The 142,916-nt window shown below is 47.0% G+C and overlaps 2 protein-coding genes across 10 annotated transcripts; one reads left to right on the plus strand and one right to left on the minus strand.

Moving 5' to 3' along the window:
- Window positions 1-6,463: 6,463 nt before the first annotated feature.
- GVQW3 (GVQW motif containing 3) lies at window positions 6,464-34,319 on the minus strand. Of its 3 annotated transcripts, none has more exons than XM_074400901.1 (2): window positions 33,330-34,318; window positions 6,464-6,842 (listed from the first exon to the last, which is right to left on the minus strand). In XM_074400901.1, the coding sequence occupies exons 1-2, from the start codon at window positions 33,792-33,794 to the stop codon at window positions 6,603-6,605; spliced, it is 705 nt and encodes a 234-aa protein (XP_074257002.1). In that variant the 5' UTR covers window positions 33,795-34,318; the 3' UTR covers window positions 6,464-6,602. The 3 variants fall into 3 exon arrangements, 2 of the variants coding, with proteins under 2 accessions (XP_074257002.1, XP_039327089.1); XR_012518062.1 differs by lacking the exon at window positions 6,464-6,842 and adding an exon at window positions 23,832-32,925 and having other exon boundaries at window positions 34,253-34,319; XM_039471155.2 differs by lacking the exon at window positions 6,464-6,842 and adding an exon at window positions 23,832-32,925 and having other exon boundaries at window positions 33,159-34,315.
- Window positions 34,320-34,486: 167 nt separating this feature from the next.
- Window positions 34,487-66,798, plus strand: THAP12 (THAP domain containing 12). 7 transcript variants are annotated; one of them, XM_039471156.2, is made up of 5 exons: window positions 34,487-34,878; window positions 50,189-50,309; window positions 56,536-56,643; window positions 61,616-61,652; window positions 64,405-66,798. In XM_039471156.2, the coding sequence occupies exons 1-5, from the start codon at window positions 34,790-34,792 to the stop codon at window positions 66,333-66,335; spliced, it is 2,286 nt and encodes a 761-aa protein (XP_039327090.2). In that variant the 5' UTR covers window positions 34,487-34,789; the 3' UTR covers window positions 66,336-66,798. The 7 variants fall into 7 exon arrangements, 6 of the variants coding, with proteins under 6 accessions (XP_039327090.2, XP_039327091.2, XP_074257007.1 ...); XM_074400906.1 differs by lacking the exon at window positions 34,487-34,878 and adding an exon at window positions 34,941-35,026; XM_074400905.1 differs by lacking the exon at window positions 34,487-34,878 and adding an exon at window positions 35,368-35,385.
- Window positions 66,799-142,916: the final 76,118 nt, after the last annotated feature.

The raw sequence follows: 142,916 nt of genomic DNA on the forward strand, positions 1-142,916 counted from the left end.
AGGTTTCACCAGGTTGACCATGGTGGTCACATGGTCTCACACTCCTGGCCTCAATTGATCCGCCTGCCTCAGCCTCCCAAAGTGCTGGCATGAAAGGCATGAGCCACCACGCCTGGCAGAGAATAAGAATTTTTATCAATAATAATATTATCGGCACGGCAGGTGCCAGGGCCTCCAACATGTAGCTTATAGCCATTCCCTCAGCTCTAGCTGAGGGAACTCTAGCAAATGCCCCTGCCCTTCACGTTCCAGCCATGTTGACTTGATTTCAATTCTGCTCTAGGATCTCATGACCTCACTCCTCCTCAGATCTTGCATATCCTGTTCCCTCTCTTCACATGGCTGACTATTCTCATCTTTCAGGTAGGTAGCTGGTCAGATATCACCTCCTCAGAGACCTTCTGTGACTTGCCAACCTGCCTAAAATAGCCTCATCCCCCTACTCCCACTCTAGCCACTCCCCATCTTGCCATTGTGTTTATTTTATAGTCTGCCTGCCTGCCTGCCTGCCTGCCTGCCTGCCTTCCTTTCTTTCTTCCTTCCTTCTTTACTTCCTTTCTTCTTTTTTGGACGGAGTCTCACTCTTGTCACCCAGGCTGTAGTGCAGTAGCATGGTTTCGGCTCACTGCAACCTCTGCCTCCCAGATTCAAATGATTCTCCTGCCTCAGTCTCCCAAGTAGCTGGGATTACAGGCATGTACCACCATGCCTGGCTAATTTTTGTATTTTAGTAGAGACGGGGCTTCACCATGTTAGCCAAGCTGGTCTCAAACCCCTGACCTCAGGTGATCTGCCTGCCTCGGCCTCCCAAAGTGCTGGGATTATAGGTGTGAGCCACCGTGCGCAGCTTATAGTCCTTGTTTCTGTTGAAAATTGTCTTCTGCATTTATGTTCTGTCTCCCTTCACTAGGGTGTAAGCTCCAGAAAGGCAGGGCCCCTGTCTGTGTTGTTCAGTGCTGTGTTCTCAGCATTCAGAACTATGCCTGGCATGTAAGTAGCACTCAGTAACTACATATTGTTTGAGTAGTTTCCATCCATTCTTCAGCTCTGAAATCTTTCCTGTCTCCCTAGCTGGGTGAGAGATTTCTGCTATGTGTTCCCAGAGACCCCACACTTCTCTCATTGTAACACTGAAAACAACTATAATTACTTATATCTGATCCCTTGCTAGAGTATAAACTCAGTGGTGAAAGCAGGGACCACATCTGTCTTTTCCCAGCTGAGTCCCCGGTGCCTATCACAGTGCCTGGGATATAGCAGGAAGTGGTAATTTACCTGACAGATTTGGTCCTCATACTGTTCCTTCAAAGAGTTTGAGAGAAGACTTAGTGATGGAGATACAGAAACAAAGCAAAAGGAAACAGCAAGGCAATTTTTTTTTTTTTGAGACGGAGTTTCGCTCTTGTTACCCAGGCTGGAGTGCAACGGCGCGATCTCGGCTCACCGCAACCTCCGCCTCCTGGGTTCAGGCAATTCTCCTGCCTCAGCCTCCTGAGTAGCTGGGATTACAGGCACGCGCCACCATGCCCAGCTAATTTTTTGTATTTTTAGTAGAGACGGGGTTTCACCATGTTGACCGGGATGGTCTCGATCTCCTGACCTCATGATCCACCCGCCTCGGCCTCCCAAAGTGCTGGGATTACAGGCTTGAGCCACCGCGCCCGGCCAGCAAGGCAATTATTAACATAGGAGAAACTGGAATCTTAACAAGAATGGAAATATAATCACAGAGACCTACATGGCTTGACTATGAATAACATTTACATATACATAACCAGGCTCAACAGAACTGCGCTAGTTACATTCGACCATATTTGTTATTAAAGTGTTGAACTATTTCTATACTGACTAGTAAATAGTAGCCACCCGCAAGTTCCCTGGGTACCCTGTCGCCACTGCCCCAGCCATCCCACTACCCTCATCTCAGAACTCCCTGGAACTTCCCAGGATCCAGCTACTAAAAAGACAGTACCTGGCATAGCCAGGGGCCCCAGAACCCTGATCAAGAGGCCAGCGGTTGTTCAGATCAGTCAGTTCCTGTACCAGTCAGCAGCCTCCATTCCCTCCTGGGCACTGCCTTTGGCTCCCCCAGAAGGCTGACCTGAGGCTTGCTTGCTACACCTACGTGGCCCAGGGAGCCCTGCATGGGAACTGTCCTAAGACTGTTCTGGTGCCACCTGGCTGCCAGTAGCCAGCCAGCCTCACCTCCCACATAGCAGCTCCTGTCTCTGAGTGCTCCACCTGCCCCCAGTAGGCTCAAATCTCACCAGGACAGACAGCAGCCCTGGAAGAGATGTTAGCATCTCAGAGGACAAATATTTGTAATGGCTTCCCTGGTCATAATGTGTAAATACTAAAAAATGATGAACCAAAAATTGAAATAATTATAGATACAATTATATTAGAGAATGGGGGAAAGAAGTGCTATTAGAGATGTCTTCCATTGTTTAGTCAGTAGACAATGTCTGAACCTTGGTGTTTCAGGAATACCCTTAAAAGAAAAAAAAAGGAATAGGTCTATAATAAAACTAATAAAATTTTTTAAAAATTTAAAAAGATAATACTTGAAAACTTAAAAATCAAGAAACTGCAGTATAGGTATTTTATTTGGCAAATGGAAGTAAATTTCAAAGAAACAGCTGAAAGTGGCTAGTTGTTTCTGAGGAGGAACGCTTGAGGTAGGGGGGCTTAGGACAGGAATCTACTGTTTCTTATTATAAGCCTCGGAGACAACTTTGGCTTTTGAATCATATGCATATTACTCTATTTTATTTATTTTTAAAATGGAGACCACTGCAGGAATCCTGATGAGAGGTGATGGCCACGGCAATGACCATGAGGCAAAGATAAGTGGATCTGGCCAAGTGCAGTCTCTCACACCTGTAATCCCAGCACTTTGGGAGACCCAGGCGGGTGGATCACCTGAGGTTGGGAGTTTGAGACCAGCCTGACCGACATGGTGAAACCCCGTCTCTAGCAAAAATACAAAATTAGCTGGGCATGGTAGTACATGCCTATAATCCAAGCTACTCAGAAGGCTGAGGCAGGAGAATTGCTTGAACCCAGGAGGCAGCGGTTGCGGTGAGCCAAGATCGTGCCATTGCACTACTCCAGCCTGGGCAGCAAGAGCAAAACTCTATTGCAAAAAAAAAAAAAAGATAAGTGAATCCACGAATAGTTAGGACATGAGTTGGGATAACCTAGTGAGATTGCCTGGTGCAGAGAGAGAGGAGAAGAGGAGAGAGAGTCACAAAAACTGGGGCCTGTAGCTGGGGCTAGGGGATGGCTGACTCTTGGTGAGCATTTGGATGCCAAGGGTTCCTCCAGGTGCCACTTATAACAAAAGTGACTAACTGCTTGGGGGGATTGGAACTGGTTCACAGAGAAAGGGGGTATTTGAGCTGGGTCTTGAAGAGAGTGTAGAAGTTTCCAGTTTCACAAAGGGTGAATTCTAAGGTGAGAGGGAATCTTAAAGGAAGAATATTCTTGGGCAACGGTGGTGAAGAATAATAGGAAGTACAAAGGCACAAAAGCATGCAGCATCGTTTTGGGGACAAACAGTGAGCTAGTTGTCCCATGGAGTGAGAAAGTTCAGGAGCCATGTTGGGAGAAGACAATGGCAGAAATAAAGCAGAGACAGTAGTTTGTGACCAGAGCCCAGCAGCCTCCAATGTAGCCCAGGTGGGTCCCTCCCTCAAACTGGTGGCCGCATAACAGATACAGATCTGAAAAGCAATTTGGAAATACACATCAGAAACCTTGAAAATGTTTCTATCCTCTATCTCAGTGATCCTACTCCTGGGGATTGTTCCTGAGAAAATATAGTTTTTAAAGCACACCGTGAGCAGCACACACTGGTTTGTTTGTTTGTTTTTGCATCATTATTGGAAATAGTGAAAAACTGGACAAAAACAAAATTTTCATCAGAAGAAAATACTTAAGCAAAAGACAGCAAATTCACTCAATGAATAATAAATATGCAGACTGGTATGCCTGTCAGAATTGAGGTGGACTCACCCAGGGGGCCTGCTGGGTTCAGGGAGGGGAGGTGATCAAATGTGGGCAAGAGAGGAAAAAGCAGAGTGGATTCTAGGTCGGCCCCCACGAGGGTTGAGAAGGAGAGCTGCTCTTTGTTGAGCATTCCCGTTTAGGTATCTCACTTAACTCTCACTGTGATCCCATAAGGGTGGTACTACTACCATCTCATCTTATAGATGACGACCTCGGGCTCAAAGAGTTGGAGTGATATGCCCAGGGCCATCTAGCTTTGAAATAGAGAAGCTGAGATTCCAGCCCAAGTCAACATGATGGCAGAGCAGTTGGTGCTTTTCCTCTGTCACATGATGCCAGTTGTCAATGACGATCTTGTTATCTGTGAAAAGTCCCTTTACATGACTACTGGCATCTTTCTTCGGTCTTGGGAGAACAATGCCAAGTCTGTGTAAACACCAGGGGTTGGCAATAAGTGGCAAAATAGAAACAGCTAGATGATACGAGGCTAAGCAATAAAAATCGAATATGTAGTTGTATCTGCGATAAAAGCGGCCATAAAAAAGGTATGCTCATGGACAACAGCAGGAAGGGGCAAGGAGAAATGGAAACAGATAATGTGTGAGTAGGTGCTCACTTTCCTCTTTCTCTTCCCAGGGTTTCCGTTCTTAACACTGTATTATTTGCACAATAAAAAACAATTCACAATGAAAGATAGAAAGACTGAAAAAATATAAGTCCCTGGGGTGGCCCATGGCCATGCCTTGAGTCCAGCTGCAGCTCTAGGCTTTCCAAAGCCATTCTGACAGCAGCACTGGTAAAGAAGAAGCTAGCTTCTTTTGGATGAAGGGGGAAGGAGAAAAATGTAGTGAGTGACCCATGCCAAGAGGCTTAAGTTCTTTGCCATCATGCTTCAGGGTTGTGTCATTGCCGCATCTGATGAAGCTCTTACCCTAGCTGAGAAGGTATGGCTGTGACCTGGCACTTCCCAGCTCAAGAATTTGTGCATCTAATGGTATTGTGGATCCCTGTTCATTTGTTGTCACCTCTGCTGGCTGGGGCTTGGGTTTGGCTTTGCTGGAGGAAGGGCCAGTGTGGGATTCTCTCTGACTGAGGGACAGAGGCCAAGGTGACCTTGGCCAGCAAAGAGAACAGTGAAACAGCCACATTTATGCCGGGGTTTCAGAGCTGGGACGCAGTGATTTTTCTTTGGCTCATGCTCACTTGATCTTATTGTATCCTTTAGATCGCCATTCCTTTCCAGATTTCATACATTTGACTGTGCTTGTCTCTCTGTTTGGAGTGTCCTGCCTCATTCTTCCTGACAGAGCTAAGCCCTGCCCATCCTTCAATACCACTTCGTTGATGAACCTTTTTCCAGTCTCCTTTTGGGGAATGAATCATTCCATTCTCTGGCTCCCAAAACACTGATTTGTATCTTTCCTATGGCAATCACATTTTTTCTGCAGCACATTATAGTTATTTATTCCCAATCTGTTTCTCCTACTAAATGGTGAGCTTCTCAAGGTGGCCAAGAAACATGTCTTATCCGACTCTGATCCCCACACAATGACTGCCATATGGTAGATGCTCAATCAATGTACGGAATGACATTAATATACAAGAGTTGAATTCTTCCTCTTTCTGTGCATGGACTCTCTGGGAAAGCTGTTGAGATTATAGGCAGATGACCAATTGGTTTTTATGTCCATTTGAAAGAGGCAGGAAGAGGAAGAGAGTTAAAGCTATCTGTGGATCCATATTCCAGAGATTTCAGCCAGTGGTCCTTAGGGGCATGATAACTGGAATAATAACTAACACGTGCAGAGGCTCTTCCTTATACTTCCACACCCATTAACTTGGATGAGTCTCACAAGGACTCATGGAAGTAGGCTGGGTGGGCAGTATTTGGCCTGTTCCAGTGTTATAGCTGAGGAAACCAAGGCTCAGAAAAATGAAGTGATTTTCAAGATTACGTCAACTCAAAGCAGGGCTGGGACTCAAACCCAGATCTGTTGACTCCAAATTCCGTGCTCTTGGAATTGCTGAGGTGACAAGGGCACAAGCAACCCTTCCCCTTGATAAAGGTTTGCAGAAGGAAGGAAGCCCATGATTAAACCCTGATGAAATGTACTTGCACCAGGCCCCCGTTGTTACCCTCAAACGTGTTTACCTCTCATCTAGGGCAGAGACCATGCTTTCTCCGTCATTTCTTTGTCCAAAGTTCAGGTCTTTGGGAAGCCTCACACTTTTGCTGGGTCTTGATTTTCAGGTCTAAAATGAGGAGGCTGAGCTAGAAGTTTAAATTGGGTCACATTCACACCGGTGCCCAGTACAGAGCCTGGCCCACAGTTTCCATCACCCTCTCCATGGATGACTCCCAGCTCCAACACTGGAGGCCTCTGGGACTCCAGCTGACATGATGGAGTGTGTACCCTGCACGTTGCAGCCTCTTCTCAGGCTGGCTGTGGAAACTGAGCCTCCTCCAGACAGCAGGGCTGCTCCGCTCACGCAGATCAAGTCCGGAGCCTCATTAGTCATGTCAGATGACATAGTTAACACTTGGGGCCGGCACAGCCAGTTCATCAAAAGCTCCTATGTGCCTGGCTCCATCACCACAGCTGAGGAACTACTGTATGTGGAGCAGGCAGTACATCAGAGGAGCAGCGCCAGAATGCTTCTAAATTGGTTTTGATTAATTGCATAGACAGGTCTTTAATTGGTGCCAGTGTAACAGCCAGAGAACTTATGGGAAAGCAGGATGTTATGCTTTCATTCCCTGAAGTCCCATAAAGCAATGAAAGATGAGGAACAGAATCACTGCTCGTTGAAAATTTATCGACCATGCAGACCTAGAAAACACAAATAAGTATCTGAATTGAAACCTAACCTCGTTTTCCCAACTCATTGGAAGCCATGCATGTTCCCCTCTGCCCTGCCTGCCTGCCGAGATGTGCAGCTGAGAAAATGGTGTGATTTCTAAGAAACAAGTGCTTTAGCACAGAGACAGCATCCTCAGCTCTCCCCAGGCCCTCCTAGAATCGATGCCTGGAGGTATTTGGGAAGGTGCCTCCCCTCAGAAATGCCTCTCTCCAGCCAATCACCATCCTGTGAACTGTTGTCAGAGGCTAATTCACTTTGGGTGAAACATTCATTCACACATTCATTCTTTTCTACCTCTTGGAGATTTAAGACATATGTATTGACTGCGTCCTAAATACAAAGCACTGTTGTAGTGTCATAAGGAATATAGAATGAAGTTAAAAAAAAAAAGACCCTTTTCCCAGGAAAATGATTATATAGGAGAAAAGAGAGGACAGGGCCATAAAAGAACTAATGTATGATGAGTGACATCACATAGAAGAGGAACCATTGGGATTTTATATCAAGAAGACTTGGGTTCAAATCTCAGTTCTGTTTCTTCTTACTGAGCCACCTCAGATAATCACTTTAATTCTCTAAGTTCTCCCTCTTTGAGAGGCTGGAGTGCAGTGGTGTAATCACAGCTCACTGCAGCCTCCAATTCCTGGGCTCAAGTGATACTCCCATCTCAGCCTCCTAAGTAGCTGGGGCTAGAGGTGTGCACTACCACACCTAGCTTTTTCTTATTTTTTCATAGAGATGGGGTCTTACTCTGTTGCCCAGGCTGGTCTTGAACTCCTGGAAGTGATCCTCCTCCTGCCTCAGCCTCCCAAAGTGCTGGGATTACAGGCATGAGCCACTGAGTCTGGCCTGAGTTCTAATTACAGAATAAAGATACTTCCTGAACATGTTGACTGTGAGACAAATTTTAAGAATGAGCCGAGCCAGGCGCGGTGGCTCAAGCCTGTAATCCCAGCACTTTGGGAGGCCGAGGCAGGTGGATCACAAGGTCAAGAGATCGAGACCATCCTGGTCAACATGGCGAAACCCCGTCTCTACTAAAAATACAAAAAATTAGCTGGGCATGGTGGTGCGTGCCTGTAGTCCCAGCTACTCAGAAGGCTGAGGCAGGAGAATTGCCTGAACCCAGGAGGCGGAGGTTACGGTGAGCCGAGATCGCATCATTGCACTCCAGCCTGGGTAACAGGATCGAAACTCCGTCTCAAAAAAAAAAAAAAAAAAAAAAAAATGAGCAGAGTAGAAAGTACCCAGCACAGGGTCTGGCACAGAGCAATAAATTGTTGCCAGTTCCAAATAAGCATCACTAGTGAGGCTCGGATAGGGTGCTGTGTGATAGTTCAGTATTCTAGGAACAAACCATTACTGATCACAGATTCTGTGCCAGGGTCTAAACTGGACATTAGGGATTTTGTTAGGAAGCTCAGTCTTGCCCTTGATGAGACTGAGGTCCACTAGAGAGTCACAGTGATTTAATATGGTAAGAATGGAAAAGTGGCACAGGTATGCTCACAGAAATCTACTCAGAGGCAGTGAGGAGGAAAGGAGATAGTGGTCACTTCTACCCAAAAAATCAGGATAGATTCGCCTAAAGCGGCAATGCTTGAACCACATCCTGACACATAAGATTTTCATTTACAGATAAAGAAGGAAGCATTTTCTATGCACAAGGTCACAGTTTCCTTCCTTTTGCTCCTAGAGCAAACAGAGGTTATCCCCATAGGTCTTGGAATCAGCTGTTCTCTTTGTTATAGAAAGTTCTTCCCCTAAATTTTTCCGAAGCTGGCTCCTTCTTGACATTTATAACCTGATATTTTATTTTTTCGTTTGTTTATTGTGTATCTCTCCTACTAGAATGTCAGGTCCGTGAGAACCTGAGGTCCTGACTGTATTTTCCTCCACTCTGTTACAACATCTAGAACATTGCCTGGCATATAGTAGGCATTCAATATACATTCATTGCATAAATAAATAAATAAATAACCAACAGGAGGCACAAGAGGGTATACTGCAATCGAGGAACTATTCTAAACACAGTGCCTGGCACACAACAGACACTGAATTTTTTTTTCATAAAATTAAATAATGGGAAACGCCCGAAGCATAGGCCAGAGGAACTGAGGTGGGTGATAATAGAAGAGTTGGCCTCCGAGCTGCACCCGGGAAGAATGACAATGTGATAGGGATGTCAGGAAGGAGATCGGGAGGACTAAATCACAGAACTTTTAACTCCCTTCCAATCCAGAGCGCCTAAGAATTTCTCCCGAACAAATAATCTCTTGTCACCCTTCCTGATCCCCTTACTTACACCCCTCCTCTCCACTCCACCCTGTCTGGAGGCTGTAAGGACATCTGACGCACCATTTCCTGCCAATGTAAATCACAGACTGATGTGTGATGCTCGTTTGCAGGTTTTACCATTCCCCAGGTGGAGATGGCCCCAAATATCAGGGTGGAGGCCCCAAGCACAGCCAGCCTTACCACAGGGTGGCAAATAAGGGGGAACTGTTTACCCACCAGCACCTTCCTGGCCCTGCTCCCAGATAGTTTTATGTCCTCTGGTCCTGGATCTGCTCCTTAGTTGGATGCACCTCAGTTCACTTGCTGGAGCACTGATGTGTGACTGTTTAACTGCTGCTGCTTCCTGTCCCAGGGATCCTGGGCTTCAGGGAGCATGAGAAAGAGACAGAGAGCTTTATATGAGGTAAGCCTTGACAGTAATCATAAAAGTCAAAGACTACCTTACACTTAGATAGTGCTTCACAGTTTACAAGCCCAAGAGGACCCCTATTCATCCTTCAAGGCCCTGAACAAATGTTACCTCTTTTCACCAACCTTCAACTCTTCAGGCAGAGCTAATCCTTTCCTCCACACTTGATACAACCTCCATGATAGCCCTTATTGCCTTGTAATAAACGTATCTGTGTCCGTGTCTCATTTCCTCCACTAAACCATCAGAACCCTGGGGGCAGATCTCTTTTCTCCCAGTAAAACACACTTCTTTCTTTCTTACAAAGTCATGTTCACTATACATATTTTGTAACCACAAAAGTAATATTTATAGTTATAATAATAAAATTTTATATATAAAAGCATAATGAAACAAATTTAAAATCACCTGTAATTTCATCACCCAGATAAAACTACTTTTAACGTTTTGGATATATCTTGAGGGTTTTCTTACCGTACAGAAAGTAAAAATGGGATGATATAATGCATGTGGTTTTATAGTCTGATTTTATCACCGATCTTATCGTGAACATCTTCAAACATCATTGACAGTTCTTCAAAAACATCATTTTAAATAGCTGCATTATTTCACTTAATGAATATGCCATAATTTTCCTAACAATTTCTCCATTTTGAGACATTTGGGTTATTCCTTTTTTTTTTTTTAACTATTTTTTTACGAATAAGTCGGCAATGAATAGCTGTTACTTAAATCTTTGTCTGTATCTCTGACAGTTTTCCTAAGAAGGATTCCTAGGAGTGGAATGTCTAGGCCAACTGGTTTAAACTCCTTTTTTTTTTTGAGAGGGAGTCTTGCTTCATTACCCAGGCTGGAGTGCAGTGGTGCAATCTTGGCTCACTGTAACCTCTGCCTCCTGGGTTCAAGCAATTCTCCTGCCTCAGCCTCCTCAGTAGCTGGGATTACAGGCACCGACCACCATGCCTGGCTAATTTTTCTATTTTTAGTGGAGACAGTGTTTCACCATGTTGGCCAGGCTGGTCTTGAACTCCTGACCTTGTGATTCGCCCACCTTGGCCTCCCAAAGTGCTGAGATTACAGGCATGAGCCACTGTGTCTAGACTTGTTTAAACTCTTTAAAGCTTCATGATGCTCATTGTCAAATTGCTCTGAGAAAACAATACCAATTTATAATTTCACCAAAGCAAGAGCATGTCCGTCTCACCTGACCAACATTATAATCCCACTTATATCTTTACCAAGTCAGTGTCCTTTTCGCAGTGTCTCTCGAGTTAAGTAATTTTTCTTAAACACAGCAGAAATCATACGACCAAACTTAGAGTTATCCTCTTCCAAGATGTCAACCTGGGAGGGCATATTTACTTAAAAAGTGCTTCCATTGTTTTAAATATTTCTTTAATTTTTATTTAAAAATTGGCTGTAAAGCAGACAACACATTCTTTTGTATCTAAATTACAATACATCTTTGTCTTCAGGGAATTTTTTTTTTTTTTTTTTTTTTGAGATGGAGTTTCATTCTTGTTACCCAGGCTGGAGTGCAATGGTGAGATCTCGGCTCACCGCAACCTCCGCCTCCCGGGTTCAGGCAATTCTCCTGCCTCAGCCTCCTGAGTAGCTGGGATTACAGGCACGCACCACCATGCCCAGCTAATTTTTTGTATTTTTAGTAGAGACGGGGTTTCACCATGTTGACCAGGATGGTCTCGATCTCTTGACCATGTGATCCACCCGCCTCGGCCTCCCAAAGTGCTGGGATTACAGGCTTGAGCCACCGCGCCTGGCCCAGGGAATGATTTTTGATTTTTGGCAATAGTTCAAAAGTCACTCGAAATTCGTGAGATAGAAGCTGCAGCTGGGTTTGGGGTCAAAAATGAGGTGTAACGTTACAGTAGTGAGATTGAGGTCTTTTTGCAACTTGTAAAGAGAGTCCCACAGGAGTTCTGGGCAGTAGTGGCATCATCAGAATAAAGGCTGAGCCTTCTAGCATGACCATTCCAAAGCGGCTACACTCAGGTGGAGGTATGACTCTAGCACACAGTTATGGAACCTCCTCTCGTGACTTCAGCGTTACTCTGTGGATGGTCCCAGGGATAGGTGTCAACTTATTTCAGAACTGAACTCCAGGTCAAGTGTGGTGGCTCACGCCTGTAGTCCCCACATTTTGGGAGGCCTAGGTGGGTGGATTGCTTGAGCCCAAGAGTTTGAGACCAGACTGGGCAACATAATGAAACCCCGACTCTACAAAAAATGCAAAAATTAGCTGGGCATGGTGATACATGCCTGTAGTCCCAGCTATTCTGGAGGCTGAGGTGGGAGGATCACTTGAGCCCAAGAGGTTGAGGCTACAGTGAGCTGTGATTGAACCACCACATTGTAGCTCAGTGACAGAGGGAGAGCCTGTCTCAAAAAAAGTGAAAAAGAACTGATCTCCAGGCCAAGCAAGGTGGCTAACACCTGTAATTCTGGCACTTTGAGAGGCCAAGAGGGGAGGATAACTGGAGCCCAGGAGTTCAAGACCAGCCTGGACAACAGAGTGAGAACCTGTCTCTACCAAAAAAAAAAATTTTTTTAAATTAATTAGCCAGGCATGGTAGCATGCACCTGTTGTCCTAGATACCCAGAAGGCTGAGGCAGGGGGATCACTTGAGCCATGGAGTTGGAGGCTGTAGTGAGCTATGATCCACTGTACTCCAGGCTGGACAACAGTACTGATTGGATCACCTTCCTTCTTCTTTCTTCATCAAGCCCACTCGGACCTGATGTGACTTCAAGACCAAGACTTTAGAAGGGCAGTTTAAGGGGAGGGTGAAACATGGCACAGCAATGGAAAGAGACCTCAGACTTCAGTCAGAAAGAAATGAGTCTGATGCCTGGCTCTGCCTTTGCCTTTTGCCAGCTCTGTGTTAGGTCCCATTAGTAAAGGAGGATGCTACTTCCAAGAACTGTTCAGGAGTTACTGAGAGGGCTTTTGCTTTCCTGATGAAACAGGACTGCTAAGTCTGAACTATCTGCACCTCCCAACCTTTGCCTGCCTTGAACTTGGAGGTGATGGCTGAGTGTCACAGACATCTTGTAACATCTTGTAACGGAAAGACCAAGGAGCACCTTTGGAATTCTTGTTATGCCAGAAAATACCTATTTAAGTCACTGTTAGTTATCAGTACTTGCAGCTAAAAATATTCCAATACACATGCATAAAATGTGTCCACACATAATCAACGTGCAATAAGGGTAGCTATTTACACTCATTAAAGTCCCCGTACTGTAAAGACTTGAAATGCCTTCTTTTTCCTCAGCAGGACCTCAGTCATCCCTATTGACCCCCTACAGCTTTGCAGGGCACCTACTCAGGGCCAGGCTTTGTGCAAGAGGCACAGGCAAGAGATGCCCCCAATCTAAGGAGAGAAGTGAAAAGCCTCAGAGTATGCCAGTCTCTGCTGAGACATTGCCCACACCCAGCAGTATGCAACAGGTAAGTCCTGCCGCAGCCTGGGCTTTCTCCTTGTACCTGAGGCAGGCCGAAGATGATGTGCAAGACGCTTGGTATGTCCGCTTCACTGCCCACCTCATGCATGAGCTTGGAGATGCTTCTGGGTGGTGGAGGAAATGCTTATTGGCTTCCATATCTTTCCAGCCAAGTGCTCCTACCAAGGGATCCCAGGCTCAAGAGAGCCCAGCTTCGCCTGCTTGCTGTCTCCCCTCATAGGAAACGGGAGGAATCTTTTTCAGAATATTTGCTCCAGCAAAATTGTCCATTAAGGCTAACAATGGAGAGAAGGCAGAGGTACCGAGCTGTCTTTTAGATGCCCGGATGTCCCGTATGGGATTTTATAGACAAACAGACTGAAGGCAAAACCTATTTCCCACTTAAAGTTTTATGGCTTTGGCAGTTTAGACAGCCTTTCTGAGCTTCAGTTTTCTTATTTATAAAATGGAGATGATTGGCCCAGAGGTAGTGAGTTATCTCAATGGATTGTTCATAGTCAGTCACAGATTGAACTCCTTGTTCTATTCCTTCCCTCTTTCTCACTACTGAACTTAACTGGTCTAAAATAAATAAGTAAATAAATAGAAGGGAGATGTGACAGCCAATTTTATGTTTTCACTTGACTGGGTCATGGGGTACTCAGATAGATGGTAAAACATTATTTCTGGGTGTGTCTGTGGCGATGTTTCTGGAACAGATTAGTGTTTGAATTGATAAGACTGAGTAATGAAGACCCACCCTTCCCTAATGTGCATGGACATCATCCAATTCATTGAGGACCTGAATAAAACAAAAAGGTAGAGGAAGAGCAGATTTGTTCTCACTTCTGGAGCTGTGAAACCCATCTTCTCCTGCCCTCAGACATCAGCACTCCTTGCTCTTCAGCCTTTGGACTCGGACTGGAATTTATGCCATCAAACTCCTGTTTTTGGCTGGGCATGGTGGCTCATGCTGATAATTCCAGAGCTTTGGGAGGCCAAGGCAGGAGGATCCCTTGAGACAAGGAGTTCGAGACCAGCCTGGGCAACATAGCGAGGTTACATCTCTACAAAAAATGAAAATGAAATTACTTGGGCATGGTGACACATGACTGTAGTCCCAGTTACTCAGGAGGCTAAGGCAGGAGGATTGCTTGAGTCCAGGAGTGCAAGGCTACAGTGAGCTAAAATTGCACCACCACACTCCAGCCCAGGTGCCAGAACAATATCCTGTTTCTAAACAAACAAAACCCACCAAACTCTAGTTCTCAGGTCTTCATCTTAGGGCTTGTTATAGAACAACACCATTGGCTTTCCTGGGCTCCAGCTTGCAAACGGCAGTTCATAGGACTTCTAGGCCTCCATAATCACAACAAATCATATGAAAGAATAAATCTATTTACATATATCTCCTATTAGTCCTGTTTCTCTGGAAAACCTTGACTAATACAGGAGATAATAAATGTCTACTTCCAGCCTGGGCAACATGGCAAAACCCTATCTCTATGAAAAAATGCAGATATTAGTCAGGCGTGGTGGTGCGCGCCTGTAGTCCCAACTACTGGGGAGGTTGAGGCTGGAGGATCAGTTGAGCCTGGGTGATCGCACCACTGCACTCCAGCTGGGGTGACAGAATGATACCTTTTCCCAAAATAAATAAATAAATAAATTATATTAAGAAAAATAAGTGTCTACTTGACAGAATTGTTGTTTTTCATCTGGCAACTTCCAGAAACATAATCAGCTACACTAATGAAAATGGGTGTCATATCCCACGCCTTACTATAGACACATGGAGGTGCTGGATGAATTATAACACAAATTTCTTTCTTGCTTTCTTGCTTTTTTTTTCTTTCTCCTTCCTTCTTTTCTTTCCCTCCCTCCCTTCCTTCCTCCCTCCCTCCCTCCCTCCCTTTCCTTCCTTCCTTCCCTCCCTCCCTCCCTCTTTCCTTCCTTCCTTCCTGTCTTTCTTTCTGACAGAGACTTGCTCTGTTGCCCAGGCTGGAGTGCAGGAGCATGATCCCGACTCACCGCAACCTCCGTCTCCTGGGTTCCAGTGATTCTACTGCCTCAGCCTGCTGAGTACCTGGGATTACAGGTGCACACCACCACACCTGGCTGATTTTTGTATTTTTAATAGAGACAGGGCTTTCAGATGACTGGATGTTGCTCAGGCTGGTCTTGAACGCCTGACCACAAGTGATCCACCAGTTCAGCCTCCCAAAGTGCTGGGATTACAGTTGTGAGCCACCACGCCCAGCCTACACATGTTTTTTTTTAATTGCTGAATTTGAAAAATATAAAGAGAAATTTCTAGACATCAGAAATGAAAAAGGAGCTCAAAGGCAGGACAGGGTACAGCCAGTGCCAAGGAATACATAGGGACCTCAGACTTAGACGCAGATCCTGAGGGCTGTGGGCTAGGGTTTCACTGCACACTAAGGAATAGGAGATGGGGCTTAAGTTTCTGCCAGCTGAGCAAGTTGGAACTGAGATAAAACCCTGAGATTAGAAGCTGGGCTTCTTCCATGAAAAGGAGACTGAAAAGCTGTACCCTGGCTTTAAAGAAGTTGCAAGAAAGATTGACCTTTGAAGAGGCTGTGAGCGGGGTAATAAATAGCATTTACAAGAAATAGAAATGCCAGTCTCTGCTACATGCAAGATAGGGAGTTTGAATTTACTCTACCTTTATATGCAGGCACTCACTGAGATAAATTCTTTCTTCTTTCTTTCTTTCCTTCCTTCCTTCCTTCCTCCCTCCCTTCCTCCCTCCCTCTCTTTCTCTTTCTTCCTTTCCTTTCTTTTTTTTTTCTTTTTTCTTTTTTTTTTTAATGTAGTTTCATCTTGTCACCCTGGCTGGAGTACAATGGCGTGATCTCAGCTCACTGCAACCTCTGCCTCCTGGGTCCAAGTGATTGTTCTGCCTCAGCCTCCTGAGTAGCTGGGGTTACAAGAGTGCACCACCACACTTGGGGTGGGGGGGATTGCTGTGTTTTTAGTAGAGACAGGGTTTCACCATTTGGCCAGGTTGTTCTCGATCTCATGACCTCAGGTGATCCTCCCACTTAGGCCTCCCAAAGTTCTGGGATTACAGGCATGAGCCACCACACCCAGCAAGATAAATTAACAGAAAAATTGGTCCAGATCATTACAATTCACAGGTTAGGCTGGGGCAAGATATATTAAAACTCTTAGGTTTGGGCTGAAGCAAATCAAAATAGCTCAATAGGGATGCTTGACAAATATACTAGAAAAAAAAATTCTCAAAAAGTAACATCACATGAGGAAAGAAATGACCGAAATAGAGAGTTAACAAACAAAACAAACTAAAGCTATGAAGGGTAAAAATGGAACCACCTGAAAGAGACTATGAAGTAAGGAAGATTAAAATAGAGAGAAAAGGCCAGGCATGGTGGCTCACGTCTGTAATCCAAGCACTTTGGAGGCCAAGGCAGGCGGATCACCTGAGGTCGCGAGTTGAAGACCAGCTTGACCAACATGGTGAAACCCCGTCTTTAAAAAAAAGTAATAAAATAATAATAAAATAAAATAAAGAGAAAAGAAAGTGTAGAAGCCTGGCTGGGCACGGTGGCTCACTCTTGTAATCCTAGTACTTTGGGAGGCTGAGGCAGGCAGATTGCTTGATCCCAGGAGTTCAAGAGCAGCCTGGGCAACATAGTGAAATTCAGTCTCAAAAAAAAAAAAAAAAATTTTCTTCTTTCTTTTTCTTTCTTTCTTTCTTTCTTTTTTTTTTTTAAAGGTAGAGTCTTGCACCATCACCCAGGCTGGAGTGCAATGATGTGATCTCAACTCACTGCAACCTCCACTGCCTGGGTTCAAGTGATTCTCCTGTCTCGGCTTCCCAAGTAGCTGGGATTACAGGTGTCCACTACTATAACCAGCTAATTTTGTGTATTTTTAGTAGAGACAGGGTCTCACTATGTTGGCCAGGTTGGTCTCGAACTCCTGAACTCCTGACCTTGTGATCTACCCGTCTTGGCCTCCCAAAGTGCTGGGATTGCAGGTGTGAGCCACTGTACCCAGCAAGAAAAAAAAAAAAAAAAAGCCATTATAAAGGAACAGAATAGTATGGAGGAGAAAGAGTTGAAAAATTAGAAAAAGCACCATATAAAACTTCCAGAAATAAGAACACAGCTACTAAAATTGAAGACTCAAAGATGAGTTAACCTACATATTCAAGCTAGCTGAAGAGGGAATTTGAAGAGACATTTTAAGGACATGACCCAAAATGGAGATAAAGAGAGAAAACCCAAACAAGAATTTAAGAGAAATGAAGAATAAAAAGAGAGAGTCAAACAGATGTCTCATAGGAGTTCCAGAAAGATTTAACAGAGGGGCCCGGCACAGTGGCTCATGCCTGTTAATCCCAGCACTTTGTAAGGCCAAGGTGGGCAGATCACCTGAGGTCAGGAGTTTTGAGACCAGTCTGGCCAAATGGTAAAACATCGTCTGTACTAAAAATACAAAAATTAGCCAGGTGTGGTGGTGCGTACCTGTAGTCCCAGCTACTTGGGAGGCTGAGGCAAGAGAATTGCTTGAACCCGGGAGGTGGAGGTTGCAGTGAGTGGAGCCATTGCACTCCAGCCTGGGCGACAAGAGTGAGACTCCATTTCAAAAACAAAAAAAGAAAGATTTAACAGAGGGAATGGTGGAAAATCATTATTTAAAATATTAAGGGTATATTCATTGGAGTTCTTCAGTGAAACATGAAACAGAACCAACAAGATGTGTGCGTGTGTGTGTGTGTGTGTGTATGGACAGAGAGCAAGAGATTTATTATAAGGATGTAATTATGGAGACTGAGAAGTTCCAAGATCTGTACCTGGCAAGCTGTAGACCCGGGAGAGCCAACAGTGACTTTCCAGCCTGAGTCCAGAGGCCTGAGGAAAAGGAGAGGCAGTGGTGTAAGTTCCAGTTCAAAACCCTGCAGTCTTGAGACCCAAAAAAAGAGCTGATGTTTCACTTTGAGTCTAGAGGCAGGAAAAGCCTGATGTCCCAGCTCAAGCAGCCAGGCAGGAGGAGTTTCCTCTTACTTTCAGGAGAGTCAGCCTTTTTGTTCCATTCAGGCCTTCAACAATTGAATGAGGCTCACTGGCATTAGAACGGGCAGTCTGCTTTACTCAGTCTCCTGATTCAAAGGTTAACTCATGGCCTGGCGTGGTGGCTCATGCCTGTAATCCCAGCACTTTGAGAGGCCAAGGTGGGATGATTGCTTGACTCAGAGGTTCGAGACAAGCCTGGGAAATGTGATGAAACTCCAACCCTGCAAAAAAAATACAAAATTAGCTTGGTGTGGTGGCATGTGCCTGCAGTCCCTGCTACCTGGGGGCTGTGGTGGGAGGATCTCTTGAGCCACGGAAGCATAGGTTGCACTGAGCTGAGACTGTGCCACTGTACTCCAGCCTGGGCAACAGGAGTGAGACTGTCTCAATAATAATAATAATAATAATAATAATAATAATAGCACAGAAATGTTAAAAGGATGGGAATATATACTGGGCAAATCCTAAGCAAAATAATGAAATATCGACAGACTTTAAGCCAAAAGTAATTAGTAAAGAATCACATGATAATAATAATGATAAAAGGAAAAGTTCACCAGCAAGATATGGCCCAGAACCTCTGTGTACCGCCTGGCAACATGGCTTCCAAATATATGAAGCCCCCTCAAGTCTTCAGCATGCATGTAAGGAAACTACCAGAGGCCAGAGAAAGAACTATCCAAAAGGATTAGGAGAAACCATTTTTGGAGATCACACAGGCTCACTTCATATTCTAACATCTGGAGTGGCAAGACATATTTCATAATGTTTCAGGTGTCCTCAACACTGGGGCAAAATTAGCCCCAGACTAATATTACTCTGGTCTCATCTAACAAAACTTAAAAGTAATGGCCAAAAGCTATTTCCAAAAAAATCAGTCAACTGAAATAAATGGAAGGAGACAGGTAAAATTGGTAGATAAGGTCATTAAAACAATTATAACTGTATTCCATGTGATCAATAAACTAGAGAAAAAACTGAGCTTGTTAAGGAGACACGGAAGATATCAAAAAGACTCAATTTCTGGTAGCAATACACTCATTGACCATATCTTGGTTTCTAAACACTATTCTCCAATAAAAGGAACCAAGGCTAGGGAAAAATCGAGAATAGACAAATGATTGGTCACAGGTGTGGAGAGGCAAACAACAAGATAATCTTGGGATACATTGTAGTACCAGAAGGTAAGGACCTGCTAAGAAAAAAAAAAAAAAAAAAAAAAAAGGTTAGGAGCACATCAAAGAGACACAGGAGCAGGCCGGGCTCAGTGGCTCACGCCTGTAATCCCAGCACTTTGGGAGGCTGATGGGGGCGCGGATTACCTGAGGTCAGGATTCGAGATCAGCCTGACCAATGTAGTGAAACTTCTGTCTCTACTAAAAACACAAAATTAGGTGGGTGTGGTGGTGCATGCCTGTAATCCCAGCTACTTGGGAGACTGAGGCAGGAGAATCACTTGAACCCGGGAGGTGGAGATTTCGGTGAGCCAAGATTGTGTCATTGCACTCCAGCCTGGGCAACAAGAGCAAAACTCTGTCTCAATAAATAAATAAATAGAGACACAGAAGCCAACCTGAAAGGGCATCCAATGGTCAAAGATGGAACAATCTGAGCAACAAAATAGATAACACAGCATTGGACTATTACTCAAAATATAAAACAAACATACATGAGTCCGAACATATCCATAGAGAGAGAAAGTTGATTACAGGTTGCTGGGGCCAGGGATAAGAGAGAAAGAGAGTAACTGCTTAATGAGCATAGGATTTCCTTTTAGTGTGATGAAAATGTTCTGAACTATATAGTAGTGATGGTTGCACAGCTGTGTGATACTAGATGCAACTGAAATGTACACTTTAAAGTGGTTAAAATGGTGAATTTTGTCATGTGAAATTTACCACAGTAAAAAAAAATATAAAAATCCCTTCTTTCATTCATCTATCAAACAGTTCCAGGCAAGGTCTATTCTGGATTCAGGGAACAGTTCCAGGCAAGGTTTATTCTAGATGCAGGGAACACAAGGAAGAATCAGATATGGGCTTGGCTTTTAGGTCATGGGCTGGTAGGGAAAAAAAACATCCTGCAATGCTGATCGCAGTGGCTCATGCCTGTAACTCCAGCACTTTGGGAGGCCGAGAAGGGCGGATCACGGGGTCAAGAGATCAAGACCATCCTGGCCAACATGGTGAAACCCCGTCTCTACTAAAAATACAAAAAAAAAAAAAAAAAAAAAAAAATTAGCTGGGCGTGGTGGTGCGTGCCTGTAGTCCCAGCTACTCGGGAGGCTGAGGCAGGAGAATTGCTTGAACCCCGGAGGCGGAGGTTGCAGTGAGCCGAGATCGCGCCACTGCACTCCAGACTGGCGCCTGGCGACGGAGCGAGACTCTTGTCTCAAAAAAAGAAAAAAGAAAAAGAAAAAGAAAAGAAAGAAAAGAAAAACATCCTGCAAACAACTAAGTTCAGTTAAGTATTACAGTTTTCTTGATGTCAGAATGTGCATTGCTACAATGAGATATCATCTTACCCCAGTTAAAATTGCTTTTATCCAAAAGACAGGCAATAATGAATGCTGGCAAGGATGTGGAGAAAAGGGAATCCTCATACACTGTTGATGGGAATGTAAATTAGCACATCCACTATGAAGAACAATTTGAAGGTTCTGCAAAAAAACTAAAAATAGAGCTACTACCATATAATCTAGCAATCCCATTGTCAGATATATACCCAAAAGCAAGCAAATCAGTTTATCAAAGAGATAGCTCCACTCTCATGTTTATTGCAGCACTACTCACAATAGCCAAGATTTGGAAGCCACCCAATTGTCTGTCAACAGACAAATAAAGAAAATGTGGTATATATACACAACGGAGTGCTATTCAGCCATAAAAAAAGAATGAGATCCTGTCATTTGCAACAACATGAATAGAACTGGAGGTCATTATGTTAAGTGAAATAAGCCAAGTACAGAAAGACAAACTTCACATGTTCTCACTTATCTGTGGGAGTTAAAATTAAAATAAATGAACTTATGGAGATGGAGAGTAGAAAGATGTTTACCAGAGGCTGGGAAGGATAGTGGAGGTTCTGGTGGGGGGAAGAGGACATAGTTAATGGGTACCAAAAAATAGTTAGAAAGAATGAATAAGATCTAACAGTTGATAGCACGGCAGGGTGACTACAGTCATCATAATATAATTGTATATTTAAAAATAACTACAGGAAGCCCGGGCATGGTGGTTCACACATGTAATCCCAGCACTTTGGGAAGCTGAGGCAAGCGGATCATCTGAGGTCAGGAGTTCAAGAACAACCTTGCTAACATGGTGAAACCCTGTCTCTACTAAAAATACAAAAATCAGCTGGGCATGGTGGCAGGCACCCGTAATCCCAGCTACTTGGGAGGCTGAAGCACGAAAATCACTTGAATCTGGGAGGGGGAGACTGCAGTGAGCTGAGATTGCACCACTGCCCTCCAGCAAGGGTGACAGAGCAAGAGTCCTTTCAAAATAATAATAACTAAAAGAGTATAATTGGATTCTTTGCAACACAAAGGATGAATGCTTGAGGTGATGGATACCCCATTTACCCTGATGTGATGATTATGCATTGTATGCCTGTATCAAAATATCCCATATACTCCATAAATACACCTACCACGTACCCACAAAAGCAAAAGCTAAAAATAAAATTAAAGAATGCACCTTATACACTGTGGTGGGGGAGGGTGGCTGCTTCACTGAGTGGGGTGGTGGGCGGTGGGGGAGAACAGCAATGGTGAGGCCAAGGCTTCAGTCCAAAAGGGGAGTTTGCCAAATAGATGGCAGCAGAGAAGAATTCCAGGCACACGGTGGGGCATGACTGAGCAAGCTCAAAAAGTTGGTATCCAAAAGCCTCCAGTTTTCAGCAAACTCCAACCAAATAGCACATGAGCCATATAGAGGATGGTCTTTCAGATTGTGTGGTGAGGGGTGGGTGGCCACCCCGTCCAGCTGCTGTAGGTGACAGTAAGAGATGTTAGGGAGGCCAGCTGTGGTGACTCATGCCTGTAATCCCAGCACTTTGGGAGGCTGAGGCAGGCAGATCATGAGGTCAAGAGATCAAGACCATCCTGGCCAACATGGTGAAACCCCAGCTCTACTAAAAACACAAAAATTAGCTGGGCATGATGGCACACACCTGTAGTCCCAGCTACTTGGGAGGCTGAGGCAGGAGAATCGCTTGAACCCAGAAGGCAGAGGTTACAGTGAGCGGAGATAGAGCCATTGCACTCCAGCCTGGGCAACACAGCAAGACTCCATCTCAAAAGAAAAAAAAAAAAAAAAAGAGATGTCGGGGAAATCACATGGATCTGCCAGGATGTGAGGGTCAAAGAAAGCAGGATTCCAGGAGTGGGCCACTGGGTGGGTGATAGATACTGCTCATCCCTAAGTTGACCCTGCAGGAACATTCTGTTCAGGAGAGGTCAAAGTAGAATAGAATATACAATTCCCTAATTGTATGCCCTTGTACTACACCCATCATCCCATTTTATGTATTCAATTCTTAATTTTTAAAATTTGTGCATTGGAAACCAACTTCTCTTTTCCTTGGGCTTCCTGTTTTCATGTTTGAAATATGTTACTATGGAAATGTCATGGCACAGTATGGTGGCATTTATAAGTGAAGTGCAAAGAATTTTCAGAACATCTAGAAACACAAGCCTGGGGTTTAGGGATCTAAGTCCTAATTATGTGATAGCATTCATGACTTCAGACACTGTGTCATGAATATAAACATACTCAGAAATTTGAGACAGCACAGAGGAGATAGTTGAGAGCTTTATTAGGATTTATGTGCCCAGATTTTTAAAAACGAGTTTGAGAAATATTAAAAACACAAAACATAACACATGACTCGAGAAGAACATCTGGAAAAAATGGATGACAGAATGCCAATTTACTTATGAATACACACCTCTGGAAGGACAGGGGACCTGGACACCCCAGAGAAATTTGGTAAAACCCTCTGCACCACTTTTCATGCTATAAATATGTTCCTTAAAAATTGTATGTAAACCAACTGTTGGTAAACCATTTAATGCAAGGGTGAGCATGATTTTAAAGATATCATAAGAATGTACATTTCAGGAAATAATTATCGGTGGAGTAATAGAAAAAACTCACGGATTAAGTGAAGTTCAAGGTCCTTCATTATCATCCTGGTTCTGCCACCAACTAAATGTGTGATTCAAGAAAACCACTCAACCTTGCTGGGCCAATTCCCTCTGCGTTTGGGTTGTAATTCTGAATTTTCACTTATTAGGTTCTTAATGCAAGGTACAGGGGTACTGGCCCACAGCCTCAAGTCCAGTTTCTTCTGAGAGGTAATATTATAAACTGAATCCTTGTGGACAGAGCTCCAGGCTCTCTTACTTAAGAGGAGCTACAGTTACCATCGTTCTGTGTTTTGCTTCTCTACTGTCCACTGTCTTATTTTCACAATCACCCTCAGGGTGATGATTCCAACTTTTTGTTCCAAATTCTTTACAAAAGTGTGTTCCTTAGCTCTGTTCTCCGGGAAAAACTGAGTCTAAGGTAGGAACCCCTTCTTGGTGCTCCTCTCCACCTATGGCTCTTTCCCTAACCCACAAAGCTGGTCACTGCCCAAGGACAAGGGCTGTACTCTCCGTGCCTAGTGCAGGCCCAGGCTCAAAGAAGAAACTCAGTAAATGACCATTTACTGGATTTGTTCTTTTTTTTTTTAGACAGAGTCTCACTTCGTCACCTAGGCTGGAATGCAGTGGTACGATCTCAGCTTACTGCAGCCTCCACCTCCTGGGCTCAAGCGATTCTCCTGCCTCAGCCTCCTGAGTAGCTGGGATTATAGGCATGCGCCACCATGCTGGACTAATTATTGTATTTCTAGTAGAGATGGGGTTTTACTATGTTAGCCAGGCTGGTCCTAAACTCCTAACCTCAAGCCATCTGCCTGCCTCAGCCTCTCAAAGTGCTGGGATTATAGGCATGAGCCACTGTGCCTGGCTTGGCTGCTGGATTTTTTTTTTTTTTTTTTTTGAGGTGGAGTTTTGCTCTTGTTGCCCAGGCTGGAGTGCACTGGCACAATCTCAGCTCACTGTAACCTCTGCCTCCCAGGTTCCAGCGATTCTCCTATCTTGGCCTCCCAAGTAACTGGGATTACAGGCATGAACCACCACACCCAGCTAATTGTGTATTTTCAGTAGAGACAGGGTTTCGCCACATTGGCCGAGCTGGTTTCAAATCCCTGACCTCAGGTAATCCACCCGCCTCAGCCTCCCAAAGCGCTGAGAATACAGATGTGAGCCATAGCGCCCGGCTGGCTGGATGTTTTTGAAGGAGAAAGCTGAGGCAAGGATATGGGTCTGACAAAAGACCCAAACCCTAGGAGTGGACTCCTGGCTGCTTCTTTAAACATTTCTAAACTTTCCAAATTTTCTACAATGGGCAAAAATATCAAAACCACAAAGCATTGAACTCTCCTTTTCCTGGCTTTCTGTCAATGCTCTGGTCTCCCGTAAATAATGCAGTAGCCAGTTTCTTTCTAATACTGCAAACTTTGCTCAGTGCTCCAATGTTTGGCCCAGGACATACAGCACATATCTTTCCTTCAAGAGAAACAGCCATTCTGGTCTTCTAGTCTGTTTTGCTTAAATAGCAATGACACCATCCATTTGTCTTTGTGGAGTTAACCCTGTCATCCTGCCCCAGGCAAGGACTCCTGCCAACCGGCTCCAGAAAGGGTCATTTATCAACAGTGTTTAGGCACCACTTTGATACTTCTGCCACGCAGGAAGTACAAAACACCACTGTAAGAATTCTTTTGTCTTCTTAAGCAAAAACAGGTTTAGGCCTTAACTGGCAAGAGATAGCAATGAGTCAGGCTTCTTGCCGACTACCACGTTTGTAGAGTAATTCCAGAGCTGTCAGGGAAGCCTCAGGAAACAGAGGAAATTATTCTCTATTGAGCACTTACTCCATGCCAAGTGTTGTGCTGTGTGCCTCATATACAGTTTAATGTAAGCCTCACATCTAATAATCACTATCTAACATAGATATTTTTACTCATTTATCTTATTTCTTGTCTGTCTCCCTCATTGAAATGTGTGTTCATGAGGAGGAACATTTTTTGGGGTCTTGTTTATTATGTCTAGAACAGCATCATACACAGATAAGGACTCAATAAACATTGTTGAAATTAACAAAATGAGCAACTCCATGACATAGGTGGTATTATTTCCCTTTCATAGATGAATTAACTGAAGACTTTAGAGGGTACAAATGAACTGCCCAAAGTCACATAGCTAATAAGAAGGCAGAACTGAAACCCGAGCCTCATTCATTCATTCTATAGATCAGGGGACTTACACTTAGATCTTAAAGAACTGTTTCAGCTTGGCAATTATATGATCTATAGGCTTATAAAATACGTATTTACCTTGTGTACTCATTTGGAGGTTTCAAATTTCACTGAGGAGACATTAACATTTTTATAATAATCATTTTACTAAAGCAACGATTAAGTACACATTTTCCCAGCATAACAATTTCATCTATGGACAGGCATTAGCTACATGATTTTTCATTTTAAAACTCCACAATGTGATTCTTTTTCAGACATAAATAAAAAATACAGTGGTTCTGGATGCCAACAAATTCACATTTGCAAACCTTAAGTGTTTGGTAAGTTACAACATTAAGATGACTAATGATATGCGTGTGGTATTCTCAGCATAGAATACCCAGTATTCCAGCGTACATCCGTGTGGCTTGAGTGTCCCAGTATGGGAGGAGGTAGACTTGGCACATTGAAAGCCACTGCTATACTCAAGAAATCATATGAAGTTCAAGGATTCTTCAGAGAATCAGCTATTACAAAATCCGTCTCAAGAATTCATTTTGTGTGAGAATGAAATGCAAAGGAGGTTAATTTTACCCAGGAGAGCATTCACATCCTTTTCCACTTGTCAGAATGGACTTGATTCCTCAGTGCTCTTTTACCTACCTAGGAATACATGCAAGAGCACACCACCCACGGTGTCTTCCCTAAACACTTCGTGTTTTTTTGTAGTGATTAGGATTACATGCCCTTCTCCTCCTGGGCAGGTCCTTTTCCCTTCTGTCCCAGCCTTGCCGCCAGCACAAGATCATACAGCCTCTGTGTCCACCCAGCCAGTTAATTGTTCATGGACCAACCTAGTGATCTGGCCTCAATCTCTCCACTGCCAGCTCTAGGTGCTATTGTTTTTTTTTACTGATAATAGAAGTAACAATATTCTGGATAAATTTTTTTAAAGCATAAAACCAGGAAAACCCATAATCCAACTACCCAGAGTTTGCATAGCCTTTCTGTCTTTTTACATATACAATTTTGTATATCACTCTTTTCACTTAACACTATAAGCATTTTGCCATGCTGTTGAATACTCTTCAAAAACATAAATTTTAATGATGGCACAACACTCTACTGGATAGTCACACTGTAATTTACTCAATCAGTTTTCTACTGTTGGACTTTAAGATTGTGAAGCATCGATTTTGCCCGTATTTTACATTATTTCTTTAGGACAGATTCCCAGTAGTGGAATTAGAGGATCAGAGGATATAAACGTTTTTAAAGCTCCCGATAGATACTGCCAAATTGCTTTTCAGAAAACTGTCGCCAGTCTACACTTCCAACATTGCCAGTGCGTTTTTCTACCAATAGAGATCTGTCTAAAGGATAATAAAATTTAAATGAAACATGCAGTCCTCAAATTATTAATGCCTGGAGAGGTATCAAGACCAGAGCACAAAGGCATGTGGCAACGGTCATACCTATTTCCAGGTATGCAGTTAACAATGGGTTACTGTGTGCACACAGAACAGAAATTTTGCAAGAGTGAAGAGTAATATAATTAGATTTCAAATCATCTAATCCAAGGCCTGTGTCTATTTTGTTCACTGCTGTATCCTGGCACACAAGATAGCGTCTGGCACATACAGCCACTCAATAAAAATTTGTTGAGTGAATTAACACAGAATCTTCTTTCAGATGTGATCTTTCACCAGCTGTAGGGTTTAGTTACTCCTGAATTCATAGGAAACATGACTGGCTGGATCAGACACTCTTGTAAAGGTCTGTTCAATGCTGAGATTGTATTACAACTTTGGAAAATCAGTTTAAATAAAGGTGACACAATAAACAGCTCTCTAGGAGAAAAACCAAATATATTTACCTAAAAGGACGCATCTCAGCACCAGTTGCAAGGTGCAACTACACATATGTATCTGTAACACATATGTATATTTGCAAGCATGCAAAAAATACACTTCAGTGAGTTTTTTCATCTCCGTAGTATACCCTTTAATAGGCAGTAACATAAGGTTGTTCAAATGCTGCCCATGGGCAAAGCATTTTTGGGACTACCTTCAGTTCATTCTATTATTGTTGGTTGCAACTTGGCATCAGTTTCAGTGTTGTCAACACTGGTTTTGATGTTAGGGAATAATATAGGTGGTTTTATAATATTTTCAGTCAAAAAACAAGCACAAGCCGGGCGCAGTGGCTCACGCCCGTAATCCCAGCACTTTGGGAGGCTGAGGTGGGTGGATCACGAGGTCAAGAGATCGAGACCATCCTGGTCAACATGGTGAAACCCCCATCTCTACTAAAAATACAAAAAATTAGCTGGGCATGGTGGCGTGTGCCTGTAATCCCAGCTACTCAGGAGGCTGAGGCAGGAGAATTGCCTGAACCCAGGAGGCGGAGGTTGCGGTGAGCCAAGATCGCGCCGTTGCACTCCAGCCTGGGTAACAAGAGTGAAACTCCGTCTCAAAAAAAAAAAAAAAGCACAAAATTTGTTTTGTGAACCAGAATATGTTCAAGGTAAAATAGCCAATCATTCAGCTTTAGTTTACTCTCCTGGCTCTATAGATTCCTTCCAATATTCCATAATTTCCTTTTTTTGTTTGTTTGAGACAGGGTCTCACTCTGTCGCCCAGGCTGTAGTGCAGTAGCATGATTATGGCTCACTGCAGCCTGGACCTCCAGGGCTCAAGTGATCCTCCTGCCTCAGCCCCACAAGTAGCTGGGACTACAGGTAAGTGTCACCATGCCAGGCTAATTATTGTATTTTTTTTGTAGAGATGGGGGTTTCACCATGTTGCCCAGGTTGGTCTTGAACTTCAGGCCTCAAGTAATCTGCCTGCCTCAGCCTCCCAGAGTGCTAGGATTACAGACGTGAACTCTTGTGCCTAGGCCACAATTTCTACATAATAAATTGTTAGACACTGCCAGATCAATGTGGCATTAATAATGTTATTGATGGGAAATAATCAATCATCCATCGTTTTTATGCATACAATAAAACAGGGTTTGTATTGGCCTATGGGCCAATTCTGTCCTGCCATCTGTTTTTCTATGGCCTAAAAGCTAAAAATTTCTTTTCAACATTTTTTTTTTTTTTTAGATGGAATCTTGCTCTGTTGCCCAGGCTGGAGTGCAGTGGTGAGATCTCAGATCACTGCAGCCTTTGCCTCCTGGGTAGTGGAATTACAGGCACACGTCACCACACCCTGCTAATTTTTGTATTTTTACTAGAGATAAGGTTTTACCATGTTAGCCAGGCTGGTCTCAAACTCCTGACCTCAGGTAATCCGCCTGCCTCAGCCTCCCAAAGTGCTGGGATTACAAGCGTGAGCCACCATTCCTGGCCTCTTTTTAACATTTTTAAATGGATTTTTTAAAAAATCAAAATAGTATTTTGTAAAAACCATATAAAATTCAAATTCCAGTATCCATTTATAAAGTTTTATTGGAAACAGCCATGCTCACCCGTTTCTGTATCAGCTATGTCTGCTTTTACATTAAAATACTGAGTACTGGCAAAAGAGACCATATGGCCCATAAAGACTCCTTTACAGAAGTCTGCTGGCCCTTGGGCTATACCCAAGTGAGTCCCTGGAGGTACTATAGCTCCCCAATACAGATTTTTTTTGTTTCTGGATATTAATACAAGGAGAGGGGTGATACAACTAGGATGGCGTTTGCAAGAATCTGACAAGGGAGATGCTGAAGAACATAAATACATGATGGTTGTTTCAGAAAAGATATAAACGTCTGGTAAAATCTGGGTGGGCTGATTGAAGAATAAGCAATGGGAGAAGGCAGGATATCATAGTTTAGCAGCAAAGGTAGGCTCTTATTGAGTCAAATGGGACTCTGCTGAGACCCAATACCAAATTGCCTAGTGAAACTTGCTGGTGATGATGTCTGCAAATAGCAGGCAAGCTGAGCAGCATTTGTAATGTAATGACAGACAATTCCCCAATAGTATCCCATTCCTTTATTAGGTGTCCTCAAGTCATTTAGCATCCATATTTATCCAGGCATTTCCAAAGGCAAGTATAGACTTTGACTAAAAAATGGATCTGAGAGAAAGGTTCTGGGAAGGAGGCCCCAGGTAAACATTCTTCCCAAATGATAACATTTCATTGAAGACTCAATCAGGGTCAGAATTCAGAAGACAGCAGAACCATCCACATGTTTTTCTAACTTACAGATTCGGTGAACATTTTATTCTTTCTCTTTTTGATCAATACTAGCGGGGCAAATGGAGCAAGGTAGGGTGAGGTGATGAAAGGGGAGAATTGCCTAAAATCAGTGATAGGATGACCTGCCCCAGAAGGCATGTATTTCTTTCTCAGCAGTGGCATAAAACATTCTATGTGAACTCTGAATTAGGATGGGCGTGGGGGTGTGGAAAAGATCAACCTAAGAGCCAAACAGAGTCATTGACCAATTGTGTTAAGCTTGAGAAAGTTTGCACATGGCCAGCTCTCTTCCTGACATCCCACAGAAAGCCAGGCTTGATCTTCTGTGGTTAGGTGGAGCTCCTCCTGCCAGGGAAAATACAGTTGCTAGGATAATGGGCTTTGGATGTTACAGCTCTGACAAAGTTTCATGACTCCTGGTACCAGAGGTAACCAAATTGCCTCCTTGAGAAACTGCTGACACTGGGTGCCTCTGGGAAGTGCAACTGATGGTGCTTATGGGTGAGAGGGAGCTTTCCCTGCCCATGCCCCTTACAAAAAACAAATCAACACATATGCCCCCATGTTGCCCCACCATGCTTCTTGAGGATAAGAAGGCAATCTGGGGCCAGGGCTAGAGTAGACAATTTCCTTACTCAGCAGCTGAAGTGGGGAGCTGGAGGAAGGATCCAAAAAATCAGAGAGAAGAGTTGTAAGTTAAGTGGAAAACCATGACCCAAAGGTCTATTGAAGGATCAGCACGCCAAAGTGACCAAAAGCAGCTAATGAATGTGTGACCCGGGACCAGAAAACTGATGGATAATAAATTGAGAGGTGTCTTAAAACAGCCAAGGGAAGAGCCTGGGGTGTGACAGACACACAGCTGGATGTGTGAGACTATGGGACCAGGAGCTCAAGAGGCCCAGGGCAAAACGTGGATCAGCAACAAAATGGATTTGGTAGGTGAGCACATTAGGAGTACTCATATAAGAACTTTCCTGTTTGGGGATGCCTAGACCATGCTCTACCCTTGGGTTTAAAGATTCTGAGCAGCCAAATGTGAATGGTTTGCTCTGGATAAGTCCTTTTCATTACAGCCACGTGGAAGCATTTGAATTCACACTCCTGATTATCTGCTTCTGGTTGCTGTGTCTAAACCATGTCTGAACCAGCATAGCTCTGGTACTCTATACTCCAGCAAGGGTCTTGGTCCAGCATCACTGGCAGGGACACACCAGCGCTGTTCATAGGACTGGAATCAAACTCAGAAGTAAGATGTCTCAGGACCTCTGGGTTATAACAGGTTAGAAGCAATGCCTGTAGGCAGGGTTGTGGGATCCTGGCCTGGGTCCAGAAGCATATAAATCTGCAACAATTACCACTGGGTGGGCCTCAGTAAGAATTAATATAACTTTCAGCAACAAAGCTGCAAGAACTAGTGGTGGGGACTTTGTTCCTAAAGTGCAGTGTCCATGGTGCCAAGTGCTCGTGGGCAACCCAGAGCCACATCTGATGTAGGAAGACTTAATGGTCCTGAAATGGAATGTCTAGAAACTGTTAAGGAGCAGAAGGTCTATAAGCTGTTGCTTGGTTTAAGAGTTCTTATATAGTATCTTCTCTTTGTGGGACAAGGTCTAGCTTTCAAGGTGCCTCAGAATTAACAGGTGTTGGCCGGGGGTGGTGGCTAACGCTTGTAATCCCAGTACTTTGGGAGGCCGAGGTGGGTAGATCACCTGAGGTCAGGAGTTCGAGATCAGCCTGGTCAACATGATGAAACCTCATCTCTACTAAAAATACAAAAATTAAACAGGTGTAGTGGTGCCTGCCTGTAATCCCAGCTACTCGGGAAGCTGAGGCAGGAGAATCACTTGAACCCAGGAAGTGGAGGTTGCAGTGAGCCGAGATTGTACCACTGCACTCCAGCCTGGGCAGCAGAGCAAGATTCCATCTCAAAAAACAAAACAACAACAACAACCACAACAAGAACAGGTGTTAATGAGGAACTTGTAATTTTTGCAGGTGAGTAGAGAAAGTGAAAGAACAGAACTAAAAGTAACTGTGAAGAGTAAGTGTTGCGCCTCTACTCTTAAGCAATATTGTTTAAGAGGAGCTAGTATACGTAAAAATTCTTGAGTAAAACAAAGACACTGGCCAATTCTGTGAAATTCTGTTACCAAACCCCTGCCCCCTGAATGTTTCTAGTCTATGTGGTATTACTTGGAACCCACTTGAGAAAAGTTCCATTCCATAAATCCTGGAAGAGGCAGGAAGATAAGAAACGAATGAGTTTGAACTTGCAGAATCTGCTTGTTGGGGGTTCCGACTGAAAAATCAGTTATCAAATTGGTTGTTACAAACCAATTCACAGACTCAGGAGAAGCAATTTATCAACTGGCATAGAGTTGGAGGCATAGGAGAGGAAGCAAATTATCCCAAATTGTTCATCCACTGCAACATTATCTTCCTCTTTAAACTTTGCTATTGTAGCCAACTGTGTCATCATTTCCTACTGATGCAGGTTCGATGCCTCATGCTGTTCCACCTGCTTTCCCTAATTTCACAGTCCCCTCTTATACCCATCCTCACGGATCCAGTTCAAGAACCATCTCATCCATGAAGCCCATCAGCCCTTGGAGATCTTGTTTATAACTTCCACATTGTCAATGTCCAGCAGTGTTCTAAAAACAGCAAGTTCTCAAAACTATAGGCATTAGTTACTAACAACAGGCTGCGGTATGGGAATCCACACACAGGCAGCAGGCTCCCTTAATTCAGGGTCTACAGAACCACCTAGTCTTCCTCCCCACACATCACAGCTTAGGCCTGGGTCCCCAGGTTTATATTTTCTATCCTCCTCTTCCAGCAGAGGAGATACCCAAATGAATGGGGGTCTAAAGCACAGGACTAGAATGAAGCAAACCCAGCTCTTCTGTGAGGTGTAGGCATGTGAGAAGATCAGTATTGGTGGCCAACCCCTGATTCCTAAGGTGCTCCCACTGAGTCATCTGGGCCAGATCAGCCCCTCGGGCCAGCACTGCTCAGTAGTACCAGCATCCCACTGCCTTCTATACCATACCTCAGGCCCTGACTGTGAAGCAGGATGAAACTGTAAGCCTTCTTTTGGGGTCCTCCCAGAACAGCATGTCTCCCTGGGCACAGAGATACTCATTCCAGGAGATTCTGTTCCTCACTTCTCAATGGCATGATCCTCTGAGGCAGAATGTTGAGAACAAAGGAACAGGACTGCCACAATAAGCTAAGGTCTGGGCAGAGAAGAAATCCACACTTGCTGAGGAAAAAAAAAAAAAAAAAAAAAAAATCAAGAACAAGCAAGTACCAGAAGGCAACAGCCAGAAGTTCTTCAAAGTTGTGGAGAACAGCAAGGAAGATGGTCCAACAGTCCAGCAAAGAGTAATGAGGAGGGCCATGACATATAGGGAGGAGTGGCAAAGACTGAAAATAGGTGAGCAGCCAAATAACAGTGAGGCAGCTTCCTGGTTCTGGTTCAGCTAACTCACGTACCTCTCACCATGGGGTGAACCAATTCTCAGCTACCCTGGGGGGAAGGCTTGTTGAAGATGAGGCCTGAAGAAGCTGGCTGGCAGGGTAGTGGACTCTGGGATGGGATACCGGCAGGGGCATTTCCCCACCAGCTTCACCCTGGAGATGACTCCATGTTTGAGAACCTGTTACCTTTTTCCTCATACATGAGCTATTTTTCCTAGTTTCCTTTGAAAGATCAGACTGAAAGTCAAGTTTTCGTGGTGTAGGTTCACCCTTCAAAACACTTGAAATAACTTTCGCAGAAATCTTCTTCATGTTCAAGTTTTCTTTCAAAATGAGCCTAACAGTTTCTTTGTCTAAATTTAACTCTTCAGCCATCATCCTCACAGTTAACTGCCTGTTTGAACAAACCAAGTCCTTGACCTTCTGGATATTTTCATCTGTCCTGTGGGTGACTGGACGCCCACTTCGGGCGTCATCTCGAACATCTTCCCGTCCTTCTTTAAACCTTTTGTGCCAGTCAAAAACTCTGGCCCTTGACATGACTTCATCTCCATAAGCTTCTTTTAAAAGATGGTGGGTCTCACTTGCAGACTTATTCAATTTCACGCAAAATTTGATACTAATCCTTTGTTCTAAATAGCGGTCACTCATTCTGGCACTGAACAACACAGGAGCGTTAACAGGCCACGACTGTGACGTAAAGACAGATCAATCTCTATAGGGCGGTAGGTGTAATCATATCGCTATTCTTGCTTTTCTAGAAGCCTGGTGAGGAAAGAGTAATTGCTTTTCTGAGATTTTGTCTCTCAGCTTCCAGTCGAGACTAGGGAGATCCGTTCTGGGAAGGTAACAGGGCCAACAGTCGCTGCAAAGCTGGAAAAACTAAATCTACAACCACGTCTGCATCCAACCAGTGCATGCACATCTGCCGAGAGTTTGCCAATCAGTCACCAAGGTCGCCCCGATTCCGCGGCCCTTAAAGAGTATATGGCGATTTCTGCAAGAAAGACCTAAGTGGTGGCAACTTAAGCAAGCAAGGAGAGGTGCATAGGTGGTGCAACGTGCAAGCTTGCCCCAGATCTGCAGAAACCCGCGCACGCTAAACCTACCGGAGCAGCCCGAGGCTCGCCTACTTTAGTGTCCCGGGAGACAGGCGCGCATGCGCAATTCCCTTCCCCCGCGGACTAGACTGTGCGCAGTCGCACTGAGGCAGCGCGCGCCAAGTCCCGCCTCCGCCTCGTCACACCCCGGCAGGCGCGCTTCCTCGCGCGTGCCCGCCTGCGAGAAGGCGGAAAGGAAGGGCGGGGGAGGAAGGCTGAGGGAAGAGAGGGCACCCCTGGGCGTCAGGGTGCATTGTGGGAAGGAGGCGGCAGCGTCTCGGGCGGGCGGGAGGTGCACCAGCGGCGGCGGCGGCGGTAAATCCTCCCGGCCGCTCACAGCACTGTGGAGCCGCGTCCCCAGCCCGGCCTCGGACCGCGGCACCCCTCCTGGCCCTCGCGGCTTTCCGCCCGCCAGCCCCTCCCCCGCGCGCCGGCCCTACGGAGCCGGCCGGCCGGCCTGGCTCCCCTCCCCGGCCCCGACGGGCGGGCGGACTGCCCTGAGGAGGCGGGGAGGGGAGGGCTGGGCCGGCCGGCAGGCAGGCGACGATGCCGAACTTCTGCGCTGCCCCCAACTGCACGCGGAAGAGCACGCAGTCCGACCTGGCCTTCTTCAGGTTCCCGCGGGACCCGGCTAGGTGAGCGGCGGGCGCGGAGCGGGCGGCCCGGGCCCACCTCGGCAGTGAGCGCTGCCAGCCGCCGGCCCCAGGCGGGCTCCCGGGCTGAGAGGGGCGTGGGAGGGGGGCGCAGCGCCCTGCCGTCGACCCCAGCTTTGGACCGAGATGGGTAAGCGGCCGCGAGCCGTGGGCGGGCGGGCGTCCGGGCACCTCGGAGCACGTGCTCTGGCGGGGGCTCGGCGCAGAGGGCACCACCCCAAACGTGAGGGAGCTGGGGCTGCCCGCGGACGCGGGATGCGGGGGGTTCTCGCCGTGGCCCACTTGCTGTGTGACCTCGGGCGAGTCGTTTTCCTTTCTGGGCTTTAGTTTCCTTAGCTGTCAGAAGAGAGCAGGACTCTATGGTTGTGGCCACGGGGGCCCCTCCCTCTCCTGGCCACCACCCCCGGGACGGTGTTTCTGTTTTGATTCCCACTGCCGCCTTTCGTCACAACTACTCTCTCCTTCGGACTTGGCATTGCACGGTTCAAGGTTCATTTTCCGGCTGTTACCGTTACTCATTTTCTCACTTGGTTATTGTAGGTATAACGGGGTGTACGCGTGAGGGCGTGGAACTGGTATTGGAACTTCTTCCTTGAGATAACCTCCACACACTGACTTATATTTAGGGAGTGGTAGCGTAGGGACCATGTTTGAAAGGCCGAGATGTTTCATAGGCCTGTCTTGTTGGTTCATCCTTCAAAAATCAATGCCTACTATGTGCCGAGCTCAGATGTTAGGTGCTGGGAATTCATGGGCAAATAAGCGTGTCACTGATTGCAGAAAGCTCTCAGTCCATTAAGGGAACAGGTACAGCAACAGGGGATTATACTGTCGTATGTTACTTATTAATTAGTTCAATTAATTATTGAAGGTCTACTCTTTGCTTGGCATTATTGTGAGCAATGGGGGTTACAGATGAACCTGTCGAAGTCCTTTCTCATGAAGATTACATTCCTTTGGTGGTGGGGTGGGTCGGGAAATAAACAAAATACAAAGTGTGTCGGCTAATGATAAATACTGTGGGTATTTATCATCAGCAAAGGTTAGAGTGTAGGGGAATAAATAGTACCAAGGGACGCACAATTGCTATTTTAAATAGAGTGATTAGAGAAGGCCTCACTAAGAAGGTGAATTTGAGCAAACACCAGGTGAAGGGGCCAGCCATGGAGGTAACCTTGGGCAGCAGCATTCCAGGCTGGAAACAGTAAGTGCAAAGACAGGGCAGCCAGGAGTCCAGGGGGAGGGACTGGGAGAGAGGTAAGATGAAACCAGAAAGGTGAGTGTATGGTAGGGGCAAATTCTGTAGGGTAGGGCATTGTAGGTCTTGGAAGGTGCTGTGGTTTTTATTCTGAGTGAAATAGCAAGTCATTGAAGGGTTTAGAGAAGAGACTTAAATTTTAGCAGGCTCAGTGGCTGCTCGTTAGGTCGATTGTAGGGAGGCAAAGGTGAAAGCCGGAAGACTAGTTAAAAGGCTGTTGCAGTAATTCAGATTGGTAGAGGAGGAGGTGGCAGATTTGAGATACGGTTTGAAGGTGAAGTCAACAGGTTTTGCTGATGGTTTGGAGGTGGCTGGTATAAAAAAAAAAAAGAGAGAGAGAGAAGTCAAGGACGACTTCCAGATTTTAAAAATCTATGTTGGCAGGGTTGGTTTGAACTCCTGGCTTCAAGCAAACCTCCTGCCTCGGTCTCCCAAAGTGCTAGAACATGTTCGAGCCACCGCACCCAGCCAATTTCAAGAATTTTAACGTGAGCATTTGCTAAGATAGGGAAGACTGGGAAGAGCAGGTTTGGGTTTGAGAGGCCTGATAGATATTTCAGAATAGATGTCTAGGCCAGCACATGGTGGTTCATGCCTGTAATCCCAGCACTTTGGAAGGCTGAAACAGGTGGATCACTTGAGGTCAGTAGTTCAAGACCAGCCTGACCAATGTAGTGAAACCCTGTCTCTACCAAAAATTAGCCGCGTGCAGTGGCTCATGCCTGCAATCCTAGCACTTTGGGAGGCCCAGGCATGATATCTGAGGTCAGGAGTTCGAGACCAGACCAACCAACATGGAGAAACCCCGTCTCTACTAAAATGTGGTAGCACTTGCATGGCACATGCAACTTGGGAGGCTGAGGCAGGAGAATCGCTTGAACCTGGAAGGCGGAGGTTGTGGTGAGCCGGGATCATGCCACTGCACTCCAGCCTGTGCAACAATAGCAAAACTGTCTCAAAAAAAAAAAAAAAAAAAAAATTAGCCAGACATGGTCGTGCATGCCTGTAGTCCCAGCTGCTTGGTAGGCTGAGACATGAGAATTGCTTTAACCCAAGAGGCGGAGGTTACAGTGACCTGGGATTGTGCCACTGTACTCCAGCCTGGGGGACAGAGTGAGATTCTGTCTTAAAAAAGAAAAAAGGAAAAAAAAAGGAAGTCTTTCATCATACCATATACAGAAATGAACTCCAAATGACCCATACTTTTGTTTAGATCAAGGCCTAACTATAAGAGCTATACCATTCAACTTTTGGAAAAAAAAATACAGATAAATCTTCATAACTTTAGATTTGGCAGCACATTCTAGTTTGTGTTTTGTTTTCTGAGAGTCTCACTCTCTTGCCCAGGCTGGTGTGCAGTGGCACAATCTCGGCTTACTGCAACCTCCGCTGCCTGGATTCAAGAGATTTTACTGACTCAGCCTCCCAAGTAGCTGGGATTACAGATGCCCACCACCACGCATTGCTAATTTTTGTATTTCTTTAGTAGAGATGGAGTTTTGCCATGTTGGCCAGGCTAGTCTCCTGACCTCAGGTGATCTGCCCGCCTTGGCCTCCCAAAGTACTGGGATTACAGGTGTGAGCCATCATGCCTATCTGGTAGCACATTCTTAGATATGATCAAATTACATGAAATAAAAAGAAAGATAGACTAATTGGACTTCATCAAAATTAAACTTTTGTGTATCAAAGGACATTACCAAGAAAGTGAAAAGAATGGAAGAAAGTACTTGCAAGTAATTCAACTGATGAGGGCCTAGTATCCAGAGTATATAAAGAACTCTTACTGGCTGCCTTGGTTGTCTAAAATAAAATTAAAACAAAAACAAAAACAAAAACTCTTACGATTCAGCAACAAAAAGACAACCCAATTTAAAAATAGGCAAAGAACTTCTTTCCTTAAAGGAAAGATACAAGTGGCTAACAAGTACATGAAAGATGAAGCAGTTCTCTTGCCTCAGCCTCTCGAGTAGCTGGGACTACAGGTTCGTGCCGCCACAGCCAGCTAATTTTGTATTTTTTTTTTTTTTTTTTTTTTGGAGACTGAGTTTCACTCTTGTTACCCAGGCTGGAGTGCAATGGTGCGATCTTGGCTCGCCGCAACCTCCGCCTCCTGGGTTCAGACAATTCTCCTGCCTCAGCCTCCTGAGTAACTGGGATTACAGGCACGGGCCACCATGCCCAGCTGATTTTTTGTATTTTTAGTGGGGTCGGGATTTCATCATGTTGACCAGGATGGTCTCGATCTCTTGACCTCGTGATCCACCTGCCTTGGCCTCCCAAAGTGCTGGGATTACAGGCTTGAGCCACCGTGCCCGGCCCTAATTTTGTAGTTTTTAGTGGAGACATGCTTTCACCATATTGGCCAGGATGGTCTTGATCTCTTGACCTTGGAATCCGCCTTCCTTGGCCTCCCAAAGTGCTGGGATTACAGGAGTGAGTCACCTCGCCTGGCCAGGAATTTCTTTTTAAAAGGTTGTTTATTGAGATGCAATTCACATACCATATAATTCACCGATTTAAAATATACAATTTGGGACATATACATTAACTTAAAATTTTGCTTCAATACATACAACAAAATGTGCTATATTAACTATTACGTATACAATTCAGTGGCATTCGTTACAGTCACAGTGTTGTACAACCATCTCCACTATTTCCAAAACCTTTTCGTTATCCCAAACAAAAACTGTAACCATTAGGCAATAACCTCCCATTCCCCTGCCCTCTCAGCCTTTGATAACCTCAAATCCACTTTCAGTCTTTATAAATTTGCCTGTTCTAGGTTCTTGTAAGTTGAATCATACAATATTTTTCCTTTTATTTCTGGCTTGTTTACATAATATGTTCAAGGTCTTTTTATCCAACTTAAATCTACTCGTACCACATGATTTCAAGTTCTACTATATTTTATAGTTTCCTTTTCACTGTCCCCGGAGTTATAACAAAGAAGTAGTTTCCAGAGATGTTATTGAATTAATAACAGTATTTTTAGGGTTATTAGTTTTAACCCCTCCCATTTCTTCTGTAAACAGGTTGTAGGGAAGGTTGATAAAAGGGGACATTGCCAGTCTAGTCTTCAAATACTAGCTAACATTGTTAACTAACAATAAAGATGAACATATTTAATGCTATTAAAACAGTATATTTCCCAGTCATCAGTTATAAATTCCATGCACCCTTTTAGAAACAGCTATTTAGAAATAATTTAAACTTCTAGAGTGTAATTAATGAAGTGTATGGTGCGGCGTTTACATAACATAATAGTTTTTATTGTTTTAGAAAAAGTGGGATTAATATGCTTCTTTTTTAAAAAGGTGAAATTATTAACCCAGCTTAGGTCAGTGACAGGGTTTAAGTAAACAAAACAAAACAAAACAAAACAAAACACTGCCGGAGGTTGCAGTGAGCCAAGATCAAACCACTGCACTCCAACAAGAGTGGGACTCCATCTCAAGAAAAAAGAAACATTGCCTATACTGCCTAAATCTTGATTGCCCCTGGGTGGCTTGCCTAATGCCAAGTCTTGCCACTGTGAGGCAGCTCACAGTGGAGCTCTTCCCTAAACCGGAAGGTACGGGTAGAGGTAATGAATTGCTCTGATTAGAGATAGTTGCTCTCTGCTTCCTCCTCAGGCAGCTAGCTAGTGCTCACTCACCCAAGATGGGTGAGGCTTCCAAGGTTCTTCTGGCAGTTTAATCCAGGCCGATTGAGGGTTGGTGTACTCTACTTTGTGAAATATAAAACAGGGGGGCGGGACTCATGAGGGTGCCTGTATTAGTGCCTTTGGGCTGCTACAACAAAATACCTTAGACTGGGTGATTTTTAAGCAACAGAAATTTATTTCTCGTAGTTCTGGAATCTGGGAAGTCCAAGATGAAGTCACCAGCAAATTTGGCATCTGATGAAGGCTCACTCTCAGCTTCCTAGATGGTGCCTTGCTGTGTTCTCACATGGTGGAAGGGGCAAACAAGGCTTCCCCCACATGACCTAAGTCACCTCCCAGATGCCCATCTCCCAACAGCACTGCATTGGGATTGTTTCAACGTGAATTTTGAGGGGACACAGACATCCAGAGCATAGCATTCCCCGACACCTTTCAGGGAGTCCACAATGTCAAAACTTTTCATAATAACACTGACATATTATTTGCATTTTTCATATTCAGTCTCTCAGGAGTGGACGGTGGAACTTTGGGGGTGCTACATAACATGATGGATCATTGCTTTGATAAATTGTGTATTGTGTCTTCTAGAATTTTCTAAATATGATTATTCACATCTGGGAATTTGGTAGACATTTTGTCAGAAATAAACAAGGCTGCCACTTCAAGGAAAACAGCTGATAATTTGAGCATTCAGGTTGAAAGAATTTTGGAAAATTCTAATGACAGTCCTTCCCTCTGTGAGAGGACACCTGAGTCCTCTAAGTCTCTAATACTTAAAGACTCTCTGAGTCTCTAATATTTAAAGACTTTTCTGGTGAGATCACTGATGATACTGATGTGATCTTTTTTTATATTGTATAATGAATTGCATTAATATTTATATGGTATGTACATCTCACTGAACTAATATTTTCCACATGACCAATTGATGGTTTTACAGGAACATACATGGATAAAAGATCTACTGAAAGTGCAAGATAGACTATGGGATTTTTTTTATGTACTAAGGCATGAAAAACTCATTGGTCTGGTTTCACATTTCACATTGCAGCCAATCTTGAAGAAACTACCACTTGTGGAGAATTCATAACTGCATGGAAAAGGGAGAAGTACTGTAATAACCTTTTTAACTGTATATCATTGCGAGGCTAGATTTTCTTCATATATTTCAACCAAAGCAACATATAGCAATAAATTAAATTAACTGTCCTCTGTTAAGCTGGACATTAAAGAGATATGTGCAGATGAAGAAGTGTCATTTTTCTCACTAAACATTTTTGTTTTGGAAAATGTAATTTTTTATTAAAATGTTATTCAAGGCCGGGCGCCGTGACTCATACCTGTAATACCAGCACTTTGGGAGGCGGAGGCGGGAGGATCCCGAGGTCAAGAGATCAAGACCATCCTCACCAATATGGTGAAACCCTGTCTCTACCAAAAATACAAAAATTAACTGGGCGTGGTGGTACACATCTGTGGTCAGCTACTCGGTAGGCTGAGGCAGGAGAATTGCTTGAACCCAGGAAGCGGAGGTTGCAATGAGCTGAGATCGTGCCACTGCACTCCAGCCTGGCAACAGACCAAGACTGTCTCAAACAAAACAAAACAGAACAAAAAAATGTTATTTATGTTAACATATTATAAGGATGGTATTTTAATGAATTAATTTTTTTTAATTTCTCTATTTTAATTTCTATTATGATCAATGTTGTTAGATAAAATTCACATAAACAAAAGCTCTTTTGGGTCCTCAGTAATGTAATAGGGCAAATGAATCCGGGGGCATGAAGTTTGAGAATTGCTGCTCTAAAATGTGAGCATCAAATTTCAAACTTTTTTTTTTTTTTTTTGAGACGGAGTTTGGCTCTTGTTGCCCAAGCTGGAGTGCAGTGGCACAATCTTGGCTCATTGCAACCGCCACTAACTCCAACCTCTGCCCCCTGTCAGGCAGTTTTCCTTCTTCAGTCTCCTACTCTGGGATTACAGGCATGCGCACCACACGTGGCTACTTTTGTATTTTTAGTAGAGATGGGGTTTTTCCATGTTAGTCAGGCTGGTCTCGAACTCCCGACCTCAGGTGATCTGCCTGCCTTGGCCTCCCAAAGTGCTGAGAGTACAGGCGTCAGTCACTGTGTCCAGCCTTTTTTTTTTTAAGGGGTCTTGGTCTGGCAGGCTGGAGTGCAGTGCCAGGAGCATGGCTTACTGCAGCGTCAACCTTCTGGGCTTAAGTGATCTTCCAGTCTCAGCCACCCAAGCAGTTGGGACTGTAGGTGCCCATCACAAACCCTAGCTAATTTTAATTTTTGTAGAGACAGGGTCTCACCATGTTGCCCAGGATGGTCTTCGACTCCTGAGCTGAAGCAGTCCTCCTCCCTATTCAGCCTCTCAAAGTGGTAGAATTATAGGTGTGAGACACCACACCCAGCCTGAAGTACTTTCATTTAATCCTACAAACAATGCTGAGTTTTAATAATAGTACTTTTTCTCCCCCACCCCCTTTTTTTTTTGAGACACTGTCTCACTGTCACCCAGGCTGAAATGCAATGACAGGATCTCCACTCACTGCAACGTCTGGCTCCTGGGCTCAAGCAATTCTGCTTTAGCCTCCCAAATAGCTGGGACTGCAGGTGCATACCACTGTGCCTGGCTTATTTTTGTATTTTTTGCAGAGACAGGGTTTCGCCATGTTGCCTATGCTGTAACAGTACTTGTATAGCGGATTCTTTGTGGCAGGCACTGCTCTGTTATATACTTCTCTGTTATATATACATTATTACATGTTACCCTTGCAGTAAATTTTGAGGTAGTTCTTGCTTTGCAGATGATCATAGTAGGTACAGAGAGGTTAGCCAACTTTTTAAAGGCCCTATGGGAATGTCTAAAACCTTAAGAATAGGATACGATGAAATATGTATAGCCCGAACTTATTTGACCGTGGAAACTTTTTTCTTTTTGGAGACAGGTTCTTACTCTGTCTCCCAGGCTGGAGTGCAGGGGCACAGTCATTGCTCGATGCAGTCTCTATCTCTCAGTCTCAGGCAGTCCTCCCATCTCTGCTGCCCAAGTAGCTGGGGACCATAGGTACATGCCACCACGACTGATTTTTAAAAGTTTTTTCTAAAGACAAGGTCTCCCTATATTGACCAGGCTGGTCTTGAGCTCCTAGCCTCAAGTGATCCTCTTGCCTCAGGCTCTCAAAGTGCTGGTATTACAGGCATGAGCCACCATGCTCTGTCCTTTTTTTTTTTTTTGAGATGGAGTTTCACTCTTATTGCCCAGGTTGGAGGGCAATGGCGTGATCTTGTCTCACTACAACCCCTGCCTCCTGGGTTCAAGTAATTCTCCTGCCTCAGCCTCCTGAGTAGCTTTGATCACAGGCATGTGCCACCATTCCTAGCTAATGTTGTATTTTTAGTAGAAATGGGGTTTCTCCATGTTGGTCAGGCTGGTCTCGAACTCCTGACCTTAGGTGATCCACCCGCCTCGGCCTCCCAGAGTGCTGGATTACAGATGTAAGCTGCCACACCTGCTGCCCCTCACCAAGTTTTTTTTATGGAACAATTCTGACTGGGCATAGTCACTCGTGCCTGTAGTTTTAGCACTTTGAGAGGCCGAGGCAGGAGGATGGCTTAAACCCAGGAGTTTGAACTTACAATGAGCTATGATTGCACTAGTGTGCTACAGCCTGAGCAACAGATTAAGACCCCCCCCCCCTTTTTTTTTTTTAAGGAACCATTTTTTGACTAGGATTCCTTGGAATACACTTTTAGAAATGCTGCGTTAGTAGGAAACCATTGAGGGAAAAACATAACAAAACAGAAGAAAAACATTAAAAACAAAACAAAGAAGAAAACAACTATCAGTGATGGTTGACTAGTGCTGAAGGTGTTCAGGTGTGTACAGAAGGTGCAGTGGCTCATGCCCATAATCCCAAGCCTTTTAGGAGTTGAGGGGAGAGGATCGCTTGAGCCTGGGAGTTTGAGACCTGCCTGGGCAACATAATGACACCTCTTTTGCTTACTTTAAAAATGAAATAAAAGATAGGCTGAGGTGGCTCACACCTGTAATCCCAAGACTTTGGGAGGCAGAGGTGGGTGGATCGCCTGAGGCCAGGAGTTCAAGACCACCCTGGCCAAGATGGCGAAACCTTGTCTCTACTAAAAGTACAAAATTTAGCTGGGCATGGTAGCGAGCACCTGTTAGCTACTAAGGAAGCTGAGGGAGGAGAATTGCTTGTGAACCCGGGTGGCAGAGGTTGCAGTGAGCCGAGATTGCACCACTGGACTCCAGCCTGGGCAACAAGAATGAGACTCTATTTCGGGGGAGGGGGGAGGGGAGAATGAAAGAAAAGTTAAAAAATGAAATTAGATGTATACAGAAAGTGACCATTGGATTTGGCAGGATGGGTCAGTATTAATTTTCTTGAGCAGTTTCAGTGGAAAAGGGATAGAGTAGAAGCCTCCTTGGCATTGATTAAGGAGACAGTACAACAAGATAAGTGGAACAGTGCAAATGGACGCTGTAACAAGTTTTGCTCTAAAGAGGATCAGGGTTAAGAGAGTTTTTAAGATGGGAGACATTAGGGCATTTAAGACATTTAAGAGGGTATCTGGAAAAGTTTCCCTCAAGAAATGATATTTGAGCTAAGATCTCAAGGCTGAGTCATAGTTAACTGTGCATAGGAAGTGTATAAAAAGCAGTAAGAAGAGTATACTAGGCTGAATAAACAGCATGGGGAAGGCCGTAGGATAGAAGTGAACACAATTGTTTATCCTGAGAGTAATGAAAAGCCACTAGAAGCTTAAGCACGGGAGAGACATTCTCAAATTGGTTTTAAAAAAAATACTCTGCCACATGGAGAAGGTGTTAGAGAAGGGCATATGAACAGTTTGGAAGAGATTACTAGTAGACCAGGTAAATTATGGTAGCTTGGACCAGAGTGTTATCGATGGAGAGAAGCAGATGGATTTGGGGAGTCATTGCACTGTGCTGAGGGAAAGGTCCATAGACTCTAGAGTACAGGGAATAGAACAATGACAGGCGGAGCTGAGAAAGGGTAGGCATTGGTAAAAATTTGAGACAGTGATATAAGTGGGTATGTATGTATATATACATGTTCATGATACACGTATGTGAAAAGACATTGTGGTCATATATAATTTTTATAATTTTATTCATGTAAAAACATAACATAGAAGGGCTACATGTGGTGATGGCTCATGCCTGTAATCCTAGCACCTTGGGAGGCTGAGGCAGGACAATCACTTGACCCACGAGTTTGAGACTGGCCTGGGCAGCATTATGAAACCCCGTCTCTACAAAAAGTACAAAAAATTAGCTGGGTGTAGTGGTGCACACCTGTAGTCCCAGCTGCTGGGGAGACTGAGGTGGGAGAATTGCTTGAATCCAGGAGGTCAAGGCTGCAGTGAGCCAAGATTGCACCACTGCACTCCAGCATGGGCAACAAAGTGAGATCCTGTCTCAAACCCAAAAAAACATATGCACAGATCACAAATGATAACTATACATCATGTTGGATTTTCAGAGTAACATGTCCATGATAATTTCACCGCGAGTTTTAAAAAATAGAGTATTAATAGCATCCTAAACTCCCTCTGCTCCATGGCCCTCCCAGCCATTATTCCATTCTCTCCGGTGGTAGCCACTGTGACTTCGCATACCTTGGATTAGTTGGGTTTTGGTGGGGAATAGGGAGAATGAATGTAGCGTTATTATTGTTTGAGATATGGAACATTAGGAGCACCTTAGAAGCCTCTTTTGTGCCCATTCCCAGTTGTTACCCCTCCCCAAATGTATCTACTGTTCCATCACTGCGTTGAGGCAGGGCCAGACCACTCCATATTCAGGGATTCACTAGAAGGGCTTACAGGATTCAGTATATGGTTGTACTCACAGGGAAGATTTATTGCAGCATTGTAGTAAGGATACACATCTGGGTCATAGGGGAAAAAGACACAGGCACAGTCTGAAGGAATCCGTGCATAGGCTTCTCTATGCTCTTTCCTTCCCACGAAGGGTCACTCAGAGCCCATTTTTCCCCAGCAGTGGAAATGCAGCACCACATGTGCCATGTTTCTGTGGCGAAAAGAGCATTAGAGACCTAGTGTCCAAGGCTTTTACTGGGGCCTGATCATATAGGCAGTCTCTACCTGGCATATAATAAAATTCCAGATTCCCAGAAGGGATAGCAGGTGTTCAGCATAAATCATTGTTTACACAAACAGTCTAGGCACAGTGTGCTGCATTATCAGTTAGGAAAAGTTTTATTTGTGTGTACGGAGCTGTTTACCAACCAAATTCTCAAATACCAGCCCAAGGTCTTTAACATACAGGCCGTTCTAAGGACAGCAGCCTCAGGTCTGCTGTGTTAACTCTTTCTGAACAATCACTATAAATGAGTTTTGCCTGTTCTTGATTTCATATCAAAGGAATCATGTAGTATATACTCCTGACTTCTGATTAACATTACATTTGTGAGATTGTAGGTAGTTTGTTCATTCCATAGCCAAGTAGTATTCCATTGAATGAATAGACCACAGTTTATCCATCTTGCTGTTGGTGAGCAAAGTTATTTCACCTTCTCCCCAATATTTGGTATTACGTCTTTTACATTGCAATGATTCTTTTGGGTATGTAGTAATAATTTTGTTTTGATTTTAATTAGTACTTCCCTGATGGCAAATGAGATTGAGCATCATTTTCATCTATATAATTGGCCATTTGTATAACCTTTTTATTATAAAGTGCCTGTTCAAGGGCCCTTGCCTATCTTTATGTTGGGTTATTTCTTTTTAGGAGTTCTTCATATATATTTTGAATGTGAGTCCACTATTAGATATATGTATTGCAAGTATCTTATATTTTATGGTCTGCCATTTCACTCTTAAACGGATTCTTTTAATGAAGAAAAGTTATTAACTTTAAAGTAGCCTAATTTATAAATTTTTCCTCTGAGTTTGTGCTGTCTGTTGCCTTAAGATAGGGGTCCCCAAACTTTTTACACAGGGGGCCAGTTCACTGTCCCTCAGACCGTTGGAGGACCGGACTATGCAAGATGTGACACCCTTCACAGCCAGCGCTGCTGCCTCCACTATCACAGACAGTGGTATACAGTGTCACAGGCCCAGCACCGCCTCCAGTGCTGTATACAGGGATGGCATGATAAGCCTGTGACACTGTGTATACAGCGTCCTGGACATCTGCAGCAGCCGTGGGCCTCTTCTGTGGGAAGCCCACTGCTGCATGTTTCCCCTATTATAAGACACCTCCTAAAAATAAGACAGCCCACGTCTTTTGGGGGTAAAATCAATATAAGACAGGGTCTTACAATAGGGGAAACATGGTGTGTAGTAATGTTGGGGGAGACTTTTGGGCAAAGGGAGGTTATAGGGGCCATTATGATGTTGTACATTTGGGGGAGTATGGGGGCCATTGTACTGTGTAGTAATGGTTATAGTGCTTTGCCTTTCTTCCTACTTCTGCTATTATTTCACACTGCTTCCAGTGATGTGGGGTGCCGCAGCCGCAGACCGGATGTGCGTCCTATGATGCGCTTCCGGAGCCATGGTGTGTGCGTCCCGCATCACCGGAAGTAGTACTGTACGTGCCACGCTTTGCGGCGCGGCCACATACAGTGCTCCTCTCACTGACCACCAATGAAAGAGGTGCCCCTTCCTGAAGTGCGGCGGGGGCCGGATAAATGGCCTCAGGGCTGCATGCGGCACGCAGGCCGTAGTTTGGGGACCCCTGCCTTAAGAGATGTTTATCTTCTCCAAGGTCATGAAGATAATCTCCTGCATTATCTTTTAGAAGCTTTATTGTTTTATCTTTTATATTTAGATTTATAGTCGCTTGGAATTTATTTTTGTTTATGGTATGCACGTAGGAGTTAAGATTTATTTTTTTCATGTGGATATTCAACTGACTCAGCCCTATTTATTGAAAAAGAAAAATCCATATTTGCTGTTGTTCAGAGCTACCTTTAAGTATCCATAATGCTCTGTTTTGTTTCATTGTTCTGTCCTTGTACCAATACCTCATTGTCATGATAAGCTTTACAATAAGTCTTAATATCTGATAGTGTAATTCTTTCAACCTCCTTTTTTTTTTCCTCTCTCACAAGATTATCTTGGCTATTCCTGGTTCTTTATGTATAAAAAGTTTTAGAATAATTTGTCATTTGTTTCTCTTGCTCACTCTCACAAACTTAATGGGCTTGTGATTTTATTGAATTAGTAAATGGGTTTGGGGATAATCGATATCTTTATAATTCAGTGTGCCAATTCATAAACTTGTGTATTCCTCCATTTAAGTTTGACTTAAAAAGATTGTTAAAGGCCGGGCTCGGTGGCTAACACCTATAATCCCAGCACTTTGGGAGGCCGAGGCATGTGGATCATGGGGTCAAGAGATTGAGACCATCCTGGCCAACACGTCGAAACCCCGTCTCCACTAAAAATACAAAAAAATTAGCTGGGCGTTGTGGCACACGCCTGTGGTCCTAGCTACTCGGGAGGCTGAGGCGGAAGAATCGCTTGAACACAGGAGGTGGAGACTGCAGTGAGCCGAGATTGTGCCACTGCACTCCAGCCTGGTGACAGAGCAAGACTTCGTCTCAAAAAAAAAAAAAAAAAAAAAAAAGATTATTAGAGGTCTTGCACATCTTTCACTAGATTTATTCTTAGTTTGTATGGAAACACAGGTGTATTTAATTAGGCTCTCTGATGCCCATTCTGTTCTTGATGAATAAGAGATGCTGTTGATATCAGAAAGCTGCTTCAACTTAGTTCAGAGGTAATATGTACAGTATTGCTCTATGTGGAAGGTCTCCAGAGATTTAAGAATTTAACAAACAACCTGTATCAGTTTGGCAAATTATTTTATAGTGAGATAGTTTTTATACTTAATATTTGGATTTTGAAACATGACATGTTTGTAATCATAATGTATAACTGTGTAAAAGTGTGACTAAAATGTGAACATCTTAGGCATCATTATTGTGAGCAGTAACACTTGTTGGTCAAATAAAGTGCTGTACAATTTAGGTGTAGTTTTTTAAAAAGCATTTTACCATGATTTTACATTTTTAGAGTAGAGAGAAGTGTCAGGTGCCTGTATGTTGTGGGAGGTGGACAATAGTGTTAAAACATAAAAAAAACTGTGATGTAATTACAGAGGAATATGTTGGGCAGGGCCTGGTAGCTCACACCTGTACTTCCAGCACTTTGGGAGGCCAAGGTGGGCGGATCACCTGAGATCCATAGTTCAAGACCAGCCTGGCCAATGTGGTAAAACCCTGTCTCTACTAAAAATACCAAAATTAGTCTGGCGTGGTGGTGCGCACCTGTAATCCCAGCTCCTCTGGAGGCTTAGGCAGGAAAATCGCTTGAACCTGGGAGGCAGAGGTTGCAGCGAGTGGAGATCATGCTGCATTCTACTCTGGGTAACAGAGTGAGACTCGTCTCAAAAAAAAAAAAAAAAAAAAAAAGTTTGTGACATGGTTCATCCACAGCAGAACTTTTATTCTTAGAAACTTGAGGAATGAGAGAAAGATCTAGATATAACTTTAGCGAGTTAGTTAACACTTCTATGCCTTGGTTTCTTCATCTGCATAAGGGGGATAATAATAGTACGCATCTTTGGAAAGGACTTAGAACAGTGTCTGGCTCATAATAACTGCTTAATAAGCATTATTATTAGTTTTTCTGAAAGTATTTAAGCACCAAGAGGACATGGACTTTGTCTTGTTCCCTGTCTTTAACACTTTCTGTATATCAGATTGGGTAGACATAGTCCCTGCATTCCTTGAGCTTGCAATCTAGTCAACACACATAATTGTAGGTAATAAATTGTGTTCATAATAAGGTAAATGAATAAAGCTTTTATGCTTGCCTTAGAAACTAGTTATTTAAAGAACATCTAACTGCTAATTTTCTACAATGACAGTGTTGTTTTGTTTGCTTGTTGAAGTTGAAATCCTGAAGGGAGTGTTAGGCTGTTAGCCTTGTGGTTGTGCAACTTTTCTGCTTGTACTACTGATGATTGAATCTTCTCTGATGTCTTGGGAGTTGGAAGATGCAGGTTTCAGTTCTAGTTCTGCTGCTGATTTTGTACATGACTCCAAGCAAGTTACTTCTTAACCTTGTCTAATTGAAGTGTTGGTACTAAATGATTTCTAAGATTTTTTCCAACTATTATTTTGTGATTAATCAAATTCTCCAAGTTATGTTTTCAGGGAGGAGAGCAGGGAACTGTTGTTATTTATGTATGTTTGCCTTAAAACTGAAGGCTGAAATTTAAATATTGAGCTCATTTTCATAATTGTATTTTGGTTTTATTTATAGATGCCAGAAGTGGGTGGAGAATTGTAGGAGAGCAGACTTAGAAGATAAAACACCTGATCAGCTAAATAAACATTATCGATTATGTGCCAAACATTTTGAGACTTCTATGATCTGTAGAACTGTGAGTAACAGAAGAACTTGGTGTCTGTTTGTCTTTTTATTCTCTCTCTCTCTCTGGTTGGAAATGTAAGTATCTACCAATGTTCTAGAGTGTAATTAATGAAGTGTACGGTGCGGCGTTTACATAACATAATAGTTTTTATTGTTTTAGAAAAAGTGGGATTAATATGCTTCTTTTTTAAAAAGGTGAAATTATCAACCCAGCTTAAGTCAGTGACAGGGTTTAAGTAAACAAAACAAAACAAAACAAAACACTGCCGGAGGTTGCAGTGAGCCAAGATCAAACCACTGCACTCCGACAAGAGTGGGACTCCATCTCAAGAAAAAAGAAACATTGCCTATACTGCCTAAATCTTGATTGCCCCTGGGTGGCTTGCCTAATGCCAAGTCTTGCCACTGTGAGGCAGCTCACAGTGGAGCTCTTCCCTAAACCGGAAGGTACGGGTAGAGGTAATGAATTGCTCTGATTAGAGATAGTTGCTCTCTGCTTCCTCCTCAGGCAGCTAGCTAGTGCTCACTCACCCAAGATGGGTGAGGCTTCCAAGGTTCTTCTGGCAGTTTAATCCAGGCCGATTGAGGGTTGGTGTACTCTACTTTGTGAAATATAAAACAGGGGGGCGGGACTCATGAGGGTGCCTGTATTAGTGCCTTTGGGCTGCTACAACAAAATACCTTAGACTGGGTGATTTTTAAGCAACAGAAATTTATTTCTCGTAGTTCTGGAATCTGGGAAGTCCAAGATGAAGTCACCAGCAAATTTGGCATCTGATGAAGGCTCACTCTCAGCTTCCTAGATGGTGCCTTGCTGTGTTCTCACATGGTGGAAGGGGCAAACAAGGCTTCCCCCACATGACCTAAGTCACCTCCCAGATGCCCATCTCCCAACAGCACTGCATTGGGATTGTTTCAACGTGAATTTTGAGGGGACACAGACATCCAGAGCATAGCATTCCCCGACACCTTTCAGGGAGTCCACAATGTCAAAACTTTTCATAATAACACTGACATATTATTTGCATTTTTCATATTCAGTCTCTCAGGAGTGGACGGTGGAACTTTGGGGGTGCTACATAACATGATGGATCATTACTTTGATAAATTGTGTATTGTGTCTTCTAGAATTTTCTAAATATTCACATCTGGAATTTGGTAGACATTTTGTCAGAAATAAACAAGGCTGCCACTTCAAGGAAAACAGCTGATAATTTGAGCATTCAGGTTGAAAATTAGAATTTTGGAAAATTCTAATGACAATCCTTCCCTCTGTGAGAGGACACCTGAGTCCTCTAAGTCTCTAATACTTAAAGACTCTGAGTCTCTAATATCCCACTACTTTAAGATGAAGACAAAGTTGGAGCTGAATAGTATCTGTTTTGTCTTAAAATCCTGATTTTGCTAGGTGCCTATAATCCTAGCACTTTGGGAGGCTGAGGCAGGAGGACCACTGGAGCTCAGGAGTTTGAGACCAGTGTGGGCAACTTGGCCAGACCCTGTCTCTGTAGAAAATACCAAAAAAAAACTAGCCAGGTGTGGTGGCCTATATCTGTGGTCCCAGCTACTTGGGAAGCTGAGATTGGAGGAGCCCAGGCAGTCAGGGTTACAGTGAGTTGTGTTCATGCCACTACACTGCAGCCTTGACCACAGAGCAAGAGCTTGTCTGGAAAAATAACAAAACTGATTGATTTTTTTTTAACTCCTCTGTTCCTGATGCTCCATTTCTACTTACCTGAGGTAACCGCTTATTTTATTTGTTTATTTATTTATTTGAGACAGTCTTGCTCTGTCACCCAGCCTGGAGTGCAGTGGCGCTATCTCAGCTCACTGCAACTTCTACCACCCCCTAGGCTCAAGTTATTCTGTCTCCTCAGCGTCCCAAGTAGCTGGGATTACAGGCATGTGCCACTACACCCAGCTCATTTTTGTATTTTTAGTAGAGATGTGATTTCACCATGTTGGCCAGGCTGGTCTCAAATTCCTGACCTCAAGTTATCTGCCGGCCTTGGCCTCCCAAGGTGCTGGGATCACAGGTATGAGCCACCATGCCCGGCCAAGGTAACCACTTTTAAACTTATTTAATCTTCAGAAAATTTTAGATGATTATAAAGGTATACATTTATTTAAGGTAAAGCTAGTGTTCTTATTTGGAGCGGTTCATCTAGAGCTTTTTTATGAGTAAAATTTTCATCTTGGAATGGAGCTCTTGTTTTCATGTTTTTGTATGTACTGTTAGAACCAACTCGTAATTTTTTTGTGCTAGATATAATAGTAAACAAATTATACAGGTATTGTGGAAAAATGTTTCCATTAGTAACCTGTCATTTCATGTCAAGACCGGCTGTTAACTGTATGAGCATGGCCAAGTCACTTCCCCTCTCTGGGCCCCAGTTCCTAATAAGGAGATTAGACCAGGTAATTCCTGAGTTCTAAGATTTTTAACTCTCTGTGCTTCTCTTGCTGTGATTTATAAAAGGCACAAATAAGGCAAATTTGATTGAAATGAAGCAGACTTGTTTCAGTGTAACACCTCAGATACTAGGATAGACATAAACTTGATTAGAAGGTACACTTATACTATATGTTGTTATACAGCGATTTATTTTGATATTTTTTTCAGATGCATTTTGCAGAGGCATCAGAAAACTAAAGAATGATTGGGTTATTTTATTTCTCAAAATTAATTGAAGCAGATAATTGTGAAGTCATTGGGAGGTGAGCCAATTCCGGTTCAACAGTTTAATCACAAATATTTGAGGAATATTTTTGCCTTGATTTGTTAAGACGGTAATAATGATCAACCAACATAAAAGGTTTCATATGTTTAAAAGGCAAACTACTTTTATGTTCTTGACATTAAGTAAAAATACCCAAATCATTTTAAATACGTAAGCCATATGCATTTTTGTATTTTTATTTTAGTAATAAATATGGTTTCTTAATTGGATAATTCCAACCAGATTGTCAGAAATTTAAAATAAAGTTCATTCTTACATTCTTTAGTTAGAGAATAGAACAGAAAGATGAGCCAGGTTTGCTATTTAAATATCCAAATGATTCTTCAGTCTTGAATAAATGAATCCAAATGTGAGAAAATGTTCTTTCTATATGTGTAGGGGATTTTATGAAAAACTGGATTTCTGGGCTGGGCACAGTAGCTCACACCTGTAATCCCAGCACTTTGGTAGATCGAGGTGGGTGGATCATTTGTAGTCAGGAGTTCGAGACCAGCCTGGCCAACATGAGGAAACCCCTTATGTACTAAAAATAACAACAACAACAACAAATTTATGGGGCGTGATGGTGCATGCTGGTAATTCCAGCCACTGTGCGGTGGGGTGGGGGCCCTGAAACAGGAGAATCGCTTCAACTTGGGAGGTGGAGGTTCCAGTGAGCTGAGATTGCACCACTGCACTGCAGCCTGGGTGACTGAGACTCTGTCCCAAAAAAACAAAACCTGGATTTTCTGATACCTGTATCTAAATGTTTAAGAGTTTTGGCTTTATTAGTTTAGCATTGAAGATCTCATCAGTAGCCGGGCACAGTGGCATGTATCTATAGTCCCAAGCTACTCAGGAGTCTGAGGTTGAAGGATTGCTTGAGCCCAGCAGTTCAAAGCCAGCATGGTAGTGAGACTCTTGTCTTTTTTTTTTTTGAGACGGAGTTTCACTCTTGTTAACCAGGCTGGAGTGCAATGGCGCGATCTCGGCTCACCGCAACCTCCGCCTCCTGGGCTCAGGCAATTCTCCTTCCTCAGCCTCCTGAGTAGCTGGGATTACAGGCACGTGCCACCATGCCCAGCTAATTTTTTGTATTTTTAGTAGAGACGGGGGTTTCACCATGTTGACCAGGATGGTCTCGATCTCTTGACCTCGTGATCCACCCGCCTCGGCCTCCCAAAGTGCTGGGATTACAGGCTTGAGCCACTGCGCCCAGCAAGACTCTGTCTTTAAAAAAAGCAAACAAACAAAAAACAGATGTCATCAGTAAACATTCATGACTACTGAATTTGGCCAGAGGCAAATATTTTTATTATTTTGATGCTAGAGTAAGATTATTTTTTCATGCTCAAACAGTTAAAGAATAAATCCTGATACTGAGATACTCGATGTTATGCGTAGGAATTGATTATTGTCTTTTTGGCATGTGTCCTTATAAATGTTTATATTTTTCTTATTTTTATTACTATTTTTTGAGACAGGGTCTCACTCTGTTGCCTAAGCTGGAGTGCAGTGGCGTGATCATGGCTCACTGCAGCCCCGACCTCCCAGGCTCAAGCAGTCCTCCTGGCTCAGCCTCCCACACAGCTGGGACTACAGGCACGTGCCACCATACCTGGCTAATTTTTGTGTTTGTTGTAGAGATGGAGTTTTGCCATGTTTCCTAAGTTGTTCTTAAACTCCTGGGGTTAAGCCGTCTACCCAGCCATGGCCTCCCAAAGTGTTGGAATTATAGGTGTGAGCCAACATGCCTGGCCAAAATAAATATTTATAAAATGTCATTTTTTCATTCATATATCCTGCCTTCTGATTTATAATATCTTTGCTTTATTTGCAAATAGAAAATCAATTGGATTTGACTTTAAAAAATTATTAAAATGTTTTATTCAATAATTGGTAAGATATCGAGAGTTGACTGTATATTTGCTTATTTTAGGGACATTTGCTCAGTGTGACAGATGGGGGAGCCTTGAGTATAATAACTTGTACTCCCTTCAGTGATTGTGTCCCTAACCAGTTCCTCATTTAGCCTTCCTAGTAGACTCAAGATCATGGGCCCAGCACTAGAAAGTTGAATGTTACTAGGAAGTGAGAGAATCATCTTTGTGTTTTCTATTACAACATGAAATTGAACTAGAAAATAGTGACTCTGAATAGAAATTCATCCCAAATGTGTTTAGTAACTCTTCGGGTACAACCCAAGATAGTGTGTTTCATTTAGATATATGGTTTCCCTTCATATCTTCCCAACCTCCCCTCCTTGGGTGAACAAATTTAAAAGTTGTTCTTTTTGTTTGGCATATTCTTCGAACAAGCTTTGATATTTTGAAGAAATCACTGCTTCCAAAAAAGCTTGTTTAAATGAAGTATGTTTTATCTTTATCATTGCAAATTCAGGAAGAAATTAAAGGCACTGTTTCTTTGGACTGTCTGAGGGGAATGTAATAACAGTTATTTATTACTCTCCCTCTTAATAAACTTCTTGTCTCTTACCCAGACTCCTCAGGGCTGGCAGGAGGACTGTTACTATTTAAGTATGCATCCGGCTTCTAGCCAGGTTAGATGAAATTAGCAGGAAGTAGGATAGAGGATGATTAGAACTTGAAAGAAATATAGAAATACCTAGTTTAGCATTTGCAAAAATGTGATTATGTATGTCAATATCACTTGTGGTGTGAGAGATGGTTTCATGTGCCGCATGAATCAGTTTTTATTTTAGAAGTTTTGTAGTATGTGTTAAAAACAAAATTTTTTTAAAACATAAGATAAAACATCAGATCATTCTTCCTATGGTTTTTATTACTTAAGATAGTGTTAATTAAAAAATTGAGTCGATTGTGTAAAAATACAGATAGTAATATAAATAACTGAAATGGCAAGCATTTTAATCATTAGTATGTGAATACTTTCATTTTGGGAAATGTTGATCTAGTTCAATACCATAATTTATTCAGAAGAAGAAACTGGGGCCCAAAAAGGGAAAGTAATTTAGCCAGGGTGTCTTAGCGAGTCCCGTGTCACTGGTAGAGGTTTGGACTAGTTCCTAGGTCTCTTGGGTGTCAGTCCAGTATTTTCACTGTGCCTTGATGCTTCTCCGTATTAGCAAAAGGAGTAAACAGCAGATAAAAGAGGGATGCGTTATTATAGAACATACAAGAGTGCAAATTATTTTGGAAGACTTGTACCTCCTGTAGATTTGGTGGACTCAGAAAGACAGAACAGATAAAGTGGCTGGAATGCTGAATTAGAAACAGATAGGCAAAATGCAAGTTAATATTACGTTTTATGCCTACCTTTAATTCAGTTTCTTAATTTATAATAGATTGCCAGAAGGGCAAATGCAGGTACAATTGGAAATAGTAGACTGACTTGAACTGACATCAAATTCTGTAAGTCTCTGTAATTTAGAGCTGGAATTGAAGGAATATTGTGGAGGTCATTAACATATAATTTTATTTATGTCTAATATATTTATAAGGACCATCTCTGAATTAATATATTTTTCTTTTTCAGAGTCCTTATAGGACAGTTCTTCGAGATAATGCAATACCAACAATATTTGATCTTACCAGTCATTTGAACAACCCACATAGTAGACACAGAAAACGAATAAAAGAACTGGTAAGACTATGTACTTTTAGCTTTTCCACCTTCCCTCATAGTACTATGAAATCAAATACAGATGCATTTATGTTAAAATCAATCCAAGTTACTCTCTATTTCAGATGTAATATAACAGGAAATAGCCTAGATGTGAGATGGTGAGTTTTAGTATTTAATTTGGAAATTCTCCCTCAAATTTAGCCAGTTGATACTCATTGACTTGGTCCAGAGTGTGCTGTTAATTATAGGCCACTAGCTCATACCCTTTGGGAGAAGGAAAAAACTACCTTTTCTTTTGTAGGAAGGAAAATAGAGTTGAGGTGTTTCCAGAAGTCAGCACAAAGGGATAAAGAAAAGGAAAGTCTGAAAGTGGAGACATGGAATGTTTTAAAGATAAGGCTTCTGTCACTACTAAATATGAGCAGGGTTTAGAAAAAAAAGTTGAAATCTCTGTATATGGCGTAATTTACACGTATTCTTATATTCCTTGAATATCCTTCAGTTCTGAGGATTGACACCTATCTGTATTTTGTTGACTTTAGGTGAACAGAATTACAGTAACTCCTCAGTCCATGGCTTTCTGTCATCATTACCACTAGGAAGGCCCTTATTTTGCTTTATTATTTTTCCTTCTTCATCCACTATTACCATAACCATTTCTTCCCCTACCAGTTGTTATCCATACTAATGTTTTATCTAATTTTCCCTATTCTGTGCTTGCCTTCCATATTTAGATATTTTATCCATTTGGAGTTAATATAAATGATGTACAGTAGGGATCTATAATAACTTTTACTCCTTATAGAGAACCTGTTTTCCCAACATGGTCTGTTAACTCTTCCTTTCCTCCACTGGTATAAAATGCCACTTCTGTCATAGAACAAATTCACATAAGGCTGTTTTGGGGAGTTCTATTTTATTTCACTGTATTATTTGTCTGCAACTATACCACATTGTTTTATTACCATGGCTTTGTAATATATCTTACTTTCAAATAGGGTGATTTGTTTAACTCTTCTTTTTCTTAGCTATTTGTGGACCTTTATTCCTCCATATGATTTTTTTTTTTTTTTTTTTTTTTTTTGAGGGAGAGAGTCTCACTGTGTTGCCCAGTCTGGAGTGCAGTGGCACAGTCTTAGCTTACTTCAACCTCTGCCTCCCAGTTTGCAGCAGTTTCTCTTGCCTTAGCCTCCCGAGCAGCTGAGACTATAGGCACTTGCCACCATGCCTGACTAACATGGTAATTTTAGTAGAGATGGGTTTGATTATGTTGGCCAGGCTGGTCTGAACTCCCGACCTAAAGTGGTCTGCCCACCTCGGCCTCCCAAAGTGCTGGGATTATAAATGTGAGCCACCATGCCCAGCCTCCTCCATATGAATTTGAAAGTCCTTTTGTCAAGATCTCCTAGAAATTCTTTTGGGATTTTCATTATAATTGTTTTGAATTGACATCTTTACAATATTAGCTATTGTAAATGTGTTACTAGTTTATTACTAGTTTAGTATTATTGATGTTAGTAAATTAATATTACTAGTTTACTATTACAATATAAACTATTGTAAAATATTAACTAGACCCATCCATGAATAGGAAAAAAACTTCCATAAAATACCTATCAGGTAACAGCCATCACTGACAAAACTAAATACTAGTTTTTTGAAAAGAATATTAGAACACTTTTGGGAGTACAGAAAATGAAAAATGTTGAGGGCTTTTGTTGCAGTTTTTTAAAAGAGAGTGTATACATTCTTCCTTAAATCACTTCTTATCTTGACATTATGGTTCTTACTGGTATAGATTATGTATTCTGGTTGGAATTGTTTCCAGCACTTTTAAAGAACTACTTTTTAAGTTAATCCTAGTAAGTCTTCTGAGTTTTTCCTTTGTATCACCTATAAATAAGGAGAAATTTGTCTCTTTCAGTTTGTATGATTTTAATTTTTTCTGTTGTCTTTCTTGTTTAGTCAAAATCCCTAGCACTATGTTAAGTAATTGTGATAATGTCATAGCTGACATACTTGCCTTGCCCCATTAAGTATAATGTTTGCTGTTGGTATTGTTAAATAGTTTATGTCAAGTTAAGGAAATTCCCTTCTAGTCTTATATTCAGAGTTTTTTGTTCGGTTTTTTTTTTTTTTTTTTTTTTTGAAACGGTCTCACTCTGTCACCCAGACCAGAGTACAGTGCAGACACGGCTCACTGCAGCCTCCACCTCCTGGATTGAAGCAGTCCTCTTACCTCAGTTTCCCAAGTAGCTGGGACCACAGGTGTTCGCCACCACACCTGGCTTATTTGTTTGTATTTTTTGTATAGATGGGGTCATGCCATGTTGCCCAGTTTGATCTCAAACTCCTGGGCTCAAGCAGTCCTTCCACCTCAGCCTCCTAAAATGCTGGGATTATAGTAGTGAGCCACTACACCTGATATTCAGTTTTTATATTTAACTTATCACATGCTTTCATTGAATCTATTTAATAGAAAAGTTTATTTTTTTTTTCATTCTTTAATGCAATGAGTAATACTAATGGATTTTCTTTGAACCATCTGCATTTCTGTAATGAGCCCTAGTTGATTGCGATATGTCTGTTTGCTTTTATATACCGTTGGATTCAGTTGGTCAATATTTTATTTAGGATATTGCATTTGTGAATCTTGGCTTGTAATTTTCTTTTCATGTACTCGCATTATCCAGTTACAATATCAAGTTTCTATTAGCCTCATAAAATAAGTTGGGTATCTTTTTTTTTTTTCCTAGAAAAACTTGTATAGGTAGATGTTATCTGCTCTTGAAAGTAAGGTAGAACTTGGTAAAACCATTAGAGGACTAGAGGTGGGTGAGGGAAAGTTTTGATTGCCATTCTAATATCTTTATTGATTTCTCTTTCTTCTTGTGTTTTGTTATGTTTCTAAAAGTTTATGAAACTTTAATAATCTTTTCAAAGAGCCAATAGTTTTGTCAGTGATTGCTGTACTTGTGAACTATTTGATTGGTTTTTCCTTGATTGGGGTGATTTACTTTTTGACTCTTTTTCTAGATTCTTAATGCTTAGCTCATATATGTTTATTCAAAGCTAAAAATGTCTCCTTAAGTCCTTTTTAGCTATACCTTAACAATTTTAGACATATAGTGCTGTCATGTCTGGTTGTAGGTATTTTGTGATTTCTCTTTTGTTAACATAGGATTGTTTTTCTTAGTTTTCAGATGCGGAATTTTTTTTAAAATGATTTGATTCTTTTATTTTAAATGTTAAGAGATACATAGAGGATACACATAGTCTATGTGATGTTGATTCTTTTTGATTTTTTTGCATCCATTATTGCTATGAAAGTCTATGCCAGCCTGGTTCCTTTTTAGGTAATCTTTTTCTCCCTCAAAGCTTTTTAGTTTTCCTCATATTTGACATTTTAAATTTTGCTAAACTATATCTAGATGTGAGGTTTTTTCTTATGTACCTTAATTTGTCATCTTACAACTGAGGACTTACATCTTAAATTAAATCCTTAGTTTTTATTTTTCTGTATGCATTTTCCCCTCTATTTGTTTATTTCTATTTTCCTGGGATTTCTCTTAGATGACTACTGACACTTACATGACAGTCCTCCATGTTGCCTTTTTTCTTGGTGTCCATGGAGGACTGGTTCCAGGACCCTCCCTTGGATAGCAAAATTCATAGATGCTCGATTCCCTTATATAAAGTGGTGTAGTATTTGCATATAACTTACATCTTCCTGTGTTCTTTAAATCATGTGTAATACCTAATACAATATAGTGCTCTGTAAATAGTTGTTATATTACATTGTTTAGGGAATAATGACAAGAACAAAAGTCTGTATTCAGTATAGACACAACCATCCATTTCTAAACAATACCAAGATTATTTATGATACTTAATACATTTATGTGTTTGTAAAACTGAATACAATGTAAATGCTGTGTAAATAGTTACGCTACGTTATTTAGGGGGATAATGAGAAAAAAGTCTATATATATTCAAGATAGGTACAACTCTTCATTTTTTTCCCAGTATTTTCAATACATGGTTGGTTGAATCCATAGATACGAAGTGTAATATGTATCAGGATGAGGAGCTCAACCACTTGCTGTCCTGTTGCTATCATTTCCCTGTAGTCTGTCCCTCAGAGAGCCTCACATACTTCACAGCCGCCATACTCTTCCTGAACCACCATCCTTATAAACATGCAGTCCATAGGATAAGAAGGGGATGTCCCAGGTTGACCAGCCTGCTGATGTTTCTTGCTATGAGCGCCATGTCCAGTGGTGCCCAACAGGCATCTTGCTGTCTTCAGCTGTCACTGGCATAGCTGCTTTTCTGCCACAGAAAGTAACAGAGTGGCTCATGATTTTAGCATTGTAGAGGGTTGGAAGGAGAGTAAAGGATGCAGCTGGCAAGTTCTTCCTTTGTCTAACCCTATTGGTGCCACTTGGCCTACTATGCTCTGTGTATCTCTTCCATGCTAGTACTCTTTCATCTTCTGCTTCTCAGGGATTTCTCATCACTTTTGCGTTGGGTTCTGAGATTCAGCAACCTCCTTATGGGGCATATCCAGGGTTAAATTGGGAAATAAGATGATGTGTCCTCTTGAATTTGACCCCAAGTGCCATGGTGTACTTTCATGCCTTTCGTTAGCCGGTAAATACATGTAACCCAAAGTTAGGATAATTTAGGTAGAAAATAAGTAAAATGATTTATTTTTTCCCCTCTAGGACTTTGTTATAACCTTGGAGTTATTTATATTATTATTTTTTCTTTCTTTTTCTAAGTAGACTGATCAGTTTAACCTTGGAGTTATTAACAGCTTATTCTGGTTTTCTCATTGTCTGTCTGTTTGAAGAATGTATGTTAAAAAAAGAATTTATGCTCTTGAAGAATTAAATTTGACTCAGAATAGGCATTTGTATTTGTGAGTCTAAGATGATACACTAGAGGTCAGTTTTTAAAAGATGATTCTTTTTTTCTTGCCATTTAGAGTGAAGACGAAATCAGGACACTGAAACAGAAAAAAAGTAAGTGATAGTGTTAATGACTCAGCTTCTGAATGCCTTTTAAAAAGGCCTTGACCTGGTAAGGACAAATAAATATGTTTTGTGTTGAAAACCTACCTTGAGAATGGATGTAAGAGTGTGCTCAGCTTTGTCCTGTGTTCTGGAATTATTTATGAGACTAAAGTCTTGGTTTGGCTTGTCTTTATTGTTGCTGCTATGCCACACACAGGCCTCGCAGAGGTGATGCCACTTCTTTTTTTTTTTTTTTTTTTGAGACAGAGTTTCGCTCTTGTTACCCAGGCTGGAGTGCAATGGCGCAATCTCGGCTCACCGCAACCTCCGCCTCCTGGGTTCAGGCAATTCTCCTTCCTCAGCCTCCTGAGTAGCTGGGATTACAGGCACGTGCCACCATGCCCAGCTAATTTTTTGTATTTTTTTTAGTAGAGACGGGGTTTCACCATGTTGACCAGGATGGTCTCGATCTCTTGACCTCGTGATCCACCCGCCTCGGCCTCCCAAAGTGCTGGGATTACAGGCTTGAGCCACCGTGCCCGGCCTGATGCCACTTCTTACTGTGGCAGGCACACAGTGCTCCATTGTAGGGAAGGAAGGGCAACGGTAGAGACATGCACTGAATTTCTTTTCTGTCCACCCAGTTGTGGTGGGTAATAAGTTCTTGCTAAATGTTTAAGGAATAAACGCTGGGGGGTACATAGTGCCATTGGGGGTAGTGTGGTCACAACAGCCTTTCTGTAGGTGCTGATGCCCCAATTGTTTCACCAAAGTGAGCGCTAGAAGCTGTTTTTCTTCTTGTCAGTTATTAGTCACTCCTCCTCTCTTTCTTCCTCCTATTGCCGTTATTATTAATATAGCATTTTATTGAGTGCTCACTAATGCCAAATCTTTGTTCTAAGTGCTTTACTTGTATTAATTCATTTAATTCTCACAATAGCCCTGAGATAAGTACTGTTCTTTCCCTCTTTATAGATGAGGAGATACGGACTTGGGCAAAGAGAGGGAAAGGTACAGGGTGCTAGATTTGGGGAACTACACTCATTTTAGTGTTGTTAAAGTTTGTGGTTACCCGTTATGGTTAGAAAATGAACCTAGAAAGGACCCCAGAGGCCAGAGCTTGCAGACTTGTGGGCTGTTAGCAATAGGGAACCATTGAGGGGTTTGTAAGTAGGTGATAACAGGGACCTGATTTTCATGTTACATACAGCACTCTGTTGGATTAGAAAAGGTAACACTGGAGGCAGGGAGGCCAGTTGGGCTGTCAGCTGACCAAATAGAAGTTGAAAGGCCTTGAATTAGGTAGTGGTAGAGAAAGTAAAGGGAATAGGTTCAAGGAACTTAAGAAATTTGTATACCTATGACTTGCATATGAAAAGATACCTAAAAGAAGAGATACTTGACTTTTTACTTTGTACTCTTTGCTCTTTAATGAACTGCTTTTTGAAAAAAATAAAAGCAAGAGAATTAGTACTTGTAATTGGAAGTGGAAAAGTAATGGAGGAGGGTGGGGCAGGAGCCAGGCAGGCAGGAAGGAGTCCAGGATAACCTCTTTCTGGCTTGGGAAACCTACCTAGTATGGAACCACTGCGTGTCACGTATGATCATTAGCAGTGCCATCTGATTAGAGGAGGGGTTAGGGAAGGATGCTTCCTGCATTTTGCGAAACGCTGATGACTAGATTTCCCTTAGTTCTTGGACAGCCTGCTTCCCTCTTCTACCTTAGTGCTTTTCCTGGAATAATTCTCACCAACTGAAATGCCCTCCTTGTTCATGTCCCCCTTTATTTATCCTTGTCATCAAATGCAACTTCTGAGTTTTTGTTTCTCCCTGCTGCCCTCCATAGTCTTATGCTCTAAGAACTAGGTTTTAACTGTGACTCTTTAGATTTGGATTCTTTTCCTGTAGACACCACTGACCTATATGACTATGGGCAGGACATTTACCTTATAGGGCCTCAGTTTTCCTATCCCTTATGAAGCGATTAGGCTAAAATTTGTGATAATCTAATACTAGCCCTAAGAATTACATTAATCTCCTTTATGTTACACTGGTTTGTACAGTTGTCCCATCTCCCACATAAATGTGTGGCATAATGGTTTGATAAAAACAGCATCAGCATGGACCTTGGGGCCAGACACTTTGATTTCAACTTTACTTCCATTCTTCTAACTGTCTGTGATCTGGGCAAGTTTCTTAGTGTCCTCATTTGTCAAGTGGAGCTGATACCACCTGCCTGAAGAGAGAGTAATGTGATGCATATAAAATGCTAAGCACAGTACCTTAGTAATTAGTTCTGTCCCACTTTGTTTTTCTGAGGGCATGGACTGTCATTCATTACATATGTGGAATGTCTTAAGTTTATTTTTAAAATTAGGCTGGATGTGGTATCTCACACCTTTAATCCTAGTACTTTGGAGCTGAGGTGGGAAGATCACTTGAGGCCAGGAGTTCAAGACTAGCCTGGGCAGCATAGTGAGACTCCCTATTTCTTAAAAAAAGAAAAGAAAAGAAAAATCATTCCTATCTTATAACAGCATTTACATCTAGGATTAAAATATATCTTTACAGTGTTTGTCTCTCCCACTAGAATATCTCTTATTTTAATCCCTATCCTTGTTTGTGGTCTAATAAATGCCCTATGAATATTGAATGAATGAGTTTTTGTATGTATTTTAAATATTTAACCGAAGATGTAATGTTTTTTGTTTGGTTTGGTTTTTTATGAGCCTGTTTGTCACATTAATTCTTTGTTTTCCAGTTGATGAAATTTCTGAACAGGAACAAAAACATAAAGAAACCAACAATAGCAGTGCTCAGAATCCCAGTGAAGAAGTGGGTGAAGGGCAAGATGAGGACATTTTACCTCTAACCCTTGAAGAGAAGGAAAACAAAGAATACCTAAAATCTCTATTTGAAATCTTGATTCTTATGGGAAAGCAAAATATACCTCTGGATGGACATGAAGCTGATGAAATCCCAGAAGGTCTCTTTACTCCAGATAACTTTCAAGCACTGCTGGAGTGCCGGATAAATTCTGGTGAAGAGGTCCTGAGAAAACGCTTTGAAACAACAGCAGTTAACACATTGTTTTGTTCAAAAACACAGCAGAGGCAGATGCTAGAGATCTGTGAGAGCTGTATTCGAGAAGAAACTCTCAGGGAAGTGAGAGACTCACACTTCTTTTCCATTATCACTGATGATGTAGTGGACATAGCAGGGGAAGAGCACCTACCTGTGTTGGTGAGGTTTGTTGATGAATCTCATAACCTAAGAGAGGAATTTGTAGGCTTCCTGCCTTACGAAGCTGATGCAGAAATTTTGGCTGTGAAATTTCACACTATGATAACTGAGAAATGGGGATTAAATATGGAGTATTGTCGTGGCCAGGCTTACATTGTGTCTAGTGGATTTTCTTCCAAAATGAAAGTTGTTGCTTCTAGACTTTTAGAGAAATATCCCCAGGCTATCTACACACTTTGCTCTTCCTGTGCCTTAAATATGTGGTTGGCAAAATCAGTACCTGTTATGGGAGTATCTGTTGCATTAGGAACAATTGAGGAAGTTTGTTCTTTTTTCCATCGATCACCACAACTGCTTTTAGAACTTGACAATGTAATTTCTGTTCTTTTTCAGAACAGTAAAGAAAGGGGTAAAGAACTGAAGGAAATCTGCCATTCTCAGTGGACAGGCAGGCATGATGCTTTTGAAATTTTAGTAGAACTCCTGCAAGCACTTGTTTTATGTTTAGATGGTATAAATAGTGACACAAATATTAGATGGAATAACTGTATAGCTGGCCGAGCATTTGTACTCTGCAGTGCAGTAACAGATTTTGATTTCATTGTTACTATTGTTGTTCTTAAAAACGTGCTATCTTTTACAAGAGCCTTTGGGAAAAATCTCCAGGGGCAAACCTCAGATGTCTTCTTTGCAGCCGGTAGCTTGACTGCAGTATTGCATTCACTTAATGAAGTGATGGAAAATATTGAAGTTTATCATGAATTTTGGTTTGAGGAAGCCACAAATTTGGCAACCAAGCTTGATATTCAAATGAAACTCCCTGGGAAATTCCGCAGAGCTCACCAGGGTAACTTGGAATCTCAGCTAACTTCTGAGAGTTACTATAAGGAAACCCTAAGTGTCCCAACAGTGGAGCACATTATTCAGGAACTTAAAGATATATTCTCAGAACAGCACCTGAAAGCTCTTAAATGCTTATCTCTGGTACCCTCAGTCATGGGACAACTCAAATTCAATACATCAGAGGAACACCATGCTGATATGTATAGAAGTGACTTACCCAATCCTGACACGCTCTCAGCCGAGCTTCACTGTTGGAGAATCAAATGGAAACACAGGGGGAAAGATATAGAGCTTCCATCCACTATCTATGAAGCCCTCCACCTGCCTGACATCAAGTTTTTTCCTAATGTGTATGCATTGCTAAAGGTCCTGTGTATTCTTCCTGTGATGAAGGTTGAAAATGAGCGGTATGAAAATGGACGAAAACGTCTTAAAGCATATTTGAGGAACACTTTGACAGACCAAAGGTCGAGTAACTTGGCTTTGCTTAACATAAATTTTGATATAAAACACGACCTGGATTTAATGGTGGACACATATATTAAACTTTATACAAATAAGTCAGAGCTTCCCACAGAGAATTCAGAAACCATGGAAAATACCTAAGAGACTTTTAAAAATAGATTTTCTTATATTTTATATTTGGAAGAAAAGCTGTAAGGTGTATGTAGGCCACTTAATCACTAAATATCTTTGCCTATAGGACTTCATTGAATACATTAGCCATTGATAATCTACCTGTTTAAATGGCCCCTATTTGAACTCTCCTGCTTTGAAGGCCTATCTGTTCTTCCAGAAGAGAACACTGAAAGTGCTATGTTTCCTTCTGTGTGATCTCTGCTGGTGGCACTCTGGAATTCTTTTAGTTAAGTCATTTTAGACATAGCATTTATTATCACTGTGGATCTCTACTTGTTGGGTGTTATGAATTCTTTGAAGAAATATATTTTGAAGAGGTGTGGGAGGAAGAAATACATTTTATAAAATGTTATAGTGAAGCCCACAGTTGACCTTTGACTAATAGGAGTTTTAAGTATGTTAAAAATCTGTACTGGACAGTTATAAGAAATTACCGGAGAAAAGCTTGTGAGCTTGCCAAAAAAGGATTTCAGTGTAGATTCTGTCTTTCTGAAATGAACTTAAGGAACAAATGACAGTAAAAGTTTGAATGGAGGAGGCTGCCATTGTTCCACATCTCATTGTTGGCTGTTTACATTCCTTTGTGGAGCCTACATCTTCCTACGCTTTTTAGCAGGTATATGTTGAACACTTCTGTTTCATGGTTAAGACAGAATCAAAGGCCATGATTTGTCTGGTTGGGTTTTTTTTTTGTTTGTTTTTTTTTTTCTGTCTTTTTCCATGACTTATCTACTGCCTCATCTTGATTTATAAGCAAAACCTGGAAACCTACAAAAATGAGTGTTGTGGTTTATCTAGAAAAATATGGAAAATATTGCTGTTATTTTTGGTGAAGAAAATCAATTTTGTATAGTTTATTTCAATCTAAATAAAATGTGAATTTTGTAAAGTTTAGGCACATTGTTTTTGGTGGGGTCAAAACATTCTTGTGTAAGATCTCTTAAAAAACATTGTATAAACAGCTTCATAATTCAAGGTGAGTCCTTTGCATGTGGTTTACTACTTGGGTTATAGAAAAAAAACAAAGTACTAAATGTTAGGTTCACCCAACTAGTTTTTTTTTTTTTTTTTAATTATGTACTGTATGGGTCCTGATATAAATTGTCAGTTTGTGTTATTGTTGCTGGCTAAAGTGTAAATGAATGCAGAGGTGTTAATGAATTGTTTTATGTTGGGATTAAGTGTCCCTTGAGCTTCAGAAACCAGAGTGGTATGTATTTGCTGGACTGCTGAGTCTTAATGATAGCCCACAGTCCATTTCTCTGTCCTAGGAAAGCCCAGCATATGTGTTAAATCAGGACACATTATGCATGCAGCTTATCAGGAAGATAACAAGAGTTTATCTTGTAGCCAGGGCTCTAAGAGATGCCTCTGTCCTTGTTAGAACTAATCAAATTCATGATGGCAGGATGACAATGAAGGGGACACAAAGCTGGTGTTTGAATACCTTTATCCTGTTCTTAGAGCAGTGGTGGGGTTGGAGAGGAAGAGTGGTGTGACCTTGGCAGATCACTTAACCTGGGTCTGTTTCCTCAACCATAAAATCTACCTTCGAGTTGTGCTATAAGGATTAGGTAATTTATCATCAGCAACCTATTGCTGCTTAACATTACCCCCAAATTTAATGGCTTAAAGAAACAATTTACCATTTCTCACAGTTCTGTGGGTTTGTTGAGTGGTTCTTCTGCTAGTCTCATCTGGACTCTGCATTCAGCTGACAGGGTGGCTGGGGATATGGTGACTGGGCCTCTTCATGTGGTCTTTTATCTTGGGCTAAGTACTGATGGTCTCAGAGTATCAGGAAAGCTAAGGCAGTGGCTTCAAAACTTGGACTCAGTAATTCAGAGCATCACTTTCAACCACATTCTTTTGGTCAAAGAAGTCATTTGGCCAGTCTAGATTCAAAGAATGAGGAAATAGACTCCTTTTATTGGGAGGAGTTGTAAAATAATGGCCCCCTTTTCAGGCTGCCACAATAATGTATCCAAAAACATTAATGCAACAAGCATTAGTTAAGCTTTTGAGAAGCTCGTCATTTGTTTTTATAATGTATGTATATTCTCTAATTTGGGAGTCTATTGAAAGCTTAAAAACCCTAATTTATTAAAGGGTATTTTCAACAAACTGATCTTTGATGGTAGGTTGTATCGGTAGTAATCTCATTGATGAAACAGGTTGTCTTTTGCAGGATTAGATAATTAGAAAGTGGTAGGTGTCATGACCATTTAATCCACAAATATAAGAAGAATGCTTTCTGTGTGCCAGGCTTCTTAGCTAAGTGCTGACAATACCCAGTGTACTTTCTGACTCACCAAGCTTACATCCTAGAGTTGGCCCACAGGGCCAATTATAGGACTACAATTGTAAGTACTTATAACTGCACATACACAAACGTCATAGATTTATTGAAATTAAAGGAAAGAAAAATAGAGTATCCACAAAAGCCTTGTACAGTTTTTTAAAAATAAGGTCTGTATCATATCTAATTAGAGCAGCATTTGCTTTTGACATGTCTACTCTCATTTTTGGAAAAAAAAGGTTACACAGTTGAAGCCTGATGTAGGATGTGTGACCCGTGAAATAAGCAGGACCAAAGGCTTTATTAATTATTCTATGTAGTTTTCAGTTAATTCTCAGAATATTCCTTCGGGGTAAGTAGTAGTTGGTTGAGTTGAAAGAGCCTTCCTCTTGAGACCAGTTCCTCTGCAATAACTTAGTTGGATCAGGTTTATTTCTGTTTGATATTAGAAGCAGCCACTTTTAAGTGCTATTTTAAGCAAGTAAATCATAAAACAGGAAAATTGTACTTGCAGTGTTCATTAATACTTATTATATATTACTTTAGAACCTACAAAGCGCTTTGAATGATCTCATTCAAGTTCTCAGAAAAACCCAGGCAGGTATTAGCCCCCATTTTTCAGTTGAGAAAGCATGCTCACAGAGATAAATTAATTGCCTCAGATTACATGGCAAGTAAGTGCCAGAGGCAGGTACTTCAGTCCAGTATTTCGATATTGAAATTGATTCTGAAAGCCACTTCATTCTTAAGGTTTGTAAAAGAAATATTTGCTTTAGGAATAGGTTCCTTTTATGTTCCTGCTTTATCCATTGCCAGCTTTCAGCACAGCATCTCTAAAATGCACTCATTATAGTCGACATGGGTTTCTTGCAAAGAAAAAAGAAAACGGAGACTGAAACTTCTGAGACTTTACAAACTCTGTAGAAATGTTGCCACCTTTGTTTGGCTGCCAAGACACTACCACAAAGGACTAGATCCAGGTCCATTTATTTAATGAGAGTAGATGCAGCTGTCTTGCCATAATCAAATGCTTTCTGTAGCCAGCTTTTTGTGGCCAGAAAAAGTAATTTTTAGTACAGATTAGCATAAAAATACCTATGATCAGTTTCAGGAAACAATTACTAGCTTAGAAACAACAGTAAGTGTGATCTATAGGTTGACTAAGTGGCAGCTAATTTCCTGACCTTTTTAAAATGCCCTTATTTCTCACCATGAATGCTATATAAATAGAATACACTATCTGCCACTGTATCTAGTTTCATAAATTATTTGGACAGGGTGAACAACAGACTTCAAAACCATGTAGAGGTAGTAAATCTGCCCCTTTTTAATGAGTTTGAATTTACAGTAGTAGTTTCAACATCTGGAAGTTTAAAGTCTTAATTCATTCCAAATGTTCCAAGGAGGATATACTGTAAAGAGGATATTGTAATTGAGGGATCAAGAAAACTACTGTTGACTCAATCTGAGGCCTTTCTACTTTTCTCTATATACATTAGTCACAGCTCGAGAGGCTGACAGTTCAAAAAGAGAAGAGATGGACCCAAATATCCAGCTTGGCATGCTTATATGAATAAATTTTAAAAGAGTTATAGCAAGGGTGAGGTTTAAATGTTGGTAATTAGCACATCTAAAGATGCAGCCAGATGTGTTCTATGCTACTTTAGGGATATGAGGAGGTTTTTTCTGAATTACAAAACTGCTTAGAGTAGTCAAAACTTTTGACTTCTAAATTGTAATTTTGATTAATGCATCTTGTAATACAAGATTCTGGTGTGAAGCCAGCACCTAGCATGAGACCAAGAATTCCTTTAGTGCACACTTACTGAGTTTCTACTGGATGCTTGTTAGGTGTCAGTTTTCTCATGCCAAAACAGGGTTGTGGCAGCAGTAGTCATCATGGTCTACAGCAGCAGCTGCTGCTAACGGTATGCAGTATATGCCAGCTATGTGCAAAAGCACTTTACCTATACTGTCTCATTTAAACTTTTCTACTTTACAAAGAAGGTACTATTACCCCCATTTTTTCAGGTGAAAACCTAAGAATCAGAAGGTCACACAGCTAGTGAGAGGTAAATCCAGAATCCCAACATGATACAAAGATTTGCAAATCTAGTTTGTTGTCAATTGTATTTACTTCTCATTCTAATTTTGAATATCATATTGAATACATGTTCAGTCTGTTTGGCATCAGGCACAAAGCTATCATGGATGCAAATGTAATTGACATAGAGCCCATGCCATGGATACATAGGAGAATAAGATTGAGCCCAGGCCCCCAGTGAGCTGAGTCACATGGGAGAGCCAAACATGCAAGCTGGAGTCTGCCAGGATCAGGGCTAAAGGTGGGATAACCCTGTAATTGATAGTCCTAACCAAAGAAGGCACATGGGTACATAGGAGAATAAGATTGAGCCCAAGCCCCCAGTGAGCTGAGTCACATGGGAGAGCCAAACATGCAAGCTGGAGTCTGCCAGGATCAGGGCTAAAGGTGGGATAACCCTGTAATTGATAGTCCTAACCAAAGAAAGCACTTTCGAGCATGTAAGGGGCCACTATTAATAGTTATTCCAGACAACAAATAAAATAGACTGTCTAGAGCGCACCAGGACTTTTGTTCACCATAGCTAGAGGTGAACTCAGTGTGAGGGGAGTACGGAGGATAGTGCCCTGACCAGAGGCGATGCCCTGGATCAACAGATTGCAGGACGTGCGGTGTGTTGTCACCCTCACTATACTCTCTAAATGTCAGTTCCCCTAGGGCTTCCTCATCCCTGAAATCTGGGTCAGGGGTCCCTTACATGTACTTCCAGTTTTCCTGTTTTAGGTACTTTCTATCTGCCACTGGATGTAAGCTGTGTGAGAATCTGTGTGGCTCTGGCTCTGAAATGTCTCCCAGTTTGCTGTTCAGAGTAGTAGACAGCATTGAATATAGGAGGTCAAAGAGCTAGGCAACAGCCTTTGCAGAAACCTATAAAAACAGCTATATTTGTTTCCCCATATATTACCTCATTAAATTAATGAGTGATGATGGTATATAAAACTAAGCCAAATTCACCACCATCATTGCCAATACAGGTCCAGTTGAAATATATTTGAAGCCACTGAGAAATTGGCATTTGCTAACAGTAGTTGGACCTTTGAAAATGGGGGGTACTGTGCAACGTCATGACCCCAAATGTTAAATTAGTCTCTCACTTCCTTCTCAGTCAAAATGTGGTTTTTAGTGTTAGAAGTATACCCATATAATGTGTGATTCATTCTCCCTCCCCTAAAAAAAAATAACTGATATTTAGCATGCCATTTCAGGTTTTTAAGGTACCTGATACATAAGTAATACTTATTCCTCACACCAGTATTACACACGTGGAACTGTGTATTCTTCATGGTGGTAGAGTTTTAGAGCTGTAAGGAATCATGGAAACTTCGTAGGCAACTCATTTGACAGAGGACCGGGGAGGATGCCTTGCTCAGGATCACTGCTTGGTGATGGTAGAGGCTGGTGGTGAGCAAAAGTGTCCTCATTCAATGCTGTGCTCTGTCACACCACACAGACATAACTCAAGTTGGAAAACCTGAAAGAATCATTTCTTGGCAGTTGAGCAGTGTCTGCCCTTTAAACTGTTATTAGTGTAAATGGTAATCCCATAAGTATGTCAGCTTTATAGGAGAGAGATTTATTAAACAGACCCAGGGTCTGGGGTTCTTGGCACGTTTCTGTTTTGTGTTACCATAAAATTTGGTTTTAAAAATATTTGGTGTTGCTTACATCTTTTTTTGGCAAATTCCTATTCTTGGTTTGATTATTTTTCTTTACAAGAGTACATGTGATTAGATTATAGATTTGCAAAGCCTTTGTTTCTTAAAAAATTAGATGCTGAAAACTTTATAATTGGGTCTTGTGGAATTTAGACTTCCTTTTGTTAATAGACTTCCTTTTGTTAATACATTGAGCACTTACTATGTGCCAAGCATCATTTTAGGTACTTTGTATCAGTCATTTCATATAGGTTCACAATAATCGGATGTTGCTATCCCCGTTTTATGGACCAGACAGCAAATGACTTGTCCAAGACCACTCAGTGGTGGAGTGGTATTCAGACCCTAACCAATTGATTATGGTAGACTAGGCTTCCTCAAAGAGGAAATACCCACCTTTTTACACATGAGCTTGGAAAAGCTAGAGGGAAAGTACACCAAAATACCAGTTTGTCTTCAGCTGGTGGGATATGAGGAATAATAATTTTCCTTATGTGACATTTCAGTTTTTAAATTTTTCTCCCTTTATGTATACACACATATATATACACACACATATATATACACATATACAGCCATCTTGGAAAAGATTAAGTAGCATTCTGAAATAGAAAGGTTAAGGATACTTACATGAAAACATTTTTCTTTTAGAGTATTTGTTACTACTTTTCCAGTTCCATTTAACACATGCCATGCCAGGTACTGTGCTAGGTGTTTTGGCTGCAAAGATGAGACATTTACCCTGTTGGCAAACTTAGGCTGCTAATTCTTCAAGGCCCAGCTCAAGTATCCTATCACCAGTGCACCCTATGTCTTGCCCCCAGTTAGCTCTCACCCCCTCTCCTGTTACCCACTTAGTCCAAACCATCATAATCTCTCACTTTATCGTTCCCTACACGGTTATTTTCCACCCAAAAGGCAGAGTGATCGCGTGGACCTTTTTTTCTCAGACCCCCACACTTAGACCAGAATCCAGGATCTTCTGACCATGATCTTTTTTTTTTTTTTTTTTTTTGAGATGGAGTTTTACTCTTGTTGCTCAAGCTGGAGTGTAATGGCACGATCTCAGCTCACTACAACCTCTGCCTCCCCCCGGGTTCAGGTGATTCTCCTGCCTCAGCCCCCCAAGTAGCTGGCATTACAGGCGCCAGGCTAATTTTTTCTATTTTTAGTAGAAACGGGGTTTCACCATGTTAGGTTGGTCTCGAACTCCTGACCTCAGGTGATCCGCCCGCCTCAGCCTCCCAAAGTGCTGGAATTACAAAGGTGAGCCAGCGCGTCCAGCCTGACCATGACTTAAGGGCCTATGTGAGCTGGTCTGTACCAACTTCTGGACCTTCTTTATTCTGCCCAGCTATTTATGGTGGCCTTTTGGTTTCATCTATTCACAAAGCTCATTGAAAGAAGCCCGTTCAAGGCCTTTACATTTGATGTGCCTTGAAAGCTGTTGACCACTTAACTCATAGCTCACTTTTTGTACCATTCAGGTCTTTGCTTAAATATCATCTCCACAGAGCAGCTTTCTCAGACTGCCTTTTCAAACCTAGCCTACCCTTCCTGGAAATGATTGGTCTTCTCACACTAGTATATAAGTTCTACAAGGACTGGGACCTTGTCCTTGTCCTTGCATCCCCAATGTGTAAAACAGGACCTGGCATGTAGTAGTTGCTTTATACTTGTTGAACAAATAATGTGTTCTAGAGCCAATGGGAAATTCAGAGTGGCTAGAGGATTGGAGGAGAGGAAAGCAACCAAAGTGAGGATAGAAAGTGATTTAGGGGCCAATCCATGAAAACCTAGAAAGCACTGCTTAGGAGTCGGCTCTGATCATCTGACCTGGTTATAGAAACAGTGCCCTTCACAGATGAGATGCATGTGGCAGAGTATAGCCTGCAGTTTCTAGGCATGTTTAGAAAGAAGAGACCTGGTGTGGTGGCTCATACCTGTAATCCCAGCATTTTGGGAGGCTAAGGTGGGTGGGTCACCTGAGATCAGGAGTTTGAGACCAGCCTGGCCAACATGGTAAAACCTCGTCCCTACTAAAAATAGAAAAATTAGCTGGGCATGGTGGCATGTGCCTGTAATCCCAGCTACTCAAGAGGCTGAGGCAGGGGCATTGCTTGAACCCAAAAGGTGGAGGTTGCAGTGAGCCAAGATCATGCCACCGTACTCTAGCCTGGGAGACAAGAGCAAAACTCTCTCTCTCAAAAAAAAGTGAGAGAACACAATCAAAAAGCAAACTTCCTTTGGCCACTGTTAATCATAATAACGTCTGTGATTTGTGTAGTCTTTCTTCCAATGTGTTCCAAATCTTTTTTTTTTTTTTTTTTGAGACGGAGTTTCGCTCTTGTTACCCAGGCTGGAGTGCAATGGGGCGATCTCGGCTCACTGCAACCTCCACCTCCTGGGTTCAGGCAATTCTCCTGCCTCAGCCTCCTGAGTAGCTGGGATTACAGGCACGCGCCACCACGCCCAGCTAGTTTTTTGTATTTTTAGTAGAGACGGGGTTTCACCATGTTGACCAGGATGGTCTCGATCTCTTGACCTCATGATCCACCCGCCTCGGCCTCCCAAAGTGCTGGGATTACAGGCTTGAGCCACCGCGCCCGGCCTGTTCCAAGTCTTGAGACATGATCCCTTTGGTCCCCCAGACCCCTGCCACAATAACAACCTTGGCATGCAACTCACTACCCTTTGCTGCCATATAATAACCTCTTGTTTATCACCTGTCTTACCCTTTCCTTTCCAAATGAAATAATTTCTGCCTTATTTTTTTCTTCTCTTCCTTCCCTTCTCAAACCACAACCCATATAATTTTCATTGCCTTCTTTAGAACCTGCTTGTGTCTCAGCTCCCGCCTTTTTATAGAGAAGGGGACCTGACCTGAAACAGTGTGGATGAAGAGATGTGCATTTTTATTTATTTATTTATTTTGAGATGGAGTTTCACTCTTGTTAGCCAGGCTGGAGTGCAACGGCGCGATCTCGGCTCACCGCAACCTCCGCCTCCTGGGTTCAGGCAATTCTCCTGCCTCAGCCTCCTGAGTAGCTGGGATTACAGGCATGCGCCACCATGCCCAGCTAATGTTTTGTATTTTTAGTAGAGAGGGGGTTTCACCATGTCGACCAGGATGGTCTCGATCTCTTGACCTCGTGATCCACCTGCATCGGCCTCCCAAAGTGCTGGGATTACAGGCTTGAGCCACCGCGCCCAGCCAGAGATGTGCATTTTTAAATCACCCTTGTTACCTAGTGGCATCTTCCTCTGGACTGCAATTCCTTTTCCAGCTTACAGCCTCCTTGAAAGATAGATGACTAAATGCAAAGGTGCTTTAAAAATTAAAAAAAAAAAAATGTTCCTTAAAATCGTTAGCAATCTTAGTGCTCATTTGAGGTTAAATTCCCTACCCACAGCATGAGATTTATCCACGTGCTTAAATAATAGAATTAAAGGATTGATTCTGCTGTGCTTGATATAATGACACTTACACTTAGGAAGGAATATAATATTTATTGTGTGCCTCCTGTGTGCCAGGCACTGTGGACCCACAATTTGATGAGGCTGACGTATTATTTCCATGAGAGAACTGAATTTCAGGATCATTTGCCTGAGGTCCATGTCTGCCCAAAGCCAGAGGTGGTGCTCTTTGCACTGCACCACACAGCCAGTCTCAATCCCACAGCACTCGAAGGTGCATCAAGAGTCTGCACAAACATCTTGTCATTTCAGTCCTCATAACAGCCTGTAAGATGGCAGCGTCATCCCCAAGTGGCTTGCCAAAATGCAGCACTGCTGGGATGGACTTTTTGTCTCTTTTCGCCCAGCTCTGTGACTTTGTTTTTGTTTATTTCTTGTTTTTGAGACAGAGTCTCACTCTGTTACCCAGGCTGGAGTGCAGTGGTATGATCATGGCTTACTACAGCTTCCACCTCCTGGGCTCAAACGACCATCCCACCTCAGCCTCTGTAGTAGCTAGGGCAAAAGATGTACCATTATGCCCTGCTAATTTTTGTATTTGCTGTAGGGATGAGGTTTTGCTATGTTGCCCAGGCTGGTCTTGAACTCCTGGGCTCAAGGTATCCACCTTACTTGGCCTCCCTAAGTGCTGGGATTACAGACATGAGATACCGTGCCTGGCCAGCTCTGTGGCTTTCTGATTCGGAGTCTGGAGCACAAGGTCCTGTGCATGTCACTGTGCTGGATAGAGGGATTTAAATCTGGCTCTTGAAGAGTTAGAGCATTGGTGGGAGATGCTGGAGGAGCCACAGCCTCTGTGATGTCAATAAGAGCAGAGATGTGGGCCTAAAAGAGGCTGCTGTCCCTTTCCTGCTGGAGGAAGTGGAGACAAGTATGGCTGGGACCTGGAAACATCAGAGTGAGAAAAGGGTCAGAGTTGGACAAAACAGCAGCAAGGAACTGGAGAAAGTAGGAGTTGGGTGTGGGGAGACCCCACCTAAGTGCTGTCACTTTGAAGTGATGGGGCCTTGGGTAGACCACTTCACCTCTCTGAGCTCATATATTACAGTTCTTATTGCGGAGTCTATTGGCAAACCTCACCACTTCCTGGAATGCTACTTTCTCCAAGGAAAGGTCTGGGTAACCTGACTGCGCACCAGCTGATTGTGGTTAACTATCCCACAACAAGCATGAAGTATTGGTGTGAAGAACCCAGAGAGTCACTTATCTTCCCACCCTTCCGCTGACCTTGTGAGAGATGTTGGGCAAGTTTTTATCCTTCTCTAAGCCTGTCTCCTCATCCGTAAAGCAAGGATGCTAAAATATCCCATGATGAAGGAGAAAGCATTTAATCAGCTGTATACAATATTGTTACTAGAATGCTCTGGCAGAAAAAAAGCTTCTAGATGAAATTAGAAAAGGGTGAGGTACGTGCCAAGGGACCTAGAAAGGCTTCTTGGAGGAGTGTGATGTGAACTAGGTCACAAAGGCTGGATAGGTCAGCAGGTAAGGTTGTAGAACTGGTGTTGATGGCTAGGTGTCCTATCAGAACAGGGGCCACTGCTCGCTCTCCTTCCATCTGACCCCATCAGCATCCTCCACTCTCACAGCTCAAGTCCGTGAGTCTCGATTCTAAGAGGCTACTGGTGGAGACACATTTTAATTACATAATAGCTTTTTGAATGAAAAAAAAAATTTCTACTATAAACATAAACTAGTTTTATGTGGCACCTCAATTTCAAAATCACTAAACTGTGGAAATAAAATGTATCTTAGAACTGGAAAAAAAAAGTTATGTCACTTCACATGAAGCAATGCAACTGCTGAAAAAAGTCATGTAGACTTTGGAACCAATGTTCAAGTTTCTGTTCTGCGACATACTAGCTTTGTTATTCTGGGCAAGTCACTTGATTTCTTTAGGCATCAATGCATTTTTAAAATGGTCTGTAAGTTGCCTGGGCATAGGAGGTGAGCAGTTAAGGTTGTTTGAGTTTGAATGTTGATTCTTCTTGGGAAGAGGTCTCCAGGAACACATTTTTTCAAATTATGGGTTGCCATTGAATAACTGTATGCTATCATTTTTTTTGTGTTGCTCAGGTTGGCCTCGAACGCGTATCCTTGCCTACTCGTGCACCGGGACACTGGCCTGAGCCACAGCGGCTCCCTGTGTTGTCATTTTTAGAATAGCATAACACAGAGCAACGGTTCTCAACTGGGGGCTATTTTGCCCCACCCCCACCCCCACCCCCAGTGTTATTTGGCAATATCTGGAGGCATTTTTGATTGTCACAACCATGGCTCAAGGAATTGGTACCGGCGAAGAATTGGTACTGGCATCTCACAAGTGAGTAGAGGCTAGGGATGCTGCTGAACGTTTCACAGACAGCTCCACAACAAAGGATCATCTGGCCCAAAATTCCCATTAATGTCAGGAAACCCTAACATCGAGGTGTAGAACATAGATTGTGGAGCCTAACTGCCATGATTTGAAGCCTAGTTCTGCCATCTCTAGCTGTGTGTCCTTGGGTCAGTTGCTTCACTTCTGTCCTTTAGTGTCTTCATCTGAGAAAGGAGTAATAACCGTGTCTGCCACATACAATGGCTGGGTGGATTACTAGGACCTACTGCAGGTGGAGCATTTCAAGCAGAGATGGGCATCAAGGAGACACTCAGTGTCAACTCTTATTTCAAGTACTCGATGAGCACTAGACTTGGAGAAACTACCCAGACTTTAGATAAGCTACTTAACTCCAGGAGCCACAGTTTCTCTAGCTGTAAAAAAATAAAAACAGCTGTAAAAAAACAAAAACAATGAAAAACACGTTTCAGGATCAAATGAAATCGAGAATATGATAGCACTATGGAAACAGTGGAAAATCTTACAGAGAAACTTCTATCATCATTATTGTCTCAAACTCTGTCCAGTAAAAGAATGTTCTGGGGTGAAGCAATAAACTCTTCTGGGCCAGGCTGTAACTCAGCAGAAGGGACAGCCAGAGAGAGGAGGTGCTCAGAGCAGCACGTTGCAGGCCCGGTCCGTAAGTACATCCTCAGCTGTGAGTCCAGGAAGTTGCCTTTATTGCTCTGTTATGTTCAAACTGCGCCCCAGCTTCACATACCACTTTTCCCAAAGGAGCGCTTGGCAAACCAGTGTACACGCCTCCTCTGCAGACTCTAAACTCTGAGCAAAACAACAGCATAGATGGAAAGAGAGTGCCCTATACGCCTTTGGCCAGGGATCTCTTTCTGCTCGACCTCTGTCTTTTCTGGCCCCAGTTTTCTGAGCTCTCAGATGCAGGAACTAGATTGCTGGCCTGAACTCCAAGGCCTGCTGGAGCCCTCACTCTAGCCACACACAACTGATTGAGGATTATTATTATCTTTAATTATTAGCAAACAATTATCTAGCAGGGATTGTGTCCATCAATTTACATAAATAAAACTGTGTTGGCGGGGTGCGGTGGCTCATGCCTATAATCCCAGCACTTTGGGAGGCTGAGGTGAGAGGATTGTTTGAGGCCAGGAGTTCGAGACCAGCCTGGCTAACAAAGCAGGACCTTGTCTCTTAAAAAAAATGTTTTAAGTTGTGTCTTGGAAGCACCTCATGAAAGACTGGGTATTATGGCTATGTTGGGGTTGATATCACTGACGCTCAGAGATGCTGAGCAACTTGCCCAGAATGCATAGAGCCAGATCCGCATCACACTTAACCAACACACTGCAGAACCCAAAGCCAGAACGTGCAAAGATTTTGGCAAACACTAGGCACTTAATACTTGTTAATTGAGTTTAATGAATGAGTGCCAAGGGGAAATCATAAAGTGCTTTGTTCCTCACAGAGCTCTGTCCACAGCGTCTCTCACCATGTCATCTCCTCTCCTTGCCTTGGCTCACAGCACCCACTCACTCTTGCCAAGAGCTCTACACCCTCTCGGCAGCAAGTAAAACTTGAAGGGACCTTCAGTGACAACTGTAGAGAACAGTCCTCACTATTCTAGTTGGTGAGCCTGCTCTGTGCCAAGCCCTGAGGGGGCTTGAGGACACAGACCTGAGTCATCCGGGACACTTGATCTGAGGGAAGTTCACATCTGTGGGAGGAGGGAGGCAGGGAGTGGGAATTTGATGAGAAAACCGGCTAGTTACAAGATAGCATGATAAAAACAATCATTGAAGGGGAAAGGCTCAAGAAAGTCTTTCCTGGGGTGGGTGGCGGGGGTTGGGCAGAGGTGGGACAGTAAGGCTTCTTTTAAAATTTGCACACCTGTAGTAGACATGGACTGGGCCACAGCTGCCCTCCTCCCACCATCATCCCAACTTACCCTACATTCAGTGTCCTGACACCACGTGATGGAAACTAAGAAACAAGTCTCTGTTTAGCAGCTCAGAATCAGAACTGGGGAAAAGGAGGAAAGTAACAGCTACTAGCGACCTACTATATGCCAGGCACTTTAATCTGCTTTAATTTATAGGTAGCCAGTGAGAGGAACAATAGGATAGATACAATAGGATAGATATACCTATTGTAGAGTTAGAGGAAATGAGGTTCAAAGAGTTTAGGCAATTTATTGATGGTTCCAGAGGAAATTGCTTATAAGGATAAGTAGGGGCTAGGAACAGTGGCTTACGCCTGTAATCCCAGCACTTTCGGAGGCCGAGGCAGGAGGATCACAGGGTCAGGAAATCAAGACCAACCTGGCAACATGGTGAAACCCTGTCTCTACTAAAAATACAAAAATTAGCTGGGTGGTTTGAGCTCTTAGCAAGAGTGAGTAGGTGCTGTAAGCCAAGGCAAGGAGAGGAGATGACATGGTGAGAGACGCTGTGGACAGAGCTTTATGAGGAACAAACCACCACACCTGTAGTCCCAGCTACTCAGAAGGCTGGGGCAGGAGAATTGCTGGAACCTGGGAGGCAAAGGCTGCAGTGAACCAAGATTGTGCCACTGTACTCCAGCCTGGGGGTCAGGCCAGGTGTGGTGGCTCATGCCTGTGATCCCAGAACTTTGGGAGGCTGAGGTGGGCTGATCACTTGAGCCCAGCAGTTTGAGACCAGCCTGGGCAACATAGTGAGACCTTGTCTCCATTAAAATTTGTGAAAAAATTACCTGGACATGGTGGTGCACTCGTGTGGTCTCAGCTACCAGAAAGCTGAAGTGGGAGGATCACCTGAGCCCAGGAAGTCCAGGTTGCAGTGAGCCATGATTGTGCCACCTGGGTGACACTGAGACCTGTCTCAACAAATAAAAGGGCCAGGCACAGTGGCTCATACCTGTAATCCCAGCACTTTGGGAGGCCGAGGCAGGTGGATCACCTGAGGTTGGGAGTTTGAGACCAGCCTGACCAACATGGAGAAACCCCATCTCTACTAAAAATACAAAATTAGCTGGTGTGGTGATGCATACCTATAATCCCAGCTACTCAGGAGGCTGAGGCAGGAGAATCACTTGAACCTGGGAGGCAGAGGTTGCAGTGAGCCAAGATTGCGCCATAGCACTCCAGCCTGGGCAACAAGAGCGAAACTCCGTCTCAAAAATAAATAAAATAAAATAAGTAAAATAAAAGAAAACTACTACCTGGTGTGGTAGCACATGCCTGTAGTCCCAGCTATTAGGGAGGCTGAGGCAGGAAGAGCACTTGAGTCTGAAAAGTCAAAGCTTCAGTTAGACGTGATTGAGCCACTGCACTCCAGCCTGGGTGACAAAGTGAAACCCTGTCTCCCAGAAAACTTTATATATATATATACATACATATATATATATACACATACATATATATATACACATATATATACATATATATGTATATGTACATATATATGTATATGTACATATACATATGTATATGTGTGTGTGTATGTGTGTGTGTGTGTATATATATATAATGTGTGTGTGTTTACTTTTTTCTGTAATTTTTTTTTTCAATTTGATAAAGAACATGGGCCAGGTGTGGTGGCTCATGCCTGTAAACCCAGCACTTTGGGAGGCCAAGGTGGGTGAATCACTTGAGCCCAGAAGTGCAAGACAAGCCTGGGCAACATAGTGAGATCCTGTCTCTACAAAAAGTTTAAAAATTAGCCAGGTGTGATGGTGCATGCCTGTAGTCTCAGCTGCTTGGGAGGCTGAGGTAGGAGGATCACCTGAACCTGGGAGGTTGAGGCTGTAGTGAACTGTGATCACACCACTGCTCTCCAGTCTGACCAACAGAGTGAGGCCCTGTCTCCAAAAAAACAAAGAATACAAACAAAAGTATTTTTCTTGGTGCTTGACAAAAACAAGGGGGAATTAGCATTTTGTCCGTCTTGTGTCAAATGTTTTCTCCATTTGTTATTTGACTGACTTTTTTTTAATGTGGTAATCCTCACCTTATCAGTGAAGGGAAGATGGGTTCAGGTGCTGACAGCGAAGGGATTGGGGACCTGGGCCAGGCAGGCAATACTTGTTTCTGGATCCCCTACCTTGTTCCCAGCCCTGGTCCAGGCACTGGGTCCAGCAGTGAGTGAGGTGGGTGGAGGCTCCACCATCTTGGCAGTGATGGGTGAACGGGCCAGTACTCAGTGCAGGTGTTACAGGGACACCTCTCCAGCTGGACCTGAGGAATGAAGAGGGACTACCCAGGGGTCCAGGCAGCAGGGGGAGGATCCTGAGCACAAGGCTAGACCTTGGAGAGACAAGAGGTTTCTGAGTGCAGGTTCTTGGAGCCTAAGCTGTCCTGAGTGGTGATGAAGCACCTGGTAATGGCCACACATGAAAGGCAAGGACAGGAGTCCCAGGAGTCTTGTCTCTCTGAGGTGCACAGAAAGCTGCCCTGCGAGTGGCTAGAGAGTTTCACCTGTTTGTCTGGAGGAAGGATGTACCTCTCAGGGCTGAAGCTACCCTGCCAGCAGAAACTTAGACTCAGGTCTCAGGGGTTAGAATTGGCCTGGGGCAGAGGTGAAACATTGCTCCGCTCCAGGAATGGCAGAGTGGTAAGGACAAGGCGGGCCTCTCCTGGAACAAAGACCTCTCCCTGCCCTTCAACAGCCCCAGCCTTCCCTTCAGTTCCACCTCTCCAGAGAATCAAAGGGGAAGACAACTACATCTGCAAAGACCAAGCAGTTGGCTGCTTGGGAGGGGAGGAGGGGGCTGGAGGGAGGTGTGGCTGGACAGTGAGACTAGCCCCTCAGGCCTTGAACACCAGCAGCCTGGGGACCTGGGGACTGCCCTCCTGCTTGGATCCCCATCCCTAGGGTTCCCTGCAGGTGATGACAAGGATGGGGGGAGGTGAGCCAGGGGAGAGCCAAGAGCTCACAAAGGTTCTGCTATCCTTGGCCAGAGCCTCCTCCAGAGCCAGCTTGCTCAATTGCTTGGAGGAAAGGATCTGATTTTAAAAGGTGGTGGCCCTGGGGCTCAGGGCAAGGCCTGCTGGCTGCCATCCCACACAGCAGCCCCACTCTAAGCTCTCCATTCTGGGGCCTCCTCATTTCTCTTTACTTTGGTGTTCCCAGTTAGACCCAAATAGGACTTCATAGCTTTGGGTGGAGGACTTAGGAAGCAACAGGAGCCAGTGCTCACACTTGGGGCCCTAGGTCACTGGGGGACCTGCAGGACCAGCCTGGTGGGCACTTCATGGAGAAGGTGTGTGGAGGCAGCCCTTCACTGAGCACCTGCTGTATGCTGAACATTGGGCAGAGCACTTTATTTATGGGGTTCCCTTCTCATGCTTTGAGCAATGGTAGGTATTATTGTCTTCATTTTACAGACAAGAAAATAGGGTCCTAGAAAGGCTAAGGGAATCACTCAGGGGTTACAGAGTGAGTCAGTTGTAGGGCTAGACTTTTAACTCACGTTGGCTGCATGTGTTAATCTAATCTGTGCGTAACCCCTACCTTGCTTTGTGCAGGACATAACTCTGTCTTGCAAGTGTCTGGCACAGAGTGAAGGTCCCATCATGTTGACTTTATCATGCACTTTCTCAGCTGGAGCTGTGGGCCTCACAGCAACCGTTCAGGATCAGTAATGCTTCTCTTGCTTTCATGATGTGGAGGCTCAAGCTTAAAAAAGTTGAGCAACTTGCCCAAGGTCACACAGCCAGTTGCAGAGGGTCAAGGAAGTCAGGGAAGTTCAAAGAAAGGTGGGGTAGAGTGGGCTTGCCCAATGAATGACAGGAATGCTCAAGGAACTGAAAGCTGGGAGAGTCTGCGGAAGCTGCAGGTCTGCTGGCAAGCATGGGGTAGTGACCCAGGCCCTGGGGCGCAGTGGGGCGGGGCGTGAGGGACTCTCACCCACCAGAGGAGCAGCCGCCAGACACCTGGTCCCCACTGATACTTGGGAACATCAGCAAGAAGGGCCCTTCGCTGGGCATGTTTCTCTCGTTAGATGAGGGCAGCTAAATGAGGTCTTTGATTTTATTGTTCAGCAGTGGCATCTTTCTTTAAAATAGTCTTGGCCAGGCACACAACTGTAATCCCAACACTTTGGAAGGCTGAGGCTGGTGGATCACCTGAGGTCAGGAGTTCGTCATCAGCCTGATCAATGTGGTGAAACCCCATCTCTACTAAAAATACAAAAATTAGCTGAGCATAGTGGCAGGGGCCTGTAATCCCAGCTACTGGAGAGGCTTAGGCAGGAGAATTACTTGAACCCGGGAGGTGGAGGTTGCAGTGAGCCGAGATCATGCCATTGCACTCCAGCCTGGGCGACAGAGTGAGACTCTGTTCTCAAAAATAAATAAATAATATAATAAAATAGTCTTGGCCAGGTGTGGTGGCTCACAGCTGTAATCCCAGCACATTGGGAGGCTGAGGTGGGTGAATCACCTGAGGTCAGGAGTTCAAGACCAGCCTGGCCAAGATGGTCAAACTCCCTTCTCTACTAAAAATACAAAAATGAGCCAGGCATGGTGGCATGCACCTATAATTCCAGCTATTCTGGAGGCTGAGGCAGGAGAATTACTTGAACCCGGGAGGTGGAGGTTGCAGTGAGCCGAGATCACACCACTGCACTCCAGCCTCGGAGCAAGACTCTGTCTCAATGAAAAAAAAAAAAGAAAAAAAGTCTTAAGCTGAATTTTATTCACTCACCCACTCAGCAAATATGGAGACTTTCAAGGTGCCTGAAACATATGGTTGACCAGATCTGTTTCCTGCTTTGAGTGTCTCTGACATGCCTTACAGAAATTAAGGGTCCCTACCCCTCCACTCAGGGTAGGAATGGGCCTCCTGGGCTGCTATGGGCCCATGCCCTCATTTGGGAGCTCCGTAACTGTGGTGCTCAGCTGAAAGGTTCCCTGTCAGAGCTGAGCATATTCATAGACTCACAATTGGCAAGTTCGTATATTGGGTGGGGAAGGCCCTAAGAGTGGGCCAAGCCTTGGGTCCCCTGAAGCAGCCTCTTTATGGCATCATTAATCAAAGAGGCTTTGTGCAGTCGGTGGAGACTGGGCATGTCCATGAGGAGAGAGAAGCAGGGAGGAGGCATGGCTGAGCACAGACCTCCACGCGGGAAAGAGGCCCATTTTGCAGAGGCCAACCCCTTCCCTCCACCTGGCAGAGCCTTCCTAACAACCTTCCCACCTCCACCCACACCCATCAGCCTCTGCCCAGAGCCAGGGTGTCAGCTTGGTTTTGGTGACAGCAGCCCTGAAGGAGGTGTTGGATGGCTGAAGCCCTCCATTGTAGCAGCTCTGGCATCTTCCCCAGCCTAGCCTCGCCAAGTTGTCTGCCTGCCAAATGGAGAGCGGCTGGCTCTGGAGGGACCTTCTCCAAGCAGGTAACTCGATTCCCTGCAGCCCAGCACCAGCCCAGCTCTGACCATCAGAGCCTGAGCTCTGAAGAGTTTACCTCCAACATGGCAGTGAGCAGTTTTCAAGGTCAAGGAAGGTGGCCAGCAGGAGCTCCAGAGCCAGGGTGCATGGGGAGAACACAGGGCTGGCGGGCCAGGTTCTAGCTTCAGCTCTTCACTGACTTTCTGTGTGTCTGAATATATCACCTTCTCACTCTGGACTGTAGTTCTCATGTATGGGGGCTGACAGAAGGTCCCCAAGTACTTACAGATGGACTGACTGGCCAGGGTCTTCTTGGTCTGAAGCATCTTTTTCAAATAAAGATCTGACTTCTCTGTGGCTGGTGATCAAGGTGTCCAATGGCTGTGAGTCCCCCTCACCTGACCTCTGGCCTTTCCAGTGGAGGGAGATCAGGGGCTGGCAGCTGCTGTCTTGGTTCTCAGCCTCTCTCAGGAGTCAGAGAACATTAGAAATTCAATGGAACTACATTGGGTGTGGCTTCTACTTCCCTTAAGATAACCAAGGAGCCGATCGGTGGCTCGTGCACTTTGAGAGGCCAAGGCGGGCGGATCACCTGAGGTCAGGAGTTTGAGACCAGTCTGGCCAACATAGTGAAAACCTTGTCTCCATTAAAAAAAAAAAAGCCAAGTGAAATTGGATTTTTCTCAACAATGATGAAGCTTAAGAACAAGCTAGATAGGGCCGGACGCGGTGGCTCACGCCTGTAATCTCAGCACTTTGGGAGGCCGAAGAGGGTGGATCACGAGGTCAAGAGATCAAGACCATCTTGGCCAACATGGTGAAACCCTGTCTCTACTAAAAATGCAAAAAATTAGCTGGATGTGGTGGCACATGCTGTAATCCCAGCTACTTGGGAGGCTGAGACAGGAGAATTGCTTGAACCCAGGAGGCGGAGGTTGTGGTGAGCCTAGAATGTGCCATTGCACTCCAGCCTGGGCAACAAGAGTGAAACTCCGTGTCAAAAAAAAAAAAAAAAAAGAACAAGCTAGATACAGGATTCCACTTCGCATCTGAATCCCTCAATTGACAAAAACCAATATGTGAGTAATAAGGTGAAATGAAGCTTTTTGTTTCTCCCCTAGAATTTTACTATTATATGTGTAAAGCATACTCTTGCAATTTCACCTACCCCCACTGCCTTTTCACAAGGACCAACTAGACTTTATTGAGATTATGCTTTTCCCATTTTGGGCATCAAAAAACATTTTTAGGTGAAATAGTGGTACAATAGTACATAACAGCTTTTCTTTTTTTAAATTTTTTTGAGATAGAGGACAGTCTTGCTCTGTATCCCAGGCCGGAGTACAGTGGCTCAATCTCAGCTCACTGCAACTTCCGCCTCCTGGGCTCCAGCAATTCTCCAGCCTCAGCCTCCCGGGTAGCTGGGATTACAGGCACCCACCACCACGCCTGGCTAATTTCTGTATTTTCAGTAGAGACGGGGTTTCACCATATGGCCAGGCTAGTCGCAAACTCCTGACGTCAGGTGATCCTGCCTCAGCCTCCCAAAGTGCTGGGAGTACAGGCATGAGCCACCATTCCCGGCCTAGTACATGACAGTTTTTCAAGTAAACTTTTCACAAAGTCTAACACGTATTCAGAATAATCACACACCTAACTGTATAGCTTGATGCCTTACCACTTAGTGAACACACCATGGAACCGCCTCCCAGGTCAAAAAACAGAACATTATGATAGCTCTTTTTTAAATTTTTTGTTTGTTTCTTTAGCAAACATAAAAAGCTGGTACCTTTATGCTGGTCACCTCCTCTTCATTTAAATGTTACCAGTTGGTAAAATCTAGAATTTGGAGACGTTCTGGGCTAGATGATCTAATAATGTCCAATGCAGTGCTGCTGGAGCCCTCAGAGCTATTATCTTCTGTGACACAGCAGCCAAAGGGAAGCAGATGTGGGCCAGGGACCCACTCTACCCCGTCTCAGGAGATAGGGAGAATCTGGCCAAAACATCCCCTCCAGATCCAGCAGTGTTGGCTGCTGGAAGCCAAGGCCAAGGGGTAGTGAGGAGGAGTGGCTTTGGAGGTGCTGGGGGATGAATCATCCCTCCCACCCAGGCCTCTCTTATAGCCTTGTTTCATCAGCCATTACTTTTCCCTTCCACCCGCCTACCCCAGAAGCAAGTCTTCTGGACACCCAGGAATCCTCAGGTGCACGTTATGTATCACCGTTGCCATCTCCTCTACCCCGACTCAGTTCTCAGGTCACAGCTCCGAGACCCGGCAAGCATTCTCTGACCCTTTCTTCTCTGTTGATATATCGAGAAATCCTGGCACCTTTCTGAAAGACTATGAGATTCCAGGAGGCCACATCCACTCAAACAAGGCAATGCTCATTTTGTCAAGGATTTGTTTTGTACCCAAACATAGGTTAAGGTGATTCTAAGGAAGAAGATCCTTTCTGTTCAGTAAGTCTTAAGTATTATTATGCTCAATAAATATGTGCCTGGCTCTCACTAGGTGTTGATCATTCGTGCATTCAGCAAATATTTATTGAGCAGACTCTCTGTGTCACTAGGCTGAAGTCACTATCTTTGGGGAGTTCACAGCCTGGTTGGAGAGCTGAGACCAAACAAAATATCTACAGTCAAAGCTAGACAGTGATCACAGGAATGAGAGTGAATACAGGGGAAGGAGAAGGAAGCATCACGTGAGGCTTCAGGAAGCATAAAAGGCTCCTCAAAGCCATGGCATTTGAATTTGCCCTCCATGGATGAATCGTGTCCACCTACTCAACTAACTTAGCATCCAGCGTCTCCAGAATGTTCCTCTCCTGCTAGCCTTGCTGGGTTGGCCAGTGTCCAGCTCTGCTGAAAACAACTGCCCTCCTGCCAAGAGTAACCTTGACTTAGGGACCTGTTGTTATGCAATTAAAAAAATTTAGTTGGCTAGGCTCGGTGGCTCATGCCTGTAATCCCAGCACTTTGAGAGGCTGAGGTGGGCGGATCACCTGAGGTCGGGAGTTTGAAACCAGCCTGACCGACATGGAGAAACCCCATCTCTACTAAAAATACAAAATCAGTTGTCCATGTGGTGCATGCCTATAATCCCATCTACTTGGGAGGCTGAGGCGGAAGACTCACTGAACCCAGGAGGTGGAGGTTGCGGTGAGCTGAGATCACACCGTTGCACTTCAGCCTGGGCAAGAAGAGTGAAACTCTGCCTCAAAAAAATTTTTTTTTGTTGTACATGTGTACAGTTTAGAAAGTCTACAAAGATTGTAATGGAAAGCAGCAGTCCCCCTGCACCCCTTTCTGCAACACACACACACACACAAACATTTTCTGCTTGACACAGGCTACTGCTTTTGACTCTAAATTATTTGCTTGTACTGCCACGTCTCGATTTTTCGGTTTCTTTCTCTTTCCCTCTCTCTCTCCTCCACACTCACATGTACATTTAGAGTCTCCCTATCTCTCCCACAAGTTTGATTGGAACAGTATCATGTTTGCATTATTAGGCTATGTAAATGCTGTTGACAACTGGGCCTTGGAGTATTCTATAATTATTTTTCCTTCCCTGCATAACAATTGTGGTTATGCAAATCTCCTTTCAATATCTGTAAATGCATTGGATAGTCTACCAATTTCATCTTCCTGAAGAGGTCCGTCCCAGAGTCTTCCACCCTGTCCCAGTTAGAATGAATTGTCTTCTATTGCACAATAGATTAGAATGGCCCGGGGACTCCTTTGCCCCTCTTCTTTGTTAGATTTTCTCTTCCTTGACTGCCATGTTTTCCTCTTTCTTGGTTAACTCCCTCGTTTCTGCCGAAGCACATCCTGCAGAAGCTCCCTCAGGAAACATGCAAAGATAATTTACATGACTAGAAATGTATTCTACCTTCACCATTGATCATCAGTTGGCTGGGTGGAAATATAACTTCCTGGGATTGAAATACAACTTTCTTCAAAAGTTTGGAGGCATTTTCCCATTGCTTCCTAATTCCCATCTTGCTGTTGAGAGATTCACTGATATTCTGATTCTTAACCGTTTGTATGACGCCTGCTTATTTTTTCTTTTATCTGGAAACTTTTGTGATTTTCTCTTTGTTATCAAGATTCTAAAATTTTTATGTCTTGGTGTGAATCAGTTCTCATACATTGTGCTGAGTCCTCAATGGGTCATATCAATCTGAACCTCATGTATTTCAGTCTGAGACATTTTCTCTAATCCCTCTTTCTAGAATTCCTGTCATTTAGGTGTTTCATCATCTTGACTAGGCTTTTCTGTTTTCTGTCTCTTCCTTTTTCTTCTATTTTCTCACATTTATCTTCCAACCATTCTTTTGAGGTTTTTCATCTTTGGCTATTGTATTTTTAATTTCCAAGAGTTCTTTTTTTTGTAGCATCCCATTCTTGTTTATGGATGGGATACAGTATCTTATCTCTTAGGACATTAATTATAGTTTTCTTTTAAGTCTTCAGCTTTTTACAACAGTATCTTATTTCTTAGGACATTGATTATAGTTTTAAGTCTTCAGCTTTTTGCATAGTTGTTACCCTCTAAGTTCCTTTACTGTTTCCCCCATTGTTTTGACTTCTTCTTCTTCTTTTTTTTTTTTTTTGAGACGGAGTTTCGCTCTTGTTACCCAGGCTGGAGTGCAATGGCGCGATCTCGGCTCACCGCAACCTCCGCCTCCTGGGTTCAGGCAATTCTCCTGCCTCAGCCTCCTGAGTAGCTGGGATTACAGGCATGCGCCACCATGCCCAGCTAATTTTTTGTATTTTTAGTAGAGACGGGGTTTCACCATGTTGACCAAGATGGTCTTGATCTCCCGACCTCGTGATCCACCTGCCTTGGCCTCCCAAAGTGCTGGGATTACAGGCTTGAGCCACCGTGCCCGGCCTTTTTTGTATTTTTAATAGAGACGGGGTTTCACCATCTTAGCCAGGCTGGTCCCAAACTCCAGACCTCGTGATCCACCCGCCTTGACCTCCCAAAGTGATAGGATTACAGGCGTGAGCCACCGCGCCCGGCCTGACTTCTTTTTTAATTAGAGATTTTTCTCAAATGCTTACTCATCCTTTGCTGTCTGCTTGTATTTAAGAATGAGTCACTAAAACAGATTTGATACCCTCTGAATATGACTGGGGCTGTGCACAGGGATCTAGCTGGGCCATTCCATATCTTTTCTTTTGAGCTAGTCCAAAGAAAAGCTCCTCCAGTCTCCTGTCTGAAGTGTTCTATGTATCCTGCCCCTTGGAGTGTTAGCATTTTGCCAGGAGAGAGTAACTGGGAATCAGATTGTTTCCAAGCAATCTTTCTGTTTTTAGCCTCCCCAACCCACCCACTTTCCAGAAGTACCTGGTACAACGAATTCCTCAACCACTTGGGGGTTTAATGTGTAAATTGGGCTGCTTTTCAACCTTCTTTATGCTTTTTAGGATTTAATCAGTTACCATTCATTGTTGGCTACGTCTGCTTTCCAATATTATGATAAATCCCTTCACTGTTGTTTTAGTTGGTTTCAGGAAGACCATAGTGTGAGTTTAACTTGCTATATTTATTCTAGTTCAATTTTTAAAAGGGCAGCAACAACACATTTCAGAGCAGGAAGTGTCTGTTTAAAGTTATAGACACTAATAGAGACTGTAACCAGAATATGGAAAAGGACCTGGAGGGGCTTTAAAGCCCAGGTCAGAAGCTGCTCCTTGCGATGCCTTCCTTAGTGTCCCGAGCTTGTGTTTTGTTTTATTCAAGTTAGGCCAACTGAGTGGTAGACATCACTGTACTTTATAGACAGTATTCCATTTAAACCTTTTCACTCTAAAGTGATAGAGGTTTGGAGGATAGCATTTGGAGAAGTGGATGTATTGACCTCTCTCAGTAAACTGACAGTTTACATTTACTGAGATTGTAACTGCCCAAGGGGTTCACTGTGCTCACTGCCCAGACAAAGCCAATTCATCAAGACAGGGAAATTGCAATAGAGAAAGAGTAATTCATGCAGAGCCGGCTCTGTGAGAGACCAGAGTTTTATTATTACTCAAATCAGTCTCCCTGAGCATTGCGGAGCACAGTTTTGAAGGATAACTTGGGGAGTGGGGGGAAGCCAGTGAGCCAGGAGTGCTGATTGGTCAGAGATGAAATCATAGGGAGTTGAAGCTGTCTTCTTGGGCTGAGTCAGTTCCTAGGTACAGGCCATAAGATCAGTTGAGCCAGTTTATTGATCTGGGTAGTGTCAGCTGATCCATCAAGTGCAGGGTCTGCAAAATATCTCAAGCACTGATGTTAGGAGCAGGTTAGGGAGGGTCAGAATCTTGTAGCCTCCAGCTGCATGACTCCTAAACCATAATTCCTAATGTTGTAGCTAATATTAGTCCTACAAAAGCAATCTAGTCCTCAGGCAAGAAGGGAGTTGCTTTGGGAAAGGTCTGTTACGTCTTTGTTTAAACGATAAACTAAATTTCTCCCAAAGTTCATTCAGCCTATGCTCAGGAATGAACAAGGACAGCTTGGAGCTTAGAAGCAAAATGGAGTCACTTAAGTTAGATCTCTTTCACCGTCTGTCATAATTTTGAAAAGATGGTTTCAAGATCTCTCAGTAAATGACAGACCTGAGACTTGAACTCAAGTCTATCTCTACCATGCAGCTCCTCTAACATAACTGCTGACTTTGAGGAGCCCCAAGGGCAGAGCTCACATTTTGGTGAAAGAATGGCACCCATTCTGCAGATTCAGCCTCGGGCACACAAAAGGAGCAGCAAATGGGGGTGAAGGAGTGCCGGGCCGTTCAAAGGAAGGAGGGCTTCCTCCCAGATAAGGGACCCAGGCCTGCCTTTCCAGAGGTGGTGATAGCTGAGCTCATCACCCCACAGGTTCAGGATGGCTTCTTTCCTTGCAGTGAATAAGAACGATGGTGGCGGTGAAGGGATCTGGTAAGGATCCTCCCAGAGTGCACCTGTTATTCATTCATTCATCCAACAGACAGCACAAAGTTCCAATGGGGGCCAAGCCCCAACCCACGGGAGCAATGTGAATCAGATGAAGTAAGTAAAGCACTTTTACACAGATCTCTTTGATTTTCTTTTCTTTTTCTTTTTTTGAGACGGAGTCTTGCTATGTTGCCAGACTGGAGTTCCAAGTAGCTGGGACTACAGGCAGGTGCTACCACACCCAGCTAGTATTTTAGCAGAGATGAGTTTCACCATGTTGACCAGGAGGGTCTCAATCTCCCGACCTAGTGATCCACCCGCCTCGGCCTCCCAAAGTGCTGGGATTACAGGCTGAGCCACCGAGCCCGGCCCCAGATCTCTCTGATTTTACAGAGCCTAGTGGGCTGAATGTTATCTTCACTGTAGGCAAGAGAAAATCAAGGCACAGAGGAGTTAGTCACCTAGCAGGAAAGCCTGGGTTTCAGGGTCCAAGTCTCTCTCTTCCAAGTCCCAGCTCTCTGCTTTAACCAGGCCGAGGGGAGGCTTTCTATTCAAAAATCTCTCTTCACCAGTGCTTCCCAACATGTGGTCTCTCTACTTGTTTTAAAGAGCTGATTACTAGGTCCCATCTCAGACCTACTGCGTCTCCGGGAGACGGGGTCTTGGAATCTGCATTTTAACAACTGTCCCGGTGATTCCTGTGGTCACCGAAGGGTGAGCTGCCCTCAGCCTACTGTGATGCCGAAGGGCGCCGTGAGCAGCTGGGGCCCAGGAATCCGCACCGCCTTTCTTAGCTCTGGCTGTGGGACCGCCTGTTTCCTGCCTGTGAAGTGGGCAGAGCCGAGACTCCGAGGGTGCCGCGCCCTGGCTGCGGCCCCGACAGCACAGCCGGGAGCCACACCTGCCTCTCTCCCAGGCCCCCTCCCCTCCTCCGTCCCGCCGGGGTGGAAGTAAACAGCTGGGGGCTCTTCGCTTCCAGGCTGCGGTCGCCTCCTCCTCGGCTGCGGACTGGCAGGGGCTGGGGGCTTGGGGCCGCTTTCTGCACGCGCCTACCCCTGCCGGGGACCGCAGGGGACCCGAGTGCGCGGCGCTTCCCGCTGGCCAGGCAGCCTCGCCCCCGCCTGCGCCTCCGACAGCCCATAAATATTCCCGAGGCCCGGAGGTGGGGGGAAACGCCTTTCCAGCGCGTCTTCTGGTCCCGGCCCACCTTTCCCCGCGAGGAACACTGCGAGGACAGGCCTGGAAACCGGTCACCATCGCGACCCCCAAACCTCGCCCTGCGCAGCCCGAGGGCGCAACCGTGGGCTCCTGGGGGTGGGCGCGGCAGGGAAGGCGGACACAGACCCAGGGTAGGGACTGCGGAAGGCTGCCCCAGTCAATCCTGGGCTCAGGGATGGTGTCCTGGAGGTATTTCAGCTAAGCTCTGAAAGATGAACGGATATGATGGACAGAGGGAACAGAATATGCAAAGACCAACAGGGTGGCAGTTGGGGAAATTCCAAATATTGTGTGTGGTTGAAACACTGAGTTCAAGGTGTAGTGGCTCAAGATGGGACTGAGAGAGTGGGGAGAGCCAGTCCCGAGCAGGTCCTTGGAAAATCGTCCTGGAGGATGGGCGACACTGAGGGATTTTGTAAGCACGACCCTGACTGGCCAGTCATTTGCTTTCCGGGAAGTGCACTCTGGCTGGAGTCGGAGGGCACCTGGGGGAGTGGCAGGGGATGGCTGAGGAGGCTTCAGGTAGAGGTCACAGTGCCCGGGCCCGGGTGATGCAGTGGGGAATGGAGAAAGGCGGAGATGAACTAGGCAATTTCCCAGGTGGGTGGGTAGGACTTGGTGATAGGCTGGGTGTGGGCTCAGAAGGAGGGCCATGGAAGGAGGAGGAGCCTTTCCCAAGTAGGAAGCAATAGGCAGGTGGCGCCCCTCCAACCATGTCTCCCTCCTGCCAAACCCTCCTCCTTCCCCATCAGTCCAGCTTGGACCCTCTTCCAAGGTCTCACTCAGTGTGCCACCCACCACCTCTAGGAAGCCTTCCCTGCTCTCTCATGGGTCTCAGAACGCCAAAGCCTGTATTTGGTTATTTGCTGCCTTGTCTTCTGGCATCAGCCTTCAAGGGAGCTGGGCATGGTGATCAAGACCACTTGAGAGCCCCAGTTCTACTGCAGATATGTGACCTGGGAAAGCCTTTCATTTGCTCAGAGCCTCACTTTCCTCCTCTGTAAAATGGGGAGAATGGTCCCTCCGTTGAAGGGTTCTGTATGCCTGGCATATATAGTGTATGGCTCAGTGAGTGCGCTTTTTCTCCACTAGAGTTGGTCAGCCTGAAAGCCAAACAAGGGCCCTTTGAAGGTCTCCTGAAACTTCTCTAGGGCACTGAGGAACCATGAAAGGTTTCTGAGTAAGAGAATGATGTGGTCAGAATCCATTAGAGAAGGAAACATCTTGCATTCATCAAGCCATCTGGAGAGACCTGGGGGTGGCGGAACTCTTAGCTGTGCTTCAGTCCACTGGGATTTATTTAGGTCAGAGCCGGGCTCCTGGGACTAGTGGCCTCTTCCAAGATGAACAGTAGGTGGCACTGCAGCTCTGTGTATACAGCCTCCAGGGCTACCTGCCCTTACCTGGGTGGGTCAGACCTTTGTCCTGCTTGGCCCTGGGGCTTGGACCCCATCTCCAGTGATGAGGCTTGGAGGGGGTGGGGTGGGGATGGGCTTTGCTCCTACTCCAGAAGCAGGGAAAGCCTTGCTTTACAGAGCCACAGGATGTGTGAGCAGAGAGGCCTCCAGGGCTCTTCTGGCCCATGTCCTATTTCATGTGTGGGTAAACTGAGGCCCCCAAGTAGGAGGGGCTTGCCTGAGTCACTGAATGGTGGTCCGGGGTGGTTCCAGTGCCTGATGTGGGAGGTCATCCTGTCCCTTCCCCCTCCTGCATCCCTCCCATTTGCCTCCTCTTGCCCTTCCCATGAGCCCCTCCCCTCGGTTCCTGCCATCTACCTGGCCTGAGCCACTCTCTCAGCCTCCTCACAGATGGCTGTGCTGTCTCTTCCATGTCTCTCTCCACCCCATCCATCTCCCCAATCCCAGACCAGGGATTTCCCTCACACACAGATCCAAAGGTCACCCTCTCCAATGAAACCCTTCCCTGCCCCTCTTCACCCCCAAAGGCTGCTTTGCCTGCTCAGCAGATGTGGATCTACTCTGGGCTCCCAGGCCCCTGCCCACCCTGGCCCTGCCGCACTCTTACCCTCTATGACTTAGTGGGGGCCTCCAAGGTGTGGGGGCTTAGGTGCCCCTTCTGGGCTGCCATAGCTGTGACCACACTGTGTGACTGAGGGTCCCTGTACCCTTTCCTCTGCTGAATCACTCAGAGTGCATGCAGGGTGGGGACCCTGGCACCTGATTCACATTGCTCCCGTGGCTCGGGGCTTGGTCCCCATTGGAGCTTTATGCTGTCTGTTGGATGAATGACTGAATGTCAGGTGCACTCTGGGAGGATCATGAGTACACCACCATGGGGCAGGCACTGTCTCACAATCCTGACAACAGCTTGGTAAGGTCACATTGGAATTACTATCTCTGTTTTGCAGAAGAGGAGACTGAAACGCGGAAAGGAGAGGTGACTTGCTTAAGGTCACCCAGCAAGTGAGTGACCAGAACCAGGCTCACCTGGCTGCCTGGCACAGCAAGGCCTCAGGCAGCTGGAAGGGTATGCTCAGCATGGTGGGGCTGCTCCTGGGAGCTGCAAGGCAGCAGGCACCGAATCTCCCAGAGAGTCTGAGCAAAGCTAATGTGGAGCAGTCGGGAGGCCACTCAGGTACCTGGGCTCTCAAGAAGTCAGGTTCCCCGCCTGTTTTAGAGCATGGGGAGCCTCCAGTTGTTCCAAGTCAGGCAGGGACCTGGGCAGACTTGAGTACCAGAAGCACTTCTGTGGCTGCCGTGAGGCAGAGACCCGCAGCTGGAGGCCCTCGAAGAGGCTGACCCGGGGAGGCTGACCTGGTGATCCAGGGAGCGGTGAGGCCCAGTGGGGCAAGCAGCACATGGTCTGGGATCAGGCCCTGCCAAAATGTTAATACCAAGGCCTTCTAAGGAGCCCTGTGGTTAGCAGCCTGGGCGCCTGGAAGCAAGAAGTAAGCAGTGATGGGCTGCCCGTGAAGACAGGTGGGCAGGAGGTGGTAACCAGCTGGGGGCGCTGGCTCACACCTGTAATACCAGAACTTTGGGAGGCTGAGGTGGGCGGGTTGCTTGAGCCCAGGAGTTGGAGACCAGCCTGGCGAACATGGCAAACCCCCATCTCTACTAAAAAGACAAAGTTTACCTGGGAGTGGTGGCGCGCACCTGTAGTCTCAGCGACTGAGGTGGGAGGATTGCTTGAGCCTGGCAGGTCAAGGCCGCAGTGAGCCAAGATTGCAATACTACATTCCACCTTGGGTGACAGAGAGTAAGACTCTGTCTCACAAAAATCAAAACAAAACAAACACCATGGTAACAAACTGCAAATATTTGTTACAAAAAAGCCCAGAAGCAGGGAAGGGCAGAAGCAGGGGCCAGCAGAGTGGACTGAGGCTTCTGGGTCACTGCACCAATGATGGGAGTGTCCTCAACTTGCTGCACGACCTTGGTCTTACCCCTGTTCCTCTCTAGGCACCAATAAGGGAAACTTTAGCCTGAAGTCCCCCACGGGGCCTCTGCATCTGGATACCCAGTCTTGATGCTACGTAGAAGTCAGAGGTAGAAGGGCCCTTTGTGTCTGAGGCTCAGAGAGGGATTAGGCCTGCCCACATCCCACGACAAACACAGGCCCAGAACCAAGGATTCTGATTCTCAGTCTGACTTGGTTACAGCACAAAGCACCCTCCCTCCTGTTCTTCCAAGACGAGTGCTCACTTCCTTTAAGGATCCCTTTGGTGGTCATTTGGTGCCGCCTCTCTGGCTGGGCAGCTGCAGCTTCATCTTTTTTTTTTTTTTTTTGTTGAGACAGAGCCTTGCTCTGTCGCCCAGGCTGGAGTGCAGTGGCGTAATCTTGACCCACAGCAACATTTGCCTCCTGGGTTCAAGCAATTCTCCTGCTTCAGTCTCCCGAGTAGCTGGGATTATAGGCACCCACCATCACACCTGGCTAATTTTTGTATTTTCCGTAGAGAGAGCGTTTCACCATGTTGACCAGACTGGTCTTAAACTCCTCACCTCACATGATCCACCTGCCTTGGCCTCCCAACGTGCTGGAATTACAGGTGTGAGCCTTCAGGCCCGGCCTGAAACTTCATTTTCTTCCCAGGAGGGAGCCCTCAGGATGCCTTCCTGGTGAGCGTGCTGAAGAACTTCCTTGAGTCTACCCTGTGCCCTGGCTGCAGCCATCCTTCTTGGGGGTGTGCTTGGCGGCAGGATGTTGTTGGGAGTTGCTGGGGAGTGTCTGCTTGGTGGTGATGCCCAGTGCAGGCTGATGCCCACCTGCCTATCAACCACTCCTGCCAGCATCGCGCCACTTAGGGAGGTCAGCGTCTTGCTGGGAAGCTACCCTTTGGGGGTCCTTTGGGGTCCTGGTCAGGGCTTCTCCTTGGCTCAACCAAGGGGTCCAGTAAAGGTTTACTTCTGGAGATTAAACCTTTCCCTTGGGTCATCAGTCTCAGGGCAGGGTGCCTCTTCCAAACACCACCCAGTTCTTAACACCTGGGCCTCTGGCACTGGTCCCCAGCTGTGGCTGCAGTGAGAGTCCCTGCTGGTTTCCTGGTGGGAAAAGTCAGACTGGCCCCTGGGATGATGCCGACAGCTCATGCCAGGGGACACAAGGGGTAAAGCGTCAACCCAGCTGGAGGGGGAAGTCAGGCGAGTCTTCACATGCCCCAGAGCGTCTCCTGCTGCCTCCCATCCTGCCTCATCCCTGAACTCCCACTCCCTGCCCAGGGAGGTTGCGGAGGGTGCTGCTCACTGGAGGAGACAGGCTTTTACTGAGCCCTTGCTCGGTGTCAAAGCCTCCTCCGCCAGTCCTCATAGCTGCTCCACGAGGTGTAGGTGTCACCGTTGCCACTGACCAGCTGAGATCCCGAACTGCCAAGCCACGAAAAGTGGAGTCACCCCTGGAATGTCTTTCAGAATCCAATTTCACACCTTTTCCTAAGCTGTCCTTATTCATGCGTAAGGAAGAAATATTCGTTCATTTTTTTTTCTTAAAGCGATTCTAACTGGTAGGAATAATTAGCACATAGTAGGGGCTCAATAAATACTTGCTTAATAACTAGTGAGCAAATGGACTAGTTCCTAGGGCTGGAGCTGCTGAGACGACCTGCCCTTTCTGGCACTCAGCACCGGCCCTGTTGGAAACCACACAGTGTGGAGGGAGCTGCTGACTCAAGGGGAGGCTCCGCTGGGGACCTGTGGGCAGAGCGTGCTCGTCCCCACCACCGCTGAGATGTGGACAAGGCGAAGCTGAGGAGCCGGAAGACAACCGGGGATTTGGGTGGGGTCTGTTAGTTAGCAGAGGATGTCCCCTCTGTGGGTTCCTGTCATACCTCTGTGCTCCCTGCCCGCTGGGATGTAGCCCTGGGAGCCCCCTTCTCCCACAGACTCAGCCTCCTCCACGAAGCTTCCTTGCACCAGGGCCTGGATTGGGCCTCTCTCTGGGCTCCCCAGCCCTTGTGAATTGTTGTGACACAAGTTCCATGTTGTCATCGACTAGTTATGTGGTTGTTTCCCCAACAGACCAGGAGTTCTTGAAGGCAGGGGGTTGTCTGATTCCTCTCTGAGTCTGTAGCTCCCATGACAGGGCCAGAGGAAAGGTTGTTGAATGAATGAATGAATGAGTGAGTGAATGAATGAGTGAATAAAACAAGCAGTGCAAATATCCTTAGCCTGCAAGCCTTGGGCTTCAGTTCTGCCACCAGCTGGCTGAGTGACATTGGCAAAGCCCTATTCCACTCTGGTTTCAAATGCCCCATCTGTACTCTGTGGTCATGAGAAACAGGGAACGAGGGTGGGGCTAAGTGCTCACTGGCAGATGCTCAGCTTGAAGCTGCCTCCCTGTGCTTGTTCCCTCAGCATGAGCCCCGCCTACCGAGGGTGGAGAAAGGGCCCGTCAAATTGCGTTCACTTCATGCTGCGTCACATTGCCTCATCTCAGAAACGCTCCATCTTAGCTCTCATCTCTCTGCCCCAAGCAAGCCAGCTTGGCCCACAGACCCGCTGACATCAGCCAGGGCTTGCTGGGGGCTGGGGTGGGGGGCGGGTAGGCCCTGCAATCTGCCCACAGGGTCAGAACGCGTCTACAATGCTCTGCAGGTTTCCAAGCGTGGGCCACACCCAGCCCAGCCACCCCATACCCCAGAGGACCTGCCTCTCCATCGTTACTCTGTCACTGAGGAAAGTGAGACCCCTCCAGAGGGAGGGGCTGGAATGACCCTGAGTGCCCAGTGACCGGTGCCACAGCTGGGAATCTGGAATCAAGTCTTAAACTCCAAACTGGTTTATTTTAATCCCTAGTGTTACCTCGAGGTGTGAATTTGGGCAAGTGGGTGATTTCCTCTGGGCCTCAGTTTCTTATCTGTTTCAGGGGGATAGCAGTTGCCCAGTACTCCTGAAGGTGTCTGGAGAGGTGGAGGGGCTGCTGGGCACTATGGACAAAGCGCCTGCTGAGAACCAGGCCCTGGCTCTGCTTCTCTCTGGCCTCAGCTCTCTGTCTGTAGAGTGAGGGGCCTGGCTGTCCCTTGTTCCTTCCCACTTCCTCCTCACTCTTGCTCCATCAGCCTCACAGTGAAGGTGGTGGTGAGAGGAGCATTCTGTGTACTGGCTATTTCTCAGGCCTGGGTTGGGCTATGGGCATCAAAAAAGGGCACAGTCTCCACCCTTAGGGACTGCATGGATGTACAGGGGAGAACACATCTATTTGTCAGTTCATCCTTCCACCCATCAGTCATCCATCCATCCATCCATCCATCCATCATCCATCCAATCATCCATCTGTCCATCCCCACATCCCCCTACTTCCTGTCATCCTTCCATCCATCCCCCACTGTCCATTCATTCATCTGTCCACACCACCTATCCAGCCAGCAAACATTTACCCAGCGTGCTGTGTGTCCCAGGCCTAGGCTGTGAGGAACTGCAGAGCAGACTCCCACAGGGTCCTTCTTCAAAGACACGATCTGTCTCCAAGCTGCCCTCAGCTCAGTCTCCAACTTGGGCACTTCTTTCCAGGTCCAAATCTTCCATCTCACAGATGCCCTGACTTTGCCCTTCGGGTGTCTCACGGGCTTCTCAAGCTAGAACACTTGATCTGTCCCCCACGCTAGCCCTTGCTTGCTTCTCTCTCAGGTTTCCCCCGGTCAATAAATGACCCCGTGATCCATCCAGGGCTTAAAATCTAGACATCTTCCCAGATCCTCTCTCCCCTCACTCTCCCTTGACACCCAAACAAGTGAGCAGTAAAATCTTAGGATACTGCCTGCAAATAAGCTGCTGTTGCCAGTGCTCCCGTCTCCACCGTCGTCATGTCATGGGAGCACAGTGACACTGGACCGTGACTGTCTCCTCTCACCCCTCCTCCGCAGTGGCAGCGAGACCTTTCCAAACGCAGACCCAACCCCGTCTCTCTCTGCTTAAAACTTTCAGACTCCCGTTCCCTCGAGGCTCAAGCCACGTTCTGTGGGGCAGTGTCCAGCTGTGCCCACCTCTTTGGCCTCATCTCGTGCCCCCACTGGGCTTTACAGCCAGCCTTCTTTCAGCTCCTCAAAATCCTGCTTCAGAGCGTTTGCCTGTGTCTGGAAGAATATGTCTTTCTGCCCCTCCGTCTGCTCCTCACGGCGGCCATCACTGGCAAGTGTCTTCCCTCCCATCAGCTCTGTTTGAACAGCACCTTCCTGGGGTGGTTCTCACCTGACCCTGAGTCTAGTAGGTTCTCCTATGTCCCTTCTGACTGCCTTCCTCCCTCCTTTAAGGTCATCCTAGGCTGGGTGGGGTGGCTCACGCCTGTAATCCCAGCACTTTGGGAGGCCAAGGTGGGCGGCTCATGAGGTCAGGAGTTCGAGACCAGCCTGGCCAATGTGGTGAAACCCTGTCTCTACTAAAATACAAAACTTAGCCGGGCGTTGTGGTGTGTGCCTGTGATCCCAGCTACTTAGGAGACTGAGGCAGGAGAATCGTTTGAAGCTGGGAGGCAGAGGTTGCAGTGAGCTGAGAACGCAGCACTGCACTCCAGCCTGGGACAGAGCAAGATACCCTCTCAAAAAAGAAAGACCATCCTAATGTCTCCATTTCCTGCCTGTCCTCTTTCTGTCCATATTTGTTAAGTGCCTACCATATACCTGGCATGGAAATACAGTGATGAAGAACAATAAGCAGGCTCCTGGCCCTCAGGGAGCCTGGATCCTAATGAGGGAGCTTATGTTGTCAGAGAAATGCCAAGGAAATAGAGACAAACTGGGATGAGCATTCGCCACTTCTCACATGGCACTGGTCACAGGGTGGCTTCCCTGAGAAGCAGCCCCTGGCTGCTGATGAGGGGTGCCCTTGAATCAGCCCTGCAAAAGGGAGGGGAAGAAACAGGAGGCTGCGAGGGTCACATGACGGCCAAAGCTGGCCCCGGGGGGAGCTCTGGGCTTGGGATGAGACTCAGAGTTGCCCCAGTTTGAGGTGAGGGGCTGGGCCTCCCCTCCCTGCAAGCTGGTCAGTCATCGGTGGAGGCTGCCCCTAGAAGAGGGAGTGATCTTGGCCAAGGCAGCTTTCTTCAGCAAAGCTGATCTCGCCAAAGAGCTGACAGCTGTGGCCCGTCTTCCTGCGCTCCGAGCACTTCATTGCTGAAGAGGGACCAGGAAGGCCTAGTATCGCACATGGGAGGTGTGTGTCATCACCCATACGTGGCCATGTGGGGAAACTGAGGCTCACAGGAGTTCCAGGCTTTCCTGTGGTCATGTGGCTCACCCATCAGCCTTAATTGCCTCTCTGCTTCCAAACTTCTCCTCATTTGGCACCTGCTTTCCCCCTGGGGAGCCATGGAGGCAGCCGAGCACTGGAGAGGCTGAGGAGTACTCCAGAGAACGCAATAATCCAACACTGTGGGGGTGGATTGGAGGAGCAGCAAGAGCTGGTTCCTCTGCCAGGTCTGGTACTTGGCCTCACCTGGTACTTGGAAGGGCACTGCAGATGCTGCCTCTGGGGACCCACACCACTGGGTATAGAGTGTGGGGACTCCCAGGTCTCACTGAATCAGAGCTGTCTTCACAATTCGGCCCCTCGTGGGGCATCCCTGGCCCCCATGCCCTTCAGAGGCACAGCCTGGGTACTGGCCGAGAGCCGGCAGGTGATGTAAGGGGTGTGATTGAAGGGGAAGACAAGTGAGCAGAGCTGGGCCTGCTGTTCCCAGGACTGTAGGTTAGACAGGCTGAACGACAAACAAAACAAAACACCCAGCTCCCCAGCCCGCTGTCTCTGTGAACACCCAGCTCCCCAGCCCGCTGTCTCCATGTACCAAGCGCTCCCGCAGATACGCTACGCACACTGCAGGTGGTTCTCACAACTCTGAGGAGGGACACTTTTTTTTTTTTTGAGATGGAATGTCATTCTATTGCCCAGGCTGGAGTGTGCAGTGGCATTATCTTGGCTCACTGCAACCTCTGCCTCCCAGGTTCCAGTGATTCTCATGCCCAGTCTCCTGAGGAGCTGGGATCACAGGCACCACGCCTGGCTAATTTTTGTATTCTTAGTAGAAATGGGGTTTTGCCATGTTGGCCAGGCTGGTCTTAAACTCCTTACCTCAGGTGATCTGCCTGCCTTGGCCTCCCAAAGTGCTGGGATTACAGGTATCAGCCACCGTGCCTGGCAGGAGGGACAATTTCTTAGCCCATTTTAAAGATGAGGACATGGAGGCTTGAAAAGCTCTAGTGACTTGCACAGTGATATCTAGCTGATAAGTGGTGACAGGAGGAACGTAGGTGGGAGAGAATTCAAAGTGGAGGGTGGGAGTGAGGTCGGCGGAGAGTCCCTGACTTGAGGTGTGAGCTGCCACTTTTCCAGGGCCCTGGCAGCCTTCAGGGAGGGTGGAGAGGATGCCTTTCAGCCCCGTTTCAGCCAGGCCATCTCTGGTCTGCACTTGGAGGTGTTTTGGAATGGGGCAGATTACAGCTGCTTCTGCCACAGTGCCCTGGGTGAGTCTTGTCTGACCTGTCTCCACCTGGATTCTGCTGAGCCCTGGGTGTTGAGCGAGGATAGGGGAAGGAGGAGCAGGGCCACCCTCCACCTCCCAGCCACTAGGTCACAAATAATTGCACTACTGGCTACAGAACAAGGAAGGTCCCACCTTGGGGAGCGAAGTTGGGATGCTCATTTCACACTGTGCTGGGCGGCTTGCATTCTGCCCGGCCTGGTAGCATATGGGGAGTCTCCTTACAGGTGACAGGCAACATGCAGAAGGCAATGGTTTCTGACCAAGAAGCCTCTTCTTCCAGAGGTTGGGGTGTGTCAGGAGCCACCTGAGTGTTCTGGTTTGGTGTTTCTGGGGCTGAATTCAGAAGCTGTTTGGTCTTGCATGTACCTAGCATGTGCCAAGCCCCGCATATGGGGTTGTTAGTCTCTGAGTTGATCCGATTTGCACAGTGGCCCAGTGGGAGAGAGAGTATCACTCCCATTGCTCTGATGGGGAGACCGAAGCCAGAGAGGTGAAAGGGCTCACTCAGATTTCCCACTCCCAGCCAGGCTTCTTCCTTCGATGTTTCCCAGATATTTCCCCAAATGGTAGGACCCGTAACCTACGATCTCTGAACTGGGGAGCAGATAACAGTGGGAAGAAGCCTTTGGTTTCACTTTTGTGCTTATTAGGGAGAAATTTTGGTTGGACCAACCAACCCTCACTTTCCCCATCCATTAAATGGGTATTAATTTTATATATTTTTTTATTTGTTAATTTCTTTAAAGAAAGGGCCTCTCTCTGTTGCCCAGGCTGGAGTGTAGTGACATGATTGTGGCTCACTGCAGCCTCAAACTCCTGGGCTCAAATGATCCTCTTGCCTCAGCCTCCTGAATAGCTGGGACTATAGGCATGCAGCTTTGTGCCTATTTCTTTTTCTTTCTTTCTTTTTTTTTAGACTGAGTCTCGCTCTGTCACCCAGGCTGCAGTGCAGTGGTGCGATCTCAGCTCCCTGCAACCTCCACCTCCCGGATTCAAGCGGTTCTCCCACCTTAGCCTCTAGAGTAGCTAGGACTACAGGTGTGTACCACCATGCCTGGCTATTTTTTTTTTTTTTTTAATTTTAGTAGAGACAGGGTTTCACCATGTTAGCCAGGATAGTCTCAATCTCCTAACTTCGTGATCTGCCCGCCCCAGCCTCCCAAAGTGCTAGGATTACAGGCATGAGCCACCACACCCAGCCTCCTGCCTAATTTTTAAAAAATTTTTTGTAGAGATAGGGGTCTCACTGTATTGCCCAGGAGACTGGCCCGGGCATTAAAGCCATTAAGTGGGTGATAATACTAGGAGTAGTGCTAATCAATGCTGTCTTTTAGGACACTGCATGGCTCCAATGGTAGGGGCTAGCCCAGGCCCAAGCTCTGGAGCACAAAAGCCCTGCAAAGGTCGGCTGGTATTTCCGGAGGGGTAAAGGAATGGGCAGGCAGACCAGTCAGTCCTCAGCCTCCCTAACAGCTTTAGGGCCCGTGGCCCTTACCTGTTCCTGAGGAGACCCGGGCAGTGCCTGGGCCCCTGCGGGTATGCGGTGGGCACGCTTGAGTGTCCTTCTACCCGTAGACCAGGGCCCCCTAGAGCCCCCAAGCCATGTCTCCCCTTCAGGTTGGGCCTCAACCAGTGGGTTCATGGTGCCTGATTGCTTAATGAGCTTGGCTCAGGGTACAAATAATTACACCATAAGTTATGCAAATCTAATCATAACAACACTGTGCAGGCAACTTGCATTCTCTCAGCTCTCAGGGGCCCCGTCCCGGGACAAAACTTCCGTGGGAACCACACCGTCCCACACCCTCCTACTTTTCTGAAATTATAACCACAATGTGTACCTTGGCCTCAGCAATCACAGCTGCACTGAGGGCTCTCTGCCCCCATCCCACCTGCGTCTTGCAATAGGAATGAGCAAACATTTATGGAGTGCTTTCTGTATGTCAGGCACTGTTCAGATCACCTTATTCATATTAATGTATTCAGTCCTTCCAGTAGCATTATAAGATGGTCCTTATTGGATTCTGTGTTTCATGGATGAGGAAACTGAGTCTTATAACTTGCCTAAGGTCACGTAGCTACTAAAAGGAGAAGCCAGGAAATTTCTCAGGAAGGGAAACTGAGGCACAGAAGGAAAAAATAAAGACTTGTCCAAAATTATTGAGTATTTGGGGGTTCACCCAGGTCTCCTTGGACCTCTTCGGCCATCTTCTGGGCCCATGAGGGTTCTGACCATCACCCTGACATGTGGCTGTGTGTGTGTTCAGGGGGTGGGGCCTGGGCTAGGGCCTCCTTCTGGGAAAGTCAGGGGATGTAGCCAAGGCAAAGAGCTATTTTAAGGCCTCCCCTGCCCGCCCTGCTCCCCACACAGCCCCTCTGCTGAGCCAGGCTGCAGTGGCCCAGGGCCTGGGCCAAGCGTGGAGAGGTTTGTTCCGTGAGCAGAGGGAAGTCTTGGCTCCAGGACACTTCACACCCAATGAATTACTTCAACGCTAGGTTAGACTTGCAGGCTTGGAGCAAAGTGATAATAGGGCCCAATTAAATTAATTTATATGGACTCTATGCTCCAGCCCTTCCCTCAGCCATGGTGGGGGGCGGCCTGACCCACCCACCTTGGTCCCCAGGCCAGGCTCAGCCCCCGGGGAGGTTAATGTGGAGGCTGCACCCTCTTGGTGGGAAAGCCAGTCCCTGGCAGCCAAGGGAAAGACCAGAGCTGTTGCTTTGTTTTTGTTTGCAGTCTGATGTGCAGGCTGAGAGAAAATGACCTTAATTAAATAGACTCGAAGAAGCTGATTCCTGGTTCGACGTGAGACCTGGCAGGGCTAGCTAAGGACAAGCTCCCCAGGATTCCAGGGAGGAACCTGGACAAGACGGTTTGGGGTGGCCAGACCTCGGTGCCTCACTCTCCCGGGCAAGGGGACCTGTGGTTCTTTGTGCTGAGTGGGCAGGTGCAGGGGACAACTGGGTACCTGGGCCACAGGTGGCTCCACTGCAGCTGGCGGTGAGGCTATCCTTCCTAGGCTCAGGAAAGTCCACCCCCTTAATGTGGCTCGCAAAGCCCTCACTCACCCGCCTCTCCGGCTTCATCTGCTGGTTCTCTTCCTTCCACCTGACTCCCACCCTACCTTCTAGAGACATGGACTCCACCTGCAGCTCCCCAGCTGGGCACGGCCTTTGCCTGTGTTGTTCCCCTGCCCGGGACCTCCTCTTCCTCACTTTCCCTAGAGAGCACTCCATCCTCTCCCCACCCCTGCACTTAGCGCTTGGAATGTGGTGGTCTGTCTTGCCAGGAAATGACAGGAGGGCAGGGACAGATACCATCAGCAGCAGGCCCCAGGGCCGGGCCAGGCCTGGCATGGAGGAGGCATCAGGGGAGGTGAGATAATTTGAGTGTTGCCGGCAGCTCTCCTGCTATGACTCTGGCTCCAGTCCTTAGCTGGGGCTGGGTCATCACTCCCCTGCACAGGCCGCCTTAGATGAAGAACTGGGTGCCTCGCTCATGACTCAGCTGAGCTACTGGCTTGGGACAAGTTATTTCCTTTCTGTCAACTTCTGTTGCCCATTCTGCAAAAGGCGAAACACGGTGTCAGGGACTCCCGGGCCCCTCCTGCCTCTGATGCTCAGGGATTCCACAGGTTCTGGTGCGGAAGTCTTGCCTGACCGAGCAGAGGCCAGTGTGGATGCTGGCTTCTGAGAGCCATGAAGGCAAGGAAGACAGAGGAGGGCGTCAGGGGAGGTCCCAGGCTGAGCACCGCAGCAGGGCTGGGCCCCATCCCCCCGCCGTCCATCAGGTTCATTGCGCTGCCCACTTCTGCCGCCTCCAGGACACTCCACTTTGGGATCCTGGCTGCCATCTGTAGGGCTGGCGGCTTCTCATGTGGCTCTGGGCCCAGAGAGGCCCCCCGAGGCTGGGGTAAGGAGTTAACCTCTCTCCTCCTCCCCACCCACCCCTGTTTGACTCTGGATCCAGGGCTTGAACTTGATCCTACGGGATGTGGGAGCCCGTGCGAAGCAGGAAATGGCCTGATCAGATGGGGGGAGGCTATAAGCCTGTCCTGAGAAGCCCCCAGGTGAGGCCCCTCGGGCAGACCCTTTCCGCCCAGTTCAGGCCCACTGCTTCCCTCAGCATGGATGAACCACTTGGTCTCACTCAGACTTTCCAGAAGTCATTGACTGTAGAGCAGTGGGGCCAGCCATGGAAAAACCCACCTTCCCCGCCTCTCCCCTCCCTGAAGGATGCAGGGCCGTTTGGGGTTGTAAATTTATGGTGGAAGCTGAGGGCCAGCGCCTGCTACAGGCAGCCTTTGAACCTCAGCCTTCCACTCAGCACCCCCGGGCCTTTCCTCCAGCCAGCACAAGGAGCCGGCCCTTGGCCTGGAAAATAAAAGGCCTCTGTAGGAAGGCAGGAGTCTGAGTAACTCCCCCTGACCCCGGGCTCACCCCTCCAGGGCCCCAGAGGCAGGCCTCGCAAACTCCATGACAGGAATGGCTGACCTGAGGGCGGCCTTATGGCCAGCTCAGGCCCTGAGTCCCTACAGGCCTCCTCTTCATCTGACTGGCTTTTCTCTTTCTTTGGTCAGGACATCTAATAGGATGGGGATTTAGAGCTTGGATTCCTGTCCCTCTCCAGGCCTCACTTTCCTCTTTTGTAACAATAGAGGATTAGATCCAGTCATCTTTACATTTTATTAGGGGTCTAACATGACAGTGCACTCCACATCTAGCCCCGGGGGAGGTTCACATGGAGGCTGCACTGAGGTCATGTGGCCACTAAAGCGAGAAGCCAGGAAATTTTGCAGGAAGGGAAACTGAGGCACAGAAAGGCGAAAAAAGACTTCAAAACTCTAGAGTATTTGGGGGTTCACCCAGGTCTCCTCAGACCTCTTCAGCCATCTTCTAGGTCCGTGAGGGTCTGACTGTCACCTTGGGCCCCTCCTCTGTCCCAAGGCCATGTCAGGAGAGACGCCAGGGGTCAGCTGGTGGGTGTGTATGGGGTAGGGACACGGGTGGTGATGAAGATGGTGGGAACAGGGAGGGGACCTGCAGCAGCCCCTGTAGGCAGGAGGCAGGGAAGGCTTCCCCGAGTGGGTGAGAGTTGAGTTGAGGACTGGAATTTTTGATGCATTCATATTATTGATTAGACAAACAGAGGGCCTGTTATGTGTCAGAAAACATAGTAGGCACAGATGGTGTGTGTGTGTGTGTGCGCGTGTGTGTGTGCATGTCTGTGCGTGTGCATGTGTGTGCGTGCGCATGCATGTGTGCGTGTGTGTGCGTGTGCGTATGTGTGTGTGTGTGTGTGTGTGTGTGTAGCATAACTCTGAGTGGAGCCTAGTCACCCTCTCTGGCTCCACACAAAGTTATGCTCCCATGCTGGTCACCACTCTAAGAATCTAGTCAATATGGAGTAGATTGAGAAAATCACCTCCCTGGATTTGGGTACAATATCTCTATTGAGGTGGTCAATGAGGTCAGTAGTTGTTTGGCAGCCTGTCTCACTCGGCTGCAGCAGGGAGACCCACCCACTTTGGCTAGATGCTCTCAGACATCTTAAGATTTGTAGAAGCAGCACAGAGCATTCCAGGGAAGCAATAAATCCTTGTGGGATGAATGAATGAAGTGTCTGATTTTTGGCACATGCTGGCCCTGAGGAGGGAAATCTGGAGAATTAGGGGCACAGAGGAATCTTCAAGGCTAGGGGTGTTGTTACAGTTTTTCCTTGGGAGCTCAAAATACTTCCTGTCTTTCCATTCATCATTCCCCCCACCCGGCTGGTTGCCTTCTGCCTTCACCACACCACTCTGTGGGGGATGGAAGAGCAGCCTGATAGACTCGTGGAATCTCAGGTTGTCCGCACTGGGAGGGCCTCTGCAGAGGGTTCAGTTCATCCTCCTCTGCACAGAGATTGTGAAAAGGGGGCTGGAGTAGAGGGAGGCTGGCAAGGTTCCTAGAGTCACCCTGGAAGTCCCTGTTGGAAGGCAGTGCAGGCAGATGGGGGGACCACGTTGGGTAGTGTGAGTGCCGGTGGCCTCTACTTGTGGGGACAGCTGGCCACCCCATTTACAAGATCCCCATCCAGTACCACCACTTAACAGCCCTGCAGAAACTCCACACTCTGGGCTCAGTGGCCCTGGCAGAGTTCTTTTTCCCCAGGGCCCGCTAGAGAACCTGGCAGGGGAGGGAGCGTGGGAAAGCCCTCCGTCCCGGGGTGCGATTACAAGGCTGGCACAGGGAGGGGCCTCTAGCTCAGGCTCCTCTTCTGGCTTTGCCCCTGCTCTCTGTGTGACTCTGGGCCTCAACTTCTCTGTTTGTAAAATTATGGCGCCCAACTGGCTTCTGGAGCCTCTGAGCGCTCGTGCTGCTGTGTATCTAATGTCTTAGCAGGGAGGAGTCTGCACTAGCCTTCAGCATTTCCTGCCTTGGCACACGCCAAGCCCCCTGTCTAATCCTGGGGTCCCAGGCCTGCCCTCCAGGGAGAAATTGCTGTGATTTAAGGTTCCAGATTTCCTGAGCCATTAGTGTGGTGATACTTTATACCTGGGCTTTGATGGCATTTTAATTAAAAACGAATCCCTCCCAATCCCTGGCTTTACGTCCATCTCCAGGAGCCTGTGGAGGCGTCCTGCTCTGCCTGATGCTTTGTGTAGCTCTGATTTCTGCTCTTCTGTTTCCTCCCTTGAGTCCCCGACTTCCCTTGTTTTAGGAAGAGAAGGGTCTGAGATTCTTTGTGGATTCTTCTTTGCGTTAGGTGCCGAGGCTCTGAAGTGCACACCGCGGATGCTCAGCACCACGCATTTTAAGATCTCGGCGCAGGACAGAAGAAAGCAATGGCCCAAAACCAGTTCTATTACTGGCATCCCCCTCCAGCCCAAGCATCAAAGAGGCAGGGACTGGAGGGAGAGCTGTGGTGTGCAAGGACTACCCCTTCCTAGCAAAGTCCTGAGTTTGGCGGACAGAGGGACAGGTGTCTGATTTGCACTTGAAGCACCATCTGGAGGCCAGAAGCTGCAGGGAGAGGAGGGAGGGCTGCAGGGGCAAATCCTCTCCGCCAGATTTTGGCAGGCAAAAGCCAAGTTTCCTGTGGGTCAAAGTAGACACTCTGGAATGGAGTGGGGCTCAAATCATGCTGCAAGGACCAGTCCAAGGAGTCTGCTGCTGGCCAGGGTCTGGGGATCCCAACAGCAAGCATCTGTGTGGGGTTGCAGGGAAGACTGAAGACATCAGGTGGGCTTGAGGGCGGGGTTGGGGAAGTCATCAGCAGGAAGAGGAGGCGTGCCCAGGCCGATGAATTGCAGGTTGGAGTTTCTCAGCAAGAAGGGTTCACTGAAAAGCCTGCAGGACACGGGACGCCCCAAAGAGAGAAGGCTGGCGTTTGGACATTGCCACCCCGAGAAGACTCCCCTACCATGGATTCAGCAGTTCCAGGTAAGACCCTACTGGTGGTCCACACTCCCCTCCACTTCCCTTTCTAGACCTGGCTGTGAGCAGAGAGCAGCACAGAGGAGTGGAAGGAGGAAGAGAGGAACCAACGGAGCCCCTCCTCCCGCAGCAGCAGAATCAGGGAATGCACCTGAGCTGGGGGAGGAGGCACTTTCAACTGGGCACGAGATTAACCTCCAACGCAACGGTCAGATTGGGTGCACCTGTTACCACTTGAAGACGATCCTATTTCTGAATACTCAACGCAGAGCAGGGAGATGGGGGTCCACCGGGTCCTTTACTTTTCTTTTTCTTTTTTTTCTTTTTGAGACCAGCGTCTCGCTCTATCCCAGGCTGGAATGCAGTGGCATGATCTCGGCTCACTGTAACCTCCACCTCCTGGGTTGAAGCGATTCTCCTGCCTCAGCCTACCAAGTAGCTGGGATCACAGGCATGTGCCACCATGCCAAGCTAATTTTTGTATTTGTAGTAGAGACAGGGTTTCACCATGTTGGCCAGGCTGGTCTTGAACTCCAGACCTCATGATCCACCTAGCTCATCCTCCCAAAGTGCTGGGATTACAGGCGTAATCAGGGACCCAACAGATGGGCACATCCTGTTGCCACCATGTCCTTGTTCTCTCTGGCTTTGTCCAACCCAGCCACATTCTTTCTTTCTTTCGTTTCGTTTTGTTTTGTTTTGTTTTGTTTGTTTTTGAGACAGAGTTTCACTCTTGTTGCCTAGGCTGAAGTGCAATGGCGTAATCTCGGCTAATTGCAACCTCCGCCTCCCAGGTTCAAGCAATTCTCTTGCCTCAGCCTCCAGAGTAGCTGGAATTACAGGCATGCGCCACCATACCCGTATTTTCAGCAGAGACGGGGTTTCTTCACGTTGGTCAGGCTAGTCTCTAACTCCCAACCTCCGGTGGTCTGCCCACCTCAGACTCCCAAAGTGCTGGGATTACAGGTGTAAGCCACCCCACCTGGCTTGTCCTTTGGTTTTGAGGCCCAGTGCTCTCCAGCAAGCTCAGGGTTCCCTAGGTCAGGGGATCCTGGGTGATCTCAGGACCTAGAAACCATCTAGAGCAACTTTACCGGGCTGCTGGCTTCCCAGGGCCCATACGACACATTGAGTTTGAAGCCCTCCGAGTTTCCATGTCTCCCAGGCACAGAATGAGAGAGGCAGGATCTGGGCACAGTGCTTTGTGGGACGGCTCCCACACTCAGGCCTCCTCCCACGCTCAGGCCTGCTCCCACGCTCAGGCCTGCTCCCACGCTCAGGCCTGCCCTGGGGCATGGTCCGAGCCTGGGGGCTGCAAGAGCCAGGCAGGAAACAGGCACCTTCCAGGTGTCCCGCTGGTCCTCACAGCCCCCGAGTAGGGTGCGAGGATCATTCTTTTCTAAATAACGTTTTTTGGTTTGTTTTGATTTTTTAAAATCGTGCTATATTTTTATTCTACAGAACATGAAACTGAGACTCAGAGATGTGAAGAGACTTAAGGAACAAGGGAGCCCTGGGGACGAGAAAGAGGAGGAGAAAGAAATGCCCCAGGACAGGCTGTTCTGGGGCCCACCTCCATCCTGACTACAGAGGGAGGCTCTTGTACTTGAGAAATTGTATCAGATACTGATGTTTCCCACCTCCACCCTTTATATGAAAGGAATCAAGTAAACATGTTTTTAGGCTGCAACGTTGGGGGAAAATAGGAATTATTTTTGTATCAGAACAGCCTTGATTGCAGACAGGGCAGGGGAGGGCACCAAGGGGATCCACCCTCCATACAGCCACGCACTGAGCTGGTGGCAGGCGGGCCTGGGACCCTGGGGCCATGGGCAGTGGGAGCCAGTGTCTGGGTTGGAAGTCAGAGGCTGGCCCTGTCTCAGCAGAGGGGTACCTATCCGCTGGCTAGATCACTGGGGGGCAAGCACTTCCCTTCTCTTAACGCAAGTCAGCTCTGGGCCAGGTGGCTCTGTGGGAAGAAGTTCAGACCAGAGACACCAGCACCTCAGGAGGAAATCTTGGCTGCAGCAGTCCTGACCAGTATCCCCCCAGAAAGTGATTTCTCCACCCCTGCCTTGATGGGGTACCTGCCTGGGAGAAGATGCTTCCAGACACGGGTTCAAAAGTCTGGCTTCCTGTGCCTCCTTCCTGTTGATCCTCACTTTGCCCTCTGGGACCCCACTCATTCATTTGTTCATGTTTTCCTTCAGCAAATAGTAAGTCCAGTGTGGGTGGAGCCTGTGTCTGCCACTCCCTCTGCCCAGGGTGCCCCTCTGTGACTGGAGCGCTCTGTGTCCTCTGGAGGCTGCCCCCACCCTTGGTCCGTTCTTTCTCTGCTCCCACCTCCCTACCACCTGGCTGCCCTCTGGACAGTCATCAAGGACCCACTGGAGGCTGTGGGCAGAGTGAGGGCCCGAGCCGCCCGGCTGGGTGTGAGGGCCTGGGTTACAGGCCCAGCTCTGCCTCTGCTCCTGCACCCCTCTGCGGTCTCGTCTGTAAAATGGGGATTCAAGCAGATGGTCTTGAGGCTCACTTCTCTTTACCCCTTAAGGCAGGCGTCCCCAGACTTTTTACACAGGGGGCCAGTTCACTGTCCCTCAGACAGTTGGAGGGCCGCCACATACTGTGCTCCTCTCACTGAAAAACCAATGAAAGAGGTGCCCCTTCCTGAAGTGCTGCGGGGGGCCGGATAAATGGCCTCGGGGGCCACATGTGGCCCGCGGGCTGTAGTCTGGGGATGCCTGCCTTAAGGCTCTGTGCAAAGGCCATCTCTGGCCCTCTGACCCCAGCTCAGATTCTTCGTTTCTGCTCTGAGAGCTGCTACCTCATCTTAGCATTGAGTGTATATGAGGCAAGCCTGCCCTGGCAGAACCCTGAAGGTTTATCTGTACCCCAGCCCCAACACTGGGCTGGGCATGGAGGAGGCCTTGGGTAATATGGGCCTGAACCGAGAGGTGGGTGGCAACAGGCAGGGCAAGAACACCCACTTCCGGGGTGGGTGGTGGGGCTTAAACCCCGACCACAGCTCATGATCTCTGTGATCTTGAGCAAGTTTTTAACCTTCCTGGACCTCAGTTTTCCCACCTGTAAAATGGGGATAATACTCCAAGAGGGAGTTAAATTATATTTTATTTATTTATTTTTGAGACAAGGTCTCACTTTGTGGCCCAACCTGGAGTGCAGTGGCATGTTCGTAGCTCACTGCAGCCTCTGACTCTTGGGCTCAAGCCGATCCACCCATCTCAGCCTTCTGAGTAGCTGGGACTACAGGCACGAGCCACCATGCCCGGCTAATGTTGGATTTTTTTGCAGAGACAGGATCTTGCTGTGTTGTCCAGGCTAGTCCCAAACTCTTGGCCTCAAGTGATTCTCCCACATCAGCCTCCCAAAGTGCTGGGATTACAAGTGTGAGCCATCGAGCCCTGCTGGGAGTTAAATTATATAAATATGTTTCATGTATTGTAGATACTCAGTTAGTGGCTATTGTGTTATTTCATCTTGCCCATATAAGGCGAGAAGGTTCTGAATGTTATAGAGGTATCTGTGCATTCTATGGGAGCATGCCCACAGATTGCAATTGCATCCAACTCATCTGTGTGCCCAGCCTGTTATACCAGCTCCTAACCGTGCACACCAGGCTTCAAGGACTCCATAGCCTGCTGTTCCACAGTGGGCAGGCCTATGGAAACCTGTCCCCAACGTCCGAGGAAACTGAGAGGCTGAAGCTGGCAAATTCAGTTTCTTAAAGAGAAAAATGGAATAGGGTCTAACAAACAGAAGCCATTGTTGTGTCTCAGGTGGCAGTGAGACAAGATGGTGGATCCCCGCACCATTAGCCCGCAAGACCCAGGGCTCATACAGCACAGGGAAAGGGTATATATGATTCAGAAGGGATGTGCAGGATGATCGCAGTACCATAACATCAAGGTTGTTTTGGTCTAAGGGCAGCATTTACAGTAAGTACGCACTCCTGCACAAGGAACAAGAGATCAACTGGAAATCTTAGAGGCCTTCCCAGAACAGGGTCAATCAGAAGTCAACATGGTGTATCGGCATCCAAGATGGAGTTGCTTTAGGCTGCACAGGTGGGGAGCCAAGCCGCTGGGTGGCCAGTGTGTGGCTGGCGGAGGCAGACAGGCCTTGGGACACCCTGTTGTTGGAGACTTGGTGGCTGGCATGGGCAGGTTTAGTGGGGCCAGGCTGCCTGCCAAGGTAGGGCAGGCTTGATTGCCTCTCCCGACCCTCCAGGCCTGGCCCAGTGAAATGTTCTGCCCCACTAGACTTGGAGCCCCAGGGCTGAAGAACTTGTGGGAAAGAGGAGGCCCCAGCTTGGGGCAAACTCTACACCCAGAGGGCCCTCCCCTTCCTAGCCAGATTAGTTCATTTTCCAGCCCTTTCCTGAGCACCTACTGTGTGGCAGTCCTGCCTGGAGGCTTTGTCCGTTATCCCACTGACCACTGATTTGCAAGGTAAGGATTATTGTTCCTTTTTTATTTGAGATGGAGTCTTACTCTGTTGCCCAGGCTAGAGTTCAGTGGTGTGATCTTGGCTCACTGCAACCTCTGCCTCCTGGGTTCAAGTAATTCTCCTGCCTCAGCCTCCTGAGTAGCTGGGATTACAGGTACCCACCATCATGCCTGGCTAATTTTTGTATTTTTGTAGAGATGAGGTTTCACCATGTTGGCCAGGCTGGTCTTGAACTTCTGATCTCAGGTGATCTGCCCACCTCAGCCTCCCAAAGTGCTGGGATTACAGGCATGAGCACTGCGCCCGATCCATCTTTCCCGTTTTAGAGATGAGGCTCAGAGAGCGGAAGTGACTTGCCCAGTGTCACACAATTGGCAGGCAACAGGGTCAAGGTTTGAACCCAAGCATGTGTGATTCTAGAGCCCAAGTGCGCTCCTGCCATGCATCGTGAGTAATGGGTACAACACAGGACATCCCTTCTTTCCTCCTCCTTTTCTGCCTTTCTGCTCTCTGTGAACATGTAGTAAAAACTTGAACTGTCTTGGGAGTTGCTGGACGCACAGGCCCCTGCCCTGGAGGAGCTCATCTTCCAGTGGGGAAAATGGACGGGCTGAGAATTATTCTGTGACACAGAGAGCAAGACAACTGTGAGGAGGGCTGGACTGACGGAGAGCACATGTTTGGAGAATCTTCCATTCAGCAGACTTTTATTAAACCCTTAGGTTAATTTATTTCTAGCTTGCCTCATTCCAAAAAAGAGGTAGCATACTGTCGTATACAGAACATAACCAGTTTTTAAAGGGAGAAGAGACAATCAGGGCAAAAAATAAAAATAAAATAACTAGGGGCTGGGCATGGTGGCTCATGCCTATAATCTCAGCACTTTGGGAGGCCGAGGCAGGTGGATCACTTGAGCCAGGAGTTTGAGACCAGACTAGACAACATGGTGAAACCCTGTCTCTACTAAAAATACAAAAACATTAGCTGGGTATGGTGGTGTGTACCTGTAATCTCAGCTACTCAGGAGGCTAAGGCATAAGAATCACTTAAACCCAGGAGGTGGAGGTAGCAGTGAGCTGAGATCGTGCCACTGCACCCCAGCCTGGGTGACACAGCGAGACTCTGTCTTAAAAAATAAATACAATATAGGCTGGGTGTGGTGGCTCACGCCTGTAATCCAAGCATTTTGGAGGCCAAGGCGAGTGGATCACCTGAGGTCAGGAGTTCAAGACTAGCCTGACCAACATGGTGAAACCCCGTCTTTATTAAAATAAATAAATAAATAAATACAATACAATACAATACAATACAATACAATACAATACATAACAAGGATGCAAGAAGTAAGGTTAGCTCACAAAAACACCTGTTGAGAGGTTCTCTAAATGTGAGCCTTGAACACAGCTCTGAGCTTTCCAGAACCTCTCAAGGCTTGGAGCAGAGCTCTGGTTTCTATCTGGTTCCTAGCACTGCATCTTGCTTTCCAAGTGAATCTCAGGCAGAACTCCAATTCATCTGTCAGCTACAAGGGCAGGTGTTCTGGTTGAAGGGAAGGGAGAGACATTTGGAGTCCCATCTGTTCATCTTCCCTTAGTTATCTCGGCTGCTCCCAGCCCCTCAGAGGATCCCGAGGAATCAATTTAAAATCACCAAGCTAGGCTCTTCTTTGTCCATCAGATAAAAAGTGAGGAAAGCTAGGGGAAACCCAGATATTGCTGACGCTGTGCCTGATCCTGCGTGGGTCTGAGTTCCTAATTCACACGAGGATCCTGCTGGGCACTGAGGACCCAGATGAGTCAGGCGTGTCCCTGCCAGGCGTGATGGTTAATACAGTAGAGAACTCTAATACACCAGGGAGCTTCCCTCTCTGGTGGGAGAGCCAGGAACATCAGCTGGCTGAGCTGAACTTGCATTTATCCTGGTATCTGACTTCATGTGTCTGTTTATCTAATAGCAAAATGGGGAGGGGATCTACAGTTCCACTGTGGGAGAAGGGGGAAGACCTTGACTGGAGTCCTGGCTAGATTAGTAGGGTCAAGTCAGAAATTTCCAACACTTCTTGAGCACTTACTATGTGCTAGGCAGGACTGGATCCAGTTTTGGAGGGGGGTGCCTGAAACTTGTAGTTCTGGGCATCCTCTTCAAGAAGAAAAATATATGCCAGCCACAGTGGCTCACGACTGTAATTCCAGCACTTTGGGAGGCTGAGGTGAGAGGATTGCTTGAGCCCAGGAGTTCAAGTCAAGTCTGGGAAACATAGTGGGGTCCCATCTCTGAAAAATAAAAATTAAAAAGTTAGCCAACAGGGAGGGTGCCATGTACCTATAGTCCCAGCTGCTCAGGAGGCTGAGGCAGGAGGATTGCTTGACTCAGAGGCTGCAGTGAGCAAGGATCAATCATTCCACTGAACTCCAGCCTGGGTGACTGAGTGAGACTCTATTTCAAACAGAACAAAACAAGACAGAAAAGAAAAATAGAAATAAAAATGGCAAAATAGGCCAGGCGCTATGGCTCACGCCTGTAATCCCAGCACTTTGGGAGGCTGAGGTGGTTGGATCACAAGGTTGGGAGTTCAAGACCAACCTGGCCAAGATGGTGAAATCCCATCTCTACTAAAAATACAAAAAGTAGCTGAGCAGGATGGTGAGTGCCTGTAATCCCAGCTACCTCAGGAGGCTGAGGCAGGAGAATTGCTTGAACCTGAGAGGCGAAGGTTGCAGTGAGCCGAGATCATGCCACTGCACTCCAGCAGCCTGGACGACAGAGTAAGACTCACTCTCTCAAAAAAGAAAAAAAAAAAGAAAAGAAAAAATCAAGTACAAAATGAATATTTATTACACAATTGCAAATTTTTAAATGCCAAAAAATACCACAAACGTCAACAAATTCTGAAAAATATTTTTTCTGAAGTGCCAAAATCTCTCTCTAATGCTTTTTCCCTGTAAATTTGAACCACATCCTCTTCACTTCCTGCTATTGTAACTGACGCGATATTTTCCATCGAAAGAATAGAAAGATAATTCAGTGTTTCTTCATACGATTGACTGAAACGAGTGTATTATGATTGGCAGTTGAGATGCATAAAAGATGCAACTTCAGACACAAATATACTTGCTGTTTGTGCTACTGCTGTAGGCTTGTGCGCTATGAATATAGAGCTCTGGCAAATTCCATTTCACATGAGTCCCATCAAGAAGAAAACATGGATGTATTTATTTACTTTTTATTTGTGTGTGTGTTTTTTTTGTTTTGTTTTGTTTTGTTTTGTTTTGTTTTTTTGAGACAGAGTCTTACTCTGTCACCCAGGCTGGAGTGCAGTGGTGCAATCTCGGCTCACTGCAACCTCCATCTCCCAGGTTCAAGCAATTCGCCTGCCTCAGCCTCCTGAGTAGCTGGGATTACAGGCACCTGCCGCCATGCCTGGCTCATTTTTTTTTTTTCCTGCTTTTAGTAGAGACAGGGTTTCACCATGTGGGCCAGGCTGGTCTCAAACCCCTGACCTCAGGTGATTTACCCGCCTCGGCCTCCCAAAGTGCTGGGATTACAGGTGTGAGCCACCGTGCCCGGTCTATTTTGTCTTTTTTGAGATAGATCTCATTCTGTCACCCAGGGTGGAGTGCAGTGGTGGGATCTTGGCTCACTGCAGCCTCTACCTCCTAGGCTCAAGTGAACCTCCCACCTCTCAGACCTGGAGTAGCTGGGATTACAGGCACGTGCCATCAGACCTGGCTGATTTTTGTGTTTGTAGTAGAGACGGAGTTTTGCCACGTTGCCCAGGCTGGTCTCGAACTCCTGGGCTCAAGTGATCTGTGCTCCTTGGCCTCCCAATGTGCTGGGCACCTGGCCCAGAAAAGCTGTATTTATAATTTCTGATTATATAGGCTGTATTATGTTTTATGTTCCTGGTGCAAGATCATTAGTGGGTTTGTTTTTTGTTTGTTTTTTTGAGAGGGGGGTCTCACCCTGTCACCCAGGCTGCAATGCAGAGGTGCAGTCATGGTTCGCTGCAGCCTCCACCTCCTGGGCTCAAGTGATCCTCACGCCTCAGTCTCCCAAATTAGCTGGGACTACAGGCATATACTACAATGCCCAGCAATTTTTTTTTTTTTTTGCATTTTTTTATAGAGACGGGGGTTTCATCATGTTACCTAGGCTGGTCCCGAACTCCTGGACTCAAACGATCTGCCTACCTTGGCCTCCCAAAGTGCTGACATTACAGGCATCAGCCACTGCATTCAGCTGATAATTTGTTTTGATGAGGCCGAAATTCTTTGCCTACAATTTGGTACATCTGATGCCTGAAAGAATATTCCATGGACTAGCTTCAGACTCTATACATTTCAAACCTTGTTTCTTCTCCATTGTCCACAGACTTCCAGCGCTGGTCACAGCTATGACACCAAATGAGTCGGCACGGCACGGTGGGCAGGCAGTGTGAGTTTTCATTCTGGAAGCTGTTCCTATACCAGAACGTATAGTAATAACTCTGCTTGTAAGTGACCGCGAACCATATAAATATGCACCACTAATCCCAAATTACTGTAAATGTATCCTCAGCTCAGCTTCCCTTCAGCTAAATCCCCCACATGCCTCAGCCACTCACCACCACCCCTTGACAGGAAAGGAAGGAGGGGAAGCAAAAGTGAACGGAAACAGTGGTATCAACCCTTTGCAGCTTGAATACCTTGCTTTTTGCCAAGATTTACAAAAACATTTGACCATAGGAACACATTGCCAGGGTATCCATCTCCCGGAGAGGGGACAGCTGTAAGCAAAGGGCACTGATGTGTAGACTTGATTAGCTTCTTGGTATGTCTGCCTCAGTGCTGGCCCTGCTCTAGTCAGTATCCACTGAGCGTTGTCTCAGTGAATCTCTGTAACTGCTCTGCGAGGTGGGATTGTGTTCATATATTTTTTAACAATGCGGAAACTGAGGTCCAAAGACGTAGAGAGAGAAGCCAAAAGTCATGTGATTGATAGGAGCAGGTTTGAAGTCAGGACCACGTGACCCCAGAGGCTGCACTGATAACTTTGTTCCCCAGAAACTGATGGGGCTGTTGCCAAGAGATGGATGCAAGAGTGGGTGGATGGACCGATGAACACCGGCTGGTCCTCTAGCTTATTGGGTACTCAGCTGCTGGCTGTTTTCAGACAGGAATTCCCCAAAGGCAAGACAGAGTCTGAAGATTCTTTCCCTGCACACGGCAGGACAAAGAGGAACTCAGAAAAGGGCCAGGCTGGGGGACGAGGTGCCTCAGGCCCTGCCCTCAAAGCCCAGCAACCGTGTAGGGAAAGAAGACCTACACCAGGCAGAGGTGACTGGTCACGGAGACGTGTCCAGTGGGTAGCAGTGCAGGGTTCCACTTCGAGGCAGCATCAGAAAAAGTCCAAGTCCTTCTCCCCCAGGCCATAACATAGCGTAGGGCAGGAGGCTGGGCAGGCCAACCTCTCAGGGCCCTGAGCCCTGCCACCCTTCCTTGTCTACTCCTCTGCTTCAAGGCATTCCCAAGCTTCCTTTTGGAGTTTTCCAAGGTGTCAAGGGAATGAGATGCCCACCCGGGTGGTCCATTCCAAGGCTCAGCAGCCGGAACGGACAATGCCCAGGAGCTGCAAGCCGAGCTCAGTTCCGCTTGAGGCATTTTATGGGCCCAGCCTGGGTAAACACGGGCTCCGTTAATGCACCCGGGGTTTCACCTCTGCTGCTGTCAGTCTCACCTCCCAGAGCCATAGGCGCTCAAGCGTGAGGCAGAGAGGCAGCTCGGAGAAGACAAATGAGGCTGAGATGGCTGCATGGGGAGGACCCTCAGACACTTCCCAGTCTCCCCAGCCCCCATTGCAGATTTGGGACTGAGGCTTGGGGACTGGAGGGAGCTGGGACCCCCTGAGGCAGAGGCAAAACTGGAGCAGCAGGCCCTAACACCACCATCCGAGGCCCCACACCTCTCCTGTGGATGGAGACTGTGCTTTCTAGTCTCCATCAGGTGAGACATGTGATCTGGCCATAGCTGGCTTCTTATGGGAGCAACTGGACAGAAACCGAAATCAGAACCATCTTGAAAACTCCAGGGCTCCACTCCCTGTGCTCATTTATCACTGATTCCTCTGCTCACTCCACTTACCTTTCCTGGTGCCAGCTCCTCTGCAGGCCCTGGGCCAGGGCTGGGGACCCCAAGATGAGTCAGACCTGGACTTTGTCCAGGATGAAGTCACAGTCTGGTGGGGAGACAGGTGTGGACACAGGCAATGACAATGACAAAGCGGTGTGCTCAGAGCTGGGACAAAGAGAAGCCCCGGTGGGGGGGGGGGGCCTAACACAGATGGAGGTCAGGAGGGTAGGGGTGTGCCCTGGGGGAGGCAGAGAGGAGGCCTGACCTGCATTCTGAAGATGAGTTCATCAGGCTGCCCAGCTACGGGCAGGCACCTAAGGCAGGGAAAACAGCCCCTGCAGAATGACAGTCCTCTAGAAGGAATGGCATGGCTGGGAAGAGGGCCTGGCACACAGCGAGCACTCAGCAAACATCTTTTGAATGAATGAATGAATGAATGAATGAATGAGAAGTTTGGTGTAGCTGGAGTGTGGGATTGGAAAACACTGAAGGGGGCTGGAAACGGAGACTATTGAAGATCATACTAAGGAGTTTGGTGAGTCCTAGACCAGAGGGGAGTAGGGGAAGGGGAGGGACATGGCCCAGTTTGCCTCTGAGGAAGACCTCTCAGGAGGCTGGGGTTGAACACACATCGGGAGTTGTCAGGTCAAACATAGGACCCACGGTCAAATGTGAATTTCAGATAAACAGTGAATAATTTTTTGGCAGTAGTGTACTTTTATTGCTAAGTCTGGCAACTCGAATTTGGAGTGGAAGTGGGAGGTGTGGGGAGGTGGGCACGAGAGGGGAAAACCAGGGCCAGGGCGGTGGTGCTGGCCTGCACGGGGCAAGGGCATGGGAGGGCAGGAGGGGACAGCAGAGAGCGTTGGTATTGTTTTTCTTTCTTTCATTCTTTCCTTCTTTTAATGAAAACTTGTTTTTGAAGTATAACATGCATATGGGAAAGTGCACCAATCATAAAAATAGTCCTCAATACATTATCAAGCGTGAATGCAGCTGGGTAACTAGCAGGTGATCTACAAACAGAATGATGTTCCTGTGCCCTTCCTGCCCTGGGTTGGGACTCCTAAGTCCCACCTGTGCCGTTGGTGCCTGGCCTCTCGTTCAGCTTTGCGTCTGTGAGAGTCCTCCACAGGGCTGTGTGTAGCAGCAGTGACTCGCCACTCTCATTGCTGTAGTGTATTCTGTTGTGTGAAGAGCTCACGATTGATTTTCCCTTTCTACTGTTGGTGGGCATTTGGGTAGTGTCCAGTGTGGGGCTTTAAGAGCAGTGCTACTATGAACGTGGGGGTGCATTTGTACACAAGTGTGTGGGATCCATTCAGTGGTGTGCCGGTGCTGGCTTGCAAGAGTCCATTACATGTGGCGGGGCGCAGTGGCTCACACCTGTAATCCCATCACTTTGGGAAGCAGAGGGGGGCAGATCACTTTGAGGTCAGGAATTTGAGACCAGCCTGGGCAACATGGTAAAATCCTATCTCTGCTAAAAATACAAAAATTAGCTGGTGTGGTGGCAGGTGCCTGTAATCCCAACTACTCAGGAGGCTGAGGCAGAAGAATCTATTGAACCTGGGAGGCGGAGATCGAGATCACACCACTGTACTCCAGCCTGGTTGATAGAGAGAGACTCCATCTCAAAAAAGTCCATTACATGTACCTCTTCCCAACTCTGTGCTCTGTGGCATCACATTGGTAGTTTGAAATAGGCCATAGTGGGATCGTTGACACCATAGGAATTGGCAAATGCTACAAATCAGGACTTATTTTTTCCTTTCTTTTTCTCCTCCTCCTCCTCCTCCTCCTCCTCCTCCACCTCCTCCACCTCCTCCTCCTCCTCCTCCTCCTCCTCCTCCTCCTCCTCCTCCTCCTCCTCCGAATTGGCAAATGCTACAAATCAGGACTTATCTTTTCCTTTCTTTTTCTCCTCCTCCTTCTCCTCCTCCTCCTCCTCCTCCTCCTCCTCCTCCTCCGCCTCCATCTTCTGTCTTCTTGTTTTGAGATGGATTCTCGCTCTGTGGGCCAGATTGGAGTGCAATGGTGCTCTCTCGGCTCATGCCTTGTGGATCCAAATGATTCTCCTGCCTCAGCCTCCAGAGTAGCTGGGACTACAGCCCGCCACCACGACTGGCTGATTTTTGTATTTTTAGGAGAGACAGGGTTTCACCATGTTGGCCAGGCTGGTCTCAAACTCCTGACCTCAGGTGATCTGCTTGCCTCAGCCTCCCAAAAGGCTGGGATTACAGGCATGAGCCACCATGCCTAGCCTCTTTTTTTCGCTTTTTTTTTTTTTTTGAGAGCTGGTTGCTAAATATTTACCAGCACGCCACTGGATATGTCCCTAAGAGTAGATTGCTGTCTTGTAGCATATGTTCAGCTTTAAGTGTGACACAGTTTTCCAAAGTATTTGTACCTAGTTATGCTCCCCCAGCAATGCGTGAGCTACAGGTGCTTCCCATCTTCCCTGTAGAGAGGTTTTTGTGAGGTGTAGCCAGGTTCAGTGTGGGGAGGGAGGGAGGGGCGGGTGATTCAGGGGATGCCCACCATCTGGCTGGGCTTCTGGGGAGAGAAGTGCCATTTCTGAGAGAACCCAGCTGGAGAGCGGGTTTGAGGATGGATGGGCACAGGGAGTCTTCAGGGCTTGGGGCCACCCCGGGGTTATCAACTGTGTATGCATTGCTCATCTGTCCACCTTCATCCTTGCCCCAGGCGTCACCTCTGTGCCTCCCCTGGTGCCCATCCTCTCCATATCCTCCCCCTCCTGCCTCCTCCTCCCCTCTGTCTTGGGTATGAGGGCACCTTCGGTGAACCGGGCTCTGATGGTCCCTCACCCCAGCCACTTTGATAATTCAGTGTGGGACCTGAGACAGGTCATGCTCCTCTCTGCACCTCAGTGTCCCCTTCTGTACGCTGGGATCCTGGGCAGAGGTTGTAAGGGCAGACCTCCAGGTCCCAGCTGCTGGGGGCTGCGGGCTCCTGTTCTCCTCCACATTGTGGTGGTGAAGCTCTTCACCCCTTCCAGAGTGAACTGAGCCCCAAGCATTTGTGGCCTTGTCACCTGCTTCTTATCTAAGATGCGTGGAGGGCTTTGCAGTGAGAACTACCTTGCTTCCTCTGCTCCTCCCACAGCCCTGTTCTCTCTGCACCTGGAACGAGATCCAGGCATTTGCCGGGGCCAAATGGCCTTGGGAGTGGCCGAGTGGGGATGCAAACCCGGCTCTGGGATGACAGTGTCCAGGCTGGCAGAGCCACAGGTGGTGCCAGGGCAAGCTGAGGTCCTGGCACAGAGGAGATGTCGCTGGAGGTCCTGTTGAATCAAAGAACGTCCTGTGCCTGCCCCACTCCTTTGTGCAGGGCTGGACAGACAGGAGGCCTTGGAGGAGCCTGTGGATGGGCTGACTGTGTGGCCGGGGAGGCAGGGGCGCAGCTCTGACCAGCTGGGTCGTGGGGGTGGCGCACAGACTACTCCGAGACCATGGCCCATTTCACCCGGGGCAGTTCTCTGCGAAGCCAGGAAGTGGTTTGTATTTTCAGAAGGAAATGAGCAGGGTTTGCTCGTGGGGAGCAGACAGCTCTGGGAAAGGGCTCCAAGGGAAACAGGCCCCGGAGGGGAGGCCAACACCAGCCCCTCCCTGTGAGGCGAGCAGGTGTTGACCAGCAGGGCTGACAAATGAGCTGACCGTGTCCCTTCCCTGACACTGTTGAGAGATGCCTCCCCCCAAGAGGGGGTTTCTCTGGTGCAGAGACGCCAGGAGGTGCATGTGAGCCAAGCAGGAAGGGGAAAGGGGTCCAGACTCCTTTCACCGCCTCAGGAACCCCACAAATCAGGATTGGCAATGGGAGGGCAAGGCCTGCTGCTGTCCAGCTGGGGAGGTGGGGCGGGAGGCACCAGAGGGGACAGGAGACCTGGCTGGGGCTGGCTGGAGATCAGAGTATCCCTTCGATGCTGTCATTCATCCATCTTTCCTTCCACCTTCCACCCTGTTCCACACCAACCCCAGCCGAGTTCCCTGTGCTGGAAGTGCAGACATGGAGATGGAGATGGGGCATGCTCTGCCTCTGACTCCAAGGGGCTCCAGACCTGGTGTGTGCACAGGGGCTTGGGCGGGAGGCTGACTGGTAGGGAGCTAATGACATGGGGTGCCCTGAGGCTGGTGACCAGCCCTGCCTGACGGGCAGCTTCAGAAGAGGGTAATGTGTGAGTTAGCTCTTGATAGGTGTAGGAGGCCATCAGGGGAGCGGGTGGGGAAGGGACACTTCGGGCACAGTGGGTGGAACTCTGCTGGGTTCTCAGGTGCCAGGGAACTCTAAGGAGAAGGTGGGGGGTGGGCAGGAGGAGGTTGCAGGCCTGGGCTGTCAGGAGAGCAAGTACCTGTGTTCTGATTCCGCCTTAGCCCTGATGGTTCTCAGTGGCAGGTGGCAGGAGCAGCCTGCGCCCCACCCCAGGAGGTGGAGAGGGGCTCTGAAGATAGCCCCACATAAGACCTTAGGTTTGAGGCAGGTGCAGCTCCCTGCTTGCTGTGCCTTGCTCTGGGAGCTGAGTGGTGCCACTTTCTGCCACTTTGACCTCATGGGACTCACAGATGGCCACCTTGGAGATGGCTCTGCAGGGAGAGGTGGAAGGGAGTGAATTTGTCAGAGGAGGAGCCAGGAGAGGGCATCCCAGGCAGAAGGAAGAGCTTGTGGAGGTGGAGACAAGAAGAAGCAGTTCAAGGCCAGCGTGGCTGGAGTGCAGGAGCCCGGGGAGAGGATGGGAGGCGAGGCAGCCATTTTGTGCAGGGTCAGGAACCCTTGAGGGAGAGAAGCAGAGATGAGTGAGCATGCAGTTCTCTGTGCCAGGGACTGGGCTGGGGATGGGCAAGCATGCCTTGGCCTTACTCTAAGGCTGGGCAGGGACACTGAGGTTTGGAGAAAAAAAATTTTTTTCGAGACAGTTTTACTCTTGTGACCCAGGCTAAAATGCAATGGTGCAATCTCAGCTCACTGCAACCTCAGCCTCCTGGATTCAAGCGATTCTCCTGCCTTGTTCCCTGAGTAGCTGAGATTACAGGTGTGCGCTGCCACACCTGGTCTGAGTTTGTATTTTTAGTAGAGATGGTGTCTTACCACATTGGCAGGCTGGTCTCATACTCCTGACCTTAGGTCATCCATCCACCTCAGCCTCCCAAAGTGCTGGGATTATAGGAGGGAGCCACTGCCGGCTGAAGAAAATAAATCGTAAACAATTCCCTATGGCTCCTGGGTGACAGTGAGACCAGCAAGGAGACTTTTGGAAGTCCAGGTGAGGGGTGTGGGGGCTTGGTGCTCAAGGTTTTTCCCAGATGTCCAGCTTGATGCCAAAGGGGACGTGGGTATGAGATGGGAGACTGTGGGAGGTGACTATAGAGAGGGGGTGCCAGAGGTGATGGACTGGTCTTGGAAGGTAGACGAGCCTGTGAGATGTCAGGTGGCCCATGTGGAACTGGAAAGAGAGGCCTGAGATACATGGGGAGGTAAAGGTAGAGATTGCCCAGGAGTGATGCCAGAGAGTGTGAAAGGGCTCAGTGCGGAGCCTGTGGAGCTCATGAGAATCTGCCTCCTTGGTCCTACGCAGACCAGGGCCACGCCCCTCCCTGGGCTCTGGGCCTCCAGTCTCACCCATTCCACACGGTCCTCACCAGCAGTCAGGCAGGCCCCACTGCAATGCCAACTAGTCGCATCTTTCCAGCAGCACTGCCATGCCCAAGCCTGGCTCCCTCCCACCCCTTCTAGAATCCCCTGCCCTTCTCCCAGCCCTTCCACCTGTGCATTCTCCCAGTGAGTGGTTAGATGTGTCATTCTGCAGCCCTTCTGGTGGCTTCAGTCTTTGGGACTTCGTGCGTGTTTTCCCACTCCCCCGCCCACCACTCCCTCGTCCATCTGATGAATCCTACTCATCTTTCAAGATTCAGCTCAGCACCAGCTCCTCTGAGAAGCCTTCCTTGGATAGCCCCTTTCTCTACAGAGTTAAGTCCCCTCCCCTGGATGCCCCAGCCTCCTGTATGCTCAGATCACTGTGTTCCAGATGTCACCTGCCTGCCATCTCCAACAGCCTGGGAGCTACCTGAGGACAGCTCACAGGCCAGGCAGGCACAGGGCAAGAGCTCAGGAGGGAGCTGAGTCATAGGGCAAATTAAGCCTCTGTCTAGCAGGAACCTGACCACGGAGATGTGCTGGAGGGGTTCCTGCCCCAGGGAGAGTGGTGGACGTACAGCGCGAGGCACCTGCTAGCTCCACAAAGAGAACGAGGAGGTGGGAGACGTTAGCGTGGCTGGGGCCCAGCAGGTCCCTAGGGAAGATGGATGCCCTTCCCATTTGGCATGTGCGTGCTGGTGAGGACTGGACAAGCCGAGAGAAGCCTGCTGGGCAGGGGGCAGCACGAGGAAAGGCAAGCTGGCAGCACCAGATGGAGAGCCTGTGACCGGACAGAGAATGGCAGGAAGTGACCCTGGGGAGGGGGCTTTTGGAAGGCCCCTTAGAAACGGTTGTTCCCCTTGAGCCTCACCTCGGCCAGGCCCTGAACTTGGTGGTGTCTTAGTTCATTCAGGCTGCTACAGCACATCCCCATAGACGGGATCCCCATAGACGGGGCGGCTTAGACAGAGACCTGGAGGCTGGCAGTCTGAGCTCCAGGTGCGGCAGGGGTGTCTGGGGAGGGCCTGCCTCCGGGTTTGCAGATGGCCGTGTTCTCCTTGTATCCTCACGTGGTGGAGAGCAGAGCGAGAGGAAGCAAGCTCCCTGGAGTCTCTTCTTAGAAGGGCCCTAACCCATCACGAGGGCTCTGTCCTCCTGACATCATTACCCTCTAGTGGCACCATAATAACAATGCCCTGGGGTTAAGGTTTTAGCATAGGAATTTGGAGGACAGACAGGTAGTCATCACAGTCGGGTCCCTGTGGAACTCACCTACAGCCCACAGCCTCCGTGAGGTAGGTACTGGTGTCATCTCCGCTGGGTGGATACAACCCGAGGCATAGAGAGGCCTCACCACCTGCTTAGGTCAAAGCTGGGAGCAGGGGTGTCAGACTCCATGCCCATGCTCATGGCTGCCATGCCCTGCTGTCTTTGCCCCACTTTGCAGAGGGGGTGCTGGGGTCCAGGCATGCAGTGGTTTACCTGGGGCTGCCCAGCATGTCCAAGGAAGACAAGGGCAGCCAAGCTGAGCTCAACCACCTGGTCAGGCCTCGTTTCGCTGCACCCTCCACCACAGGGCCCCTCGCCAGTGCCGCTGGAGGAACTTCAGAGGCGGCAAAGCTGGTAGAGGTGGGTGGGGCATGTGGCCTGGCACCTCTGCAAAGACAGACCCCAGCCCCAGCGGCCACTTTGAAGGAGACTGAGGGCAGGGGTGGGGGCTGTGGAATTCACGGAATGGAATGTGAATTGTCTCCAGAGCTCCAGCCTGGGAGGGCCACAGAGGGAAGGGTTGGGAGAACAATGGGGGCGTAGGGAACTGGGGCTCCTGGGACAGACAGGGCAGGGCAGGGAGGGACAGGGCTGGGCTCGCTCAGCAAGGCCCTGGGGTACAGGAGGCTGAGATGAAACCACAGACCAGACAGGGAGCAGCCTCCTTTCCCCAGATCCCACAGGTGCCAAGCACAGTCAGCACCGGCCCCCAGGAGGAGACCGGTCCTGACACCTTCCTTGTGCAGGATGTTGAGAGGCCATGCATGCTCTCACATCTATGAGCTCTCTGGGCTGCAGCAGCGTGTGGGATGGGCCTAGTGGTGATCAGCACACCATTGCACAGATTGCGAAACTGAGACTCAGAGAGGCGTGAATTACCCACAGCCCCTCAGAACGTCAGCGACATGTGCCCTTGACTCAGCAGGTTTTCTTGAGACAGGGTCTGTCTCACTCTGTCACCTAGGCTGGAGTGCAGTGGTAGCATCACAGCTCACTGCTGCCTCGACCTTCCAGGCTCCAGCTGTCCTCCCACTTCAGCTTCCCAAGTAGCTGAGACCATAGGTGCACACAGCATCATGCCTGTCTAATTTTTAACATTTTTTGCAGAGATGGGGTCTTGCCAGGTTGTCCAGGCCGGTCTTGAACTCCGGGGCTCAAGTGATCCTTCTTTCCTGGCCTCCCAAAGTGCTGGGATTCCAGGTGTGAGCCCTCACGCCCAGCCCAGCTTTGTCAGCACCCTCCCTACCAGGACCCACAGACCCTGGGGGAAGTCAGTCAACTCAGGGCAAACACACCATCAGCTTCACGAGGGTGGGGCTGGCTCCCTGCAGCAGTGTCTGAGCGCCAGGCAGCCAGGCAGGGGTTCTCACACGCTTCCACCTCCCTCTCCATCCCTCCCTCCCCTTACCCCTTCTCCAGCCCCTCCTCCTGAGACCAACAATTCTTTGGCTTGAGAAGCAGCTGGCAACTCGGCAGAGCCTGTGGCCTCTGTGGTACGCCACGTGGTATTGTAAGTTGTTCTCACCTCTCACCTTCCTTTTGGGGGTGGCAGCCCTGAAAGAGAAAAGGGTGAGGGCTTTGGGGTCCGATGGCTCTGCGCTTCCTGCATTACGCCCTTGGGGAAGTCACTTCACCTCTCCTGCCTCCTTTGACAGCTGCTGTGAGGATTTCAGGAGCTGCCTGCAGTTGCAGGAAAACCCCAGGCCATGGATGCTGTCCCCTGTCCCCATCCCCATGTCCTCCCCCAGGCCTTCTCTCCAGCCCCTCTCCCCCTAGGGTCGTCAGCAGAGTCAGTGGCAGGGGCCAGTCTGAAGCCAAGCAGAGGAGGGTTGGCCCGGCCTAGACACAGGAGTCCACCCTCTGCCTTCAGAGTGGGTGACCCCCTGGGGTGTCTGCCAGGGTCCTGCTGAGTGTCCCCAGCAGGGGACAGTGGGTCTATGACACAGAGAATGCTGCTCATCCCTAGCCCAGAGCCTGTTTTAGGGTAGAGCTGACCAGCTGCTCCCTGGGAATTCTGCTACATTGGGTGCTGAACACACACACACACACACACACACACACACACACACACACACACGTGTGCATGCGCTCACAGCCTGCCCCTCCCATCTCGCATTCTATGACACCGTCTGAGGCCATCTCCTGCTGCTATCACAGACACCGTAGACTGGGTAATTCACAATGAACAGAAATTTCTTTCTTGCAGTTCGTGAAAGCCCTGTCCATACCCCAAGGCTGCACCAGGCTCCACAAGCTGAGGCCACTGAAAACTCGACCCCTCCCTGCGCCCTGCCCCGGGATGGGAGACCCTGGAGCCCAGCCAGGCTCCTATCCAGAGGGTGGGCACCGGTTTTCTGGGCCATCCTGACGCTTCTATCAAGGCTCTGGCGTCCTCCCTGACCCCGGCACACACCCCCAGGCCTGCCACCCTGGCCCCTCTGCGTTTTTCCTCCACCCTGTGCTGTGCCTCCACGCTGTGGGCAGAGCTGCTTCCTTAAGCACCTGTGTCCCGCACAGCAGCCTCCCCACCCCAGGCCTCACAGCCATCCACAGCCCTCACCGTCCGCCTGCGTGCCCCGTCCAGCCTCCTCTCCTGCTCCTGTGTCCCCAGTGCATCTTGTCTTTGAGCCACACCAGGGCCACCCTGCACCCACCTGGGCCGGGTCTCCTCTGGTGCTCAGCGTGTTTTTCTCTCTGCCTGGAACTTTCCTTTGCAGAGCTAACATTGCCTAGGTGCATCCTGTATGCCAGGCACCCATCAGAGATTCACCCTGGGAGCCCTGTTTGTTTGGAGGTGATGTCTGCACCCCTTGGAATGGATGAGGCAGATTCGGAGGCAGGGAGGCAAGATGAGGGGTGGGAGGAGCAGGCTGCAGGGAGATGGTGGGTGGGGCGGGGAGTGCTGGAGACAGGGTCCCAACTCTTCCCTGGGCCTGTGCCGGCCACAGGGCCCTGCAGGTGTTACCCCCGGTCCCTGTCAGGATCACTGGGAGTCCAAAAGAAGTCCCCTGATGTAGATGGGAATCCTAGCATCCTCCACGGTCACATGGAGGCGGGACAGGGCCCTCCCATTCCAGCCCAGCAACACCTCCTCTGGTGCACTGGTGCCCCTACTCCAGCGCCAGGGTCCCACCTAGGGAAGGTGTGGGCACAAGTAGCTGAGACCAGTCCCCTGCCCAGCCTTTCCCAGAAACGTCCCACAGAGTCCCAGGGCCAGTGGGCTCAAGGGCACCTGGCTGCCCCAGCACCCCCACCCACCATGGCTCTGTGCTTCCCCGTCTGTGATCTCTGGCAGCAGGAAGGAGCAGGCCGGGTTAGTATTATTTTCCTGGTTTGCCTGACTGTTATGATGGTCCCTAAAATCACAGAGTGGGACCGCCGCCATCCTGTTTGGGAGCCAGGGGGCCCCTTATCTGAGCAGACCACACCTCCACTCCCACCTGGAGCCCGGCCAGGACAGCCACACAGGTGCCCCAAGGTCATGTATCAACAGCGGTGGTGGAAAGCTCAGGCAACGGACCACTGAGGACGCTCACACACAGTCTCGATTGACATGTCAGCCAGTGGGTCAACTGGGCAGATATGGAGGCTCTGAGAGGGTAAGGGGCTCGCCCAAGACCACCCTGCAGGTCCCAAGTCTCCAGGCCCTTGTGCTGTTTCTTCAGCCCCTACCCCAGACAGTGAGCAGGGAGGTTCCGATGCCTTGGCCCCATTGCGGGAGACCTGGCTGTTCCTGCTCCCTGCCTCCCCCTCTTCCACGACGTGGCCAGAACCCGGCTGGGAGCAGGAGGCCGGGGCCTTCGGCAGCCCATGGCATGGCAAGCCACATGAGTTCCCCTCTGAGCTTTGGCTGCTCTGAGGACCCCTGCCCAGCAATGGCTGAATTCTCACTCCCCGCCAGCCCCAGGCCCTCATCTCTCCACAGGGCATGAGGCCACCAAGTCTCTCCCTGCTGCGAGTGGGAGACCTAAGGGTGTGGGCGGAGTCTCCCTGTGCCCACAGCACCAGTGGGAACCCCAGGAGCCAGTTCTAACAGTTCTAAGGAGCCCCACTCTTCCCTGTTCTAAGGACAGCAGAAGGCAGCGGGTGGTTCTGGGCCAGCCGAGTGGCCCAGGTGGCAAGTTGCCAGAAGGAATGGCCACAAGGCAAGCAGGTCCCTGCAGGCTGGCTGGCGGTCCCTGAAGTCCTCTGTCTAATGTTGGCTTCACAACTCAGGCAGTCTCATCAGCTCCCCAGCCTCAGTATCCTCTCCTGGAAAGGGAGGACGGGGTAGCACCTGCTTCACGTAGTTGCCTTGACGAGCCTGTGTTAGGGCCTACAAGCACTCAGCCAACGTCTGACACCTGCAGATGCTGGGGAAGATGCAGCTGAATATTATTCTGAATCTTTTTTAACAAGTGGTAGGCAGGTTCAACTTCACTACAAGCAGCCCTGGAGCTGAGGGCTGGTCCTGATTTAGAGACAGGGGAGTCCCTCTCCACCGAGCACCCACCCACAGTCTTAGCCCATCATCAACTCTGCCCTGAACACCTCAAGGGGGTGCTATTGCTATCCCCACCTGCAGGAGTGCCCTGAGATCAGGGTTGCGCCGATCCAAGGGTAGATCTGGGACTCTCTGGGGTCCTGACACTCATATGCCACACTCCACCTGGCCACTCATGTCTAACCCTGCCTCTCCTTGCGAGGAGGTGTCTCTGAATATATGGGTTACCCCCGGAGCTGCTGGTGTCCTGCCCTCACCCTGCTGTGGGGACCCGACCTGTCTTCTCATGCCCAGCTCTTTCTGGCTCAGTGCAGCTGCAGAGCTGTCACCTCAGCCTTTGATGACATCTTTACTTCTCCCACTCTGTTGTTCAAGCATCCGATCTGGCCCCGGTCTTCTCCCTCAGCCTTTGAACTTGACCAGGGTTGGGGTTGGGTCACCCACTGTCTGAGCCTCCCTACAGGTGCGAAGCTTCAGGCAATTCCTTCCCCAGCCACTGCCCCCTGTTTCACCCCCTCACATTCAGACACCTGCTGAGTGGTCTTCAATGACAATGCATTCCCTCGGTCAGCAAATATTTGCCGCCTGTGGTTCAGCCCACCTGCAGGCCACCCAGGTTAGGAGCAGAGGGAAGAGTGGCCAGGAGCCAAGAGCGGCAGGCTGCAAAGGACACCACTATCATCTCTGGCTCCATCACCAGACGAGTGGGGGCCAGGACCCTACATTTCTCCAAAGCAGGACATGGAAGGAGTGTCCTACTTGGAAGAACTGCCTGCTCTGGGCTCCATGGACAAACTGGAGCTTGTCCAGAGAAGGCAAAGTTGGGCAGATCCTCCATTGCTTCCTGAAGTCTGGATGAGATTATTATATACGGACGAAGGTATTTGAGATGATTTTAGGTGATTCATTAAAAACGTACAACATCTTAAGAGATTGGTATCGTAAACCCCATGTCCAGATCATCTGACTTCAACAATCATGGTGAAACATCCGGTCACCTCCACCTCCAGCACGAAGCCTTCACTCATCCCAACATTTTGGTCACCGTGTCAACTTCTCCTGGGACCCTTGAGCTGGCTGAACACGGGACTGACGCTAGTCTATGTGTGTCCTCAGCCCACGCCAGGGTCTAAGTCCATTTTAGGTGGCATCAGGGTAGTTGGATTGAATCACCAAATGAAGGTGGGAAGGACCCAGCGGCCCAGCATCCTCTGAGCACCAGCTCAGGTTAGGGAGCTCTCCCACCTGGCATCTCCCTTCAAGGGAGGGACTATTAGCCCCATTTTACAGATGAGGAACTGGAGGCAGAGAGAGGTTGAGTGTCTTGCCTAAGTTACACAGCATTACGTGGAAGGGGCAGGTTGGGAACCTACATCTGTGTGGTCCCAAACGGCTCTGTAATTTTTGTCAATCCACCCCACAGAGAAAGACTTGGCCATTTTTTTAAGAAAAGGAAGTTGATTTGGGGAGCAGTTTGGGGTGCCCCAATCCTGCTCCTGTCCCTATTGCCTGAGGGGCCTAGCCTTAGTCAGCTGGGCAAGTGAGATGGGAAACATGATCTTCCACACCCCCACAAGGATGTCCCCTCCTCTGCCACCACTCCCAGTGTCCTTAGAGCGGGGGAGAGAGACTGTCCTCAGCCGTAGACCTGCTGGTCACTTGCCTAATCCTGCTGCCTCTCCATCCTCCATCAGTGCTCAAGGGGGCACAGGGCATGGGGTAGCTAACCCCTCAGGGACTTGGACACCTAGTAGGCTGACCCACCCACTTTACAGATGGAAAGACTGAGGCCTGCAGAGAAGGGGTATTGGAAGCAGTTCTAGGGTAGCCTTTCTCATGCATACACTGTGCCTTTGTTGAAAGAGATCCTAGGTCCAAGTCCCAGCCCTGTCTGACCTGCGGGTTATGAGGGTCAGTATGTAATTGTCATAACAGCCCTATGAGGTAAACATTGCTATTAGGTGGGGCAACTGGGACACAGAGAGGTGAAGGTGACCTTGCCCACAGTTGCACACAGGTGGCTGGGATTTGAACCCAGAAGTATGGCTCCAGAGTGCCCATGCTTAGGTAGTTGCTGGGCTTCCAGCGGGGCTGGGTAACGCTGTCTTTGGCCTGAGGTCCCCCTGGTCCCCTTCAGTGCACCCCTCATCCAGCGCACCACCCCCTCACCTACCCTGCAAAGGAGGCTTGGATGGGCTCTTTGCCCCTGAGCTCCAGCAGGAAGCGGGGAAACAGGAGGGCCCTGGTGGAGCTGCCATCTCCCCGGCTCTGCTGAGAGCACCCCAACCTACCCAGGGCCAGGTGGGCCTCCCCAGTTCATCCTGCTCGCAAAGCCAGCAGACCGTGGCGTCTGCAGACCGTGACCTCCTCCCGGCAGACAGCAGCTCTGGCAGCTCCAACTCATCGCCACCTCCAACGCCTCAGTGCGCATGGCGGGGCCCAGCCACAGAGTCCAGCCCCTGCCTCCCAGAGCCCACTCATGTGAGTCAGAGGGGGGCTGTGGGTGGCGAAGGAGGCCTGGGATGGAGGGGCAAGCTGACAGGCAGGCTCGGCTGGGCTGTGGTGTGGCTGCGTGAGTTCGGGCAAGGGACTTGAGCGCTCAGTCTTCCTTGCTTAACACATTCTCCTCTTGCAGGGAGCCACAGCGTGGAGACAGGTCTCATAAGGGGCAAACCACTGTGCAGATGAGAGCGGCTCCTGCTATGCTCCTGTTGCCTCCCGTGACCCATTTGTCCCACCCTTCCCAGTGACCCCTGTGGTCACGTCACATTGACGAGGAATGCTCTCGGGCGCTTCAAGGACCATTGCCCTGACTCGAGGGCCAGCTCTGCATATACTCATGCAGAGAACGCAGGTCGTCCCAGGCAGGCGGGGGCCTGGGGGTCTCCCATCCAGCCCCTGCCTATACGGAAGATGCAAGAAGGCCTGGGCAGGAAGCTGCCCGGGTGTTGGGGCAGCGAGCACAGGAGAGGGTGTGGGCTGCAGTGGGGGTGGCCAGGCCTCCTGTGGAGCTGTGGGGAAGGCGCAGCTTTGGAATCAGAGCCCTCCATTCGAGTTTAAGATCTGGGATGCAGGGGGCCATGCCACCATGCTGGCTGACCCTGCATCACTCTGAGAGCCGCCTGGCCCATTACTGTCAACAGGGATTGGTTGGTTAGTTTGCTTGTTTATTTATTTATTTATTGAGACAGTGTTTGTTTCACTCTTGTTGCCCAGGCTGGAATGCAATGGAGCAATCTTGGCTCACTGCAACCTCCCCTTCCAGGGTTCAAGCAACTCTCCTGCCTCAGCCTCCCGAGTAGCTGGGATTGCAGGTGCCTGCCACCATGCCCAGCTAATATTTTGTATTTTTAGTAGAGATGGGGTTTCACCATATTGGCCAAGCTGGTCTCGAACTCTTGACCTCAGATGATCCACCTGCTTCAACCTCCCAAAGTGCTGGGATTGCAGGCGTAAGGCACTGTCAAGGATTTGTCTGTTTGTGAAGACAGTGCTATGCTTGCAGGAAGGGGCACCTTTGGTGGGTGTGCAAAGGTGCCGTAATGTCATTTATCTCTTTGTGCATCACCTACACTTGCCCAGGGACTGCTCCAGGGTCTGATGGTCTCTACCCAGAACCCAGGACAGGGCCTGCCAGCCATTTGCTGAGTGCTTGAGTGACCCCTTGTGTGTGCCCAGCACCTGAGGACCTTGATCCGGACCTACACCCAAAGAAGCCCCTTAAGCCCCAGACAGATGCAGAGACATCAGAAATGCTCCAGTGGGTCAAGAAGGGTGTCCCCCACAGCCCAAGCCCACAGTGTGTGTGATGTCCTCTCTGCCCACACAGAGATCCCCTGCCAGGGCTGTATGCAGGGTGTTCATTGCACACAGGACCAACTGAGGGATTGGGGACTGCAGTCCAGCCTGGGTCTGCCCTTTGTTCAGACTCACACCTCTCTCCAGAGCCTCCCAGGCCTCCCAGCCACTCCCCTGGGTCTTGGGTTCAGCTAATGGGTACAGATTTCAGGTATGCAAAGGGTCACTGTGAGGCTGACATGTGACATGACAATGTGGTAAAAGGGGCTCTGAAGCCAGACAGAGCCAGTCCAAAGTCCAGCTTTGCCACTTGCTGGCTGTTAGATCTTGAAAAAGTTCTTCTCTGAGCCTCGGTTTCACAGCATTAGGAAAAAACAACCGTGCTCCCAAGCCTTGCTGGCTGTCATGATTTCCCTTTCACATTCACTTAGCAATTCCTGCCCACTGGAGCTTCTAATCAGGCCTGCATTTCACCCCTGGGAAAACTGAGGCTTGATGAGGCAGGAGTCCTGGCTTTGCCACGTGACCTCAGGAAAGTCGCCTCCCTTCTCTGGGCCAAAGAGGAGTTCAGACGAGATGTTCCTCTGGGTCTCATCTGCCCTCTGGAGTCTGTGTGTGGGTTTTGTGGTCTGGCCTCTGGGATCCTGACTGTTCTTACTGAGTCTGGGGGCATAAGCCTGGGCCTGTGTGTGGGTTGTGTGTGTTGGGGAGGAGGAGGCAGCTGTTTTTCGGTCATCAGCTGGCTGGTCCAGCCCCTTGGGGTGCACCCTCGGAGCCGTATCTTTACATGAACTTTCAGCCCCAAATTGCACATGAGGCACTTTTTGGGATCAATTTATCTCCCCTGTGGCCCCCTGGCCCATTTTACATTTGTCAGGAAGAAATCGGAGGAGCCACATTTGCCCTCCCTCACCTCAACCACCCCAGGGACATTCCAGGATTAGACAGGAGTGGAGGTGACAGCACAGAGAAGAATAAATCTCGAAAGACAAAGTTCCACATTTTCTCCATTTAGTACAAAACAATGCATTCCAAAACCCAGTTCAGCTGAGGGGAGCGTGGAGGTTGGAGGTAGGAGAGGAGGGCAGAAGCCTAGATTTTGAGAAACAGAACCTGCTCCCCGAGAATAAGGATGCTCAGCCTGGGCCCACTAACAAGACAACTTCTTCCTGGATTCACTGCCTGCTGGCTGGCCAGAGTCTGACATTCTGGCTGCCCTCCGCTGGCCATGCTAGCCGCCATCCATCAGGCTATGCAGGAAGTGAGGCCAGGAGGGAGCAGGGAGGCCTGGGGCTTTGCAGGCTGTGAGCCCCTGTGGTTTAAGCAGAGATAAGAGACACACTGGGCGAGGAAGTAATATGAGGACCCCAGCCTGGCTTGAAATCAGACTGAGAGTTTGCATGTTGGCTCCCTCTTCCACAAACTGGTTGCCTTTACCAATTGTCTGTTACCTGAGTCTCAGTTTTCTTATCTGTAACCTAAGGATGATCACACCTTCTCCCAAGATTGTAAAGGGGGACCAAAAGTGGCAGTGTCCGTTCCATTCCCAGCCAGAGGCATAACAATGGGAACAAAAGGAGTATTGTGGTAGTGGGATTTGCTGTATCGCTGTCTCTCTACAGCCGCTGAAACAAATTCTCACAAACTCAAGGACTTAACCCAAATTTATTACCTTACAATTCCATAGGCCAGAAGTCCAAAATGCACTTTATTGGGCTGGCATCAGGGTGTCGAGACTGTGCTCCTTCACAGAGGCGCTGGGGAGAATCTGTACCCTTGCCTTTTCCAGCTTCTAGAGGCTGCCCACATTCCTTGGCTCGTGGCCCCCTTTCCTCTTCAAAGTCAGCGATGTCTGATTGAGTCTTTCCTGCATCCCGTCACTCAGATGTGGACCTTCCGCTGCCTCTTTCACTTTAAAGGACGCTGTGCTTACGGTAGGATCACCAGGTAATCCAGGATTATCTCCTGATTTTAAGGTCAGCAAACTAGCACCCAGTTTCCATCTGTAATCTTAATTTCCCTTTGCCATTTAACATAACATATTTGCAGGTTCCAGGGATCAGGCTGTGGACATCTTTGGGGTGGGGAGCATATTCTGCCTACCACTCCATTCAATTAACTCATTTCTCCACCCAGGACAGGAAGACTTTGCTATCCCTGTTCATCAGGAACTGGTCGATGCTGTGGACTGCTAGCGCTGTGTGTCGCTTTCCTTTCTTCTCTCTTTTCAATAGGAAATTTTATTGCAGTTACCCAATTCTCTCCGCCATTATGGAGTCATGCTCTGTTGGAGTGATAATCTTTCAGCCACAGATTGCAGGTCCTCAAGAACACATCTAACTCTGAAGGAAAAGGATATAAGTCACCCAGAGATTCTGAACTCAGTATTCTGAGTCTCTGATTTGTCTTCTATTTGAGAGAGGGGAGGAAGTGGGAAGGTATTATTTTCATGCAAATAAGAATATGCATGAGTGTGAGCCCATCAAAGGGGTGAACTGTGTGGGCAGTTATTATCTTGTCCTCAGTATCCTTTCCACTTTTATTCTGGTGGCAGAATAAAAAGCGATTACCTTCTGCTTTTACTCTAGGGTAATCATTCCTCTCACCCACTCTTCCCTAGGCATTGGTGCGTGTATTTCAGATAGCGTCGGCCCCACCCCGCAACTCCAGAGCTTCAGAGCTGGCTGTGAGACACAAGCCCAACCAATCAGAGCATCACATATTGCTGGCCACAGGGACTTGTTCACAGATGGACTCATGACTCATTAAAAGCAATGAGTTACATATTTGAATACTTGCTGGGTCTACTGAGAAAGGAGGACTCTTGAAAAAAATTTTTTTTTGGCTGGACCTGAACCTGGAAGTTAATTTCATCGTTATCTTTCCACCACATGGAGCCTAAAAATGAAGCCAACATGGGAACCTAGAGATGGAGTGAGCAGGTCCTGGGGACAGAATTTGAGCCCCTGGATAAAACCATGCCTGAAACTCTCATGCCCTTGGACTTTCCAGTTATATGAGTCAATATTTTTCTTTTCCTTCCTTCTTTTTATTTGACTAAGCCAATTTTTGTTACATTACGTGGCAATGAGATTGTTGATTATAAATAATATCTTTTAGCACTCTGTCATTTATTTTTTGTTTATTTATTTATTTTGAGATGGAGTCTCTCTCTCTCTGTCACCCAGGCTGGAGTGCAGTGGCACGATCTCAGCTCACTGCAACCTCCGCCTCCCGGGTTCAAACAATTTTCCTGCCTTAGCCTCCCGTGTAGCTGGGATTATAGGCATGTGCCACCACACCTAGCTATTTGTTGTTGTTATATTTTTAGTAGAGATGGAGTTTCACCATGTTGGCCACACTGCTTTCAAAATCCTGACCTCAAGTAATCTGCCTGCCTTTGCCTCCCAAAGTGCTAGGATTACAGGCATGAGCCGCTGCACCCAGCGAGTTCTGTCATTTATAAAAAGCATTTATATCCCTACCTCATTTAATCACCACCTTAAGCTCATAAAGTAAGAATTATTAGCCATATATATATATATGTATATATATATATATATATATTTTTTTTTTTTTTGAGGCAGGTTCTCACTCTGTCACCCAGGCTGGAGTGCAGTGGTTCGCTCTCAGCTCACTGCAACCTCCACCTCCTGAGTTCAAGCATTCTCCCAACTTCAAGCTATTCTCCCACCTCAACCTCCTGAGTAGCTGGGAGTACAGGTGCCCGCCATCACGCCTGGCTAAGTTTCGTATTTTTAGTGGAGATGGGATTTCACCATGTAGGCCAGGCTGGTCTCGAACTCCTGGCCTCAAGTGATCTGCCCACCTTGGCCTCCCAAAGTGCTGGGATTATAGGCATGAGCCACCACACTCAGCTTATTAGCCCTATTTTATAGTTAAGAGAACTGATCCGGAGACAGAAAATGTGATTTGTTCACAGTTGTTGCACATTAGGTAAGGGCTAGGGCCAGGTTTTCTAAGGTGAGAACTTGTGTCTTTTCTCCTCTCTTGTGTCACCTTCCCAGAAGGTGAGAAATCAGAAGTTCTGGGAAGAAGTAGAGTTTGAGCTGAACCTTGAGGAACAGGTAGGAGTCCACTAGAAGAAGACAGGAAGAAGACAAGAAGAAGACAGTTTATTGTTTTATTTCAATATTCAGGAAGAGTGTACACTTTCTGCTGAGCTGTCGCCACAGCACGTGCTGTTTGGGTGTGGCCGTGTACGGATCGCAGAGCCAACCTCAGCTCAGTGACGCAGAGCGCTTCTGCTGAAAAATGTGGAGGTTTGTGTCTGGAGTTTTGTTCTTTGTAACCCTCTCATCGTTGAGGCTATATATTAATAGACATTATATTAACCCCGAACGAAACATTCAGAATTAGAATGGGATTAAGAAGACGCATTTTGGCATCACGCTGACTCCTCATCTTCGTCCCCAGGGAGGGTGATGCCAGCGTGGGGCTCTTTGGAAGACCTGTCACGGGTGCGCTAAAATCAAAAGGTGGGTCAGTAGGTTAGGGAGGGAAGAGCGAAGGGCGGTGTCAGCAGGGGAATTTTAGGGAAAGAAATCATGTGTGCCAAAGCTTTGGGGAGGGAAAGGGCAGGCGTGATGGAGAAGGTGGGTGGCGTACGGCCCGCTGAGCCAGGCAATGTGAGGACAGGCAGGCAGGTGGACAGGCGGCATTGCCTCCTCACTGCCCAGTGGAGAGATTTCTTTTTCTTTCTGTTTTTTGAGATGGAGTGTTGCTCTGTTGCCCAGGCTGTAGCTCAGTGGCTCACTCTTGGTCCACTGCAACTTCAGCCTCCCAAATTCAAGCAATTCTCCTGCCTCAGCCTTCCCAGTAGCTGGGACTACAGGCACGCACCACCATGCCCAGCTAATTTTTTGTATTTTAGTAGAGATGGGTTTTCACCATGTTGCCCAGGCTGGTCTCAAACTCCTGAGCTCAGGGAATCCACCCACCTCGGCCTCCCAAAGTGCTAGGTTTACAGGCGTGAGCCCCAACACCTGGCCCGTGTGGAGGGATTTCTACTAAAAGTCCCCAGGGGCCAGGCACGGTGGCTCATACCTGTAATCCCAGCACTTAGGGAGGCTGAGGTGGGAGGATCCCTTGAGGCCAGGAATTTAAGACTAGCCTGGGCAACATAGTGATATCTTATCTATATGAAAAATTTAAAAAAAATTACCAGACATGGTAGCTCGTGCATATGGTCCCAGCTACTGGGGAAACTGAGATGGAAGGATTACTTGAGCCCAGGAAGTTAAGTGGGCTGTGATCATATGCCTGCATTCCAGCCTGGGTGACAGAGCAAGACCCCACCCCCGATCCCCACCCAAAAAAAGACTCCCCGGGATGTATATGTGACTGAGATATCTAAGGAGGATAATGGTGGGCACAAAGGGGCAGGGAACCGGGGCTGGATATTCACGTCCCCGACGCCTGGAAACGGGCTTTGGAAGAGAGTGCAGGGTCTGTCCTGGCTCCCACAGATCACACACTCGGGAGCAGTGCCCACTTTGCTGTTTTCAGAGGTGGCTCCTTTGTTTCAGGTCCGGAGAAGGGCCCGCTGCCATGTTTTCTTGAAGCCAGACAGTGCTGGGCTTCCATTTTGTCCCTTCTGCCTCCAAGACATGTGTCACTGGACACCTCACATCCCCTTTCTGAACCTCAGTGTCCCATCTGTGGTTATAGAGTTGAGGTGAGGAGCGTCCGTAATGAAAGTAAAGCATGGTAACCTTGGGCACGGTGGCTCACACCTGTAATCCCAGCACTTTGGGAGGCTGAGGTGAGCAGACCACCTGAGATCAGGAGTTCAAGACTAGCCTGGCCAACATGGTGAAACCCCGTCTCTACTAAAAAAAAAAAAAAAAAAAAAAATTAGCTGGGCATGGTGGTGCATGCCTGTAATCCTAGCTATTTGGGAGGCTCAGGCAGGAGAATCACTTGAATCCAGGAGGAAGAGGTTGTAATGAGCTGAAATCATGCCATTGCAACTTCAGCCTGGGTGACAGAGCGAGCGAG

The sequence above is a fragment of the Saimiri boliviensis genome, chromosome 6 (genome assembly GCF_048565385.1).
Source record: "Saimiri boliviensis isolate mSaiBol1 chromosome 6, mSaiBol1.pri, whole genome shotgun sequence".
Classification (NCBI taxonomy): domain Eukaryota; kingdom Metazoa; phylum Chordata; class Mammalia; order Primates; family Cebidae; genus Saimiri; species Saimiri boliviensis.

What these genes read in the sequence shown, in the direction of transcription:
- GVQW3 (XM_074400901.1), bottom strand. Translation starts at nt 33,794, where the DNA reads ATGAGTGACCGCTATTTAGAACAAAGGATTAGTATCAAATTTTGCGTG. An exon ending in GCTCATGTATGAGGAAAAAG is followed by an intron (nt 6,843 to 33,329) that starts GTAACAGGTTCT and finishes TGTGTTTTCTAG; the next exon opens with GTCTGCATGGTCGATAAATT.
- THAP12 (XM_039471156.2), top strand. Translation starts at nt 34,790, where the DNA reads ATGCCGAACTTCTGCGCTGCCCCCAACTGCACGCGGAAGAGCACGCAG. An exon ending in CTTCTATGATCTGTAGAACT is followed by an intron (nt 50,310 to 56,535) that starts GTGAGTAACAGA and finishes TTTCTTTTTCAG; the next exon opens with AGTCCTTATAGGACAGTTCT. An exon ending in GAAAACGAATAAAAGAACTG is followed by an intron (nt 56,644 to 61,615) that starts GTAAGACTATGT and finishes CTTGCCATTTAG; the next exon opens with AGTGAAGACGAAATCAGGAC.